Source organism: Apiospora kogelbergensis, assembly GCF_038363985.1.
Source record: "Apiospora kogelbergensis strain CBS 113332 chromosome Unknown utg000016l_segment0_segment0, whole genome shotgun sequence".
In the NCBI taxonomy this organism is placed as follows: domain Eukaryota; kingdom Fungi; phylum Ascomycota; class Sordariomycetes; order Amphisphaeriales; family Apiosporaceae; genus Apiospora; species Apiospora kogelbergensis.
The window spans coordinates 218425-354159 of NW_027117433.1; the positions used below are offsets into that span (position 1 = coordinate 218425).

The 135735-nt window shown below is 46.7% G+C and overlaps 48 protein-coding genes across 48 annotated transcripts; 23 read left to right on the plus strand and 25 right to left on the minus strand.

Annotated features, from left to right (window-relative positions):
- Positions 1–244: 244 nt before the first annotated feature.
- Positions 245–1788, plus strand: PG998_014910 (benzoate 4-monooxygenase cytochrome P450; the record flags this gene model as incomplete). The annotated part of the gene is made up of 2 exons (XM_066881726.1): positions 245–778; positions 835–1788. 2 exons carry the CDS (start codon positions 245–247, stop codon positions 1786–1788), a joined length of 1488 nt encoding a protein of 495 aa, XP_066723271.1.
- A 1324-nt stretch (positions 1789–3112) lies between these two features.
- Positions 3113–4777, minus strand: PG998_014911 (uncharacterized protein; the record flags this gene model as incomplete). The annotated part of the gene is made up of 1 exon (XM_066881727.1): positions 3113–4777. One exon carries the CDS (start codon positions 4775–4777, stop codon positions 3113–3115), a length of 1665 nt encoding a protein of 554 aa, XP_066723272.1.
- Positions 4778–6610: 1833 nt separating this feature from the next.
- Positions 6611–7006, plus strand: PG998_014912 (uncharacterized protein; the record flags this gene model as incomplete). Its single annotated transcript, XM_066881728.1, has 1 exon — positions 6611–7006. The coding sequence occupies one exon, from the start codon at positions 6611–6613 to the stop codon at positions 7004–7006; it is 396 nt and encodes a 131-aa protein (XP_066723273.1).
- Positions 7007–9886: 2880 nt separating this feature from the next.
- Positions 9887–11665, minus strand: PG998_014913 (tripeptidyl-peptidase sed3; the record flags this gene model as incomplete). Its single annotated transcript, XM_066881729.1, has 1 exon — positions 9887–11665. The coding sequence occupies one exon, from the start codon at positions 11663–11665 to the stop codon at positions 9887–9889; it is 1779 nt and encodes a 592-aa protein (XP_066723274.1).
- Positions 11666–12391: 726 nt separating this feature from the next.
- Positions 12392–13582, plus strand: PG998_014914 (uncharacterized protein; the record flags this gene model as incomplete). Its single annotated transcript, XM_066881730.1, has 1 exon — positions 12392–13582. The coding sequence occupies one exon, from the start codon at positions 12392–12394 to the stop codon at positions 13580–13582; it is 1191 nt and encodes a 396-aa protein (XP_066723275.1).
- Positions 13583–15082: 1500 nt separating this feature from the next.
- Positions 15083–17844, plus strand: PG998_014915 (Fungal cellulose binding domain-containing protein; the record flags this gene model as incomplete). Its single annotated transcript, XM_066881731.1, has 5 exons — positions 15083–15131; positions 15195–15358; positions 15411–17360; positions 17421–17463; positions 17528–17844. The coding sequence occupies 5 exons, from the start codon at positions 15083–15085 to the stop codon at positions 17842–17844; spliced, it is 2523 nt and encodes an 840-aa protein (XP_066723276.1).
- Positions 17845–19113: 1269 nt separating this feature from the next.
- On the minus strand, positions 19114–20626 carry PG998_014916 (aldose 1-epimerase; the record flags this gene model as incomplete). Its single annotated transcript, XM_066881732.1, has 6 exons — positions 19114–19201; positions 19293–19713; positions 19783–19875; positions 19963–20289; positions 20349–20448; positions 20507–20626. 6 exons carry the CDS (start codon positions 20624–20626, stop codon positions 19114–19116), a joined length of 1149 nt encoding a protein of 382 aa, XP_066723277.1.
- Positions 20627–23061: 2435 nt separating this feature from the next.
- Positions 23062–23612, minus strand: PG998_014917 (uncharacterized protein; the record flags this gene model as incomplete). The annotated part of the gene is made up of 2 exons (XM_066881733.1): positions 23062–23078; positions 23162–23612. 2 exons carry the CDS (start codon positions 23610–23612, stop codon positions 23062–23064), a joined length of 468 nt encoding a protein of 155 aa, XP_066723278.1.
- A 1066-nt stretch (positions 23613–24678) lies between these two features.
- On the plus strand, positions 24679–25020 carry PG998_014918 (uncharacterized protein; the record flags this gene model as incomplete). The annotated part of the gene is made up of 1 exon (XM_066881734.1): positions 24679–25020. The coding sequence occupies one exon, from the start codon at positions 24679–24681 to the stop codon at positions 25018–25020; it is 342 nt and encodes a 113-aa protein (XP_066723279.1).
- A 252-nt stretch (positions 25021–25272) lies between these two features.
- Positions 25273–26082, minus strand: PG998_014919 (Ubiquitin carboxyl-terminal hydrolase; the record flags this gene model as incomplete). The annotated part of the gene is made up of 2 exons (XM_066881735.1): positions 25273–25652; positions 25731–26082. 2 exons carry the CDS (start codon positions 26080–26082, stop codon positions 25273–25275), a joined length of 732 nt encoding a protein of 243 aa, XP_066723280.1.
- Positions 26083–26483: 401 nt separating this feature from the next.
- Positions 26484–27271, minus strand: PG998_014920 (uncharacterized protein; the record flags this gene model as incomplete). Its single annotated transcript, XM_066881736.1, has 2 exons — positions 26484–27014; positions 27071–27271. The coding sequence occupies 2 exons, from the start codon at positions 27269–27271 to the stop codon at positions 26484–26486; spliced, it is 732 nt and encodes a 243-aa protein (XP_066723281.1).
- A 1815-nt stretch (positions 27272–29086) lies between these two features.
- PG998_014921 (uncharacterized protein) lies at positions 29087–29956 on the plus strand (the record flags this gene model as incomplete). The annotated part of the gene is made up of 1 exon (XM_066881737.1): positions 29087–29956. The coding sequence occupies one exon, from the start codon at positions 29087–29089 to the stop codon at positions 29954–29956; it is 870 nt and encodes a 289-aa protein (XP_066723282.1).
- Positions 29957–30382: 426 nt separating this feature from the next.
- PG998_014922 (uncharacterized protein) lies at positions 30383–32295 on the minus strand (the record flags this gene model as incomplete). Its single annotated transcript, XM_066881738.1, has 4 exons — positions 30383–30533; positions 31040–31257; positions 31329–32165; positions 32230–32295. The coding sequence occupies 4 exons, from the start codon at positions 32293–32295 to the stop codon at positions 30383–30385; spliced, it is 1272 nt and encodes a 423-aa protein (XP_066723283.1).
- A 1082-nt stretch (positions 32296–33377) lies between these two features.
- PG998_014923 (protein RTM1) lies at positions 33378–33812 on the plus strand (the record flags this gene model as incomplete). The annotated part of the gene is made up of 1 exon (XM_066881739.1): positions 33378–33812. One exon carries the CDS (start codon positions 33378–33380, stop codon positions 33810–33812), a length of 435 nt encoding a protein of 144 aa, XP_066723284.1.
- An 843-nt stretch (positions 33813–34655) lies between these two features.
- On the plus strand, positions 34656–35885 carry PG998_014924 (uncharacterized protein; the record flags this gene model as incomplete). Its single annotated transcript, XM_066881740.1, has 1 exon — positions 34656–35885. One exon carries the CDS (start codon positions 34656–34658, stop codon positions 35883–35885), a length of 1230 nt encoding a protein of 409 aa, XP_066723285.1.
- Positions 35886–37106: 1221 nt separating this feature from the next.
- PG998_014925 (nonribosomal peptide synthase GliP-like protein) lies at positions 37107–41949 on the minus strand (the record flags this gene model as incomplete). The annotated part of the gene is given in 6 exon segments (XM_066881741.1): positions 37107–37490; positions 37502–38098; positions 38146–38622; positions 38664–39249; positions 39318–39391; positions 39448–41949. The coding sequence occupies 6 exon segments, from the start codon at positions 41947–41949 to the stop codon at positions 37107–37109; spliced, it is 4620 nt and encodes a 1539-aa protein (XP_066723286.1).
- A 425-nt stretch (positions 41950–42374) lies between these two features.
- On the plus strand, positions 42375–43264 carry PG998_014926 (uncharacterized protein; the record flags this gene model as incomplete). The annotated part of the gene is made up of 2 exons (XM_066881742.1): positions 42375–42842; positions 42932–43264. The coding sequence occupies 2 exons, from the start codon at positions 42375–42377 to the stop codon at positions 43262–43264; spliced, it is 801 nt and encodes a 266-aa protein (XP_066723287.1).
- Positions 43265–43612: 348 nt separating this feature from the next.
- On the minus strand, positions 43613–46622 carry PG998_014927 (uncharacterized protein; the record flags this gene model as incomplete). Its single annotated transcript, XM_066881743.1, has 7 exons — positions 43613–43775; positions 43844–43986; positions 44065–44565; positions 44595–45627; positions 45699–46156; positions 46237–46320; positions 46596–46622. The coding sequence occupies 7 exons, from the start codon at positions 46620–46622 to the stop codon at positions 43613–43615; spliced, it is 2409 nt and encodes an 802-aa protein (XP_066723288.1).
- Positions 46623–46837: 215 nt separating this feature from the next.
- On the plus strand, positions 46838–48308 carry PG998_014928 (uncharacterized protein; the record flags this gene model as incomplete). The annotated part of the gene is made up of 4 exons (XM_066881744.1): positions 46838–47011; positions 47107–47311; positions 47368–47780; positions 47841–48308. 4 exons carry the CDS (start codon positions 46838–46840, stop codon positions 48306–48308), a joined length of 1260 nt encoding a protein of 419 aa, XP_066723289.1.
- A 1104-nt stretch (positions 48309–49412) lies between these two features.
- PG998_014929 (major facilitator superfamily domain-containing protein) lies at positions 49413–50115 on the minus strand (the record flags this gene model as incomplete). Its single annotated transcript, XM_066881745.1, has 2 exons — positions 49413–49600; positions 49704–50115. 2 exons carry the CDS (start codon positions 50113–50115, stop codon positions 49413–49415), a joined length of 600 nt encoding a protein of 199 aa, XP_066723290.1.
- A 413-nt stretch (positions 50116–50528) lies between these two features.
- Positions 50529–51569, plus strand: PG998_014930 (S-adenosyl-L-methionine-dependent methyltransferase; the record flags this gene model as incomplete). Its single annotated transcript, XM_066881746.1, is given in 5 exon segments — positions 50529–50879; positions 50899–50957; positions 51014–51100; positions 51168–51409; positions 51472–51569. Coding segments are annotated over 5 exon segments (837 nt in total), but the record flags the coding sequence as incomplete, so codon positions are not given.
- A 681-nt stretch (positions 51570–52250) lies between these two features.
- On the plus strand, positions 52251–53280 carry PG998_014931 (uncharacterized protein; the record flags this gene model as incomplete). Its single annotated transcript, XM_066881747.1, has 3 exons — positions 52251–52416; positions 52487–52793; positions 52851–53280. Coding segments are annotated over 3 exons (903 nt in total), but the record flags the coding sequence as incomplete, so codon positions are not given.
- A 478-nt stretch (positions 53281–53758) lies between these two features.
- PG998_014932 (cytochrome P450 monooxygenase) lies at positions 53759–55426 on the minus strand (the record flags this gene model as incomplete). Its single annotated transcript, XM_066881748.1, has 3 exons — positions 53759–54968; positions 55051–55238; positions 55313–55426. Coding segments are annotated over 3 exons (1512 nt in total), but the record flags the coding sequence as incomplete, so codon positions are not given.
- Positions 55427–55818: 392 nt separating this feature from the next.
- Positions 55819–56846, minus strand: PG998_014933 (uncharacterized protein; the record flags this gene model as incomplete). The annotated part of the gene is made up of 2 exons (XM_066881749.1): positions 55819–56371; positions 56440–56846. 2 exons carry the CDS (start codon positions 56844–56846, stop codon positions 55819–55821), a joined length of 960 nt encoding a protein of 319 aa, XP_066723294.1.
- A 582-nt stretch (positions 56847–57428) lies between these two features.
- Positions 57429–58835, plus strand: PG998_014934 (uncharacterized protein; the record flags this gene model as incomplete). The annotated part of the gene is made up of 2 exons (XM_066881750.1): positions 57429–58356; positions 58438–58835. The coding sequence occupies 2 exons, from the start codon at positions 57429–57431 to the stop codon at positions 58833–58835; spliced, it is 1326 nt and encodes a 441-aa protein (XP_066723295.1).
- Positions 58836–59164: 329 nt separating this feature from the next.
- Positions 59165–60731, minus strand: PG998_014935 (cytochrome P450 oxidoreductase GliF; the record flags this gene model as incomplete). The annotated part of the gene is made up of 4 exons (XM_066881751.1): positions 59165–59583; positions 59634–60418; positions 60478–60587; positions 60642–60731. 4 exons carry the CDS (start codon positions 60729–60731, stop codon positions 59165–59167), a joined length of 1404 nt encoding a protein of 467 aa, XP_066723296.1.
- Positions 60732–61448: 717 nt separating this feature from the next.
- PG998_014936 (uncharacterized protein) lies at positions 61449–62001 on the minus strand (the record flags this gene model as incomplete). Its single annotated transcript, XM_066881752.1, has 2 exons — positions 61449–61688; positions 61744–62001. 2 exons carry the CDS (start codon positions 61999–62001, stop codon positions 61449–61451), a joined length of 498 nt encoding a protein of 165 aa, XP_066723297.1.
- Positions 62002–62167: 166 nt separating this feature from the next.
- On the minus strand, positions 62168–63590 carry PG998_014937 (uncharacterized protein; the record flags this gene model as incomplete). Its single annotated transcript, XM_066881753.1, has 3 exons — positions 62168–63065; positions 63136–63295; positions 63365–63590. The coding sequence occupies 3 exons, from the start codon at positions 63588–63590 to the stop codon at positions 62168–62170; spliced, it is 1284 nt and encodes a 427-aa protein (XP_066723298.1).
- A 417-nt stretch (positions 63591–64007) lies between these two features.
- PG998_014938 (major facilitator superfamily protein) lies at positions 64008–65741 on the minus strand (the record flags this gene model as incomplete). Its single annotated transcript, XM_066881754.1, has 1 exon — positions 64008–65741. The coding sequence occupies one exon, from the start codon at positions 65739–65741 to the stop codon at positions 64008–64010; it is 1734 nt and encodes a 577-aa protein (XP_066723299.1).
- An 870-nt stretch (positions 65742–66611) lies between these two features.
- Positions 66612–67515, plus strand: PG998_014939 (thioredoxin reductase; the record flags this gene model as incomplete). Its single annotated transcript, XM_066881755.1, has 2 exons — positions 66612–67012; positions 67071–67515. The coding sequence occupies 2 exons, from the start codon at positions 66612–66614 to the stop codon at positions 67513–67515; spliced, it is 846 nt and encodes a 281-aa protein (XP_066723300.1).
- Positions 67516–68052: 537 nt separating this feature from the next.
- Positions 68053–69544, minus strand: PG998_014940 (toxin biosynthesis protein; the record flags this gene model as incomplete). Its single annotated transcript, XM_066881756.1, has 3 exons — positions 68053–68568; positions 68682–68768; positions 68843–69544. The coding sequence occupies 3 exons, from the start codon at positions 69542–69544 to the stop codon at positions 68053–68055; spliced, it is 1305 nt and encodes a 434-aa protein (XP_066723301.1).
- A 417-nt stretch (positions 69545–69961) lies between these two features.
- On the plus strand, positions 69962–71181 carry PG998_014941 (uncharacterized protein; the record flags this gene model as incomplete). The annotated part of the gene is made up of 4 exons (XM_066881757.1): positions 69962–70084; positions 70147–70302; positions 70368–70466; positions 70561–71181. The coding sequence occupies 4 exons, from the start codon at positions 69962–69964 to the stop codon at positions 71179–71181; spliced, it is 999 nt and encodes a 332-aa protein (XP_066723302.1).
- Positions 71182–72237: 1056 nt separating this feature from the next.
- Positions 72238–73475, plus strand: PG998_014942 (uncharacterized protein; the record flags this gene model as incomplete). The annotated part of the gene is made up of 3 exons (XM_066881758.1): positions 72238–72303; positions 72358–72451; positions 72505–73475. 3 exons carry the CDS (start codon positions 72238–72240, stop codon positions 73473–73475), a joined length of 1131 nt encoding a protein of 376 aa, XP_066723303.1.
- Positions 73476–74353: 878 nt separating this feature from the next.
- PG998_014943 (uncharacterized protein) lies at positions 74354–75899 on the plus strand (the record flags this gene model as incomplete). The annotated part of the gene is made up of 3 exons (XM_066881759.1): positions 74354–74669; positions 74732–75231; positions 75282–75899. 3 exons carry the CDS (start codon positions 74354–74356, stop codon positions 75897–75899), a joined length of 1434 nt encoding a protein of 477 aa, XP_066723304.1.
- An 82-nt stretch (positions 75900–75981) lies between these two features.
- Positions 75982–76737, plus strand: PG998_014944 (uncharacterized protein; the record flags this gene model as incomplete). Its single annotated transcript, XM_066881760.1, has 1 exon — positions 75982–76737. The coding sequence occupies one exon, from the start codon at positions 75982–75984 to the stop codon at positions 76735–76737; it is 756 nt and encodes a 251-aa protein (XP_066723305.1).
- A 789-nt stretch (positions 76738–77526) lies between these two features.
- On the plus strand, positions 77527–79542 carry PG998_014945 (cytochrome P450; the record flags this gene model as incomplete). The annotated part of the gene is made up of 7 exons (XM_066881761.1): positions 77527–77715; positions 77782–77913; positions 77975–78062; positions 78128–78196; positions 78259–78867; positions 78961–79174; positions 79239–79542. The coding sequence occupies 7 exons, from the start codon at positions 77527–77529 to the stop codon at positions 79540–79542; spliced, it is 1605 nt and encodes a 534-aa protein (XP_066723306.1).
- Positions 79543–79628: 86 nt separating this feature from the next.
- Positions 79629–80611, minus strand: PG998_014946 (uncharacterized protein; the record flags this gene model as incomplete). The annotated part of the gene is made up of 3 exons (XM_066881762.1): positions 79629–79650; positions 79835–80304; positions 80396–80611. 3 exons carry the CDS (start codon positions 80609–80611, stop codon positions 79629–79631), a joined length of 708 nt encoding a protein of 235 aa, XP_066723307.1.
- A 6335-nt stretch (positions 80612–86946) lies between these two features.
- On the plus strand, positions 86947–87420 carry PG998_014947 (uncharacterized protein; the record flags this gene model as incomplete). Its single annotated transcript, XM_066881763.1, has 1 exon — positions 86947–87420. The coding sequence occupies one exon, from the start codon at positions 86947–86949 to the stop codon at positions 87418–87420; it is 474 nt and encodes a 157-aa protein (XP_066723308.1).
- A 1181-nt stretch (positions 87421–88601) lies between these two features.
- PG998_014948 (uncharacterized protein) lies at positions 88602–90795 on the minus strand (the record flags this gene model as incomplete). The annotated part of the gene is made up of 5 exons (XM_066881764.1): positions 88602–88643; positions 88705–89501; positions 89567–90161; positions 90243–90562; positions 90618–90795. 5 exons carry the CDS (start codon positions 90793–90795, stop codon positions 88602–88604), a joined length of 1932 nt encoding a protein of 643 aa, XP_066723309.1.
- A 1114-nt stretch (positions 90796–91909) lies between these two features.
- PG998_014949 (uncharacterized protein) lies at positions 91910–95675 on the minus strand (the record flags this gene model as incomplete). The annotated part of the gene is made up of 7 exons (XM_066881765.1): positions 91910–92987; positions 93224–93317; positions 93377–94015; positions 94086–94711; positions 94765–95373; positions 95417–95516; positions 95576–95675. 7 exons carry the CDS (start codon positions 95673–95675, stop codon positions 91910–91912), a joined length of 3246 nt encoding a protein of 1081 aa, XP_066723310.1.
- Positions 95676–98646: 2971 nt separating this feature from the next.
- On the minus strand, positions 98647–100896 carry PG998_014950 (uncharacterized protein; the record flags this gene model as incomplete). Its single annotated transcript, XM_066881766.1, has 1 exon — positions 98647–100896. The coding sequence occupies one exon, from the start codon at positions 100894–100896 to the stop codon at positions 98647–98649; it is 2250 nt and encodes a 749-aa protein (XP_066723311.1).
- Positions 100897–102417: 1521 nt separating this feature from the next.
- On the minus strand, positions 102418–103901 carry PG998_014951 (beta-1-3-mannanase; the record flags this gene model as incomplete). Its single annotated transcript, XM_066881767.1, has 3 exons — positions 102418–102972; positions 103280–103442; positions 103513–103901. The coding sequence occupies 3 exons, from the start codon at positions 103899–103901 to the stop codon at positions 102418–102420; spliced, it is 1107 nt and encodes a 368-aa protein (XP_066723312.1).
- A 544-nt stretch (positions 103902–104445) lies between these two features.
- On the minus strand, positions 104446–105075 carry PG998_014952 (uncharacterized protein; the record flags this gene model as incomplete). The annotated part of the gene is made up of 2 exons (XM_066881768.1): positions 104446–104663; positions 104742–105075. 2 exons carry the CDS (start codon positions 105073–105075, stop codon positions 104446–104448), a joined length of 552 nt encoding a protein of 183 aa, XP_066723313.1.
- A 1914-nt stretch (positions 105076–106989) lies between these two features.
- On the plus strand, positions 106990–107784 carry PG998_014953 (uncharacterized protein; the record flags this gene model as incomplete). The annotated part of the gene is made up of 3 exons (XM_066881769.1): positions 106990–107257; positions 107315–107670; positions 107737–107784. 3 exons carry the CDS (start codon positions 106990–106992, stop codon positions 107782–107784), a joined length of 672 nt encoding a protein of 223 aa, XP_066723314.1.
- Positions 107785–109783: 1999 nt separating this feature from the next.
- PG998_014954 (uncharacterized protein) lies at positions 109784–110457 on the plus strand (the record flags this gene model as incomplete). Its single annotated transcript, XM_066881770.1, has 3 exons — positions 109784–109848; positions 109904–110043; positions 110105–110457. 3 exons carry the CDS (start codon positions 109784–109786, stop codon positions 110455–110457), a joined length of 558 nt encoding a protein of 185 aa, XP_066723315.1.
- Positions 110458–110637: 180 nt separating this feature from the next.
- Positions 110638–110934, minus strand: PG998_014955 (uncharacterized protein; the record flags this gene model as incomplete). The annotated part of the gene is made up of 2 exons (XM_066881771.1): positions 110638–110824; positions 110885–110934. 2 exons carry the CDS (start codon positions 110932–110934, stop codon positions 110638–110640), a joined length of 237 nt encoding a protein of 78 aa, XP_066723316.1.
- Positions 110935–112123: 1189 nt separating this feature from the next.
- Positions 112124–117032, plus strand: PG998_014956 (uncharacterized protein; the record flags this gene model as incomplete). The annotated part of the gene is made up of 7 exons (XM_066881772.1): positions 112124–112296; positions 112356–112576; positions 112632–113419; positions 113554–115440; positions 115601–115926; positions 116553–116898; positions 116955–117032. The coding sequence occupies 7 exons, from the start codon at positions 112124–112126 to the stop codon at positions 117030–117032; spliced, it is 3819 nt and encodes a 1272-aa protein (XP_066723317.1).
- A 174-nt stretch (positions 117033–117206) lies between these two features.
- PG998_014957 (uncharacterized protein) lies at positions 117207–120487 on the minus strand (the record flags this gene model as incomplete). Its single annotated transcript, XM_066881773.1, has 6 exons — positions 117207–117948; positions 118021–118645; positions 118704–119178; positions 119506–119704; positions 119957–120330; positions 120377–120487. The coding sequence occupies 6 exons, from the start codon at positions 120485–120487 to the stop codon at positions 117207–117209; spliced, it is 2526 nt and encodes an 841-aa protein (XP_066723318.1).
- Positions 120488–135735: the final 15248 nt, after the last annotated feature.

Consider the following 135735-nt stretch of genomic DNA (forward strand, 5'->3'; position numbering starts at 1 on the left):
ATCTGGAAAACACGCCCAACAAAAGCAAACCCGAATTCACTCCATCGCTATGATTCATGCAAATACGGAGGGCGCGAGCCTCAAAGATGGGGTTGCATTGATTGCTCTCCTTAGCATTCTCAAGGTTCGCCTCACAAATCCCTATATATGAAGATAAGCTGATGTAGAAAAGATCCTCACGAATGTCATCTATAATTTGTTCTTCCATCCTCTCGCTCATGTTCCTGGTCCTCTCCTTGCGCGTATGAGCGGCATCCCGTCGTGGTACTATGCCTCCCGTGGCAATCGGCATATCTGGCTTTGGCAACAGTTCCAGATGTACGGGAGCAAGATCCGCGTAGCACCGAATACTGTTTTGTTTTGTGACCCACAGGCGCATGCCGATATCTACAGCTACAAGTCCAACGTCCAGCGCAGCAAGTTCTACACTGCCTTTCAACGGGATGATCGCGACAAAACTACCCTAAACACGGTAGATATCGCAGAACACGCATTCAAGCGGAAGTTGATCAACCTCGCCTTCACGGAGAAATCGGTGCGCGCTGCAGCGGACTTCGTCATCCAACATACTGATCGCTGGAATCAACTATTGGTTGACGGTAAGGACGAGTCAAAATGGTCTGATTCTATTGATATTTCTGAAAAGATCGATGCCTTGGTCTTTGATATTATGGGGGATTTGTGTTTTGGGGCATCGTTCGACATAAAAGAACCCGGAGAGAATCCATGGAAAAACGTGCCCCATAACATTGTCGACTATATGAAGCTCTACTACTCTGCAAGTCTCCCATCAATAGGCGTGGATTCAATGATTACCACTAACATCAGCTCTAGATCTGCCGCTCGCCTTTTTTGGACTTGCTGGTATGGCTCAAGCCTCGTGGCGTGAACCGTATTTTCGCCCTCTTGACCCCTCCACCTGTTCAGCGGTATTACCAGTTTGTCTACGACAGCGTTAGCAAGCGCATTGCCTTGCAAAAGGCACAGGCCACCAAGCCGGATGCGGAGCGGCGCAAGGACTTCTTCTACTTCTTATGCGAAGCGCGAAATCCAGATACTGGATTGCCGGCCTATGACGATATCGATCTGCGAGCGGAGGCAAATCTTTTGATTATCGCAGGATCTGATACAACGGCCATCTCTCTGTCGGGCATCTTCTTTTATCTGACAGGAGATCAACATCGATATCAGAAGCTGGTCCGAGAGTTACGAACGACGTTCAAGTCGGTAGACGACATAGTCTATGGGCCGACGCTGAACAACTGCATCTCCCTGAAAGCTTGCATCGACGAGAGTATGCGCCTGACGCCGACGGGCCCGAGCGAACTGTCGCGCGAGGTGCTCCCTGGCGGTATCAAGATCCTAGGACAGTACTATCCCCAGGGCACGATTGTTGGCACCTCGGCCTGGGCCGACTCTCGCAATCAGGAAGTTTACGGCGACCCGGAGATCTTTCGACCAGAACGTTGGATTGTTGGCGACGAGCAGGGATATCCCAACACCAAGGAGGACGTGGCCCGGCTACGACGGAACTTCTTCCCTTTCGCGTCGGGCCCTGGCAACTGCGTTGGACAGAATGTGGCCATGTCGGAGATCATGCTCGTGGTGGCGCGCACCCTCCATCGACTCGATGTAAGGAGGACCCCAGGTTCAACGATGGGGGCCGGAGCACCTGAGCTGGGGTGGGGTTCAAGGGATAGAAAGCAACTTCAGTTGGCCGATGCATACATCGCCCTGCGTCGCGGGCCAGAGGTGCAATTTCGCAGAGCGGCTGTGCATGATTCCTGATAATTCTGCCATATCTGGAGTGGGAGGTCCATACTCTTGAACATGGAACATCTAAGTTATCCCGACCGATCATTCCCATTTCGCCGTGACTTACACGCAGTCGAAAGCTCCGCGGCGCAACCTTTCGCAAAGGGAGCCACATAGCTCAGCACCCAGTAGGTAGGTGGCAGGTACAGAACTGTGTTGCATTATTGCTCTTGCAGATAGCCAATGAACGATCGTGTGTAGGTGCTTTCCAAGCCACCAGGGATTCCATATCGAGTTTATCCATGCGCTAAGTGCTGCAGCCCAACCACCTTTATACATCGCTTTCCACATTAATATGCTTGATGATGGGAGTTTTCCAGAATCACTACTCGACGCCGCTCGTATGCTGCTGACGTGGCAGTAGGCCCGAACCAAGTGAAGCCGTGAAATCAGACATAAGACCAGAGCGAGTTGGGGTAAAGAAGACGAGCAAACAATGGCATGACCATTGGTATGCATAAGCACCACCAAGTCGATGCAAGACTGCAGCTTGCTGTCGTACCATGCAACATACGACTCGTGCATGCATTATGCGTATCTAGATCCAACAGTAGTATGGAACCGAGCCAGTAAGCGACTGCTGCACTAACACAAATCTTATGCATGCCCAGCAACGACGTACTGTTGGTGGAGGGGCGCAATGCTGACTGCATTATGGAGCGAGCGAATCGCATAGCGGTAAATGACGTCACGCTGGTGGAAAGGAGTTGGCTATGCAACATGGTAGATATCGGACTCTTCTCTAGCTGTTTAACTTCACGCTTACTCGGTGACCAAATACCAGGCAAGGACTAGTGATTCCCAATTTTGATCGTTCGCAGATGCATGTCGCTTGCGGTGTAACATAGACGGCTGTTTTCGCTACAAGGGACGCTCCAATCTGTGCCATAGCACTCTTGATGGACCGTCGACCAATACCAAACAATGAGAATGGGGCCAGGGACTTCCCGGGTTCAAAAAGTTCAGATGGGTTCGCCGTCGTGATTTACATCCAGCAACACACTACTTCTCGTAATACACAACGAACAAGACAACCTCCGAGGACGCGGGATTGATTGTATACCAAGCCTGAAGGTCTCCTTCTGGTTGACAGGGGAGTAAAAGAGAATCGAATTGTCTCACATACCTTCAGCCGTGTATATTGGAAAGCTGACTTCAGTTCATTGGATACTGATGAGAAGGGAAGAAAGTACTAAAAGGGATAATAACATAATATAGCAGGCTAGCCGTTTTCTTGGATTTACCCCTGTGACCACTGTGAGAGAAGCTTTCCCTGCTACACGCGAAATTCCTCGACTTAATCGCTGCAAAATAAGGGCAGGTTACCAATGGTTACTTCGACCATCTCCTTTGGCCGGCATATGCAGGCTGGGGAAGCGTATATCAACCGACCAATGACCTTGCGATCTTTGACTATGATACCTGCGCCGTCGACTCGTGTCCAGATGTACCTCAAGCCTGGTATACGATAAGCGACAGCTCCGAGCATCTCAGTCGGTCGCTTGAACATGGCCACTCGGTACGTGAATGTCTTCAGACACACTGGGCACGCAGCCGCGATAAAACCTTCGTATCCACTGAAATGCATCGTACCGCCATGTCTTACCGAGAAGTCCAAGGCAGTGAAACCCATTGGCGCGGCACTTAGTAGTCCCAAGGCCTTAACTAGGCGATTAGTGTCCGGTATCGTGTCGTTCCAAGAGTCACGCCACTTGTGCAATGAGCCCTTCCAGTGGGATCCGGGCATGTTATAGCGAGCCTGAAGTTCCTCTTCAATAATTTCACGTCGGTCCGGGGTTGATAGGGCTGCTTCGACTTCTCCGTCGGACAGGTTGTAGAATCTCGCCCCTATGGCTCGCACGAACTCATCGACGTCCGGGCCCGAATGATGGAGGACCCAGTCTGTGTAGCACTCAAATATGGGGAAGGGCGGCAACTCCCACTCATGTGTCCTCGTGTGGGCGAAGTCGATTGTCCCTATCTTCTCCAAGTTTAATATAGAGACTCCAGGATTGAAAACAGAGTCTTTATGAAAGGTTGGACAGGAGCCATCAGCATCCACGCCAAGACCGAAGGAGTAGACATCGAAATATCCAAAGTCGGACTGCTGTTGTCGGCGATCGTATCCGGATATCCTAGGGGTCACCAACAATGGGCTATAATCACCCTCTTTCAGACACCCATCGGCGATCTGCACTAACGCCTTCTCAGGATCCCCGTCGAGCTTCTCCAGTCCGCTGGCCTTGATTATACCTCGAAGGGCATGGAGAAAGTCGTCGCTCGACCGACAGCCCCGCGACCTCAGTGTGGCGAGAGCTGCACCAAAATTCACCAGCACACGTTCCCTGATCTTATCGAGTGTCCCTATCTGCCAGGGGACGATTTTCTGTCCCATGCCCGCTCCCTGCTCGACCTGCCACGTATTGCCGCCTTGTCGCTGGACTTCTTCGTCCCAGACAGAAAGTAGTTTAGGCAAGAATACGTGATGATCGCCTTCGGTGGCGATTTGGTATCCTTTCAGCATGACCTTCAAGTCCGCACTTCTCACGTACTCCATTGTCGTCCAAACTCGTCTAAAGTACTTAGCGTTGCAAATCGCTATGCAACTATCGATGCGATGCTGCCCAGGTTCACCAGAGTGCAATTTGGCGACGTCTTCCTTGCTCACATCCAAAAGGAGGACCAAGGTGAAGGATGAGGATCGATAGAAATCAGGGATGGCAATAAGGATCTTGCGTTTGAGTTCTGTGTGCCACTGCGGAACACTGAGATAGTCATACCATATCTCTGCGCCCCCGTGTCCGCTGTCTTCAAGGCCTTTGAAGATGCTGTGGGCTGATTCGAAAATGCGTTCGACAATGCCATCCCTCGGTGTTCTGCTACTCTGAACATCCCCAATCTCCGCGTCCCAGACATGGGATATGGTTACGTACTGGACATTTTTGGCCTTGAGGCACTTCATGTGCCTGTCAAACGCCAGTATGTTGCCACTGGGGAAATAGAAAACCCGTGAGGGCTCGCCTGCGTCATGAATCAAGCCTTGTACCTGGACACGGATTGTTCGGACCAGTGCTTCGTCCCTTATCGTCTGCGAGCATATGCAGCACACATGAGCCCTATTATCAGACTCATGCCAAATGTGATTCAGGCTTGAAAGAGGGGAGGAGCTAGCCTGGTCCAGGTCTTGTTGCGTCAAATCGATGAGAATCCGGTGAAAGAACGGAGCTTGATCCATTAGGAGAGAAATATATAATTTCCTTGCCCTGAAGTCGAGGTGTATTGAGTTGAATTTGTAGAGACGCGCAAGGAGTTGAAATTAAGATGGTTTTCAACATGAGGAGATACCATAGCAGTGTTGGGATCATACCTTCATTGAACCGAAGAGCAAAGAAAGAGATACGATAGCAGGTAATATGTAACTAAGGCTTGTCTAGTCAGCAGTCAATCGTGCCGGAGCCGCCGAAAACATCTACTGTGGTATGGTAACACAGTTGTCTCAGCCAAGACGCAGCGTTGTCCATCACCTCTAAATCAATGACCACTTACATATCGTGGCGTGCCGTCCCGCCCCACCCCACTCGCCTTGACCAAGACATGAATATATAGGAAATAAAAAGAGAGAGAGCCTATTTAATAACACATAGCTAAGGCTCTACCGAGCTGTGTTAATACAGACCAATTCTTACAGGACGCAAGATTAACTAACGCTTGACACCTGCTGACAATTTATCAGATCCTCTATGGGTGTAGATGGAGGAAGGATGCTCGACTTTATCATGGGGAATAAGGCTGTGAGATACTCTAGTCAATGTTAATCTGAGAACACACTGAAACGTAGTGACCATTCATTTTGCGAGGCTTGCAGTGCTGGACAACGTCTCACCGACTAAACTGCATGTGGCGTAATTCTAGCCTACAAAGTTAGCGTACCTCTGATATAGCCATAGCCAAGAGAGCATATGCACATAGCCTAATGAGGAATCATGTGATGACGTAGTGATTTGCCAGTATTCCCCTCCTGAGCAAGCCCCTTATGAGCATCGGCAGAGTGCACCATCTACACGATTGGTCGTAAGTTACCTAGTACGGGAAGCCCAGCCAATTAAGGTGCCATTGGGTTAGAAAAAAGAAATTTGAGACTAAGGTAACTACGTGAAGAAAAGCAACGATATCTGGGCCGTTGCATTAGCTATCGCGCGCTCCGAGGCGGTCCATGAGCATAGCGTGGTGGTTAGATGTCACACAGCCCCTCAAAAGTGAGAAGACTGGCACCAGCTATATCGTTGAGTCAGACTCAACGTGTACGCGTCTGCTAGAGAATGATAGAAGACAACTTAAATCTAGGAGAATCTATTAGATAAGTGTCTGGATAGGATGTTTTCAAGGGCCATGTCCAGACAGACGAGGCTGATTAAAATAAGACGAATAACGTCGCTGCTATCTAAGCTCTATGTGGGAATTGCTGAAACGTCTGCCGCCAACATCACCTAACGAGCATCCACGGCCCATATCGCCTTGCGGGTTTAAAGAAGGGGCAACACGTGCTCTATCATTCCGCCACAGGTGGCGTCGGCCTCGCGTGCGTCCGGTTATGCCGCTACAGGCAATGCGAGGTACGCAGCCAATTCTATTCGTGACCCTAAGGTGTCCATTTGGCCAAGCTAATATACACCATTAGATATTCGCAACGGTCGGTAGCGATGCCAAGCGAAACTTCCTCCTGGAAGAATTCAGAATACCACTAGATCATATATTCTCCTCGCGATCCGCGTCATTTGCCTCTGGAATCCGCTCCATGACGTCGAACTATGGAGTCGATGTGGTCATGAACTCTCTCCCGGGCGATCTTCTCGAGGAGTGTTGGCGGCTTCTGTCACCTGGAGAGACATTTATCGAGATCGGAAAGAAGGATATCATCGGTCGCGCGCGGCGACTAGTTGAGACCGTGGCGGCCTACTTTATGAAGCTCCTGTCGTTGAGTGAGCAGATGGATCCCGCTCGGCCGCTATCAGTCTATGGAATGGATTCCCTGAGTGCATTGGAATCCCGCAACCGAGTTCACGTTGGGAGTAGAGCTGACAACACTCGAGGTGGTCAAGTCCGCGAGTCAATGGACTTTGTGCGATTCAATTACCTCACGAATGTGGCCTTGAAGCATACGAATGAGTGGTTGATGAGAGCATTAAGCTAGACCACCTAATACAGAGCTACCCCCTTCGTAAACCACCCTCTTTTAGGACGAATAGCAACAACAACGCCTTCCTAGAGGTATAAGTAAGGAGTTACCCATCTCTTCGATTTCGACGTAGATTAGATCAATCTCTTCCTCTTTTCCACCACTTTCAGTTAGTATAAAGCACGTCAACGAGCAACGCATTAAAGCTACGATTCAAACAATCCTTACTAGAAAGTTACTACGGCAAGCGTCCAAAGACTACCACATCGATCGCACCACCCTCTCGCACCGCTTTAAAGGGCGACTTAGCTTAAAAGAAGTTTACAAAGGTCGGTAATTATTAACCCCCCTTGAGGAATATATTTTAGAGCGTTAAACCCTTATATAATATATACTCGGTTACGCTCCTTCCTATTATATATTTAAGATATTTATTTAATATATCCTTTAAACTAACGGCATTACCGTCGATCTAAGGAGGAGTTAAATTAGACGCTTTTTAAAGCGTCACCCCTCCCTTAAAACGATTAAGGTTTAATTTATAAATTTCTATCGGTTTAACGGGACATCGGACAAAGCTATACGAAACTTTTTTATTCGCTTTAATTTCCTTTATATAAATACAATCCCTCTTTACCACCTCTATAATATTAATAAAATCGGATCGTTAATAGAGATAAGGGAAAGTAACCTTATTATTAAGCTTACTAATATCTATTATATAATATACCATAACTCGGCTAATAAAAGCTAGATTACTATTATAAAGTATATTTCTACTAATAGTTATATCCTACCCCTATTAATTATCTTTAAAGGGGTATCGATCTAATAATAATAATTCCTAAATAACGACGACGATCTAGATTTCTACCTTAAGGATTAGCTATTCACAACCTCTCCTAAAGGTTAAATTAATAAAGAGATTAAGCTACTTTAGCTATAAAAACTCTTTATCCTTTATACCCAGCTAGCTAACCCCGATTAATAAAAGTTATTAATCCTAAATAAATATAATAGCTATACTACTACCGAATTTATAATAACCTACTTAAAAGCGAAAATATTCTTAATATACCTTCCTACTTATACCTCCTATATCCTCTAGCTTCTAAATATTAGTCCCTTCAATACCTTAAAGAGGAAGTTTAAAATAGAGCTTACTGTAACGAACGGCTATCGGGTGTCCAAAGAAACCTAGTAGGCGTACTGGGGTTTATGTTGGCTTAGACGAGAGAGTACTTGAACGTGCAGAAGACTCCGTCTTCTGATACAATGGGCAATATCCCTTAACTGATCGTAGAACTTTGACTGAGGGTGCAATAGGTCGTTAAGGCAATGTGCCTCACCAATGGGTAAGATTGATGCTTAGATTGATCACTGAAGTAGAGAGTGTCTATATGAAATACATAGGAAACGTTCGTGGTTATATATCCAATCTCTCCTTCACTGATTCTCCTTGGATCACGCTGTCGGTTGGTGATCCTGTCCGCTGGCTCACTTGGATCACCGTGATCCCGTCGCTCCAGACTCGCTGGGAGCGTCGTGATCCGGTCGCTCCTCATCACGTGACTTGGGTGCACTGTCCATTGCGTGCTAGCCTTCCGGTGCTGTCTCCGTTCGTACTACCCCCTGGGTACTGTCTAGCCGTGCCGTCGCTTCGGGCATTGGTCGTCGTGCTGGTGGTTGTTTCGGGACGATGGCTTCTCGGCGGGTCTTGTCATTGTAAGCGCTGTCCCGTGGGGTACGTACCCGGGTTATCGTAGTTCCGTGCCGGATGACGGGTACTGGCCGCAGGGTTGGGTCGGGTCGTAACACTTACGCTCCGTTACCTAACGGTATATAACCTAAACGCCAATAAACCTAACTTCCTTTAATCTTAAGACAAGTCTCGTAACATTACCTTTACCCCGAAGTTAATCGCGGCTAAGTAGCGTAAGACCGGCCTATACCCCCGGGACATCTCGAAGCCATATAATAATCGGCTTCGAAAAGGGGACCGGCAGATTGTAATAGACTAAACTGCGACAGCTTTACAACAGCTCGATAAAACCAACGCGGTAAAATTAATACCGGGGTTTATAGAGACGCTAAAGAGCAATCGCCAGCTCCGAGATCTAAATACTAAGTTAGCCGGGGAGGACCCTATATATACTAACGTAATATATAAAATCTTATTTAATAAGGTCGCTAAGACCCTTAATAGTTTAAACGCTAAAGTTAACTTACTAAAAGTAGAAAAAGTTAATTTAAAAACTAATCTAAAGAGATCGAAGGTTAAAAAGAGGAAAAGAATAATCCTAGACCCTAATAAAAGATTTATTAACCTACGCGCTATCAAGCGAACAAAGGCAGAGTTAGATAGCTTAAAGGAGGAATTTACAATTAATATATTAAAAGAGAACGAGGAAGAGGAGTAAGAGATTAAATTTAACGCTAAATCTAAAGTATATAATATAATCGAAATAATTTAAGCAATTTTTTAATTAAAATAGTATTTTATTATTAATTAATTAAATAAAATCTCCTCTTTTACGATATTATTATTAAAGCGATTTAAGCTAGCTTGTGAAGGGGGTAGCTCTGTATTAGGTGGTCTAGCTTAGTTCTAAAAAGTTGAATAGAGGTGCCATATTAATTATTAATTGAGACCTAAATGTATCATGGATTACATACACATCTAGAATGATCAAGTTAATATTTGAAGAGTCCATGCCATCCAGATAATACAAGAATAAGTGATTGCTAGTCCACTTCACGTATAGTCATGTGCCTCAGGTTTGCATTCAGAAAGTTTATTCCTATCATTAGCTACACCATCGAATAAATGGCGGCATATCAATCATTACTCTTTCTATTTCATCATTACATCTTTATCTCTTTCCAATGCACACCCTATGTCAAGAGCTTCCTCAGCTTGGCAAAGTCCGGCTCGCCCCAGCCCGAAGCCGCATCCCAGCCCGGGGCAGCCTGGAAGGCGGACTGCTGGTGCTCGGCGTTGGCGCAGCCGTTGATGACGCCGTCAGTGACGTCGGTGAAGGTGGCGGCCACGTCGCTGCGGTAGAGGATGGGGTTGAGGAAGCCGAGGACGGGCATGCCCTTCTTGAGGCGGAGGTCGTTGAGCAGGGCGACCATGGCGGCGACGACGGGCGTCGACGCCGACGTGCCCTTGGTCGGCGTTGGTGAGCCGCCGTTGATGACGAGGAAGTCGGTCCCCCGCAGCGACAGGTCCGGGTACGCGCGCCCGGTCTTGTTCCACGCGAACCACGCGTCCTCGGCCACGCCGACGGCCGTGTTGTTGGCCAGGTAGCCGGCGACGGCCGCCTCCTGCCACGCCGGCCGCGGCCAGTAGTTGGAGAAGCCCGCGGAGCTGAAGCCGGCGGCGCCGCCCCAGCCCGCCGTCGCGCCCACCGTCGTCACCCACGGGCACGAGGCCGGGAACGTGGGGACGAAGCGCGGCTCGCCGTCGGGGCCCTTGCAGCTGCTGAAGCGCGTGCCCTGGGCGCCGGCGTCGCCGCTGGCCACGAGCACCGAGACGCCGCGCAGCGCGAGGTACGAGAAGCGGTCGCAGACCTGGTTGGCGTAGCTCTGCGGCACCGCCTGCTCGTCGTCCGTGTACGAGATGGACACGACCTGCGGCACCTCGTCCTGCGCCAGGAGGTGGTCCAGGAACTCGAGGTACGGCTCCTGCCCGTTCTCCTCGATCGGGACGGGCACGTTGCCCGGCTGGTCTTGGGCGGGCGGGCGGCCGCCGACCAGGGTGTAGGTGACGTTCAAGGGGCCGGTGAAAGCGGTGGTGAACTCCATGTCCAGCTGGGCCTCCAGCTGGGGCTTGGTCTGGTCGTTCTTGCCCCCGTTGATCTCAATGATTTCGTACGGGGCCTGCTTGGCGGCATTGCTCAGTCCGTACTTGGAAATGAACTCCTTCCAGTCCTCGTTGTTGGCGTACTGCTCGATGAAGCCGGCCACGGCGAGCTTGCTGGCAGAGGCAGTCTCGGGGATGTAGTCGATGTTGTACTTGGTGGTGAGGTTGATGGGGCAGACGTACTTGCTGCAGTCGAAGGGGCCAGTGGGGAAATGCTGGCGGCGGTCCAGCGTGGACTCGGCGGGACGCGAATGAGAGGCATCGAAGAAGTGGACGGTAGGGTAGACAAAGTCGATGTCGTCCTGCAGGCTGCTAGGGATGGAGTACGCCTCGGTGCGTGCAACAGGCTTATCATTGCCGTCGCTGGTGTAGTAGGAGAACTTGGCGGCGAACAGCGACTCGGCCTCATCGGCTGGCAGCTTGATTTCGAAGCCACGCGCGCTGTCGCGCACGATGGGGATGTTCTGCTGGTTGATCCAGCGCTCGACCTTGTCCCACGACGCCTGACGGGCGGAGGTGGAGGTGGACTCGGCTAGGAGCGTGTTCAGCTCCTCGGCGCCGAGGTACTTTCCGTACAGAGCAGACTTGGGGTCGCTGCGAGCCAGGATGTGGTTCTCGTCGACCTTGCGGTGCTCCTTGACGGCGATGCGCAGCGTCAGGGTGTCATCGTGGGTGGCAGGGCGGACCAAGTGCCACGAGTCTGGGACCGTCGCAGCTCTCTCGTGCTCGACAAGGCCATTGGCAGGTTGAGGCAAACCGGTAACAAGACCGGTTGCGAGGAAAAGCGAAACGAATGTGGGAGCCAACATGTTGCGGAAACTGTTGGAGCTGGACGCAGAGTGGTGGTCTGGATGGGGAGCCAAAGTCAAGCCAAAGCCACCGCATACCTTGGCGCACTTATGTATAAAGAAGCGAGCAGCGGCCGACTCCTGATAGTTGGTGCCATCATGGATCGATCTTGTTCACCGATGATGGCGGACTCCACGGCGGAAGCTCGTATTAGCACTGCCTCCCAGTTGTGCAATGCATTAGGTTCTATGGCATAGCTCGGTACTGACCCATCGATCGTCTCATTTCCGGCCCCGGCTTTTCTGTCAATGCAGGGGAACAGCGTCGGCATTGCCCTAGCTTGCTCTAGCTTGATGGCTCTAGCGGCTTCGATTGGTGGATTTCGCTTCTAAAAAGAGGTGAGACAAGCTTCACCCCTGTCGGTCGGCATCGCGGCATTTAGCTAATAGGGCCAGCTAGGGCCAGCAGCCTTGCCAGACTCAACCGAAAAAGAAGGAAAAAAAGTTCGTGATGGGATCGGGGGTCCACTAACACGAGCTTCACCCCTAGCGCATAGCACCATCGGGAGATCCTTGAAGATCTAGCTCCTGAAAGCCAGGAAGATAGGACGAACTATATAGCATCAGGGCGAACTCGCCTTTTGGTCCAAGTCTGAGAAGAACCACCCTCACCATCACCAACTTCCATCACTCTCGTTTTTGCTCCCGCAACCATAATACAATAATAAACACACACATTCGTTCACCATGGTTGCCATCGCTCCCGCCGCCAGCACGCTGGCTATGCCGGTCTTCTACCAGCCCATGGTTGACCAGCAAGTCATTGCCAACATCTCCTGGGGAACTCCCGCCCAGGGCGCCATCCCCACCGTCGTCGACACTGGCAGCTACGGATTCTGGGTGAGCGGCCCCAACGCGACCGTCAACTCAGGCTCGCCGTACCTGGGAGTCATGGGCCCTTGCAACGAGACTGTCAAGCCGGCCTTTCAATGGCCCGAGTCCACCAGCCACACCGGCCCCTACACCGAGGGCCGGGCCACGTTCGCCTACGGCGGCGGCGGCAAGATCATCAACTGCCCCAGTGCCGTCAACGACACGATGAACTTCGATGGTGGCTACCCCTCCATCGACAACATCCAGGTCGCCGTCTGCGACTTCACCCATATCAAGGACCGGGCCACGACGTGCAGCGGCGCCCACTACGACAAGAGCATCATGGGCCTGGCCCCGATCCCCGCCCTCACCGGCGGCGGCGGCGTGCCCCCTGAGATCCACCCCGAGCTGCTGAGGCAGGGCCGCGTCGGCAGCGACGTCTTCTCCATGTGGTTCGACGCGCCGCCGGCCGACATCAACGAGCCGCAGATGGGCACGCTGCTCTTCGGCGCCGTGCCGTCGGACAAGTACACGGGCGAGCTGGTGACGGTGCACAACGCCGGCGTCGACCGCGAGGAGAAGGGCTACTACTACGTGGCGCTGCCCGAGGTGCGCGCCGGCGGCAAGGCCATCCCCTCGGGCCTCTCCGGCACGCAGCCCGAGTGCCTCGTCGACTCGGGCACGTGGGGCCTGACGCTGCCGACGGACCCGGACGCCTTCTTCGCGGCGACCGGGCTCGAGGCGGACTCGCCCTTCATTGCGCCGCGCTACCCGAAGGCGTGCGCCGACATCCCCCTCGACGACGGCCTCGAGCTCGTCTTCACCGGCAAGGACGGCAAGAAGGCGTCGGTCAAGATCCCCTACCGCAGCATGGCCGAGGGTGCGGGCCAGAAGCCCGACACCTGCCGTCTCAACGTCCAGCTGGGCGACCCCGGCTGCACCTTCGGCGGTACCTTCTACGCCTCGGCCTTCATCGCCCACAGCGATGAGGCCGCAACTCTGCAGATTGCGCAGGGCGCCGTCGCGGGCTCCGCCAAGAGCGCGCCTTCGAAGCTGAGACTTTAAGTTTCTACCATGATCGATAGTAGAGGACACGAAGAGAACGAGTAGATATGATACCAAATTCCATTTTCAATGCAACAGCTTTAGCACTAGCCTTTCGACTTACTTCCATGTGCCTTTTCGATGTTTCTGTTCGTAAATGTTCATGCACCTTCATCAAATGCGACCTCACCATGCTGTCATTGCAAGTGGTGCAGGATGTCCTCGAAGTGTTTTGGGGGCGTTGGTTGTAACGTAACGTGTGTGGGAATAAGCAACTTGCTATCTGTCCACCATTGTTTTAGCGGTCAATGCCCCAATAGCCACGTGCCTATGGCAGTTGTGGAACCACGTTCGTCTTTGCAAGTAAACCACGATTTTGGAAGCTTATAGGAAGAAAAGCGTCATGTACAGGAGGCTAGGATTGCACTCAGATGTAAACCCATCATCTGCATGGCTGTATCTGGGAAGCAATCCGAAGATGTAGGATGGGAGGGTGTGATGGTGGTTATAGCTCGGGCATTTCAGTGCGGCCAAGCAGGACGTTCAGCGGGGGTTGCACTGGATTGGTGCTAGGCTTCTAGGCTAGATAGAGGGTTCTTTAGTGGGACAGCCTTGGAACTGCGCTGGGCACTCAGCACTGTCGCTTTTTCCAATTTCCCCCAACTCTGTGCAATCTCGCCAATTTCGGGCCGCTATTGCGGGGTCTCGATTGGGTGCCTCCGCGCTCAAATCGGAAGGTCGACAAGTCGATAAGATGGGGAGGCTGCTTTGCTTAGCTGCACATACTGCATCGGGAACCATCTCCTCGACTCCCGTGGTTGTGTCCCCCTCGTATCCATGTCCGTGCCATTCTGGGCTGACGGACGCGGATTTATTATGTATCTGGCTTCTGGCTTCTTGGCGCCAACCACAACCAGAATCGTGATGCTCGCTCAGCTCAGCAACGCGCTGGTGCGCCTCCGTCCTGCCCCGCCATCATGTCTCGGTCGTCTACCCCCATCAGAGCCTCGTTTGTGGGTGTTGACTCGAAGACAAGGAGGGTTGCAGTCCGGCCGCTTGGTATCAGCGTGGTGTTTGCATGTTTGCATAGAGCTTATAAAATGTCTGCCTGACTAATCCCTTGCACACGACCGCTTGGCAACCATGCAAACCCCCGACCAGCTAGGACTAGAACCCGGCTCAGGCTTTCCGCAATATCAAATCCGCTCCACGCCATTGCCCAATGCTATTCGGATGCTTCCGGATCGACTGGGGTTCAACGCCTAGAGAGAATTCCCTCCTATCACAACACCTCCAAATGGCTTCTCGGCCTTCCACCCTGGGAACCCGCGCTTCCGCCTTGTCCACGACTGTGTGGATCCCAGAGCCTGGGTCTTCGAGCCTACGGTTCCGTTGACTCGGATTATATATCCTGGCCTTATCCCACGCATCAATGCCGGCCTGACGCTCTCGAGTCACTAGGTCTTCTCAAGCTTCCTTGCCCGAATCCCGGACTGTCACGTCAATACCAAGTCAGTCAACATGGGCAACTTCGTTCGCCTGCTGTCCCTGCTTGCCGCAGTGGGCTCAAGTAAGTCCATCGCATTCTAGGCTACCATTGTCTCATTGCCGACCATACACTAACAGTCCATAGATGTGCGTCAAGCATGGGCCCAGAGTGGAGTGCCTACTCACTACACCGACGCCGACACTGGCATCGTCTTCGATACCTGGCCCGTCTCAAGTAGTATGACATTCGGTGTGGCACTGCCATCCGATGCCCTGACTGTCAATGCCAATGAATTTATTGGTATCTTCGTAAGTAGCCCCAGGCTGTGATTGAACACACTCGGTTTGCTAATGGACCCAGAAATGCTCTTCGACGAGCGCCACCGCGAAGGGCTGGTGCGGTGTCTCTATGGGCGGACCCATGACCAACAGCCTCCTGTTGATGGCCTGGCCCTACGAGAAGGAGGTCTACACAAGCTTCCTGTGGGCGACGGGCTACGATCAGCCGGTACAATACACAGGCGACGCCAAGCTGACCCAGATCTCCTCCACCACGGGCTCCGATGGCTTCTCCGTCATCTTCCGGTGCCAAAACTGCCTCAAGTGGAACCAAGGAGGCAGCACGGGATCCGCGTCGACGAGCACCGGCGCTCTGGTTCTTGGCTGGGCTGCGGCCCTCAGCGACCCGACCAATGCCGAGTGCCCCGCCAAGGTCGTCATGAAACAGCACGAGGCCCAGGGCATCTTCGGCGCCCAGCTCGACAGCAGCGCCGCCAACGCCGACTACACCAAGTGGGCCGCCCTTGCCACCAAGACCGTCACCGGATGCGGAAGCAGTGGCCCGACCCCAACTACGACCTCGAGTGCTCCTCCAACCACCACCACCGCGCCTCCTACTGGTGTTCCCGTTCCCTCCGGCACCACCTATGATTACGTCATCGTCGGTGCCGGTGCCGGTGGTATTCCCCTGGCCGACAAGCTCAGCGAGTCCGGCAAGAGCGTCCTTCTGATTGAAAAGGGTCCTCCCTCGTCCGGCCGATGGGGCGGCAAGAACAAGCCCGCGTGGCTCGACGGCACCAACCTGACGCGCTACGACGTTCCCGGTCTGTGCAACGAGATCTGGGTCGACTCCGCCGGCATCGCCTGCACCGACACGGACCAGATGGCGGGCTGCGTGCTCGGCGGCGGCACCGCCATCAACGCCGGCCTGTGGTGGAAGCCGTACACGGCCGACTGGGACTACAACTTCCCGACCGGCTGGAAGGCCTCGGACATGGCCGGCGCCACGAGCCGCGTCTTCTCCCGCATCCCCGGCACCGACCACCCCTCGCAGGACGGCAAGATCTACCTGACCCAGGGCTACGACACCCTCGCCACCGGCCTGCGCAAGGGCGGCTGGAAGGAGGTCACGGCCAACTCCGCCAACAACGAGAAGAACCGCACCTTTGCCCACACGGCCTACATGTACAGCCACGGAGAGCGCGGGGGTCCCATGGCGACCTACTTGGACTCTGCCAGCAAGCGGAGCAACTTCAAGCTGTGGATGCAGACCTCGGTCAAGCGCGTCGTGCGACAGGGTGGTCACGCCACCGGCATTGAGGTGGAACCTTACCTGACGGGCGGCTACCAGGGCGTCGTCAACCTGACGCCCGTCACGGGCCGCGTCATCCTGTCCGCGGGCACCTTCGGCTCGGCCAAGCTGCTGATGCGCAGCGGCATCGGGCCCCAGGACCAGCTGGAGGTGGTCAAGGCGTCGGCGACGGACGGCGCGACCATGATCAAGAGCGACGACTGGATCAACCTGCCGGTCGGCTACAACCTGGAGGACCACACCAACACGGACCTGGTGATCCAGCACCCCAACGTCGTCTTCTACGACTTCTACGAGGCCTTCAACACGCCCAACACGACGGACAAGGACAAGTACCTCGGCCAGCGCGCGGGCATCCTGGCGCAGGCGGCGCCCAACATCGGGCCCATGATGTGGGACGAGGTCAAGGGCGCCGACGGCGTCGTGCGCCAGATGCAATGGACGTCGCGCGTCGAGGGCAGCGCCGGCGTCGAGAACGGCTACGCCATGACGCTGAGCCAGTACCTCGGCCGCGGCGCCACGTCGCGCGGGCGCATGACCATCACCCCCACCCTCAACACCGTCGTCTCCACCGTGCCCTACCTGCGCGACCCCGAGGATGTCAACGCCGTCATCCAGGGCATCAAGAACGTCCAGGCCGCCATCAACGCCCAGAACATCCCCGGCCTCACGTGGGCTGTTCCCTCTGCCAACCTGACGGTCGAGGACTTTGTGAAGAACGTAAGTAACTCACCGTTACGCTTTGCTCTCTGGAAAACGCGTTTCTAACATCAACCACAGATGGTCGTTGCCACCTCCAACCGCCGCGCCAACCACTGGATCGGTAAGTCCAAGTCTTCCAAGACCTCAATTCTCAATCCGCCCAGCACTAACGCAACCCCCAACAGGCACCAGCAAGATGGGCACCGACGACGGCCGCAAGAGCGGCGGCAGCGCCGTGGTGGACGTCAACACCAAGGTCTACGGCACCGACAACCTGTTCGTCGTGGACGCGGGCATCTTCCCCGGCATGGTGACGACGAACCCGTCGTCGTACATCGTCATCGCGGCCGAGAAGGCGGCCGAGCGCATCCTGGCCCTGCCCGCCGTCACGGCCAACGCCCGCTACGGCCAGTGCGGCGGCCGCGACTGGACGGGCAGCTACGCCTGCGCCCAGGGGTCGACTTGCCAGGTGCAGAATCCTTACTACTCACAATGCTTGTGAGCGAGGGGTTTGAATAGGTTACTACTATGCGTCCGTTGGAGATTAGTTAGCCGCACATTCTCAGTACATATTTGATCTATCTGTTACAAATTGGAAACTACAAGTTCACGAAATGCTTCTGGACATGATGATCCACTGGCATAGTCTTCTAACATTTTATAAAGTTTAGCCCCTGAAATATACGAGCTACCCCTATCCTCGACTTGACTAGGGGTAGCTCGTATATTTCAGGGGCTATGGGCAGACATCCGTACACAGCAGCGCATTCTAGTGGGTCTAGTTACGGTCTCTCCACGCCCCAAATTGAATGGAATACGCACGCTGACAGTCACGCGTGCTGGTGCAGCGGCCAAGGCTCCCTCTCTCAGCTCAAACGAAAACAGCGGGGAACTGATCAGTCTCTAGCAGCTAAAATTGCAGTGTACATGCAGATGTGCATACATAAGACTTTTGGACACCAACTGTACTTGCTCACCCAGCACTTACCACATTGGGACATGGCACCCCAGTTGTACGAGTAACCAGGTTTAGAATCCCACACAAAATGCGCACACGGTTGACGGTTGAAGCGAATTCTCCGTGCACCACGTTTCTTGAATCCGTAGTGGCTAGCGAATGTCACGCTAAACCGGACGTAGTAAGATTTCACTAAACTTTATTCTAATAATAATAATACTATTATAATTAATTTTAAACTTATAGTTTTAAAATTTAAAAAAATAAGGAAATATAGAGTATTTAATTCTAATAAAGCCGGTATAAATCGATTTATTATCCTATTCGAAATAATAGTTTAGTGTTAATGTTGGCTTAGGGAGTCTAGCTGAGGCTGTCCAGTGAGAACGACCGGTTTAGCGTGACATTCGCTTGGTAGTGGTACTAGTTCTGGCATGGGGCGGCTCATGCAAGCCACACACAATTTTGTGGTCCCCCGGAACGCGGGCAGTCGGGTCGAAGACCCCTTATTTCCATGCACGATGGTTGGTCAGCGTTTGGTCAGTATGCATACATGCAATGCATGTGTGTATAAGCAAATTGAGCACGTTTGTCATTTTCCAAGTCTACCTTGCACCGCCATGGTCAGCAAACGAACCACCACAATGGGACATAGGTTACATCCAGACTGTTGATCGCAGCCGTGTGTGGATGGGTGTTCAATTGTGCCATTATTTGCTGCCATTGTAAGAGTCACTCTCGCCACGCATGTAGACTTTCTCGCCATTGGTCCCAACTTTCTTTGCCATCAACTGCCAACTCAGCCCGCGTCATCTAGAGCTGGCTGAATGTCCAAGAGCTCTCCCAGCTGTATTTGTCACCAGGCTTGCTAATTTGATGGTCCAGACGATCCCACTCAGGGCTGTACGAGTAGACGAGGTTAGTTAGATGAAGCATTATTGTGGATTGAACGATGCCACGCTTTAGGCATGTAGCAGCAAAGTATCACTTACTGGTTGATGCCATCCACGTAGTCCTGCGCCTCGATAGCAACGCAAGAAGAGCGCGTCACGTTGCGGCGGTCCGCGAGCCCCTGGTCGGCCTTGAGCGGGGCGGTGCCGTCGAACCAGTTGCACGAGTAGAGCACGACGCCCGGCTGGTCGGTGCGCAGCTCGGCCTTGATGCCGGAGAAGGCGCTGGCCAGCTCGACGACGACGGCGTCCGGCGACGGCTTGCCCTCGATCGTGAAGTACCCGTTGTAGCCCTCGCACGCCCCGTCCGCCCCGCAGTTGCCCGCAAACCCTGGCTGCTCCCGCGCGTGGCCCAGCGCCAGGCCCGCCTTGCTCGCGAAGTCGTTGATGCTGCCCGGCGCGGCCTTCAGGATCTTGCCCGTGGGCAGGGCGCCTTGGTCGGCTTCGAGGTAGTTGGCTGAGTCTGTGGATTGCATATGTGAGCCACGAGATTCTTTTGGTGACGGTTGGGGGTTCGGTCAGGATATCTTACATGGCATGTGCAGAGTATGCTCCCAGATCTTATCGGTGCTGGGGTTCTTAAACGCATCGAGGTTGAAGTAGGTGTGATGTGTCAACATGAGCGCTGTGGAAAATGTTAGTCGACATCGTTATCCTTGGCCATCATTCTTCCCATTGTCTGCTCGGCCTTCCTACCACGGAGAAAACGTACGTGTAGCTTGGTCCAGGGACTTGGCGTCCATCTTGATATTGAGCACGCCATCCTTGACGGTGTACTTGACGCTGGCCTCGACGTCGCCCAGCATGTTCAGCGACGAGTTGGACTTGTCGTGGATGGAGAAGGTGACGGAGTCGGGCTGGGCGCTCGACACGGTCCAGCTGCGGTAGGACCAGTTGTTGGTGCCGCTGTGCAGCGTGTTGTTGCCGTCGTTCTTCTCCGTGTTGTACGTCTTGCCTTCGAGCTCGTAGTGGCCGTTGCCGATGCGGTTCACGTAGCGGCCGGGGATCGAGTTGTACACGGGGTGGCCGGGGTCCTTGGCTGATTGACAACCAATGTCAGCATAATGTCTGCTTGGGAGGCTTGGGTGTAGGACTTACGGTAGAAGTCAATGTCATCGTAGCCAAGAACCACGTCGACATCTTTGCCGTTCTTGTCCTTGACGTAGAGGTTGGTCAAGGTAGCGCCGTAGGGAATGAACTAAAGGAGATCCTGTTAGTGGACCGACTGCGCCCCAGCGATAACATCAGGAACTTGCCTGGGCCTTGATTCCTTTCGACTCGATGGTGAACTTGCCATCCTTGCCGGGCTTGGGAGGGCCATGAGGGTGAGCAACGCTGGCAGTAGCCATGAGGGCGACGATCAAGGAGTGTCGCATGTCTGTTTCTTCTAATCAGTTTCCCCGGGCTAGGCAAAGAAGCTACACTTGAATGAGCGAGAGACTCAAGGTCAGACCGACACTTATGATGGAGTGATTCGGCGAGCGAGTGAGCGGGAAGAGCGAGACGAGGCAAAGGATGACGACTCGGAGTCCTAGGTCTCAAGCGCGCGGGAGTCGGGGGTTTCTTATAAGAACGAACTACCGTGGCGCTTCCGTGCTCGCCTGCGTCCCGATTGAATAGCCGGCAGCAGGCTCACATGCGATCGATCCGTGGTAATCAAATGCCAATAACGAGCCTTCCCGGAAGAAGTCCAGCCGTCTGCAGTTGGTAGGGAGATGGCGACAAAAGCAACCCATCCTCAGCCGTTACTGGTAACATCAGCCTGTTTCCCGCATATGCAGCATGCTTACTCCAAAAGCCAGTATCCTCTTACCTCCTCCTCTCCTCTCCACCCGTCTCCGGGACCTTTCCACACGCAAACATCGTTCTACCCCGAAAGGCCAAGCAGCCAAGCGCTCCTCCAGACCGGGGTGACCAAGTCGTTACCCCGCAGACGCAGGTACCTTGCCATGTCCCATAAAACGAAGTAATATTACCACCAACCAAACCCGTTGTCGGCTCTTTTGGTTCATTTTGCCAAGGTATGCACGGCCGCCCCCCCATTGGGAGCGTCCGTTATGACGGTAAGATGGGAACAACGACAGTCCTCCGTTCTGCAGTTGGCACTCACAACCGTGGGACGGGCGGAGTTGACCACGTTGTTAATGCATCACCTTTGCTTGGTGTTGTCAAACATCTGCGAAGGCGACGGCGGTTTATAGAAAGGCAAGCAGATCCGTTGTGTCTCCTTGTGGAGATGCAGGATGGAGTTTCTGTTCCCTTCCACGTTAGCAACTGCCCACTGCGCTCGATCGGGTTGGCAAACGTCGGCCCGAGTTCCGCACTGCCTCCCCCCAGAGTTTGCTTAACACCATGCATATCTAAAATCATGGACGGCATCTCCTCTGGGAGACGGCTAAATCGAGCAAGCTTTCTTCGCCGCCACGTTGCCAAGGCAGTTGGCTCTTCTTTCCGGGGCCGATACAACTCAAATGAGAAAGCGCCGATCTGGGACCGAAAATACCAAAGACAGAATCTCATTATCTAATGGCATAGCAGTGAACTGATTCTACAAATAGTGGTTCCTCTTGTGTACTGCGCTCGGGTTGCCCTCAAAGACGGGTTCGAGTAACCCGTTTACTTGCTTTACCACCCAGGCATCGATACTTCGCTCCCTGGTTGTTATTTGTGAAAACCTTAAGTATCTAGGCATCTTCGAGCAACTTTATCAACAATCGCAGCCAAGAGACATGATTCGAGACATGAAGCCCAATGTTGACACAAGCTAAAGGACATGGGTGATTTCTGTATACCCAGATGGCAATGAAACTACCGCTTGGTGATAGTACCTATCAGAGTCATAATCTAAGATATAGGCTTGATCTTGCCGTCGCCACCCTGGCCTTCGAACGTGGTACTGCCGAAGATGTACATGGCTGGATCTCACCGTTCGGTCCCATGACGTAGACGAGGGCAGCTCTGATGATGGTGATGATGTCCTCATCCCGAAAATAAATAGCCTAGTTGATAACCAAGTCTTCGATCGTCGTCATAGGCACGGCACAGTTTCCCTGCATAATAAAGCTGTTCGAGAGCCCGCTCGCAGGTTGTCCGGTCTCAGGGTGCCACACGTATGTAAGTCTGTACACCTCCTTGCCTTGTGTGATCTTAAACTCTGGTGCTCGCTGTGTTGATAAAAGCATTGAAGAAAAGCTACATGAAAGCCACAGTGAGAGTTAATAGATAATAATAGTTTGCTACTTTAGAAAGGAGGAGAATAATACATGAAATAGCACTAGTGTGATTATTCAACGCCAAAAGAAGACGCTGGTCGGCCGGTGAATGTAAGTGCCCCTTGCATCGCATTCCTTGATTACTTAGTCGAAAGTAGTTCTTTAGTTCCATCTCGAGGCTCTCCATGGCTCCAGTCTTCCTCGACACGAGATCAATCACCGTAACAGACCCGAATCCTGGTTTCTCCGTGTACCTCCGTCAAAAGCTTGTCTTTGTGTGTCTCCCCCGAACACGAGCTTTACCACCAGTTCCTTCCGTCTCCATACCGTCGGGAGCAGCTTTGAGACTGGCTTACTCGGGAGGTAGTACCGGTAGAAGAAAACACATTACAACACGGACGAAAAAGAAAAAACTAAAGAAAACCCGATCGTGGATGAAGTTCCTGACTGCCAACGTGGCCGTAATCGTCGCCATAATCGGCAATGCCAGTAGTAGCATGAAATTTTCGTTCCAATAGAAACTCCACCAGTCCTCCAATGGGTCGAAGGGGCGGTAAAGGACCCGCATCACGTCCACCAATGTGAATATGATGGCGTATTCAACCGACGTAAGCTCCTGGTTTCGAGGTCTCTCTGTATGCGTGGGAATTAGCATCACTAGATCTAGACATAGAGTAGTACTTGAGAGGAGGAATATACCATGATGAGCCCCGTTGGCCTCAGCATCCATAAGCGAGACGCGCGCCTGATTTACCGCGTCGGGGTTCATTTCCAGCCCTCTCCAACGTGACAGCAATCTCTGTAATAGACGCCAGTCCCGAATGATGAGAATGGCTCCACACCTGATCATCGTGGGGGCTGCAAAGGGAAACAGCAGTAGCGTCGACTTGTCCCGCCGGTTGAGACTTCCCCAGCCGTCCATGGTACTGTAGATGCGGTACGCTTTACGTACCGAGTTCACCAAGCAGTACTCCAAGACGTGATCAACAATCAATCTTGTGCCCTCTTGAGGGTTCTCTAGATGGGTGAAATCAGCATTGTCAGAGCACGACACCGCTCGGTGCTTGGGTGGCGGCATACCACGTGGACCTTCGGTGGTCTCTTTCTCCTTGATAAAGGCAGCCGATCGCTGTTCCGAATCGGGATTCATTGTTTAGTGGCTGAGTTTTGATCGAGCGGAGAAATTAATGATAACAGGAGGGCTGAAGAACGTGGGCACATTAAACAGAATAAACGATCCAGGAAGTTAAGATCAGAGCATCGGTGGGGGGGCGGTCACAAACTGAAACCTGGACAATTATCAGCCCACAAGATGGCGGTGGCTTTTCAGAACCAACAGCAGTGAGAGTCAGCCTTGGCATAGGATTACCCAGAGGGCGGCGTGGCCCATTGGGCGAGGTGTGGAGGTCCTTAATCTAGGCTCCGGCGAGATGAGGATCTGGTTCCTCCGGTGGATTCCCCGGTCGCCGGTACCCGTCTTGGCCGTGCAAATAGGAGCCTCGGGGGAAGAAAGATGAGAAAATTCATGTCATGCATGCTGAAAATGTTTAAAGTGAGGTCAAGTGTATTTCTATATTTAGTTGTTTAGGAGCGAGCGGCGAGCCTGTCAAACCAACATGCCTGGCTGAACAGACTACGCACACATCATCGGACATACGTCGGGGAGGTTTCGCGTGATCCACAACAATGATAAAAGCATTGTCTTATAAGTGACTGTTGGACTGGTTATATTAGCTACCACTGCCGCCCATTATGCAAGGCAGCTGTATTTTCCATGATAAGCAGTGACCTTTCTGTATCGTGTATGATTACCCCTTTCGGGTTGATTCTTATTCACCTTGTACTCGTGATACTCTCCAATCTCTTCTAGGAGGCTACTTCCTGGCTCTGCATCATTATGCTTTCGATCATATTTCTTTCTGGTCTGTTAGTTTCAGTCGCTGGCAGGCCCGGAGCAGAACCTCGCGAGTCTTCGCCGCCGGAGGGCACAACACCTCTTGACGCCACTTCCACCGCCCAGCGAACCAAGGTACCCGCCGGCGAGCAAGGCTGGGACTGGCCAAAGTGTGTAAATATGGCCCCCGGGCTGGTGCACATTATACATTGAGACGGGCGACCAGAGCCAGTATTCGAACCACCGCCGTGTAACACTGTTTGACAGCGTGTGCAACCAGCTGCAAGTACTCGAGACCGATCCACTTAATGAAAAAACTATCATGAAGGGAAAGAACGACCCCGAGAAGTTTGTCGAGATCACGATGGAGAAGAGCTTCCGACCCAAGGGCTGGATAATGTACGATGCCACCAACACCCAACTGGGGGAGGACACGGGGATGGAGTGCAATAAGGCCCAGGCCTCCGACGGCGTCGAATGCCGCAAGGCCTTCGAATGCTCATCAAAGAACAAGCCCAAGGGCCGCCGAGCCTGGAAATCGAAGTCCCCATACCTGGAGGACCCCATATACAGGTACAAGAAGCAAAACGTCGGCATGAAGGGTTGGGGATATACAAACCCTGAACCTCCAGCCCCACCAGAGACGCCTATTGTTAGCGGATAGAAGGACCTTGATCACTTGAAATGCCGTGTGGAGGTCTCAATGAATGTGGCATCTTGCGGAATTGTCACAAATAACTGCAGTCGCACTACTAAAACTAGTGGCTGCGAGATATCGACTTCATGAATGTTGGCTGTGTTAGCTCATAAGTCAAGCAACCGCATTATAGCCAATAATATAAACTTCTGTCATTCCCGCCCCATGTGTCGATCAAGGAAAGTATATGATGTGTGATTGCTCTTCACACACATGTGCTTAAGTTAAATTACCAGGACTTGGAGCCAAGGCCAGCAGACTGTATTGTCCGCTGTCACCATGCTGGTGGATGAAGTCTGTAACAGCCTTGGTTCCTTGCTCTGCGAGGAGGTCGTTGTCAGACATCGGACCAACATTGATTGGTCCATTCCGATCCCCGTCCATGACGTACAGGTTGCCATTACGGTGGGACTTAACGAAGCAGACATAGTGAAAATCAACCTCGCTCTCGGGGTCTCTGGGCGCATCTGTGTCTCCAAGGATTGCTGCCGAATGGTACGTTGATTCGAGCACCGCATCATTCTCAAGGACAGACGCACGGTCCGAGACGTTCAAGTGACTACATCTCTCAAGCAAGTCGGAGAGATGGGATTTCGGCTCTATCATACTCCAGGGTACTTGTTAGTACTACATTCACGCTCTTGGGTGCTTAACGACGATTTGCTGTGGAAACGTACCCACGAAGTCTCGTGCACCTCCATTGGCAACTGCGTGGAGAATGCCGTAAAGTCCGCAGGCATTGTTGATTGTCTGTTTGAGCCACATGGCATCTTCATCCTCTCCCATTTTCGTGTGTTCGGGCGTCAGTTCATTCTCTTCGTCCAAGAGGTCTTCATACTGAGGGGGTGTAGAAAATACAATGACAAGTGCCAGGACGGGTCGAGGGATCAATGCAAGGATTTCAGGCTCGCTGAGTGACCAAACATCATAGAAGCGCAAGACGCTTGAGACACCCAGCTGATGAATCAAGTGGTTGAAAACATCGGGGTTGGACTCCAGTGGGATGAAGTGCTTGTTGTAGACCACCATGATAACAGTTGTCCAAGTATTATAGAAGGAATGGTGGAAGAGAGAATCCAGCCGCCGTCATGGGAGGAGGGTGCGGGGTACGATCACGATTGCATGAGTCACTCCAGCACAGGATTAGACCGCTGCTGTCCAGTTGACCCTCTGTTCTCATCGGCCTTATGGGCCCACCGACCGCCTGGGTCATGTCAAGGGACCGCACTAGCGAGGTCTCAAGATACCTTAATTGCAAACACAATTCCTTACTGATCAGCTGCTTGGACACTAAAGCCACTTCGGGCTAAAACAAGCTCAACTTGAGGACGATACAGGGAAAGAAAGTAACCCGAACGAAGCTCACGTTCACAAAAACTGACTCTGAGTACTAAACGTGCTGAAATAATCCTACCACCTCCAGGCCCAGATCAGCATTTCTTCAGCTCTAGGATGTAGTATTCCTCGACGACACCTTCCCCGATGGACTCTTGCCCCCTGAGGAGCTCCTTGTGTGCGAACCCAGCCTTCTTCGCGATCTGGTAGATGGCCTCGCGGTTGGCGTAGGCGCTGGTGCCGAGAAGTACCACGCCCTTATCGGTCAGGTAGTCCTTCGCCTCGCCTATAAAGCGCCGCAGTAGCTTGTACTCCGAGTCCAGCGTCTTCTCCGACTTGAGCTGGCTGGGAATGGCCGAGTCGTACTGCCACGGGTGGTTCCAGAAGATGACGTCGAACCGACCCTCCACCTTGTCGAAAATGTCGCTGAGCACGACCGTTCCCTTGAGCCCGTTGACCTCGAGGTTCTTGCGCGTCGCCTCGACCGCGTTCGGGTTGATGTCGACGCCCCACACCGTCGACCCGGACGCGGCCACGGCGACCGTGTTGAGTCCCGAGCCGACGCCCACCTCGAGGAAGCTGCCTTTGTTCACGATGGGCGGGATATTTCGTGCGTACCACCAGGTCTGGAGATCATGTTATACGGGAGAAACCGACAAGCTTTCGGGGTCGTCAGACTTACCTCTGGGAAGTATTTGGGCGAGTAGACTGTGGGGTGGATATTGATAGTGAACGGCCCGAATTGTGCGTCGTAAGGTGAGGTATGCTTGTGTGATTGGTCGACCAGCTCCGATATACGCCTCTCCCATACATCGCGGGGTGAAGCCTTTGAGCGGCCAGAGCAGAAGGTCTCAGTCTGTGTTGTTGTAACGGTAGTAGACATTTCAATGGGCGTGAAGGGTGATTTTGTTATTGAAACATATATCAAGATCAAGGGGTGCTCTAGGTGGCAGTGATGGGCAAATAATGAGAGGCTTATGCTTGATAGATTCTATAGCTCGCTTTCTGAACATGTTCGCGAGACAGACAGCCGTTTATAAAATATGAGAAAGGACTCAAGGCCAGACAACTTCATAGCACGAAATAAAACCGCTTAGCCGCTGCACCCATTTTACGGTTTTCCTCGGATCTAAACCATGTGTCTTGCCTTCCTCGATGTCACATTATTATTGTATAGTGGGCCGGCCTGTATGACGTTTCCCCGCCTTTGAAACGCATCGAGGCCCGCGCGGCTTGCATCCCCGCCGGGATCTAGGACGAGCCCCTCTCTTGGTATTGCAATGAAGATACCGCTTACGGCAAGGCTCTTGTCTCGCCAACCATTACGTGCATACGCCCCGGTCAAATCCTACCCCGGATTCCTCCCCGCGGCGGAGCAGGGTATTCGCATCCCGGGGTAGAAATAATGTCCGGGGCCGGCTTCAGCTGTAATTGCCGTAAACCTCTCGAAGCCCTCGGACCCCGTACGTTGTTACATCACGATTTCCACTGGGCGGTTTTACCGTAAATGCCTCCTGTTGCTGCGTTTTCCGCCGGAGGCGCGTATACGCATGCACAACGACGACTCCTTCACACGTTACACAATAGTCAGAACCTCTCCTCTGAGATGCACCTCCGTGTAATGAAAAGGCCCACATGCTCACAAGACCTTACCCCGACCCAACGACTCTGGATGCATCTGAGAAGAAATATTTACCGGGCTCACCCAGAGCTCTTGTACCGCCCGATCAAGGACGACGCGCTTGAAAGTATAATCTGATAGACGTAAATGGCCTGTGATCCCATTACACACGAATAGTTCAATATTGTAGTAGAATTTATACCTCCCCGCGTTGAGCGACTTATATAGGTGAGGGGCGAGTATAGAACTATGATTTAAAAAGTATAGCAAGGGATAAGGTGGGTAGGTGCTATATTAAACTTTCTCATTACGTACTCTATATTAAGCTCCGCATTACTGCTAGCGGCCCGGCCTCTACTCTCGGGGAGACGGCCACATAGGGAATAGACTCCTCTCCACCTGCCCTCACTTACAACCTCTATGTGTGGGATGTACCCGCCGTGTTCTGCCGTGGATTCTTGTCACATTGGAGTATATCAGCCACTACATCGCACGCATATAGAGAAGTTCCACATCTGCGGCCAACAATTTGGACTTGAATACCAGATGTTTGCAAATCTGAGGACTGTCAGCTGGTATCAGCATTTAGCACATACTGCTGGCTTTAGTCTCCCATGGGGAGTATCCTCGACCTTGCATCGCTGCCTACTTGGCAACCACGCGTTCTAAGAAATAGGAAGGGAGATGCGGCCGAAAGGATGAAGCAGCAAAACGTCAACACTGCCTCGGAGACCACAGCGGGATCATCCATGACGCTTTGCCAATGAGCCATCTGATAGGCAATGACTTTTTGTTACGATGGTGATCTAGTCGAGCCTTGAATGCTAGACTCGCCCTGCATTAACCGGACAGTTATTTCCATTGACAGCACAGCCACCCTGGCTCTGTTATGTCGTATTCCATGCGCCCCAAATCATCTCATTGGCTGACCAAAGCAAGGGCATCAAAGATCACGTGGGAAATGAACCAGTGTTTTCATGAACCCGAAACAACGCGGGGAGAACACAATAGCCTCAAAGTCCACGCCCCATCTTCATGCACAACCAAGCCATAGCCTATCGCCACATTCATTGCAAGATGTCATTCAAGCTCATGGCACTGCCTCCTGAGATTAGGGATCTTCTTTATCGACAGATCTTCACCAATGCGAAAGCCCAGCACGTTGTCCTTCTTCCCGGGGGCGAATATGCCCGTTATCCATGCAACCCGCTCTCGGACGACGACTTCCTCCAGTCCTCATCAGACTACTACGGGGAGAGCAAATGGGCCGACTATCTCAACAACACCCTGCGCAACAGCCCATGGCGGGACGGGCACTTAGGCTGCGATCCCGGGTCGTTTATACACTCCGGCGAAAGACTCCCCTCTCCGACCCCTCTGCTTCTCGCGTGTCGTCAGATCTATCAAGAGGCGGCAGTCCATGTCTACAAACCGCTTATCTTCTACGACATGGACGCATTTGATGCTTTCCTTAACCGTACGCAAAAGTCAATCCCTGCTGGGCTGAAGCCAGTGCAACTGACGGTGGTATCGTCTCCGTCTCGCGAATGGTTTATTCCAAGGGAGTTGTTCCTCATTGAGGCAGACGCGTTCGAGTGCCGCCTCTCAACTCTTGATCCGTCAGATCTGTCGGGTATCCGTATCAGGCTCATTGGAACGGATTGCACTGATTCGGAGGCGACGTTTCAAGCTCCAATGATTGGGAGAAGGATTTGCTCAAGGGTCGATAGGAGAGAGATGATTGTCTCTTCTATTTCAGATACCGGTTGGCTACTACAGTCATGGTTGGCTAAGCGGGGATGCCAGATTTGTGTATATCAGGACGTTACCTGGATGCATGTGCTTTATGTGCTCAGCCACGAAGGGAGGGATGATACTTTGCGCCAATTAAACTCATACGCCAGGTTGATGGAGGTTGCTGGAGATCTCCAAAGTTATCGAAACTAGTGCCGAGTGAATTGGGTACTGAATTGGGCCCTCTCAATTCTGGATCATGGTTCCTTCAAAAGGAAAGAATATCATATTGAGATTGTCCCGGAGATCAAAAGGCTTGAAATGGATATCGGATCACTTCTGGCAGAGCATGGCTGGCGGTCGAAAGTTAGCGAAATCAAGATTAGGGATATAGATGTAATCCTTCTCCAAGTCGGTACCAAGAATCGAGGAAAAGCTTGTTTGTGGGAAGAAGGGCGGAGTTTCGGAGTGTTGAGTAGGTCTCATTTTCAGTCACACAAGACTCTGGCAGTTCTACATATGCAGCCGTATCTGGCTGGGGGCTCAATTTGCTTTGCGGATGGAAAGGCAGAATTGGCGCCGCCAGAAAGGGTACGTGTTTTTACCAAAACCCCGTCATGGCGCCATCTAAGCTGTTGGTCAGCCATCCATTCCCTCACCCAACACAGGGCAGATAACGGCATCCACTACAGCAGCCATAACACCGACTAGTGATACGGCAGTGAAAGAGATGGCAACGGCCAAACTCATAGCCCGGAATATTGACATGAAGTCAGCTGGAAGCTGCTTCCTGCACGGCATCTAGATATTGGTTTCAGTGATAGTATCCTTGACGCAAGCCAATAAACACAAGCGGATGAACTGGAGATGGCCTCCGCTGCTCTAAATCTAGTGTAAGCTTGTCTTACATACTGCATGCATGGAAGCAGGTGTTAAAATAGATCATAGTTATTGATGTTAGGCTAAAAATGCGGTGAAGAGCTTACGGGAGTGATAAACTGCCGGTCCATGTGCCAGTCTCCGTGTCACACAAGGATGACATCTGCACTGTATTTTTAGCCCTTTAGGAACTGGCATTAACCGGTATATAGATAGAAAATGATATATGACGGTTGTTTCTAGCATTTTCGCATGCATTATCTCTGGAGTTAAGTTGAACAATACATCGAAGAACAGTCACAACAATATCGGATTGATTTCTATAATTACTTGTCTCATCCGCACCACTCTCACCCCGCCTCCAAATTCCGATTCCCATTCACGACCCCCTGCACCCACTCCAGCCGCGCCTCGTACCCGTCTCCCAGCGCCCCAGCTACGACGCGCAAGAACGCCGGGGCCGCGCCGTCGATCTGCCAGGTGTCGTTGGCGTGCAGCAGGACGGCGTAGTGGGCGAGGACGACCAAGGCAGGCGGCACGTGGCGCCGCACGAGCTCGAGGAACTTGGCCGGGCACAGGACGGCCCAGACACACGTCATGTCAAACCGGTGTCCCGGGACGGCTGCGTCCAGACCCTTTTGTAACAGGTCCACCGCCTCCAGGCATGCTTCCCGGGCTCCCTCGTCTTGCAGTGGTCCCCCTCGACCTCGGCCTCGGCCTCGATCCACGCCGCTAGCGGCCGCAGGTGAGTGCCCTTGCTTTGCTTCGGCGGCATGCCCGAAAGCGCGATGAGCCGCCCCAGGTCCGAGTCCTCTAGGAACTGCCAAGAGCTGGAGGCGACGGCTCGTAGGCCTTGGTGCACGGAGATGTAGTGGCAGAAGCGGTCCAGCAGAAGCAGCGTGGTGTTGTTGCCGCCGCCGCCGCCATCGTCGTCGTCGGACGTTGGCGTCTCCTGTTTGATGTTGGCCAGCGTGTCGGCGAGGAGGTGCCGGCCCAGGGTCGATGAGAAGATGACAGCGGCCGTGCAATTGTCAGGCCCGAGCTTGAGGCTCTCGCGATTGAAGAGGTTGATCGCTTGGGTCTGAAGGTGGGCGGCCTGGGTCAGGTAGAAGGCGGCGCGGGTGGGGCGGAGGTAGGCGAGGTGTCGCGACGAGATGGCGAGGATCTCATGGAGTAGCCAAGGGAAGGCGAGGGCCGTCTGCAGAGTAATTTTGGTAATGGCGCGGTCCAGATCTGGATCGCACTCGGGATTGGCGACAGAGGAAGTGTAGTGGGCCATCAGCTCCATGTGGTTGACGTTTACGACATCGCCACATGTCGCCGGGTCTTGCTCGTGATCATATCGTCGTTGGTATATCAGAGACTCCTCAATCACTGGTATAGTGGGTTGTCCAATTGGAGTCGAAGGTTGAGAAGGACGGGAAGGGGTTGCGGCAGAAACAGCTGGCGATGCCGAAGCAGTCGCCGGGGTTACCCGGACCGCGAAGTCGCAGCGACGCTCAGAAACGGTGCAGTTCGAGCATTTCGGTCGGGCCTCGTCGCACTGTGGCTGGATCAGCTCATGACGACGGCGAAAGGTGGCATTTTTGGTTTGCGAATTGTCTTACCTTGATGTGACGGCGCTTGCACTCCTGGCAACCTTGGCGCGACTTGCGGTGGCCGCGTCGCTTCATCAAGGACGGCGGCTTCGGACCTATATGAACGAAAATAATAAATACGAGATACGATATACGCGTATCGAGAGAAGTCAAGACGTTTTACGCAATTATCTAGCCCTCTCCCGAGAAACGCTAGGCGCTGCTTCGGCATGTTCCAGTCATGTCCACCGACAAGTGATGCGTGCCAAACTGATTGAGGTGGGGGATCTACCACTAGATCGATGGGGGCTTGAACGATTTTAGGGGCTCGATACGCGGATAGTGGTACCTCTAAATTGTGCTTCCCAAGCATTTCAAGTCCGTGCATTCTATACGCGTATAGATGTCGTTTCCGCGTATCCATATACGCGTATAGTAGCTGGCAAGCTGTCTTCACAATAGTACGAGAAAGGTTTTGGGAGTGAAATATGCTATATAAATATGTCCGGGAGAAGTTGAACCCATGAAGTCTCCTATTAATCATTCACATCCACGCCGTCCACCAAATCACCGCAACAATGTCAGAGCCGCCCAAAGAATTTGTCTTCTACGCCTACACACCGTCTGTGGCGGCAGCAGTCATTTTCATCATCGCGTTCGGGCTTTCGACTATTTACCACCTCTGGCAAATCATACGGAGCCGAACTTGGTACTTTATTCCATTTGTCGTCGGGTGCTTGTGTGAGTGACCCTCCCGCCAGGTCTACCCCTTTTGGCAACACTGTAGCTTGATACTGATATTCTTATGCCCTGGATATCAGTCGAGACTGTTGGCTATATTGGCCGCGCTATGTCATCAGTCGAGAGCCCTGATTACACAAAGAACCCCCTATATCATCCAGTCGGTTCTGCTGTTACTCGGCCCTACCCTCTTTGCCGCCTCTATCTACATGATCCTGGGTCGTCTCGTCCGCCTGCTGGAAGCCGACGCATACTCTGTCATCTCACCGCGATGGCTTACCAAGGTCTTTGTTCTCGGTGATGTCCTGTCTTTCTTTGCGCAGGGAGGCGGTAAGTCCTTTTCTCGTCTCAATACCTTCACAATATCAAAGAGATGCAAGTAGCTTACGCAACCCAATCCACAGGCGGCGGCATGTTGACGACGGCCAAGAGCCAGGATGACGTCAAGCGCGGCGAGAACATCATCCTGGGCGGGTTGGGCATACAAGTCCTCTTTTTTTGGGGCCTTCTGCATCGTCACGACCGTCTTCCACCTGCGCATCCGGCGGAACCCAACGGGCCGGTCGGACGGCATCAATACGCCCTGGCAGCCGCTCATTTTTGTGCTGTACGGGGCGAGCCTGCTCATCCTGGTGAGGTCCGTGTTCCGCATCGCCGAGTACGCCGACGGCTCACACGGGGCACTGCAGACGCTCGAATACTGGCTGTACATCTTCGACGCCGTGCTCATGCTAGCCGTCTCGGTCATGTTCAACTGGCTGCACCCGAGCTACGTGATATGCCGCGAGGGGAAGGGAAGCAAGGGGAGGTCGGCGATTTCCCTCGAGGACGGGGTGACTACGTACCAAGTGCGTGGAGGTGCCGGGAAATAATGTTTTCTCGTCTGTTGAGAGGAGAAAGATAGGTGTTGAATCGGAAATCCATAATAGCGGGGTTTGGGTAGTACTCTCAATCCTTTAACAGATGAGTGTCTTGTGTCAAACATTATACACACATTTGTGAGGCTGCCCGAGATGTTCATATCCTGAGGCGACCGCAATATCAACAACAAGGTATTGTTCAGGGCTGCAATCATGAATGGGACGTCACCGAGCGAAGGATTTGATAAATATTCTTCTTTTGCTTTAGGTGTGGCTCAGAGCAGTAAGCACGAATGGGGCTTTACCACATTACGGAATGGGATGATTTGCTTTTTTGCTTCAGGTGTACGCTACTTTTGGGGTGTACTTGCGAACGCGAGGACATGCAGGCTGCACCAGACAAGCCGTACGATAGGTATACTTTTCTCGTCCGCTGAGATTGAGGTCCCCCGATTGGGGGCTGGGGGAAGATCGCGGTCGCTTACACCTTGGCATTGGGGTCTTCAATGATTATGCAGGCGGTAGACTGGCTACGTCGTCTGCGTAGATCTAGATGAATGGGGCTTAGGAATATCGCTCGACGAATAAACGTCGAGGGTCAAATTAACACACCCTTTATCTGTAATACGAACTTATGAAGTAAGGCACTTCGCCATTCTGCCCCCAAAGGTGTTCAAGGTGGTGGAGAAAGTGGATATTGGCATCTCAAGATGCTCATTCATTGAATTGTTTATTTAATGTTTGCTGGTTGCACTCAAGTTAGCGGTGGTGTAACGAAATGGAAAGTCTCATTGACAACATTCCGATCCAGACACGCATTCCTATATCACCAGGTACCCGGGCTCGAAGCCAGCCATGGACCGTCAGGCGGGACTTGAAGTTGCTTCCTATCACCAGTCCGGATCTACTGGCCCCCAAGTCGTACCTCCACAGGGCGAAACTGCACCCATACCTACAGATGAGTGGCAGGCCATTCATGGCACTCACCAGAAAGAGAACGTGGCGCCAGAACAGATTAGGAGTCCTCCCAGCAAGGAGGATGTAATAGCCCGCCCGCATGGGCTGATAAGATCATGGAAATGCTGGGATTTCATCTCCGTCGCGATCTTGATCGTGTCAGTAATCGCGATCTCCATACTGGCCACCAAGTTACATCCTGTAGTACAGAACACCAGCCAAGCGGGAACACCAAAAGACGTCCCTGCCGGTGACTCGGGGCAAGTCATTCGTCGTGGAGCTCGATTAGATGTCAGCGGATACGAAACGGCGAGCTCTGGTTTGACAGCAAGACTTCTTTATGAGGGGACAGATGGAGTCCTGCGCTATATGGATCGTGGGGCAGGCGGGAACTGGTCAATGCCTACACAGATTGATCGGGTGCGACGAGAAATTGGCGCGCCAATAGCGATATCTGCTGACTTGCAATTCAATGTAAGGCACTACTCGCCTCCCTGGTCCCCTTTTACTAACTTCATTGGGGCACAGGTTTCCGGTCGAGTCTATCATCTCTACTACGCAAACAAAGATGGCAAGATCTCGGGACTTCTCTTTGACACATCGCTCATGAGTGCCGGGGACCCAGATCAATCGACGCTTAGGCTAGACGCGCAATTAGGAAACCAAAGCTCCCTAGCTGCTTACTGGCCCTATGTGCTATCCCAGGACCAGAACACCGGACAGATGGTATGGTATGGTTATCGGAACAATTATTTGAACAACAGTGTTGTGGGCTACGCCAATTTAACCTCCAACTTCACGACCACGCTCGGATCGCCCAGAACGAGCTTCGTTATCCTGCCAGTTTCTTCCTGGTGGGACATTTACGTGGGGTTGACGCTCGGCGCCGGTTTTTTCTACCGAAACCAAGAAGGCCTCTTGGCCTACCAGCTGGCCGCCACCACTTTCGTGACAGCCCCGACTCTGGTGCAATGGAATAGGACAGAGTTCCCCCGAGTCGAGCTCCCCGGAATCGACAGCTATCAGCGGCTTCGCCTTCGCCACCGAGACCGGCGACAAGGTGGAGACGCATGTCTTGTACCAAGACGCGGCAGGCGACATCCAGATGGTCTGGCAGACGCACGATAAGCCATGGCAGGGCCCTTCGACATTCGAACCCCTACGAGGCGCCGACAATGGTACTGACATCGCCTGCCTGACCCGAGGGGCGTTTTCGCGTCCGGGCTTGACCATTCCCCTATTGTAGCAGGGCCAGTGCGGCGACTATAGTGTCACAGAGTCACGTGCATCTGATGGGTACAAAGCCTCTTTTCAGCTGCTGTGCAGCCATAGCTAGAATAGCTCGAATCCATGCCTTCTTTTTTCTCTTTCATTAGAGCTCCTTATGCAGTATATTACGTATTATCTCGATTGAAGGCCGCAGCAGCTCAAGAGCTTTGCTCTTGATCTGGAGTGCCAACAGCTGCAACGATTGATGATCCTGTCTTTCGTGCAGTGTGTTTTCACTATCACCTTCGCTCACGGCGAATCTGTGCTACTTCCAAAGCCAGGGGAAGTTAAAAGAAGTCTGGTATGACGGGAGTAACTGGTTTGATTGTGGCGTTGTTGAAACAGGAGAGTCGAGGAAGACAAGACGGGGCGGCACTATATGTCCCTAGGATGTAATATGCCGCATCAGGCCACCATTTTTAGCGACACACCGAACTAGGGATTACACTGCAATTTTAGCCGTTTGAGGACAGAGACATATTAGTAGGTATTATATAAGTTATATTAATCTTTAAAATTATAAAATTTTTAAATAATAAATATAGGATTATAATAAAGCTATTTAATTTAAAGCTTAATATAATTATATATAACGTTATTTAATAAATTAGATTTATTTTATAATGAAAGGGTATAGGTAATTTAAGAAATAATTATTTTTTAAATATTATTATATAATTTAAAGGCTTTAAATAAAGCCTTTTAATTGATATCTTTTAACCTCTTATAAAGATTAATATTCTTTATTCTTTTTTATTTATTAATAATATTATTCTATTAAAAGATTACGTTAAGTAAATTAGCTTAATTAAGCTTATTTATTTTTTAAATTTAAACGATTAATATTAAAATTCTCTTTAATATTAATAAATCCCTTTAAAAAAATTACTATTAATTAAATTATTAATCTAATTTATAAATAATAAAGTAATATAATTTCTCGATTAATTAATAACGATATTTAATCGAAAGAGGAAGGATTTAATTATTAATTAACTTTTTAAAATAGTAATACAGCTTATCTTTTTTAAGCAAGATCCACAAAACCCGCAAACATATCATTCCGGGGAGCGGCCGTAATCACTCCGCTGCCCCGCTGGTTTCCCCGTATGGTGCGCTTAATGGTAGGCATGACGCATTGTCCACCAGCATGGACAATGCGGTCGTGATATGCGTCACCAGCCGGTCTACCGAGTCTCCCGAGTGCTGAGCATCGTCGTGTTCGACCCGCAGGGTGACGGTACCCTTTTCCGAGGCCGTAAACTCCGTCATGAGGGAGAATTTGGACCCTTCGGCCCACGTGTGCCGTTGCCGGACGCCGGGTAGCGCAAGCTTGACGGCGTTGTCGGGGTAGTGGAACGTCACCATGACGTCGAAAAGAGGCTGGCGGGGATACTGGGGGTGATGTCTAGGTGCTCCAGCAGCTTGTGCCATGGAACCGCATGTCCAAGTGCCGAGTCGGCGCTCCGACGGACGCCACGCAGGAACTGGCTAGCGTCGTCAACATCGTCACTCCCGGGGTAGTGCCGAACCCGAACTGGCAGTGGCTCGAGGAACAGTCCCACCGTTTCCATGTCGACATCGTTCGACCGATTCATGAACGGCGTCCCTATGATAATATCTGTCTCGTCTGTATCGGCCTGTAGGACCAACCCTACTGCGGCGACGGCTAGTTGCTGAAGGGAGACTGCTTCAAACCGGAGCATTCGAGCTGCCAACTGGTCCGGTAGTTGATAGACCTTTGACGTGCCTTGGTAGGACGTTCTCTCGGGCAGGTTGCTACTCCAGTGGATTTCCTCATGCCCTTCAAGATATGTGGACCAAAACTTTAGGTTGCACATCGGGGCATCTTCTTCCCAGATTGTGCTATCTTCGTACCGGTATTGGACAGGCGGTAGAGTGCCGCCTTCATATTCCGTCTTCACTTCTTCCAGGATCACCCTCAGGGTCGTTAGATCGGCCACGATGTGGCTCATGACAAGCGCGAGTCTATCCGATGAGATGGAGACACGGATGGGCGGTTCATTCGCGAGATCAAAGGGCTTGTTCACCTCCGTCCACACATCAATCGTCTTCACCAGTTGGGCCCGGGTGGCATCTCGTCATAGGAGCGCTTCACCATACTTTCGTCGCTGTATCGGCTCCGAAGAATGGGATAGCGCGCCATGACGGTATTCCAAGACTTGCTGAACGCTCTGGGATTGATGGAGCCCGGCTCAAAGTCCGCCACGAAGCTGACATTGAAGGCGCTGGCGTTGTTGTGGCTCAGGCGATACTTGGCCCACCACTCCTGTTCAATGGGAGAAACCCTCTCTCGGCCTAGTGTAAGATTCCTCTTGTCCGCAGGCCTTGTGGCCTCCTGGAGAAATAATTCGAGTTGTGCCGACAATTCGCCAAGCGACTGGCTCTCAATCACCACCTTCAACGGTATCTTGACATGGAGAGTCGACGACAGCCTTGCGAGTAGAGCCATCTGGAGTACCGAGTTTCCACCCAGCTGAAGGAAGTTCGACTTGGACCCGATACGATCCTTCTTCTTCAGCTTGAGCAGTTCACGCCATATGGAGGCGATCTTGGCCTCCAGCGTGGTGCGAATCTCCCCTTGTCAGAAGAATTGCGGATAAAGTCATCCGAGACCATTTCCTTGTAATCATGCTTTCCGGCCCTGGTCGCGGGGAATTTGTCCACCAGCACGATATGTCGCGGTTGCGCGTACGCCGGCAGAACCTTGGCAATGGTGGCAGTGACCTTGCCGACCTCCACGGTGCTTGGCTGGATCACAGCGACAAGGAAGTCTGATGCCGACGCAATGGCCACTGCTCGCAGTTCGGGAAGCGCCTGCGCGATCCGGATTTCCAAGTCGTTCAAGTCAAGACGGAAACCACGCAGCTTCACTTGACGATCGTTCCGTCCTAAGCACATAATCTCCCCATTTGGGAGCCAGTAGGCTCTGTCACCGGTCTTGTACGCATTGTCGTTGAGTCCTAGACAGCGGTGGTCTGGCAAGAAGCGCTCGTTGGTCAGGGCGGGCATTCCCAAGTAGCCTCGTGATACTTGGACACCGGCTAACAGCATCTCACCGATCACGCCGGGAGGGACAAGCCGGTCTTTGGAATCCACGATGTAGACCCTAGTCGTAGGGTTTGGACGGCCGATATTTACAACTTCACCCGGCAGAAGTCTCTTGATGGTGGCGCCGCAAGTACCTTCTGTGGGCCCATACCTAGGCGTTTTCAATTTGTTGAGCTGACAGTAACTTGTTTAAGTGGAAATTGGATCATCGTTACTCACATATTGTATAATTGCTTCACAGCTCCCCAGCGATCGCAAACACTCTGTTTCACCGGTTCTCCTACTAGATACACCTACGGCGATGGTCAGTATGGGGCGACGGCAAGGAGGTACTCATAGGTTGACTGACATATTTCAAACTTGGGTAGTCGTCAGGGTCCAGAGCATCGGCAACAGAGGGCGTCAATATGGCCGAGTCTGCCCGCTCCAACGCTTGGAAGACGACGTTCCCTTCGGCAGGGAGAATTAGGGCTGCTCCATGGCAGAGTGCCGAGAAGATCTCGTGTATAGAGCCATCGAACGCTGGCGACATGACCTGGGAGACCTTTGTGCCCGGTTGGGCAAAAAGCCTAACTTCCAGATCCCGTTGAAATGCCACCAGCCCCTCGTGTAAGCATACCACGCCCTTTGGCGTCCCGGTAGATCCTGAAGTAAAACAGACGTATGCCGGTATCGAGGGCAGGGCCCTGCTCCGTCGTGGATAGCGGTGGGTACCGTCGTTGCAACGTTTCGCGTCGTCCACTAGCGATTCCACGGACAGTGTAACCTGGCAGCTCGAGGGTATACGAGTGGGCGAATCATCTTCGGTGCGGTCGAACAGGAATACCTTGGCTCCCGCCTTGTCGAAGATGACGTCTCGAAGGTGGGAAGGCAGTTCGGAGTCGATGGCGCAATACGTCGCGCCCGCCTTGAGAATACCGAAGATTGACACTATCCATGCGATACTACGGTCCGCATCAACACAGATGACGTCTTCTGGCTTCACATGCCTCGCTAACTCGGAGGCTACAATGTTGGCCCGTTGGTCGAGTTCGTCGTACGTCAAGGATATGTCGCCCCTCTCTACCACCAGGGCGTGAGGTTGCTTGCCAACGATATTTTCGAATAACGTAACCAGATCATCCGATATGGCCGAGGGTTGCGTAAGCTGCGAAAAGCAGTTCCCATGCCGTCTGACGAATTCGTGGTCTTCCGGCCTCATCATCCTCGACTGCACCACGTCCAGGGTGGTGTCGAGGCGGAGAAAGGACTTCACGGCGTCGCCATAGAGCCTCGCCACCAGATCAATGTGCCCGGGCTGGAAATCTTTAAAATTGTAATGCAGCGAGACCTCTTGGGCATCTACCAGGACGCTCAAGGGAATGTCATTCGCTTGCTTGAAGGACGGCCGCTCAGTCGGGTGCACGGACCCTGGCACTTCGTCGGCGAGGTAAAGGTCAAACTGCATGTTCATGGCCGTCTGGAAATTGCGTACAAATCCGTTATCTGTAGTGGTCCATTGGTACTCGGACAGCTCCGAGATCTCCTCAAACACATGAGATGCAAGTTGCTTGAGAGTCATGTCCGGGCGTGTGGAGATGGCCAAGGGGAGAGTGTTGACGAATGGCCCTATGGCTTCATCCATACCTGGAAAAGGTAGATTGCGGCCCGAAAGTGCTATACCGAAGATGACATTGTCGTTGCTAGCCAAGAACATCATGACCAAGGCCCATGCTGCATAGTGCATGGTTGCCAGAGTAACGTTGCATTGCTTCGCGATGCAGTCGAGCGTGAGGTAGTCTACCTCGAGCTGGAAAGCGCGCTCCCCGAACCGGTTTCCCTCTTGAGGCTCGATTGGTGATGGTAGCGGGAGTGCAGTCGCGGCCTGAGAGTGAAGGGCTCTCTTCTGATCCCAAAACGTGTCGCCTTCCTGTCTTCTCTCCTCTCTCAGCTCCTGGAGGCGACTTAGAATCCCGGCAGCCGAAGGACCAGGCGTTACGCGCTGGCCCGCCGTGATTCTCCGCAACTTTGTGATTAGCAACTGGGCTGAATATCCGTCAATCAGTGCGTGGTGGATGGTCCACATCACCACGCTCTTGACAGGTCTGCCCCGCAATGCCAATGTCACCACCTCCCACGAGGAGCTCAGCTCCGTCGAGTTCAGTGGCTCGTGGACCCTTTGGCGAAACTCCCTGCTGTCCTCAGTGCGTACTTCGGTCCAGTTGAATTCGGCGTCTTCCTGAGGTGAGAGCCCCAAAAGGTGATGTGTTCGCAGTATAGGCTCTTGATGGAATAGGACCTGCCAGGCCGCCCTCACTGCCGAAATATCCTTTGGTTCGTAGGTCTCAAAGTGCCGAATGATATTTGTGCCCGGGTTTCGTATGTTCCCGTGTATGAGTGACATTTGAAGCTCGCTAGCCGGGAAGGAGGACGGCCCGGACTGGGCAGGTGTAATACTGGGAGATGTGTTCGGGCTGGAATATACGCCGACACTACTCCGCGGTGATGATAACTTCTCACTGGGAGGTTGATAAAGGTCGATGCGAAAGTCTATGCCTGCAGCTTCACTTCGATCGAGCCATGCCCAGGTATCCTGACGAGGATAGTCAATGCTCGGAAGCAAAGTCTCCTGCGAGATGGCAGCCCGACAATTTGAGTGGGAGGCCGAACCGATCAATTCCGACAAGGACTTGCTCCGAAGGATGCTGTTGACCTGGAGTTCCACGCCATCCTTCCTGCACTGACTGGCTAGTTTCACAGCGGATAGAGAGTTACCTCCGAGGGCAGGAAAGCTAGCTTCATAGTCAAGGTCCCACGGCGAGAGTCTCAACACGGAGCAAAGCTCACGATTGATCGTATCTTGTATGTCCATATTGATTTATAATCAACACAATAATGTGTAGCTGTAAATGCAAACGATGTCACCCCACATGCCTTGGGTATGGCGTGATAATATGCTTCTCTGCGATTAGAGTGTGTCTGGCTTGAGCAACCCCGCAGCCATACGATCAACATTATACGGTCTACGTTGGGGATTATGCGAATCCGAAGCCGTGCGGGATCTCGGCGACCGGTATCTTACTGATTGGTCGGTTGGACTAGCTCGGGGTGCCAAGTCTATTCCGGTCCTCGGCCACCGAAACGAACACAGCGAAACGGTCACCGCGTAAAGTTTAATGTGCTTCCAATGAATCTTGTGAGGTTACTACTGACCATTTTAGTACTACGAATAATGGATAACACCCAGAATAACGTAGTTAGACACTGTCACTTACCACTGATCTTTCCCTCGCCACCATGGTGGTAATTCGTACATTACCTCCACCTCAGGGGAACATATGGTATCTCGCCTATGGCTCCAACCTGTCCTCTTCGAAATTCATCAAGGACCGAGGCATCCACCCACTCGATGTGGTGGTTGTGAGTGTCCCAGGGTTCACGCTTGCGTTGGAGAGCATGGGCTTTCCCTACCGAGAGCCATCCTTTGCGACCATTAGGGCCAGGGATCTGCAAGCCACCCCCAAAGAGAGAGAACTACTGGGAACAGCCTATCTAGTAACTCCGTACCAGTACAAAAAGATCATCTCATCCGAGGGTGGCGGAATTGCCTACCGGGAAGATTCCATGCACACGGTACCTGTGCAGAAGCTTCCAGATCCAGACCAGAAAGAATTGTCCGATATATCCAATGATAAAATACTCGTCCGGACTCTGGTCACTGTCGTGCAGAGATGTCCACCTCCCAGGCCAAGCCAGAGATATTTGGTGCGTACTTATGCACTAATTATCACATGATTATGTTACGCCGTCCGCGTCGGATTTCAAAGGCATACTAAGTCGGAACCTCACTCTAGACTCTAATCATCGATGGCGCGGCGGAAGCAGATTATCCACATGAATATCAAGAATATTTGCAGGGCCTCCCGTTCTACAAACCCGCGAAGCAGCTATATCGTCGGATTGGTGCAGCCTTGTTTCTCAGCATCTGGGTGCCGATCATGAACTTGATGGAGATGATTACCAATTTCGCAATATCGGGTAGTGGCGATGCGTCCGGAAATGCACCTCCAGTGGTGATATTTCTGGTGCGAACTGCGCTTTCTGTCATGTGGCTGCATCATGATTATGTCCACGCTCCTCTGTGGGGACGGGGAGATGGCCTCGAAGAGTCGGGTAGTTATCTATAACCATTAGCTCCGGCGAGGGTGCATGTACAGTTAAATTGCTGTTAATGCCATCTCATTACATTGCACCGAGGATTTGAAGTTCGTGAAAATGGCGTAGCCGAATAAAAACAGTCGCGTTTAATTCATGCAAATTTCACCCAGAATCGTCTATGGGGCGCCAGCGTGAGAAAAGGTCATCTCTTATCAAAAGCCAAGCCTTATTACATGATACCTCCTGTGGCCAGTAACTCGGCAAACGCGATGTGCTAGTTGACACGAAACTATATAGCACTGAGAGGCATATGACCTCAACCTCGGGGCCTACTCTCCCAAAGAAAAAAAATCACTTGGCAGCAAGTCCAAAACCCTTCAAGTATTGATCTCCTCCTCGTCGGCCTGGATTTGCTTGTTCCACATTTCCAAATACTTCCCCTTTTGGGCAATCAACTGGGCATGTGTCCCCTTTTCGACAACTCTTCCTTCATGGAGGACAACAATCTGGTCTGACTTGATGATGGTGGAGAGACGGTGCCTAACAGACGTTGTTAATATTTCAATAGACGAAGAAATCATCTCAGAGAGATAGGCAAGGGCGCTTACGCAATTGTTATCGTGGTTCTTCCCTTAGAAACTAATTCAAGAGCTTCTTGGATCTGCCTCTCCGTCTGGGAATCCAAGGACGCTGTAGCCTCGTCAAGCAATAATATCTGGGGTGACCGTAGAAACGTTCTGGCGATAGAAACCTAATGGATCGGAAAACAGTTGTTAGCAGCTACAAACGCTTCAAGCCAGGCTGGTCGGATACGAGATGATGTTATTACCCTTTGTTTCTCGCCCCCGGACAGCTTCAGACCCCGTTCTCCCACCGAAGTTTCATAGCCCTCTGGGAAGGATAGGATCTTGTCGTGAATATTGGCGGCTCGGCATGCGGCATAGACTTCCTCCTCCGTAGCATCGGGCTTCGCATACATGATGTTGTACATCAATGTGTCATTGAAAAGCACGGTATCTTGGGGCACGATGCCGAAATGTCTTCGAAGATCTTCCACGGTGATGTCCCGGCTATCGACCGCGTCTATTTTGATAGACCCCTTGTCTACGTCGTAGAACCTGAAGAGAAGCTTGAGGATAGTTGACTTTCCGCTGCCGCTTTCGCCGACGATGGCCGTCGCAGTGCCAGGCGCAACCTCGAAACTCACACCGCGGAGGGCCGGCTTACGGGCATCGTATGCGAAATCGATATCTTGAAAGTTGATATGACCATAACATCGAACAAGCGGTTTTGCCCCTGGCTTGTCCACGATGGTTGGCTGTTCGTCGAACTGTGGAATTAAAGTGGGCGTGTTAGTACAGTGAGCGGCTCAGAGCACGCTTCGAAAGGGAGGAGAGGAGAACTTGCCAAATCAAGCATGCGTTCCGCATCCACCAGGTTATTCTGGACTTGTGTGTAAAAGCTTCCAAAGAAGCTCAATGGCGCCTGCAATTGAGCTAGATAAGTGAGAAGTGTCACAAATCTGGCTACCTTTTGCCGATTTTGCGAGATCTGGAAAGCGTCCAGATAACACAGAATCAAGATGCCGATGGTGAACACGATATTCTGAACCGCGTTTAGCAAGTTCAAAGAGAAGAACACCTTGTATTCGGCGCCCTGGAAGAAACCCATGAGTTTGCGGAATCGTGTCATCTCCGCCCCAATAGCTCCATTATGATGAACCGTCTCGTACGAGATCAAGGCATCGGTTCTAATAGAGTCAGCACAATTCCTCGGAGAGAGAACAATCCAGCTGCACGGGGATTGGGGACAACTAACTTCGCTGCTTCCATGGCCCCTCTCTCTGTTTGTCATTTCTCTCCGAGCCCGCCCTCGGTATTTGGCCATATAAATTGTCACATACAAGTACGTCCATGTAACGCAGATGACAACGAGAGCGTGGAAGAAATCGAACTCGACCATGAAATAGACGGCGGAGATCCAAAGATCGACCACCATGGGAAAGAGCTGGAAAGCAAAGCCGTCAAGGAAGGTATTCAGTGCGCTGCCCTTGCTGAGCGCGCTCGTCACCTCGCCAAGACGCTTCTTGAGGTGGAAGTCAAGCGAGAGCATGAGAACATGCTCAAAGGATGCCGCCGTCAACTGCCGGTAGGTCAACTGGCTGATAGGGATCCACAGCAGGGCGCGAATGGAGCCAATGACGCCTTGTTGGCCCTGAAGACCCCTGAGGAGGACATAGAGTAGGAGCGGGAGGTGTGGTATCTCGCCCGGCCCCATCTCGGACACGACAATGCCCAGCTGGTGCGGTACGAGGATGTTCACGATGCGTTGTAGAATTAAAAGCCCAAAGCAAAACATGGCTCGAAACTGCAGGGAGCGTGAATTCGATGGCCTTTGAACATTAGTCGCCAGTGGGACAAACAGCGAGCGTAGCTTTGGACAATAGACGGAAGTTCAACTAACCAAAGGAACGGAAATAGCTTGCTGAAGCCGGAGACATAATCTGTCCATTCGGTATGCTGCGCATCGTATGACTGCGAAATGGCCGCTCCATTGACAAGATTATCCTTGGCCGTGCCATATGCCGAAGGCGTACTATTGCTACCGCTTGGGATGAGCCTCTCAGTCTCACCGGACCCATCAGGTGACCCTAATCGCAGAACACGTGGAGCCCAGAATACCGCGAGCATGGTTGCGAGCACCACCGTGCGGCCAACGGAGAGGCATAGCTGCGCAGCCTCAAACCCTGTGCTTCCACTTGGGATGCTGGAAATGGCCCGTACTTGCAGCGTGGCAAGAGAAATTTCAAATGCAAACGACACTAGCCATGCGTTGGCATTCCAAACGGCTGGGGAATACGGCCCATCAGCATCCGGAAGTAGGCCAGCAGTGTGGAAGGCGCAGGCGCCGAGGATGGAGGACTGCAATGAGTGGTTCATATAATCAGTTACGGTAGACAGTAAAGCCTCTCGAAAGGCGTATTCCCAGCGTTGTCACTTACAAGATATTGTGTGGATGACCACCAGGTGGCTGGTAGCTCTAGCCCCTTGGCGACGATCCAGCACAGGATGGCGGCGGTAGCGGCCTGTATGAGAATTAGGCATGCTCAGCGTTCCGGAACGTATACAACTTACAAGCGACAGACAGAGAAATGCATGGAGGAGGAGCGCGACGTGTCTGTGTGCATAAGTTTGCGGTTTGATGTGTGCTTTACGATCTCTTCTCCAAGTCGAGATCAAACGAGTTGTCATGTAGACAATACACAAGATGATGGGGTACGCGTCCAACCATCTACCGAGGGGGTCTGTAATTGCCATCTCGTCACGAATCATTTGGTTACCACTAGAGACTGGAAGATACAGAACCACCGTACTCAAAAGTCGCCATGTTTGGCTCGGCTTTCCTAATACGTGAGAAGTTGACTCATCGGCTCGGAATAGCCCGCCCTAGTCCCGGCGGCCGGGCACCGGTCGGTGCCCCCATGGGTCAACAACTAGGGTTGCATAAAGATCACGTAGAAATTTCCGGCTCTCGGTCGAAATTTTAACAAATACAAGGCTTAGAAGGGTTTGAAAAGGAACAACCCACTATCAGTGATCACGATGGCCACCGCAATGGGGCTGTCGGTTCGCGGCGCAGCAAACGTAGACGCCATCCTCCCAAGAATTAGCGCCGCGGTAGAGGAGAGAGCAAAGAAAGAGAACACAAATATCGATCTCGGCACTTCTGAGAACTGGCTCATCCGAGACGAGTTGATCGCATTAAGCAAAGATGCTGTGCGCGACGGGCTCATATCCAAGGCAAGAGAAGCCCTTTCCCGTTTCTGCAATTGCAGATTAATGCCACAGCCACTTACACAGCGCAAATGTAGCATTTGTCATATCCCGATGGATTCGGAGGTGATTCATCCCTCATGGAAGCACTGGCCGGTTTCTTCAACAGATACTTCAAGCCTATACTTCCTGTTGCCCCAACCCACCTTGCGACTGCACCCGGGGCAGCAGCCTCACTCGATGCATTGCTCTACAATATCTGCGAGCCAATGGACGGAGTACTGGTCCCAGGACCTTTTTGGAGTGAGTCGGATGCAGTACTAGCAAATCACGTAGCACTAAATTTTCCATGTGCGCAGATGGGTTTGACTGGTTGTTCAGCGTTCGATCAGGAGTCCAACCAGTCACCGTAAATGTCGACAACATAGAAGAAACGTTCACAGCCAGCCTCATTCCGAAGCTTGAAGCCGCCTACAAACACTCAGAGAACCCGATAAAGGCCTTGGTCTTAACTAACCCACACAATCCTTTTGGGCAATGCTATCCCAGAAGCGTGATCGAGGAGTGTATCAAATTCTGCTACAAGCAAAAGATTCATTTCGTGTCGGATGAAGTTTATGCAGTGTCTGAACTTGATAACCCGAGTTCCACAAGCCCTGTGCCCTTCATCTCTGCTCTAGCAATCGACGTTGCAAGTATTGGGTGTGATCCCTCCAGGGTGCACGTAATTTGGAGCATCAGCAAGGACTTTGGCTCAAGCGGATTTCGCATGGTACGATAAAAACGTGGAAACATATCAATATATTGACGGTCTACTGACGAGCATTTCTAGGGATGCTGCGTAACACAGCACAATAGGGCCATGCAAGTAGGGGCCGCGTTGGCTGCGAACACACAAGTGTCTTCCCTCACGGCGATCTTCACTACTGCCCTCCTCAACTCTTCAAAGTTGCCCTCTTTACTCAAGACCAATGCATCGAGACTCGCGGATGCTTACAATACGGTGAAGTCAGTGTTTGACCGTCTTGGCTTGCGCTACATTCCAGTCAGTCACGGTCCCTTCATCTTCGTCAGAATCGCCCCGAACGCTACATCCTGGGAAGAAGAGTCGCTGGCAATCTCGTGCTGCAAGGAGATGGGTGTGGTGCTAAGTCCCGGCAAAGCGTATCACATTGTGGACAAAGAGAAGGGTTGGACAAGACTCACGTTTGCCATCAAGAATGACCAACTAGAAGAGGCTTTGCGGAGACTAGAAGCTGGGCTGGCTTTGTTTCACAAGAGACTTGTTTTGAAAAATTAAGCCGTTTATTACGTGGCACGAATATTTTGCAGAGGAAGTAGGAAGTTCCAGCTCAATTTAGCTATTTCACATTATATTCATTCCCAGTCTAACAGATCCTCCAATGCCCCCTAAGAAGGTTTGTCACGATAAAAAAGATTGCAAGTGAAGCTGCTCTTTCCCACTTTAGGCACGCAAGGACGAGAAGGGCAACATATGTCTATTACCATTTCTCAGATTGTGAAAGAGGGAATTTGTGTCATAAGTAAAACTTTTCTTCAAGTCCAGATTAAACTACATGTCGCTGAATTTAGACACTTTGCTAAAGAAGCTTCCAAGTAAAGCCAATATCGCGATGCCTAATGAACAAGACGCGGCTACAAATACCATTTCTTCTCCCCACCAACTCTGAACAGACCCGAGGGCAACTGGGGATAGCAGGCCTCCCATGCTTTCCATCAAAGACAGACTCGCCACCGCTGCTGTCCGGTCCTTTGCAAGAGATATTCCCAAACTCTTGATAAAGCTTGGTGCAGCTAAGCCCAGTGCGATTACTACAACGCAAGGAAATATCTGCCATCCCTGCACGGTCAACATGAGACAGGGAACAGCGATGAGCTGGATGACCATGCATGCCAGAGCCCAATATAGATCATGCGCACAAGTCTTGCGGGCATCTTCGCTACCGAATATGCTGGCATCGTGTGTAGGGCTTTGGGTTGACGGGGCCTTTTTCTGGTGCCATGCTCGAATTTTGGGTACGGCATGGGACACGATCGCTAGATACAGCGCAGAAACAGCGGCGGCAACTGAGATGACGTATCCGTTTTTCTCTTCCGGTGAAGTTAAACTTCACCGATGTGTAGACCATGATTGCGGGGAAAATGTAGGCTTGGGCGGTGTTGCATAGAAGCAGAGCTAGGCCTGGGAGAATTATAGATCGCTCGGAATGCATGTTCAGCAGTGGCTGGAAAATGAAGTATGTATAACGAGCAGCCATCGATCTCTCGCCTGATGGTGGGTCACTGCGGTCTTCTCGAGACGGGTGATGCTCCGGGGTCGCTGCCACCACGGGTACGAACAAGCCAAGATAGAGTAGAGATGCTGCGAATATTGCAAGCGCCATCATGAAGCTAAAAAGAAGTTGGGTAGAAGACCGGCAATAGTTGAACTGAGGGACATGCCCAGCATATAGAGACCTAACGAGGTCCCCATGAGGCGGGAGATTCTTCTGCGGTCTGAAACCGACACATAGATGGCTCCGAGGTTGAAATGAAGAAGATTATCTGTGGCAAATCCCTCGAATATTCGGCCTACAAATGCCAGCAAAATGCTTCTGTGGGTGACTGATTGGATGTTAGCGAGGCATGAACCAGGAGATCGCCTGCAAGAGGATGATTGAATAAATCCGCTCACCTGCCACTGCCAAAACGCCGATACTCGAAGCCCGGGAGATGAGCCATATTGAAAGTCCCAGCTTGGGATTAAACCGGATGGTGTGTTGGAGAGGACCCAAAATTACCACACCACAGACGTTGGCGATGGCTGTGGAAATCGCCAGTGCTCCAGCAAAAGCTCCCTTTTCCTCTTTGGAGCAATGTGCTGGATCAACGCACATGATGACACCATAGGCATAAACCGTCGTTGCTGATGTAGCAGCCATTCCGACTGCCGCCGAGAGGGCGAGAAAAAGCACACGATGGACATATTCTTTCGGGACAACCCACAGTATCGGCTGCGTTATCGTCCGCACGGGGAGGAGTGGTGTTTGTTCAGCCGCTATTTGGTCATCTGCCGCGGCGGTTCCGCTCACTTGTGATGTAGGCATTTCTGATCCGCGACTATCTTCGCAAATCAAAGAATTCCTAAAATGTGAATTTTACGTAGACTTGGATGTCTCGCTGATGGAACTATGTCTCGTTCTCAAATTAGGGACGAGGCAGGGTCTCTAAGCAGAGCCCGGCTGCCGCCCGGCATATGAGTAACGTACGCACAATTAGTAAATGACCGGGCACCGAAAGTCGGTCTTGTAAAAATAAAAAAACCCATACGATGGCGTTCCCTATATAGGCACGGGCAGAGTGCGTAGCTAATGGTCCTCCCCAGACGCCATTCACTGCTACCACCTAGTACAGTACATTCACCTTTGCCCTTTACCAAAGACACTGTTATATAGTTCGCTGCCATGGCTATTGTTGAAAGCACTATGTCCTTCCTTCAGCCATGGGATGAGAAAAAGGCAATCCATACGTCCGAGGTGCTGCTGCCGAAGGCTTTGAAACACTCAATTACTCGAACCAAGAGTACGATGTGAAGATCACGGACGCTCGCCCGAACAAGGGTGAATACACCATCGACACGCACGGGTTCGCTTACCATGATGACCCATACATCGACGAAGCCACCTTGGAGGTATTGAGGGCCAACGACAAAGCCGAAGTCTCTGACAAATACTACCCCATGGTGGAGCGTTTGGTCAAAGAGAAAACAGGAGCCACAAAAGTCGTTGTCTTCGACCACACCTTGCGCCGGCGACAGCCCGCACTGGCGAAGACGGACAATCCCAACGGCAAAGAGCAGCCCGCAAGCCTGGTAAGTGACGAGACGAAAGCTCCGCTATAGCTATCTTGATCTAACTGGAAACGACGGTGTACAGGTGCATTGCGACCAGTGAGTGGTCAACTTCCCGAACCCATGACTTAAATCAGAAGTACTTAAAATGCCAGATCGGCGGTGGGTGCCATCCGACGCGTCCACCGACACCTGGGGCAGGAAGCAGAGCGACTGTTGCAGGGGCGCGCCCAGATCATCAAGTAAGTTGACCGGTCTCTAGGTAAGACGGGGGGTCCCAAGCATTCCCACTGACGAGTTTGTTACCAGTGTGTGGAGGCCTCTGCGAGGCCCAGTGGAAGAGTGGCCGCTGGCCACCATGGACGGCCGCAGCCTGCATAACGACAACGTGCACCCTACCAACATCTTCAAGCACCAGTACGATCTCCAAGGCCAGACAGTCAGTATCTCGCACTCGCCTGAGCAACGCTGGCACTACCTGAAGCACCAGAACACCAACGAGGTCACGTTCATCAAAATATGGGATAGCAAGGAGGATGTTGAAGCAAAACGTCTGTATACCCCGGAGGCCGAGGGGACTCACTAGATTTGTTGCTGATCATCATATATATAGTCTGCGCTCATTGCGCATTCCCCGATCCGGACAGCCCGAAAAACGCCGCTTTGAGGGAAAGTATGGAAGTGCGATGCATCGTTTTCTACGAGGTGTGATTGGACGTTTTCATGGCGAGTGACACTTGCGCCAATGGTTGGTGTTTGTGAGCAGGGATTCAAGAACCAATGTGGGCAGCACCTGAGACTGATTGGATTTTGTTCTTTCCACTGTAGCCAATAAAGACATGTTCAGTTACTTTCCGTTATTTTCCTCACCACTTCACTGCGTATGAGATTTGGGCCACGTTTCATTTCTTTTTCCCCCAGCTAGTTACCTGCTAAAAGCCCGGTCTCCGGAAGCTTGCCTTTTCAGTCAATTGTCCCATTACCTGTACAGTATGTGGATTGGACAATGTTGATGGGGGAGGGGGAAGCCACTGGAAATGTCTGTAGAGGCCCCCAAAGGAAGGTTTTGAAGGGCCCTGAAGCTCGGACCAGAAGGGCCTCAAGGCCCTTAGAATTAGGGGTCCCAAACTAGTGACAGCCATAATGTCAATAAGCCGGAAACCCGTATCTACCTAACTAATTTTTTGAGACACGTACTTGCTGAACTGAGAACAGCAATCGGCGTCCGCTGACGGTCCGCTCGGTCCCCGTCTCGGTTCCCGTCTCGGTTCCCGTAGGAAGACCCGACCAATTTGATTCGCCGAATATTTGGACTTGGTTGACTTTCCCTTGTTCATGGTCGGTTGAAGGTTCCATGGGGTGCAAGCCCTTCTCTAATTATTCACCATAGTCTGGCACTTCCTGTACACATGCGTCGCTGGTTCCAGACACGAAATAGCTGCTGATCTGGATATCCCGATAATGTTGAGCAGTGCAGAGAAGGACGCCAAAAAGAATGGAGAAGTTGTTATGGGGGATATGGAATACGATGGGAGAGTTATTCTCTACATCATCAAAGGTGCGGGCGCAATCGCCTCTTATTAACCCTTGCGCACTCCAAAGCTAAAATAATTTCTGGTTGTTTCAAGCCGACGAGACGTCTTACATCAACTACATCAAGCCTCTGATACTGGCAGAGGAGTTGCAGTGCCCCCATGTGCTGTCATGCATCGACACAAGAGACGAATGGTTCTATGCTATCCACCCCGAACGGATGGTGCCATCACTGAAAGATGAAGACCCCGAGACCGGTGAGGAGGTCATCGTCTTTGAGGGTACGGCTTGCCTGCAGTATCTAGCCGCTCGATTTGATACCGATGGCATCTGGAGTGGTAGGACGGCTTTCGAAAAGGGGAACATCCTCGCTTGGACCGCCTACCAAACCGCGGGGCTGGGGTGAGTATCCTGAACCATGGGTCGCATGGTCCTGCCCATCCGCTCGCCATCTGCTAGACCTCGAACGTTGACCGATTACTTCCTGTTCCCAGGGCGACGGCCAAGTACTGGCTCTATTTTCTACGCGGCTATCCCACGAGGAAGGAATCGGTCCAGCTCCCGAGGACCATCGAGAAGTGAGACATACCATGATGCATACAATACTGAGCTAACCGTGTCGTTCGGTAGACTGCATGCGAATGTGCTGAAACAGTGGGATATCATGGAGAAACGCCTCGGGAAACCTGATCAGCTTTACGTCGCTCTCAAGGATCGACCTACAATCGCGGATCTCTCTTACTTCCCATTTGCCATGCCTTGGATGTTTGGTTTCTTGGGTGTTGACATCAAGGACTGGCCTCATATACAGGCGTGGAGTAAGCGTATGTTGGAGCGACCTGCTGTCAGGAAGGTCATGCAAGAGGCTCCGAAGTATGGGCATGTGTAAGCTCCTTATCATAATTGAAGTTCCATCACAAGGCTGCTTCTGCACTACTTTTGCAGCACTCTTGACGATGGACCAGCGAATACTATGCAGTGCAATTTTGAAGTAATTTCTTTTCTGTCAATGTTCATCTCTTGAGTGCAACGTGTCTTATCGTTACGGAGGGTTAGATTGGGAAAGTGTTGGATCATTGTTCGGCATTAGAGCTTAACGTGGAAGGAATAGAACCTTCATAATTGTGTCGGAGGAAGATGGTAAGCAAGTGGCAGCATAGAATACGTTATTTCATGGATCTCATGATGCCTAATAGAAACTCAGCACAGGAACCAGTGAAGCAGTTTCGTGAGTAAATATAAGATTTTAAATCTCCCCAGATCCCATTTATGCTCCAGTCAGTAGCGCACATGGTGCAAATGGATTGATCGTGTTATGAACCCATATTCCACTCCTTCCATACAGTCCTTCCGGACTTAGAGGTTGTCTACTTCCGAATACATTTAATCTGCATCTTGGGGTGATTAATCCATGTCTCTGGGTTCCTTCCCCACTCACTCGTCTTCTCAAGAAGGCTCAGTCTGTAGTGCTCGACGATGTGGACAATCAGTTGCCGGGTGATGATATCAGCAACGTACTTGCCCATGCACTGCCTTGGGCCAAAGCCAAACCGCCAGAAGTGGTATCTCATCTCCAAAGCTCCCTTCTCCAAAAACCGCTCGGGGCGATACGCCGCGGAGTCGGGCCCCCAAAACTCATGGCGGACATTGAGGCCATAGGAGTCGACGATGAAATCCACCCCGGCAGGTATCATGTAACCGTCGACGACACGCGGCGTCGGGGCAGACTGTGGAACCGAGAAGGCCGCAAGGGGCCGGAGACGGGATGACTCGGATACACAGGCAGCCAGGAGCGTCGAGTTGCTCAGGATGTATTGATGTCGGGATTTATCGCCCGCCAAGTGCGTCGCCAACTCTTCGACGAGCAGTTTTTGGTACTGCGGATATGCTGCTAAGAACACCAGGTTCCAGGAGATGGCCCCGATTGTGACGTCTAGGTTGGCGTAAAGCGATTCGTCCAATGTTTGTAACATCTGGTCCATAGTGATGCTCCCCGTAAGCACTCGATCGTAGAGGTGCACGATGGGCGGCGCCTCAGGCTTGGACTCTTTCCTGATGGAGTACAATCCATCATTGAAAGATCGCCATCGACTTTGAAATTCAGAGAGGAGCTGGGTGGCCTGGGTCGGGAGGTATCGCGAGAAGGAGAACCGGGAGACTCCGCCCGCGATGACCTTCCTGAACAGCGCTTCTCGCAGAGGAGCAAGTTCTCGGAGGTCCTGGGTCATCTCGGGACTGAGCTCGCCATATATTATCTCGCCAACGACCCAGAATGGGAGTAGCTTCAGATCATCTGCTGGGTCCAGGAGCCCCCGATCAAGCGCTCCATGAAGATGGAGATCTTCCATATACCTGACGACATGCTTCTCTATCATATCCACATAGTTGGAGGCATTTCTTCGTAGAAACGGTGGCTCAATGGCAGCTCGCACCGCCTTCCACTCTTGCCCACTGATCAGACCAACGCATTTCCCCAGCACCTGGCTCATGAGATAGCCCGAGTTATTGTCGATTGCCTTGAAGTGTTTGTCAGAATCCTTGAAGATTGTTTGGAGATGTTCAGGCCGTGTGATGACTCTGTAGCAATGTTAGCCCCAGTGTGCATCAATCATGTTGTCATTCCCTGGTGTGAAAGGGAGATGAACCGAGGAGCACTGACATCTCGCCCCGCATACCGGACCAGATCCGATAAACTGAGCCGTATTTGGTTTCCCACCGTTCGCTGTTCTCCAGCCCTTTCAGAAACTTCCCAACGTCCCCCTGCCCATTGGGGAACCTGTATGGGCAAGTTGGAATGCTTCTATCAAGATCTGTATGGCGTATGGGGTATCTCCAGATGAGGTATTCCTGGGTGGCGTATTACTTAGAAACTATTTCTAGGAGCAGCTTAGGTATGTCGAGGATGATCAGTGGTGTCTTACATTGATTACAGCCGAGAGCAAATCATTCAAACGGCTACGGACTCGTGGACTGCTTAAGGATAGTGCAAGCACACTCAAGGGCAATAGTACCCATATTGTGCCTGTGTACGAAGGGCTGAGGGAGAAAAATGTTTTAAACATTGTGATTAAGAGAGCTAGGAGTCACTGTGACTGATGGCAATGTAATTAGTCTCCTTGTTTAGAAGATGAAAAGGATGTTAACTCTGTGGTATATCAGTGTAAAGGGTTGTAGAGAGAATAAGACTTAGGTTCGACGGTACGGCAGCCGATTAACCGGACGCCGGCTGTCATTGCGCCAAACAGCACGAACATGGATTATTCTGAGGTCAGACTCCAGCCGATACAACCGACATGGAAAGGCAAGTTATTGCATCCTTGAGAATCTTGTAGAGGCAGTATGATCAAGTCTAGAAAGTCGAGTCCAGCATCGTAGAAAATTGTATTGATATTCATCTGTAGCGAAAGGAGTAGAAGGTACATGAATCTCAAGGCTCGATTTCCATCTGAAGCTGTGCAGCTAGCCCAGCACACGCAAATGACCCCATACTCAGGGCGTGGACGAACACCTTCTGCGGCGAAGCGCAATCACCAATGGCAAACACCCCCTTCTCACTGGTCTCATGGAATGGGACTGTGACCTTGATGATTTCGTGCCCGAAAGCAAAAACTTCGAGGCCGAGCTGCTGTGCAAAGTTCCCGTTGACTCGCATTTTGGGCTTGTGGACAAGAAAGCCCTCGGTGAAAGCCGTCCCGTCTTCCAGCTGGACTGTCACTGCCGACTCATTAGGCTCCTTCATCAGGCGACTAATCTTCCTGTCCTCCAGAATAATCCCATCACCATGAGACTCCACGATATCTTTCAGTTGAGAAAACAAGTCCTCATTACCATCCGTATATATGCGTACTTGATTTGAGAGCTGCTTGGCCTGTCTCGAAAGACGGGAGCACGCCATCTTCGTGGCGCAATCTCCGATCCCAAGAACCCCTACCGTGCTCTGGTTTCGTTCTTCGAACCCTTGACTAGTTAGGCAGTGAAAACTATAAACATGGTTAGCCCCAAAGTGGCATGAAATTTCGATATAGTAAGCGTCAGGTTTCGCACTCACATTCCAGTGACCCAGCATTCCTTATAGCCGTCGACTTCGGGTAATATATCAGATACTCCGGTCGCCAAGACAAGCTTCCGACCAGTCCACGTCCGTCCTTCAGTATCTGCGACTTGAAAGCGCGAGGCAAAACCGCCTAGTCGAGACGCCTTGGTGACGGTGGCAGAAACTATGGTTGTCGTGCTGTATCTTGCCAACAAATCTTTCTGCATCTGGACACGAACCGACGATGGATTCTGATGATCCCACCCAGCGGCTCCGTGTAGGTATGGCAGCGCCGCGTTTCGATATTTCCCCGAGTCAAAGACCACGACCGTGTGCAGCGACCTGGCCAGATTCACAGCGGCAGAGAGACCAGCTGGACCGCCCCCGACGATGAGAACGTCATAGATTATGTCGCCCGTCATGGTATTTCGCTATATTATCTCACAGGTTCACTATCAAAGCCCGAAGGTGTACGTTAGATGATATTTCGATCAAATACTCCTCATCCGGTAACAGCTTCGTGTGCTGGCTTCGGAATTGATCAAACTCGGCCTCCGTAGGTGGACTCCGTCGGTCGGTGGCCACCGTTCCCGCACCTGTACTTATGTACCTTTCGCCTACCCAAGGTCAGGTGACATATTTGATGCCCTCAAACACAACTGGAGGCTTCTATTGCTCTCTCCCGTAGGAAATTCATCCAAGCTACAGAATATTCACTAAATGCCTCCTGGAACCATGACGATCTTACAGTTATGGGAGACGTTACTGGGTCGCGTTGGGCTACTCCGCGGCGCCTTTATTACTTTCTTTGGGGTTTTTATTGGGGCATACTGGCTTCGGAGCCTCATTTTCGGACTGATCTGCAAGGCATTCCAGCCATTGCCGGACCTGCCTTCCATGCCGAAGCCAGTGGGCCATGACTATAGGGAAACAATGCGACAGGGAATGAAAAAGGTGGCTGGTACCATCATAGCCACACCACGCGGACATTGCTAACTTTTGCCATGCAGTACCGCGGCCAGGCTTGGCTCATGCCCTTTCAGGAGCCAACCGTGATCCTTCCGCCCGACTCCCTCGAGTCGCAAGTGAGGAAGATCCCAGAGCCCGACCTCACCCTCAACGGCAACATGTATCGGCGTTTCTTTGGCCTCTACACGCAGATAGGTACCGACGATGACGAACTCATCGCGGCGCTGCGGAAAGATCTTACGCACAACGTGCCCAGCCTGTCCCACCTCATGGCCGAGGAGATCGCGTACGGATACGACAGCGTCGTCGGGTCCCTCCCGGAGTGGAAGCCGTGCCCGACCTACCAAACCATGCTCCAGATCGTGGCGCTCACCAGCGGCCGCGTTTTCGTCGGTCTACCGCTCAGTCGCGACCCGGCGTGGGTCCACGCGTCCATCGAGCACACGACTAGCAGCGTACACCTGTCCGACAAGCTCCGTGGCTACCCGCCGTGGCTGCGGGGATGGGTTGCCCCCTTCCTCAAGGAGCGGAGGCAAGTCCAGTCCGTACAGGACACGTTCGGGCGGCTGCTGGAGCCTGTTATCGCCGCAGCCCGGCTTGGCGCCACGGAAGGGTCCGCGCGCAATGGGGGAGCCAAGTCTGAGAACGGCCAGGAGCTTGGCCGCATGGCGCGCTGGCTTCTGGTGCAGTATGCGAGAAATTCAGCCGCGGCAGGCACGGGCCGAGTTGTGAGAGACCACTTGACGCTGTCTTTTGCCGCGGTCCACGTTGCCAGCATGGTGCTGACTCACGTCTTGCATGATCTCGCCGCGAGGCCGCAGTACCTGGATATTTTGCGGAAAGAGTTGGAAACAGAGCTCCAAGCCTGCCGTGGAAATGTTCTAGACAACAGGGCCCTGGGCAATCTTGTCATAATGGACAGTTTCATCAAAGAGTCACTTCGGATGAACCCTCCTGGAGTCAGTAAGTTGTTTCTGAGCAAATCATCCCTCTCGGCTGGAAAAGGAGCTTTATGAGAAGCTAATTACGAGAATCGCTGTCTAGTCTCATGGTTCAGGTTGACAACTGTACCTATCCATTTATCCAATGGCCAGGTGATTCCCGCGAACACCATGGTGGCTTACTGCAATCCGCGGTTCGACCCGGAGGTTGACAAGACCTTGGACGATCCAGAGGTTTTCGACGGCTTGAGATTTGCGCGGAGCGGGTCGAAACTGGAGGCTCTCAGCATTGACTCGCTGGCTTTTGGTTATGGAATCCACGCTTGTCCCGGTCGGTCATTTGCCGTCGCGGAACTTAAACTTATCGTGGCGCATTTGATTCAGAACTACGACATACGCTTAGAGGCGGGGAAGACAAGACCGAAGAATATCCCGCGTGATTTCCAGCTGATTCCAAACCCCGAAGGTATGGTACTACTTCGATCCAAGGTCAAGCAATGAAATCCTGTAAAGTAGTGTTTATACATAGCCGTTAGACAGCCAACATATCAATACATATCGTTGCTTACCCAAATTTGTCACGATGTACGCTAAGTTGAAAATATTTATATATATACTAAGATTATAGAATTCGATATCTTTTAAATACTAAAAGAGCAGTTTAAGATGGCGGAAGAGACAGACTGGCATTCGATATAAGCCTAACTAACCATGACAACTGACAAATCCCACACAGCTGCTTGCACACTCCTATCTGCTATGCTTTAACAATACCATTTGTATAACAAGTAGCCACGGCGTTAATTTCAATACAGCCACCCTCATTTAGCCTACTTCCTTGCCTTGAACATGATCTGCGCTTCCATGTCGGGCAACACAACTGTCCCGGTGTAGACGTTGGCGGGGCGCTTTGTCCCGGGCTTCAACTTGATATCGTAGTTTTGAATGAGGTAGGAAAGCATGATCTTGATCTCGGTGCTGGCGAAGAACCTGCCGGGACACGCGTTGATCCCGTGGCCGAAATTGATGTGCTCGGTGCTGGTCGAGATCAACTGGTACTTTGTCTCGTTCCCCGATATCTCTCGGAGACGGGAGAATCGGAAACCGTCAAATTCGTGGGGGTTCGGATAAGTCACCGGGTTGAAGTTGACGGCATGATTAGGTCCGGACACTGTCTCGCCATAGGGGATGGTGTGCCCGGTGGACAGCTTGAGGCCTTTGGGGTCCATCACCACTCGCATCATGGTTGCTGTAGTCTGTTAGTAATCATCACGAAAAGGACTGGAATATAACACATACTGAGGCCAAGTGGGTTCATCCTCTGGGATTCCTTGATGAAGCTGTCCATCTTCTTCAATTTGAGTAAACTGGTTTTCTGGGTCAAATTCGGATCGGCGGAAAGAACTTGTGTCAGCTCCTCTCTTAATGGATCCATATAGTCGGGCTTAGAAGCAAGATCAAACAGAGCCTGGGAAAAGGTGGCAGTCACAGTGTATAGCGATGAGAAAGTCGCCATCAATTCATCACGAGCCACGGACTCTGCTGTGGCAACGCCCTTGTATCTTGCCGTGAGCCAGGAGAAGAGCTCACCCCCGGCAGGCTTTCCAGGGGCTTCTTTGCCCCCATTTTCCAAAGCCCGGAAATGCTCCTGGATCATGGGCTTGATCATGCGAATGACGTCACTGCGGTTGGCCTTGAGCGACTGCACCTCAGTCAAGAACGGCGCAATCAAGGGTCGCAGGCTCTTCGGCCATGCCCGAATGGCTCCGGCCGCCTTGGCCACGTCGGTCATGTAGCTGGTGGTCGCCTTTATCCAAGGCTCTTCGCGGGAAAGCGGGAGGCCAACCCACGTCCTCTCGATCAGCAGCGCCGATATACCTAACATGGTAGGGAACAGTGTGACCGGAGTCCAGTCATGACATATGGGCATCTTCTTGCTGAATGCATCTGGAACTTCAGCCTGCGCAGCTTCCATGACCTTATGGACATTTCGTTGAAGGTCAATGGTCAGGGCAGAGTGAAGTTCTGGTGCGTGTGTGCCCATTGATGTCCAACGCCCTAGAAAGTGCCGGTAGTGATGTTCCCTGGCCCAGGCCATCAGCTCAGCGACAGCAATCCGAATTTCCCGCGGGACTCGACTTACTTGCTTGAAAGGATTTCGGTGGGGAGAAGCCGAAGTTCTTCAATGAGCGTTGGGGGCAATATGACGACGCGCCCAAGCGGTGATGGCAGGAGATATGGAGAGTTTGGGTACTGTATTCATTCATTAGCTTGGTCTCCGTTGATAGACTGCAAACCATCACCAACCTTCTTTGCACCTTCCATCATAGCGTCTCGGAAATCTGGTGCCTTCGGGTCCCCAACCCAGGGAGATCTAGCTTTGGCGGCCCTTTCCATTGCTTCCATACCCAGTAGAGAGCTACTACTGGCAAGTGCGCAACGGCGAACCAGAAGAGGGTGCTAGGAGAGAAAGATATCTCCGTCGATTTCAATAAAGATTTCAAGGCCATGATTCTTGCGTGCAATGGAACGTACGTCAGTTACTGAAAGATGCTGCTTTAGTACTCAAATGACTCAAAATTGGTGCCGATGGCAAGGTTAGAGGGAACATATAAATTGGTACCCAGTGTGCGAGAGGAATACAGTATTGAATGTCTGCCATTAGTGGAGAATAGACACTAGCACCTATCACGTGTTTTCTTTTCTTTCTTTTTTGTTCCTTTTCCTCCGGTATCCGAATGGACTCCCTAGTGGCCGGAGAGCCGTAGCGCCGGTTCAAACGATGGAATCTGATAGACCCAACGCATTCTACTGCATATTGCAAACTGGATACGGTTATAAAGAAGTATTTGGAGATGTGGAAATACGGACAATGATAGGTCGTATTGAAGTGAGGAGCCTAATGGAATGATCCTACAGGCATGATTGGTGGGAGAATGAATTATTAGCATTGAAACCACAAGATTCCTCTATCCATGATCAAAGAGTTTCTTTTCTTGTTTCCACACAAACTTAGTTCCTAAATTTGAATGAACATGGACCATCACCGAATATTGACTTTCTACGTAGAATGCCTCGTCTCCTGCCTCCCGTCTCCCGTCTCTCCCTACCAGCCTAAGGCTTCTTGGACTTCAGGTCTCGGAACGACTGAATGTTTGACAAAACGTTACGTCGCGCAACTCCAGACAGGTGATTGAACTGTTTGACCGCAGCCTCGCTGCCGGGTGCCACCCCCTCAGGATAAGCCACTTCAAAGCATTGGGTCATGTAAACCTGACCATCGGAACCGTGAATATCGGCTTCATTTGACACCATCAACGTAGCTTTCCCCGTAGTGGCAGCCACAAATTCGACCTGAGATTGGTTAGTATCCAGGAAATTTGTGATAGCTGGCCGGGGGCAGATTCACCTTGAACTCCGGCACAATGGTGATGTCTTGTTCCAACCTCCCGCCCGGAGCGCCATGGGACCCGCCAGGGACAAAGTGGAGGATTCTCTTCAAGGCCAAACCCGTATCTTCCAGAATCTCCGTCTCTGCTATGTAGTCAACGAATTCTTCCGGGCGGCGAACGGAGTCGAGGATGCCGCTCCAGACGTCTTCGGCCGAAAGGTAGGGTTCTTGGCCTGGCTTATTGACCGGGCTGGTAAAGGCTACGTTGACCGCCATGCTTGAACTTGAAAGAGAAATGATGAGGTTATAGATTCAGTGTTTAATTGTGCAATGCCAGATCAGTGAGTCCTCCCCAAATCCCACCGTACATTGAACCTATATATAGTTTCCACGTGAGCGTTACGCAATCTCCTAGTCCGGATGGCCGGTGGTTTCTTCCGAGCTATTCAAACATGTCTTTTACATCATCCTCCAGCGGCTTCTCATCACTTAGGTGATGTGCCACATTTTCCACCTCTTCTAGGACTCGAAGTATGTTTCCGCCGACGACCCCTTCCATGTCCTTTCGACTCACCCCTCGCTTGAGCAGCTCCGTGATGAGTTGAGGGTACTTGCTCACATCCTCCAGACCACGAGGTCCCGCCGCCATACCATCGAAGTCGCTCCCGATTCCCACATGCCGGTAGCCGATCAGGGCACCGACGTACTGGATGTGATCAGCCACGTCGGCCAGCGCGGCGTTCTGGGGATCGCCGCAGCGCACGTGCGAGGGGTAGAAGCTGATCATGACGACGCCGCCATTGGCTGCGAGGCGCTGGAGCACATCGTCGGGCACGTTGCGGACGTGGGCGCAGACGCCGAAGGCGCCCGAGTGCGAGAATACGACGGGGGCCCGCGACACCCGCAGGGCGTGCCGCTGCGCATCGAAACTGGAGTGCGACAGGTCCACGAGCATACCGAGGCGGTTCATCTCGGCCACGATGCGCACCCCGGCCACCGAGAGCCCGCCATGCGCCGGCCGGCCGTCCTCGGCCTCCGAGCTGTCCGCAAAGGCGTTGTGGCAGGTGTGCGTCAACGAGGCATAGCGTACGCCCAGGGAATAGTACGTGCGCAAAACGCTCGCGCTGTTGCCGATCTGGTGCAGCCCCTCGACGCCCAGGAAGCCAGAGATCTGGGGCTTGCGGGAGCCAAAGTCGCTCCAGAGCTCACTGGCTGTCGACACCGCCTTCATGTTGGCGGGGTACTCATTGGTCAGTCGACTGACAAGATCAATCTGCTGCAGCGTATCATGGATGGTCTCGTGGTAAGTACTGTCGTTGAAGTCGTTTTGCTTTTTGGGGCTAAAATTCCGTCAATCGGTCGCTCGACAGCACCTCAGTGTGTGGGTTCAGGTGTCTGGATCGGAAATACCATTCGGTGTAGACACTCCAGAATTGGCCTCTCAGTTGGCCCTGCTTAAGCCGCGGGAAGTCTACCTGGCCGTACAGCTGGCCGTTTCCAGTGAAGTTTTCGGCATATATGTGATTGTGATAGAATGCCCTAATCCAGATTCCAAAGTCGTTGTGGCCATCTAACCTTGTTATTTGGTGATCCCATGTATCTGCGCGCCCGGGGCGTGCAATTGATATGTCTCACTCACCGATCAAAGGGGCGCCACTCAAGACCGCTTGCACGCCATCCTCGATTGACTGGGTCTGGGGCAGGGCATCAACATGCACACCACAAGTATTTTTTTGCAGGAGAAAGGCCAGACAAAGTAGTGTAATAAGTGCAAATGAAGTAGCGATACGCGCCAAAAGACTATATCGTCGGCGCGTGTCTCCATTGAGAACTGCAGCAGCAGAGGTGTGTTTGGCTCCAGTCATCATGGTCATTAATGTCAGAAGGGACTTGATTGCTCATTCAAAGGCGTTGATACTATTGAGCTTGTGGCGAACTTGAGACAGTAATGTTCTTGTAATACCCGTTACCAGCCATTCATTTTTATGCAATCCGGTGACCGACATGGCGGCCCCCGATGGACCTAGATATTTGGAATTGTACACAGGAGCAAAACAATTGAATATGGCACGATGTTTTCGAGTCGGTCGGTATTATTAAAATATTATTTCCATAGAGCGATAAAACCATAGACTATCGTACATCGTGAAGAGGAAAAAAAGTAGCAACATACATGAGCCGAAATTGGAGAACAGTAATCAATGGCCATGTGGAAAAAAAAATTTGAAAAAAAACCCTTGTAGTAAACCCCTTTCTTACCAGAAGTGCTCGTACCGATTTTTTTAGTGCGACGTCTCAGATACACCGACCTTGGCCTCGTGGTCCTCAGTCTTCTTATTGCCATCGTCCTGGAGACCGAACTCTGTGTCTAGAGTAGTGCGCAATTCGATCTGCTTTTCGCCAAAGCATAGGATGAACCCCAGCAGTGCAAACGACAGGGCCACATACCAGGATATCTTGAATGCGTCGGTGAAAAGGCCTACAAGTTGTCTCCTAGTACCTTCGCTCAATGTCATTAAGGCATCGCGGCTAGTGAACCCCAGCGCACCACCCTGCCTTAAAACACTCTGTACTCGGGGGTCGTTGGTGATGGCCGAAGCGTGATTGCCGACTTGACCATTGATGATAATGCCCGGGATCGTGATACCCCAGACGAAGGCAAAGCTGCGAAGGAAAGCATAAGTCGCCGTGGCACTAGCATTGTACGAGTCGGGTAGTGAGGCTTGGAGCGCCGTCAACGGCGTATTCATGGTGGTGCCGAGGCCGCCGGAGGCGACAATCTGCAGCAGTACCCATTCGGCCGTGGATGTGTTTTTGTCCATCCGAGAGAAGAGACCGAACGAGAGCGATATCAGCGCGAAACTGAAAATGTGCACAGGCAGGTACCGCCCTGTGTTGGAGACAATAATTCCCGCGATGATAGTAAAGGGGATGAGGGAGCAATTCAGGGGCAACAACTGCACGCCCGAACGAATAGGCGAGGACAGCTGGATGGCCTGGAAGTAGATTGGCAGGTAATAAGAAGCCCACTGTAGCAGCATGGCCGTCAAGAAGGTCAGCGCGTACGCAATGGCCGATGTACGGTTCCCGAATAGTTCCAGGGGGATCGTCGGTTCTTTGCAGAGGCTCGTGCTTTCGTAGAAGATGAAGGCGCCAATGCCGACGACGCCTAGGACAAGTGGCAAAATGACCCTCCACGAACGCCAGGGGAAAATCTGGCCACCCATAACCAGACCCAACAAGAGAGAGACCACAGAAGCGATGAAAATGGTGTTTCCCAAGTAGTCGATACGGCCCAGCGCATGCAACCAGGTGGGCGAGCGCTTGTATTCGGTACGGAGGAATATGGCGATTGTGATGAAAACAAGACCGCCAATGGGGATATTGATGTAAAAGACCCATCGCCACGAGATTGTCTGCACAATCGCGCCGCCAATAAGGGGTCCCAAAGCGGCCGAGACACCACTGCTGGCCATGACGATGCCGATGTATTTAGCGCGTTCTCGCAGCGGCACCAGGTCGCAAACAATCAGGTCGAGGAGCATCATAATGCCCCCAGATCCCATGCCTTGAACGCAACGGCCGGCGATGAGCATGCCGACACCAGTCGCGCCGCCCGAGAGGCCGCTGCCGAGTAGGAAGAGGGCCACGGCGGCGAGGGTGATATAGCGTCGTCCGAAGATGTTGGACAGCTGGCCAAAGAAGGGCTGGACAGCCGTGGACGTGATGACATACGTGTTGGCGATCCAAACGTACTGGTCACCGCCCCCAATGGAATCGGTGATGGTCGGCAGGGCGGTCGTAATAACGGTTACATCTAGCGCCGCTAGGAAGGATGCCAGACAGAGGGAAACAAACACCATCCAGAAGCCGAATCCATGATGCGGCGCACCGCTGTCGGTGGGCTTTGCCTCTGCAGACACCTCCTTTTCATTGTGTGGCAGGTCATTGCTAGGCTCAGAACGAGGTTCGGGGTCAGACCATGGACCCTGCGAGGAATGTCTGCTTTTCGTCATGGTGCGCGGTCTCGTCTTTTTTGTCTTTCTCTTTCAGTTGCAGTTACTGTGGTTGGATTTCCCTCAACGGAAGTTATCACAGGACCTTCCGCAGGAAACCTTTTGACAAACTGCAAGCCTTCACTGGAAGTCGCTCCTCGGAGACTTAAACATCTCGGAGACTTGAGCCAACCTCGAGTCAAATTAAACCAATGATCGGCAGCATTGATATTTGACGCTGTATTTGTAAGCGGATAAAGATCTGCAGGCATTCGAACAAAATCTGAGACACGCCCGAAGACAGCAATGCTGCGTCAAGACACCCACCTCGGCCTGGCATCATGTACCCGCCATGTACTCGCATTTTCTGTGCCGTCATGGGAAGGTCAATTAGTACGAAAATGGCGCCAGGTGCATGTATTGCGCGACTTCCATACGCTGAGATTGGGCAAGGAAGGAATGACTGACTGCTAGTGACGAAACCGGCATCCGGACGAGGTTCACTTGCCAAGGGGGTCATATTTGCTTTCCATCTTGTGGGTGTGGAAAAAAGTCTCCGAGCCAATGGAATGTAGCCGAGTAGTTTCCGAGCCGGTCTATGCAGGACCAACTCGGGATATTGACCAGACACCACACTGCAATATTTGCATATCTCTTTAGACGGGCACCCCGGATGGTGGCCGTAATCAGTATCAACGCATGATTGTCGAGAGAAAGATGATAAATGAATGAGTATTTCTCAGACTCGTAGCTCGTAGTTCTCTTATTAGATCTTCATTCAATGCCTGCTAAGTAAGCCCAATTAAAGTTTCTTGTAGCATCTTCCTCATCCCGTAAACATTTTACACACTTGGAGAAAAAGCAGCGTTCATGGTCGGCTTCTTCAGTAAAATGACGTTGTCAACGATATACGATGTCCTGATCGTCGGCGCCGGGCCGGCAGGGCTTAGCTCCGCGCTCACCCTGTCGCGGGCTCTGCAGACAGCTGTGGTGTTTGACTCGGGCGTGTATCGCAACCAACGGGCAACGCACATGCACACCTTGCCCACGTGGGATCACCAGAGCCCGGCCGAATTCCGCAAGTCTGCCCGCGCCGAGCTCCTGGACCGATACAATACCGTCACCTTTCATGATTCAGCTTTGACGCAGATCAAGAAGAATGCCAATGGCAACTTCGAAGCCACCAGCGCCGACGGTCAAACCTGGCTTGGTCGGGTCGTTGTCTTGGCAACTGGCGTTCAGGACGTGCTGCCCGACATCGAAGGCTATGATGAATGCTGGGCCCGCGGCATGTGAGTAGACACCTCATAGATAAAAACAACATCGCCCCTCTAATAACAACCTTTGCAGATTCCACTGCCTTTTCTGCCATGGCTATGAGGAACAGGGAGTAGACACGGCGGGCGTTCTCGCCATTGGTGACCTGGCCAATGTGCCCCCGGCTCTTCATCTCGCTCGTGGCGCAAAGCAGCTCGCGGGCAAGGTTACCCTTTACACCGACGGGTCTGAAGCGCTGGCGATGGAGCTTGTCAAGGGACTTCGGCCCGAGGAGCAGGGACTGATTGTCACGGACACGCGCCCCATCACGCGGCTCGCCAAGGAGCCTACCGGCGCCGCCGTCACTGTGTCCTTCAGCGAGGGGCCGGATGCGTCCGAGGGGTTCTTGGTCCACCGCCCCAAGACATTGCTGAACGGCCCATTCGCACAGCAGCTAGGCCTCCAGCTCACCCCACAGGGGGACATCCTCACTACACCCCCTTCCAAGAGACTAGTGCCCCAGGAGTGTTCGCTGTAGGAGATTGCTCCGTTCCAGCCAAAATGGTGGCGAATGCGATCGCTACTGGGTCGTTTGCAGGTGCAGGTGCGGCAGCCAAATTGCAGGCCGGCTGGGGTCGGGGATCGTCGTGAGGAACCTTTATGTCACCGAAATACACCGAGGCCGAAGCCAGCAAATATAGCCGATGTTACACAAGTATCTAAATCATGACGATCCAGTGTTTATGGCGCTGATCTCTGTGTACCGAGTAAAACCAGACTAGCAGTATTACATGCATATTATGCCATAATGCACAGAATCGCGCAATCTGAAATCGTTCTCCCTGCAAATCAGATAGGGTTGGGGCATCCCCACGACTTTTTCATAGCCCTGACCTTAGATATTTCACATAGCCTAGAAGTTTACGTCCATCACACACACTATCTCAGATTCATGCTATTGCTCCTGGTTTCACATGCATCCCTCTGGTTTTGTAAGAAGGTCTTACGCACATTGCCCCGTTATAACAAAACGTCGTGTCATCAACCCTTGTATGGATACCCTCAATGGGTTACCTTAGGCAACAACATGCCCACAGCCTCTGACAAAATTCCCCGGTTGCGCGGGCCCTTCTATCTGCACCTGAACTACAACGAGACCATGGCCAAAGACATTCTCTCTGCCAGCGGCCGAAAAACAGAGAACGGCAGCGGTGAGTCTTGCCCTAATCGCAACTTGAGCATGACTCCCCCCAGCATGTGGAAGCGAATACCAGAATGAGCAGATTACCCACATGTATCCGAACCATGGATGCCAGGAACTACCAAAGTGTTCTCCTGTTATACGTTTATATGCCCACTGTACAAAGTCTTCCACGCTGATTGCAAACGCCTGATACAGAAAGAAAAATATAAACCCAACCGACCTTTCCGCCAAGCTGATATTCACAGGAGATGGTAATATCATCATGGATCCGGCATGCATCACTGAAGATATGGTGAAAGCAATCCAGAGATGCGTATATGAGTATAACGTGGATCCTTTCGTGAGCCCCAGTCGGCGTGCTGCAGCTGTTGAAAAGCTCGTGAGGCTCTGACACCATTGTTAGAGACCAAAGCCTGAGAGATCACCAAAGCCATGGGAAAGAAAACGAGGGGATCGAGACAGTCAAGGACCAAGAGGGTGAACTGGACAGGGGAACCTACGTTTCTAATTATATGGTGCCAAAAGCGGTTCCAGAATTTCCGTACCGTGGTGGCCTCGGAAAGATGGCCAAACAACGGCGGCCAGTCCTGGATACCACATTCGTCAGCAAAACAGGAAGACAGCTACTTGGCCAGACCACTCGTTCTTGATCGAAACTCACCTGCGGCTTGCTCCATCCCATGAGTACCCACGGGATGGAGCATAGGACGTATTGTATGTTGATGAAGAAATACGGCCCAGCTCCAAAAACAAACGCCCTCAGCAGAGACTCGAGGGCTTCATGGCCTCTCACGGATAAATGCTTCGTGTTCGTGTAGACCTGGCTCGTCTCAGGGTCGATGAAGAAACAAGTCCGCCCCAACTGCGAAACGAGATCGGCCATTAGAACCATCCAGGCGAGATCGACCAGCTGCAACAATACGAATCTCGCCGTGCCTTCTCGTTCACCTTTGCCAACTCTCCGGGGAGGATAGGGAACTTCGTAGTTCCAGCGTATGCCGCGGGTGTTGAAGAGAGTAACAAAGGCCCAGATGAACTTCCGCCAGGAGAAGGCGGGGAATGACAGCGCCTCGCGTGGCGGGCGGTCTATGCGCCAAAGGTCGCCTTCGGGCCCCTCGGCGGACGCAAAGACAAAATTGGCGAGGCACAGCATGTAGTGTGGCCAAGCCAACGAAAAGAGGTTCGCCAGACCAAGATTCTGAGTGAATTGATTGACATGACAGCTAATCGCCAGTCCTATGATGGCGGCAATGGCAAATTTCCTCCGCTGGGGAAACCGTGGGCCTGCAAGGGTCGTGATCGGGACCACGAGCAACAAGAGGTGGGGGAGTATGCTCCCTTCTGACTCTCGTAGAGGGATCATCCTACGGCAGTAAGTGACTTCACTTTTACTAGAAAGAAGTTATTGGAAGCTCTGGAAGTTGACACACCGCGCACTACAGTGTCCCAAGACAAGTGTTGGATGTCGAGATGGCATCTGACTCAAAGATAGAGGGTACTGTCAAAGCCTATTACGGAACAAAAAGGGATGGTTTAAACCTATGGATGCCATGTTCCACCTACGAAGAGACCGACAGGATGCCGACGGAATCTCGGAGGCCGGGGCGTGGGCTGACCTCAGGCCACCGGCTTCCGCCAAAGTTCATGAAATGCCATCGTGTGGTGTCTTTTCAAAGCACATATGAGGCTCCATTGACTGTCAGCAAACACTCTTCATCCTCAAGGGAGCCGTTCCATTGACACGAGCATTCACACGAGCCCGAACATCGGACATTGCAATATGGAGTCATCAATCGTCTTTGGCGCGTTCCAGTTCGATAGGAAAGGTCAGACCAATCAGAGGCAGCTCTTAGAAGTTTGCGAGAAGAATGGAATCCGAGAGGTCGACAGTGGAGTCATTTACGTAAGTGCTGCGTTGTTTGTCAGTCCGCCGTGCATTAGCTGAAATCCTAACTTCACGTACAGGAGGGCTGCGAAGAGCTCCTATCTTCTCTGGATGCCCCTGGCCGCTTCGTCGTGCATGGCAAAGCGTCACCAGGTCGCAACTCGAAGCCTGAAGTCCTAGAAAGCGCCTTTCGTTCCATGGAGGACTTGGGCTTCCCACAGGACGGATCGACCAAGGTGCGTAATGGTATTCTCTGCCGACGTAATCGTCCGAAATCGGCGGCTGACGCGGACGATCCCAGTTCGACATTTACTATCTCCACGCCCCTAATCCAAGTGTACCAATGGAGGATAGCTACGAAGCAATCCAGGAATTGTACCAATCAGGGTGCTTCAAGAGGGTGGGTTCAGCCTGTCACGGGAACGCCATCCCGTGTCGTCCCGTGTTGGCCCGTCCCGGGTGGCATGCATATGGCTGACGCCACGCTATTGTAGTTCGGCCTGTCTAATTTTGTCGCTGACGATGTACAACGTTTCCATGATTATGGAAAGTCCAAGGGCTACGTCCTGCCAACCGTCTATCAGGGGTTCTACAATGCGGTTTGCCGCCGCGGAGAGGCAGAATTGCTTCCCACCTTGCGAAGGTTAGGAATGACCTTCTACTGCTACTCCCCGCTAGGCGCCACCTACTTCATGGTCAGGCCGGATGCAATCAAGGACGGGAAAGGCCGCTTCGACAATGCCGATGTGGACGGTCTGGTCTATCAGACCTTGTTCAATCAGCCAGGTTACCTAGCCGCACTGGACTCTTGGCATCATCTTGCAAAGCAATGCCAGCTCCAAGAGCTTGAATTAGCCTGGCGATGGATCAATTTCCACTCGTCGCTCCGCTTCCAAGATGGCGACAAGATCATCACCAGCGCTGAGAACGCCGAGCAGCTGCAGCAGCTCTTCACCTGGAGGGCAAAAGGGCCTCTGGAATCTTGGGTAGTAGATGGAATCAATGAAATTTGGGAGTCTTGCCGGGGTGAAGCGCCTCTAGACTGCGTCAACGGCTGGTTTGAAGCGGTCGCGCTCGGCCGCGTCGTGCCGCCCAGCCACATGCAGTACAAGTAGACTAGCTAGACACCTGCCTAGTTTGTGTCACGGGGACAGTAGCTTATATCTATCACTACATAGACGAAATATACGGACATCAACAGACGCTTTTCCGCTGCATGAGGATTCGGGGGTTATCACAGTGCAGCAGTCGTATCAGAGCTGCATAAGTAACCTACCCCTGATGCTCAGGGCGTGTTTACTTTCTGCGGTTTGCTGCAGCCTAGGGTTAAATTGACGCCTCTTCAGCCCGCCTCTTTTGACCACGCTGATCAGACGGGGTTTCGCCTGATTCATGTGTTGTAACGTTACCGCCACCTCGGCCTCTTCCGTGCTGTTGTCGAAAAAGAGACGATGTTTGTCGAAAGGCCTCAAGGGCCGAGCGCGAGCAATCCCATACTTACGAGATTTGATCCACGCCGAAGACGTTGGAGACAAAAACGGAATAAGGACCGAGCGCAAGTAATGCAACACCTATATAAATCACACTCGATTAGCTCGATAACCGTATAAGCCCTCCCCCAGCGGTGCTACTGTCTTCAACCGAATACGTACGACCTGATTGGCCGGTAGACGTGACGACGTGAAGCCGAAGAAGCCAGAAACCAGCTGCAGATAAGCTAAGCGCCGGAAATAAACACACTGCTGAAACATTTGGCTAACGGGGGTGTCATGTACTGAGGTGGTTCAGATCTGCTAGCTTACGGTAAGCCGTCTGAAAGGTAATACGTCCTTAGGAGGACCTTCCCTGTTTCCGGAGAATTCTTGCAATCGACCGGCCGTATTGTGAATCTTTAAGTCTCCGAAGGGCCCATATGGCCATTTCCCTATCAAACTCAACCTGGTTGCCATCGCGCCTCAACACGTCTGCTTCACAGAGCGGGGTACATGGTGGCTTCCTTGAAGCCTGCATCATGTGTTGTGCACACCACCTCATGACTATTGTGAATAGCGCATCGCAGCAGTCGGTCTCCTTTTAGCTTTCGCTTTTATAACCAAACACCGAAATCTCGCACCCAATGCTATCTTCTTCCAGCCTGTTCCTCTTCCTTTAACATCATATCAGCATATACAATGCCCCACGAATCACCAAGACCCGTCAAGCTTCGGTCAGCGTGTAACAGTTGCCACGCTGCAAAGGTGTGTATCTACATGACTCCATTCGGATCGCGGACCATGCTAATAAGTCCACAGACAAAGTGCAGTGGTCAGAAAACCGGCTGTAGTCGGTGTAGCGACCTGGATTTGCCCTGCAAGTACGAGGTATCCATGGTAGGCAAGGTTGCCGGTATACGCAGCAGAAGGCGGCACAGTATACAGCACGGTAGCACTTCATCCCAGTGCTCGACCTCCACAACAGTTGTTGCGTCGCAGGCGTCGGCGACGACGCCTGTAACGCAACCAAACCCCCTTGTGGTTCAGAGATGTCACTATGGGGGGAAAGCCTCGAGTTCGGAGACGAAAACGATTTCCCTATGCAGGAGGACAGCTCGACTTTCTTTAATCTCCCCGACATGGACTTGGATATGCCTTTGAATATGGCGGGTACGTCCCTCACGGCTGTGGTGGAGGGTGACGTAGATCTAAGCCAGTGGACGTTTCCCAATGCAAAGCAGCTGCCGGAAGAACCTAACCACGATGTACCGGCTTCATCAGTGATTGCCAACAGCATAAGAGCGACGGCGCGGAAACCGGGAGAGTGCGGAGTGCCCTCCAAGATAGATGATGGCGCGCATCATCCGATAGGCAATGTGGCGGCGTTCTTTGAGATCATTAATTCGCTAGTGGGCATCACTAGTACGAAAAGGTCGCACACCCTCGACAGTATTCTAAGCACTTGCAAAAGCCACACCCGGCGGCTGTTAGGCATCGTGGAAGAAGACGATTTTGAGCATTGTACGAGTAGTCGTACTCTGGTAGCAGTGGCGCTCAACCTTGTGATATGCGTGTTCGAAAAGTCACTCTACGTCGAGGAGACTCCTTCAGGCACGGATACGACTCGTCCCTGTGAGACTTTTCGGTTCCGCTACTCCATGCCGCGGGTCAGCTTCGGGTCTCTCCAGTACGACAACGGCGAGCAACTGGCCTTCTGCGTCCAGCTCATGCGCCAGGAGCTCTTGCGGACGCTGTCCCTACTTTCCCAGTTGCGACAGAAGCGCAGCAAGGAGAAATCGCCCGCCTCTATCAGTGCAGCCAACGTACAAGAAATATGGTGTCGGGAGTTCAGGGACCGGCTGCAAAGACTGCTTGATTTGTTAAACCAGGGTAGTCAAGGCGTCGATGTCAACGTCAACATCGAACAAGGGAGCTGAGTCTCTTAGGATGTGTAAACACAGCAAACTACATATACCCATAGAGATAGGTCATCACGTTGATAATTTCTCGTGGCTTCACTTATCACGGAAGATGCGGTGAACTCCAGAGTTATTCTCGAGTACGACAAACCCCGCACCTTTCCACTTGTTTATTTGCTGCCACGGGTTGTCACCTTATTTCGAGTTGTTGCCCTGTGAAATCAATCGTTCCCACGCCAAAAAGCGCAGTACTACCTCTTACACTGATGTATCCCATGCTTGGTTGATAATCATCACACAAACCCCAGAGAGAATGCCAGGTTATCAGATTGTTTGGTAACACCACTATGTGAGCCGTGTGCTGCCAACACCCCGACTCCGATGAGGTGTGCTGGTTATATTATTGGATAAATGAAAAGAGAAGGAAAGAAATCATAAGTACTCTTTGTGCCGTGCTGCCAATCAAAAGGTTGTCTGCGACCCGTTTGAGCTGAAGACAAGAAGTTGAGAAATGCGGAAGAGCGCGGTGCCTCTGACCCTGGTATGACGGTCGTAAGCAAAAAACAGAGCTTGGCAAATCTGCAGGTATCAGAGGGCAGACTCTCACAATGTCGAAGCTGGCCCCCAAAAAGGGTATTGGGTAACGGTCACCGGTCATGGTGCCCGCGGAGAAAGCAGAGCCCGAACCCGATTAGGAAGATGCTGGCGAGGCTTCTTTTTCATTCAATGCCTGGTCGAGAAGTTCGGAGGGCTCTTCGGAGTCCGTGCTATACTCATACGATACCACTCCCACCGTCAAATAACAGAGCTCGGTTGTCTGATTGGCATTGTCTTTGGAGTATGATGTATCACTCTTCTCCCGGTATCTTCCAATCTTTGACTCATTTGGTGATGAAATGGCTGCTATAGGCTTGGCAAAGGACGGGGCGCGTCGCCTGGGAGACCATCCCACCTTCAACGGCGAAGCTAGTACCAAGATCGATGCCATTGACACCCTAAGTGTTGTTCTTGAGAACCTCACGTCATCAGTCACCTCTACCCTCTCTTACTTAGAGGGGCCGCTTGCTCAGGCTCTAAGAGCAAGACTCCACGACCAAGATGGCCTACCTGACGAACGTCTGTCTCAGTTGGCTGCGAATGCAGTCAATATTTTGCACACTGTGCAGCGGCTGTTAGAGCCACGGAGCGCGATCCTAGCGGACCATTTCCTAGGTATGCCTCACCTCTCCTCTCACAACCGGCCTTGAAGTGGTAGCTGACTATTTGCAAACTAGGCTATGTCAATTCCAAGTGTCTCAATGCGGCTGTGGAAAGAAACATACCGGACGTCCTCGCTGGCGGGCCGATGACATTGGAGCGGCTCAGCGAGGCCAGTGGTGCGCGGCCTGACCGCCTCGAACAGGTGCTCAGAGTCCTCTACAACAACGGCATATTTGATTTTGACCAGACAACTGGGATGTACAGCAATAACGATACTTCGACTCTGCTCCGGTCCGACCATTGGACCCAGTGGCGCAACTGGGTGGAGCTGTATGGCAACCAGATGTACGACATGGCCCGGGGCATTCCGGAGTCGACGCGGAAACACATGACAAGGTCGCCGGCGCAGATCAACTTCGAGACCGACGCCAATATGTTTGCGTACTTCCAGGAACAGGGGTGGGTGGGACTCCTGCACCGCACTCTGGGTGGCGGCGCCGAGGCTATGGCGCCTGGAATTCTCCAGGATTACCCGTGGCACGAGCTCGACGACGACGCGAGTTTGTTGATTGATGTCGGAGGAGGCGGAGGGGGCTCATTGCCACCCTCCTGCGCCGATACAAGAAGCTGCGCGGCGGGGTTTACGACCTGCCCCATGTCGTCGAACAGGCCAAGGCAGCTTTTCATGTGCCAGGCGCCAAGTATGCAGACGTGGGAGACAGAATAGCTCCAGAAAGCCTCATCGGTGGTGACTTCTTCGACAGTGTCCCACCGTCGGAGACTTATGTCATGAAATGGTGCCTGCACGATTGGAAAGACCCCGAGGCCGTGAAGATTCTTTCCAACATTCGGCGAGCCATTGTCACAGGCCCGAAGAGTCGACTGATCGTCATGGAAACCATTCTCTCGGACGGGCAGGCGCAAAGGCTCTCCCGGTACGGCGATATCCACATGATGATGACTGCCAACGGCCAGGAAAGAACCGAGGCCCATTGGCGCGACCTGGTCCAACAGGCGGGCTGGGAGGTGCGCAAGATCTACAGCTTGCGCAATGCATGGGTCAAGGCCATCGAGCTCTTGCCCTCGACAGAAGTGGATGCCGGTAACAGAGAAGTTCGACACTTGTGCTCCCAGCACGACTGGATCAAAGCGAGCATGGGCAGCCTACTGCACTGTCCCGTTAATCAGGTGAAGGAGTCCATGCGGATTCTTGATTCTGGAACTGCAGACGGCATGTTTTAACCCCCTCTCCTTCCCCTATTTGTTCCTCAGTGACATGTGGCACAGTTGCTGACATCGCCGAATGTGATTAGGGCACTGGTTGATGGATCTTGCCTCGGTACTACCCAAGAGCACCCAGTTTGTTGGAACCGACATCACGAGCTACTATTTCCCGCCATCACCACCGCCAAACATCCATTTCGTCAAGCAATCAGTCACGGAGGAGTGGCCTTCTGACTGGCACGCATCGTTCGACGTGGTCCACCAGAAACTCGTGTTATCGGCTTGTGAACCCATCTCGGCCCAGAAGGTGGTCGATTCGCTCTTTTCGCTGACCAAGCCGGGCGGCTGGATCCAGCTCCTGGAGTGTGACCACTCGGGGGGGTTCAGCCCCGAGCAGGCGTCGCGCTACCCTGCCACAGTCCGGTTCGGGGAACTGGTGATGCGCTGCCGCGCGGCGACGGGGAAGTCGGGCCAATACGGCCTCTCTCTGCGGAGCTGGCTGCGTGAGGCAGGGGCCCGGGACGTGGTCGAGACGCTCCTGAATTGCCCCGTCGGTGCCCTGGCGCCGACAAAGGAAATGAAGCAGAGTACGACAGAGAACCTGCTGTCTGTGGTACGAGGTCTCAAGGCCGCTAGAGGAGGTATGACCGTCCCCCGCCGCACTCGCGTTTTGTCCCCCACTGACAGGCCTCTAGATATTCCCGGACTGGATCTTGACGCGAACTACTTTGACCAGCTGCATGACAATTTGCAGCACGAGCTTTACACCATTGGTAGTTTCCAGAGATTTCATTTGGTTTATGGGCGACGGTCGTTGAACGCTGGAGCAGCTTTGTCCAACGGCAATGGCATCTAAATTGTATTTAAGGCCACATAGTGTTTTTACTTGAGTTATTCATAGTCTTCCTAAATCCATTCCATCTACGAAATTATGATGCTCGAATTTTTGATATTGGTAGCTTTCAATGGCAAATTGATACTAAAGTCACGCACCGAGCGGGAATGAAACCGCAGAACTGGACAATATACTCTAAACTGATTTCATGCCTGTACCCCTATAACACCTCTTCTCCATATATCCACAAAGTCTTGCACCACGGAGAGTAGAGACTCTGGTATTTTCTACGTAGCCATCACTATGGGAAACAATCACGACGTGAGGCAAATATGACTCGCATTTATCTCACAGGTATATCTTTTATAGCTGCCACTGCCTCATTGATCTCCCCACGCAACATTCAATGGGGACTTGTAATTATACCATAGGCATCTCAAGAGATTGGGTGTAGCTAGAGTTGTCACAAGCACTATAAGCTAAATAAAATCCAAAATATCTGTTGACGGTGAGTCAAGTACGCCAAATTGGCGCGGGCGTATGTGTATTTCTCATTAGTGACTCTCATGTTGCTCCTCGGAAGCCTCCTCATTGGTCGGAGTCCTCCAAAACCGGCGTCCGGGGCGTATTGGCTCGGTTGCCGAACAGAGGCAGGCGTATCCACTACAAAAATGACAGGAAATAAGAAGATAGCTCAAGGATAAGATTACAGGTTCGCATATCAGCGTAGGTCTAGGAATCAGTACAACATCTATAATAACGAGCACGAAGGCAAGACACCTTCACAGTAGCAAATAACATCCGATAGTAATGCCTTCCCACGCCCCTGTTACGCAGGCCTTCTTCGGCCTGGCCGTGGCTCTACTGGTGAGTAGGGCAGTCCTACGCTTGTTTAGTCGGTATAAGCGAGTCGGCAAGTCTCGCCTGAGAACCTTCTTCACCCGCGAAACGCCCTCGCGCTGGGCCATGGATCACTATTCTCAGGAGGGTTACACCAAGGTTAGCTGCCCATTCGTGCTAAGAGTGCTACGGCTATCGGAAGCCATGAGCTGACAGGAACTCCAGTACCACTCTAAAGGCCAACCCTTCCTCGCCAAGGTGTTTGGTGAAGACTATTGGGTCCTCCCGCCCAAGTATCTCGCCGACATCAAATCTGCGGCGCCCAAAAGTTTAAGCTTCTTCCAGGCTTTGAGCGACGTGAGTCCCGTCATAACCCCGACCATAGGAAAACTGCTTCTTACCTCTCCCCACGTTGCAGTCCTTTAATATGCAAGCATCTGTGGGAAACCTTTACAGTAGCAACGTCGAGATCAAAGTTGTCACCCAATATCTTAACAAGAGGTTTCGTGAGCTACCCCTACGTCCCTCTGACGGCTTCGCGAGAGCTGGATTTACTGACCGAGAAATATAGCCAAGATTGTCCCCCTGCTGGCTGATGAAGCCGACTTCGCCGTGGAGAAGGAGATGGGGAACATCACCGGTTTGCAGCCCCCGCCCAGTCACCGCATGTTGCAACACGGATGCTGATAAATAGGCTATTAGAATGGAGAAGTTACAACGCCGCCGAGCTTTGCGCGCGACTGATACACCGCACCACGTCCCGGGTGCTCGTTGGGCCGCAGCTGTGCCGCGACGAGGAGTACCTGGACGTCACGGCCCGGTTCGCGCGGACGGTGCTGGTGCACGGCACGCTGTGGAACTTCGTGGCGCTGGGCCCCCTGCGGCGGCTGTTCGCGTGGCTGACCATCGGCGGGCACCGGCGGAACCTGGACCACGCGACGAGCATGCTCCTCCCCGTCATCCAGAACCGCCTCATCGACCGCGACAACGGCGTCGACGTCTCGGCCGAGAACGAGGACATGCTGCAGTGGATCATCGACACGCCCGGCTCCATCCCCGGCGACGAGACGCCCCGACGGCAGGCCCACCACCTGCTCCAGCAGACCTTCGCAGCCAGCAGCGCCACCGGCGTCCTGGTCACGCACGCCCTCTACCAGCTGCTCATGCTTCCCAGCTACGTGGAGCCGCTCAGGGAAGAGATTGAGCGGGTTCTGCTGGAACAGAGAGGCTGGACCGACAACGCGCTAAACAATATGCCCTTGCTGGATAGTTTCTTCCGAGAGACCATGCGCATGTATCCGGCTGGTTCGCGTGAGTGCCTTTCTCTCTCGCGCCCCTTTTGCTCCTCGTGATGTTAAACCGACCCTGGCTAATCTTCTTGTCCGCCCCGAGCGGGGGCCATAGTTACCGTTGCCCGTACCGTCATGGATGATTCCTTTACCTTTCACGACGGGTTCAAGCTACAAAGAGGCCAGAAGATGATTTTCCCATCGCTGGCCATACACTTGGACCCCAATAACTACAAAGACCCGCGGAATTTCGATGGCTTTCGCTTCGCCAAACTCGAAGGCCAGCAGAAGGCGGCCAGCGCTTCTACCGTCGATACGACGTTCCTTCAGTAAGCGTCCATCCCTCTTTATGAGACAGGTGACGGTCATTGTATCTAACTACGCGCTCTGAAGATTCGGGTACGGGCCGCACGCCTGCCCTGGTCGATTTTATGCCGTCAAGAAGGCCAAGCTTGTCCTCAGTCGCCTCTTGCAGCACTACGAGTTCCAATGGGATGGGAAAATATCTTCGCGCCCAGCCGGCATGGCTTTTGAAGCCCAGATGGTTCCCAATCGTGAAGCAAAGGTCTTGTTCCGAAGCAGGGGACCTCACAAGAATAGTGACAAGTTGGCAGCAGATACCAAAAATGATATAGCCAATCAGGCCAATGAGGAGTTGTTGGTATCGAGCTACAGTCGAACTCTGGAAGCCCCATAGTCATACCGGAGAAGGGCCATCCAGAAAATGTGTAGGTAGTCTTACTAGCCTTAGGTCAAGATCGTATGCGAGTTTGGATGCTAGCGTTACTGTGGTCGCATGGTGCGGCTAGCAGAGCATTAGTTAGGCAAAAGATAAAATATGTAATTTTTCTGTTGCCTTGATGACATAGATTATAAAATTATCCATCACTGTTCGGCCTTGGGAACAACACAGACCCAGCCAATCATTGACACACTGGACGTGGCCCTCTCCTCTTCGCTCAATTGCTTCAAAATCTCTCCCCCTCCACCTGACCTTGTCGTCTTCTGACCACCCAATGCAGTGCTTATCCATCCAATGGGGCGTGCTCAGGTGCTCGACGATCTCCTCGACACTCTCCGCCTGCCACTTGACCGCCTCGGTCCGTATGTGCTCTTCCTGGTTGACGTCAAAACCACCCGAGCGCAGCACGCGTGCTAGTTTCTCGCTCGTTGTCCACTCGGGCGGTATAGGCAGCACATTCTGACGGCCAGGTCCGTGGATGGCGTCGACGACCTTCTGTATTAGATAATGAACGCCGGCGCGCTTCCAGGTTGTGACGACGAGGTGACCGCCCGGCTTCAAGACTCGATACATCTCCGTGGCGCAATAATCCGGATCCGGAACCATGAAAAGGCCGAGATTCATGATTATGGCGTCAAACGTCTGGTCGGCAAAGCAGGCCAAGTCACCGGCATCATGGACAAAGGCATCTGCCGTGGCCCACCCAAGCGTCTCTTTCTGGTCAACGTAGGAGGTGACCATGTCAGTTGAGATGTCGATGCCGACAACGCGGGGCGGGGGGGCTCAGCGGTAGGCCAGGGACAAGGACCTCTTGAGAGGACGGAGACAGCAACAGCTTTGTGACAATGCCCGGGCCGCAAGCCGAGTCCAGGATGTGTGTTTTCGCGTCATAGCGGCCGAGAGGCAGACGGACGAGACCGTGGGCAGCTAGGGCTGACGCAGTCCGGCCAGCATGCTTCAGGTACTCTGCGGCCTGTAAAGGGCATGTAATTTGGCCGACACCTGAAGCCGACCGTTGGGCCATATTGGCAAGTGCGCGGTATGCGAGTGATACTATTGGGGGTTTGGTAGCATCCAACGGCAAGTTTGTGAGCCAATGTTGCGTAAGTATATGTGACTTTTATGCCTGGGTGTGGTGTTGAATGGTGTTGAGTGGTATTGCCATGTGAGTTAGAGAGGATTCCGGAGAAGGAAACGACAAATGTATTTATTCCTTATGGCTCGGGGGCCTGGGGGCCTGGGGGGCCTGATTGTCTCACAGGCTGGCAGATGACTGGCGAATGACTGAAAACCGTTTAAGGTTGACGTGGTAAGATCAGACCCCCCTCGCTAACTCCCCCTTAGTGACATTAGTAAAGTCTATTTTCCTACCTAAATCGCTTAAGTCCGATTTATAATATAAAATTAAATATAATAGTTAAAAATATTATTTCGTTTTAATAAAATTGATTATAAAATAATAAGAATTCCTATATAAAGGTATAAAATTATTTAAATTTATTAATAAATTTATAAGCTCTTAATACTTTTATACTTATTTTATATATAAACTTCTTTTTTAAATAACTTTTTATCCTTTTATAAAATTTATATATAAATTTATTATTATATAATATAAAATAAATATAATTAATTTATATTTACCCCTTTATATTAAATAGTTTATTTAAAGAGTTATAAAGTTCTAAAAATTCCTTTAATAAATATTTTTTAAGGAACTTTATTTTAAAAATAAATATACCTTTAATTCCTTTAAGAATTTTATTTATTCTTTAAAAACCTAATATTCTTTATTCTTTTTATAATTATTTTTTAATTAATATTTAAAGAGTTATAATACCCCCTTTTTAGGTATAAAAGGTTATAAAGAATTAAAAGCTTATAAATCTTTAAATAAATTTAATTATTTTTATACCTTTATATAGGAATTTTATTTATTTTATAATCGATTTTATTTAAAACAAATAGTATTTTCAGTTATTTTATTCAATTTTATATTATAAATTACTTTTTAAAATATTTAAGTAAGATTATATTAAAAATAGCCTATTAGCAATGGGGGGGAGTTAGTGAGGGGGGTGTAATCTTAATTAATAATATAAGTAATTAATAATGTAGTTAATAGTGTAGTTAATAATATAATTAAGAATATAATCTATAATTTAATTAACTATATTCCTATAATTCTTAAAACCTAAGTTTATTTATTTAATTTAATAATAGTCTTAATAATTAAAAGTAGTTTATATATATATCCTTTATTATTTAAATTTAATTTAATTTATTTATTATTTATTACTTAATAAAATTAAATTTTAATATTATATTATAAATATTAATATAATAATAATATTTAATTAAAAAAACCCGAAATTTTAAATATAAAAATAAAAATTCATTTTTTATTTATTAAAATATATTAACTTAAATTATAATATTATTAAGTAATACTTTATTAATAAAGTTATTTATTATTAAAAGTAAATTAAAGTAATTAAATGATTTAATAAAACTTAATTAATTATATAGCGTAATTATAATTAAATATAAAATTTAAAAGTATTTTTAATAAGGCTATTATAGTAATATATTTTATTATTAAATTAAATTTACTATTTAAATTAATTATTAAAATAAAATATAAAAAGAGTTTATAATTATATATTTAAATTTTCTTTTATTAAATCTTTTTATTAAAAGAATTATATTCTCGTTATTATTATAACCTAGGGGAAAATAATATATCACTAGCTATAAAATTATTAAAAAAATATCGAAAATAAAAGATTGTTATAATTCTAATTATTATATAGAAGTTAGTAAACTTAAGTATTAAAAGAATATAAATATTAGATATAATAAAAGAAGGGGGTTAAGGGGATAGCTAGTATTAACTATAGGAAAACGTAGCTATATTATATAAAGCTAGGCTTTTAGTTTAATTATAATTAAAGCTTATAATAATAATATTAAATACTATAATTAACTACTTATCTATTATAACGACGTAATTAAAGGGTATAAAAAAGATAATTATTTATATTATATTAATAATAACGTAGTTTATTACTAAGCGGAATGTATTACCGAGTAGAATACTTTTTTTACCGACCTTCTTTATTAAATTTCGATATATTTTATTTCTATAATTATAATATCTAATCCTTTATTAGAAAGTAAGCTCGAATTAATAGTTTAAATAATATAAAATCCCTTAAAGCTTATTAATTTATAAGCTATTATAAAAGTGTATAACGTCCTATTATCTATTCTATATTACCGACTTTATAGCCGAACTTTATAACGCGATATTTAACCGAATAATCGGAAATTAATAATAATTAAAGAGGAGGTATTATTTAAATATATACTCGATTTAAATACCTAAGGAATACCTTTTAAAATCGCTAATATAGAAGATATAACTAATTTTCTTATAAAAGTATATAATAATAAGCGCGTTAGGAGGTATTAAGTTAAGTATTTTATTAATTATAATTTAAATTTAAAGATTAAAATAAATCGGAAATACAATTATTAAAAGGTTCTTTATAAAGATCCGAAAGTTATTTCTAATTAATTTATACTAGTTATAAATATAAAGGTTAAATATAGTATTATAGATAAAGATATATAGAATTTCGATAAAACTAGCTTTATAATAGGTATTATTAATTTAATATTTATTATAATATATATTAATTAATTTAAAAAGGCGAAGATAATTTAATTTAATAATCGAGAATAGTCGATAGCGATAGAATATATTAATTTATAAGGCTAGTATATTCTATTATTTTTAATCGTTTAAAGCTAATATTACTTTATAAATTAATTACGTAAAACCGATTTATCGAGTGATTAAATAATTAAATTAATTTCTAATAGCTGGACCGATAATAAGATAGGCTTAGATTAGATTAAGTACTTCAATAAATATATTAAAGCGTAAATAAAAAGTTATTATCGCTTTTTAATTCTAAATAGTTATAAGAGTTATATTTTAATTAAATTTAAAATATATTATAAAAATAACGGTATTATTATATTTAATATACCTCCTTATTTATTTTACCTATTTTAGTTATTAAATATTATACTTTATTCGCCGTTAAAGTATATATATTTAAAGGAAATTAAGTTATTTATAAAAGCTTTAATAAATTATATTATAAAGTTCGAATTCTTTATTACCTTTAAAGCTATATATTTTATTATTTTTATAAAAAATAATATTAGATTTAGATTTAATATATTTAATTTAATATTTTATAATCTAGATGAGGTAATTAATAAGCTAGATATATATTTTTAAATATTTATATTTAACCCGTCCTATCCGGGGACGGCTAGTAATTATAACCTTTAAACGCTATCTAACCCTTAATAAATAATAAGGTATTCTACTTTTATTAAAAGTAGGATCTTAAATTATTAAAGAAGCTCTTTAATATTAATTTTAGATATTATAGATTAGATAGTGAAGGGTATAAACCGAATAGTTTATAAAATAACTATTATATATAAATAGGTCTATACCCTTTAAAATATTAATTTAATTTTTTTAAAGCGTTAGAGGGTTAAAAAAGTATAAATTTAATTTAAAGGAGCCTTTATTATTAAGGAATTTTAATATTTATAGAATAAAAAGGTAAAAGGGAAGTATCTAGCACTTAATAAAGGTAAAAATAGGGGTTCGTCGAAGCGGTACGTAATAGGTAGTAAGCGTTATAATATATACGGCGAGATAGGTTATAATATACGAATATATAAAAAGGATATAGAATCGAGTAGCGAACCGGATAGCAAGTAATTTTAATTAATTTAAAGCGTTATAATTAAATTAATTTATATAAAAGTATCGAGAAATAGAAAAAGTATTCTATTTAATAGTATGTTCCGCTCGGTAGTAAACTATATTATATTATATAATATATATTAATAATTAATTATTAATAATTAATAATATAAATTAAAATCTAATACTTAATAGTAATAAGTATAAGCTAGACCACTTAATATAGAGCTACCCTTATTATAAACTATTATTTTATACTTAAATCGTCGATTTCCTACCTTTTATAATAAATTGAATAAAATATATTTAAATTTTATTTAAATTAATTAAAATTAAAGTTCAAAAAAGAAATATTACTTATCTTTATAATTAAATTAAATAAATTACCTTCCCCTTTTAATAATAGCTTAAAGTTAATTTAAAAACTTTATATATAAAATAGGTATAAAATTAAAATTTAGAATAACTTTATAATATTTAAAATAAATTATCTTTTAAAATTTTATTAACTTTATATATTAAATATTAAGAGAGTTATTAAAGAAGAATAAAAGTTTATTAACTTTTTAAAGTAAATTTAAACTTTTTTTTAATAATAAATTTAATAATAAAGAATTTTAAAAGAAAATAAAAGATCTTAATAAATATATTAATCTTTTACATAATTTATAAAGATTTAATTTATATATTTAAAGATTAAAAAGTTATTTAACCTTTAATTTTAGATTTTTCTTTTTAAAATTATATTTAAAATTAAATATTTAATAATAAAGGAAGTAAAAATAAAATTAATAAAAATATTTATATAAAAATTAATATTAAAAGTATTCTATATTTAAAAAAGCTTATTTACGTTTAATTTATTTAAATTTTAAACCCCTAATTTTAAGAAAGTGGTTTATAAAGGGGGTGGTTCTGTATTATATAGTCTAGCTTAAGTATAAAACGGTAGTTTATAGTGGGGTGGCTCTGTATTAGGTAGTCTAGCTTATAGGAACAGTTGCTGCCTCTTAAGGAAAGATGTGCGTAGGCATTAGCTATTAGAGGCCCTGTAAAAAATTAAAAACTTGCCATCCTCTAACCATTAGTCAGCCTTGAGCGCCTTTTCAATTTTGCAAAAATGCGCATTCAGTCAGATATTAAATGTATTAGTCTATCCACATCCCCGAGCAGCTAAAGGCGCAATACAGGAGGCTGCGCGGCAGTGAGGCAGATTTTCAATAGCCAGTACTAGGAACTATTCGCCCCTAAAGAGCTAAGAATGCAGTGAAACTTCTCGCAGCTCGAACGGCAGTGCCCCCCCTGAACAGCGACTGAAAAGCGGAGACTGATCAGTCACAAGAAGCTATAATTGCAGTGAAGAAGGCACACCAACCCCTACATTGAGGGTGGTGTGGGGTCAGTGTTGGTTTATCAGGTGCGTGTGTAAAGCAATAAGGCACCATAAGGGCGGAAAATGTACGGAGTAGTGTAGTTTTGTTAATGTGCATTGACTCCCGACTCCCATCCTGCTGGCGGCAACATGCAGATTGGGCCTCGAACCTTTGGAGCGCGCTCCAGACCTCGCCACGGAATTGGCCGGGCTCTGGCGCTTTGAGAGTCCTACGACGGTTTCCGTAACATTTGGAGCGCCTGCACACGAACCTGGAGTGTTGGCGCTCTCTCGCGACGAAACGTTGACTAACTAATGTCCAAACGACGATGTATTTGCAGCACTGAAGAAATTTAACCAGATTCAACATGGTGATACCCAAGATTATGTTATGCAACAAATGTGAGGACATACGCTTCCAAAAGACAGCCCAAAGCTCACATGGACATTCCTTCTACTACATCATTCATTGGTCGCGAACGTCTTTTCTTAAGTCCATTGAAGAGCAGTGCAACTTTTGTATCTTGGTCCGAGCTCAAGTGGGGGACACAGAAGTCGACAGCGATTTACTTGACGAACTCGGAGCTTATGTCGTACTCAAGCTGAGAGCCATCCAGCATGACGATGATGACCCGGATTCCGACCTACAATGGGGCTGCACCATCATTAGTACCCTTGGAAACGCAGTTTTGGATGAGATAGACGTACTTCCCGGTATAATCTTCGCAAATATTGTCATGGATTTCAACACTCACTAACCCCAATGTCCATTTCGGACTCTTACCAGCAAGCTCTCGATGATTATACTATAGAAGTTGGTCTTGCCCTCGTGAACTCCTAGCTTGTAGGACGACGTTACTCACCTACTACGCAGTTTAAGAAATTTCGTCTAAACAGAACTAGCGAGCACGTATGTTCGCCATTGAACATCAAATTAATCAACTTGTGGAAACATGAGTGCATCAGCTATCATAACCATTGCAGATTAGGAAGTCCTGGCACTGGAAACACCAACTTGCCTTGTCGCTTGATCAATGTCGAGAATCCCCAAAACCCCTTTCTTGTCAAAACAAATTCGGGGATGCAGGCTATCTACATTGCCCTAAGCTACTGCTGGGGCCATCGTCCACAGACCATGACTTTGAAGGACACTATATTACGTCACTCAAACCGTCTACCAGTAGAAGTCATGTCCAAGACTTGCAGAGACGCCATCCTGGCCACGTACCTACTCGGGTACAAGTACCTCTGGATTGATGCACTATGTATCATCCAGAACGATGCCAACGACAGGGATTCGGAGATAGCCAGGATGGGCGACATATACCGATATGCCGTGCTAACAATCTGCGCAGAAGGGTCCCCGAACGCTCACACCGGTCTCTTCCCCGACGTGCCGACCGACCCACGTGAGGTATATCCATGCCAGATGACCATGTCGGTCGAAACCGCAGACATGTCAATCACGCGCCAACTCACAATCGCAGGCTCACGCAACGGAGAAGACTTCCTACATAAGCGCGGATGGACTCTACAAGAAGAAGTCCTCACCTCGCGCGCCCTGGTGATCGGCCAAGGGGTCACGTCTTGGCGATGTGCTTCGGCGACGGCTCGCGACACGGATCCAGTGCTGAAACCCCTTCCACTCGACCCCTATTCATAAGATGACGATGGAGACTCCGTGGGGTCGCCAAGATCTCGTGGACACACATTGGATGTCGCGCGCATGCGGAAATGGCTCTATGAATTTTCAGGAACTCGGCAGTTGGTGGGAAGCCAGGGAGTCGACGCAGGACACCCCGCCTTCGCCGCTTGGTACGCCCTCATTGAGGGCTATAGCGATCGAGAGCTTACAAAGGTCTCGGATACGCTTCTTGGAGTGCTGGGTATCGCGACGGTCATGAAAGACTCCCTCAACACGCATTATGCCCAAGGTTTATGGGTTGCGGACCTACCACGAGGGTTGATGTGGTATGTAGCAGCCAACGACGACCGCCAGGTTCTTCTCGATTCTGCGATGGGAGAGGACAGGGACGCCAGGCTTTGCGCGTCAGCTATCCCATCGTGGTCTTGGGCTGCCGTGGGCAAAGTACGGGTCCGATTCTGCGAACTGCGCTGGGTCGGGGAGCGGAATACCAAGATTTTGGCAGATGTCATGGTGAGCCCGATTAGCAAAGAGGATATAATACTATTGGCCAAGGGCCAAATGGTCAAGGTGGATCTGGTTCTAAGTCGGGAATTTACCAAATGGAGAACGGACAGGATATATGGAAGTCGAGCTGTGCGTGGGCATGAGTCTGCGTTCGCGAGTGTGGCCACCGGGGGTGTCCATCCGAGATTCCCGGCGCTGCTTTTTCACCCAAAGAGTGAAGAAACGCTTGTCGGGGAAGCAGCACTGGATCATGAGTTTGAGAACCCACCACAGGACATGACAAGGCATTTTGCAGGGAAAACAGAAGTTTGCTGCCTTATCTTGCAACACTGGGAGGATGGTGATGAAGGGGATAGAGAACGCTGGGCTTGTCTCATTCTTGCAGCCGTCGATGGAGACGCCCTGGCTTACCGACGTCTCGGTGTCGGGTTTCTCAACTCAAGGAGCGTTTTGGGACGGGAAATGGGCAATGACACAGTCAGCTGTGAAAGTATTACGATTCTTTAGTTAGACCGGAGTATCATTTTGAGGAGTTGAAATCACGTTAGCTATTTTGAGAACATATCAGGACGCTGGCATCCGGCGTCCTAGTTGAGATCAACCTGAAGTTCTGGCAAATAGTGCTGGTAGAGTGAACGCGTCCCGCAAACTGTCAGCGGAAAATCGAATATTGCGCTTCTTTCCGCCCCCTGCTACTCTGCGTTCTCCCACTCTTGGATAATGATATCCGCAGCCTGGATTTCTGTTAGCGTGGCTCGATTCCCGATAACCAGAGGGATGGAATGAACTGCATACCTTCTCTCCAATCGCGTACGCCAACGAGCTCGTATGAGACGAAGGCAACAACGGCGCCACACTCATATCCACGACCCGGAGCCCGTCCGCCCCGTGCACCTTCAAGTCCTTCCCGACCACGCCGCCCATCTCGCGCGGCAGCATGGCCGCCGTGCAGCACGGATGATGCAGCGACAGCTGCACCGAACGCCGCGCGTAGTCCGCGAGCTGCTCCGTCGAAGTGACGTTGACGCCAGGGGCAACCTCAGTGGCGCCATGCGCCCGCATGGTCGGCGAGTCAACGACTTGGCGCAGGTATCGGAGGTGGGCCACGTAGACGGCGATATCCAGCGGGTTGCTGCCACTGCGGTAGTCCAACACCGGCTGCTCGAGCGGGTGCGTCGCGTTCAGCCGGACGCTGCCGCGCGAGAAGGGGTGCAAGTTGACCGTCGACAGCGACGTGCCGCCGCCGAAGGGGACTTCGAGGCTCGGCGCGGACGCGTGCGAGAGGAACTTGAGGAGGAGGGCGAGCTGGTGCTCGTAGCCTGCGATCATGGCTGGTGAAGTGCTGATGTCAGGGGGAAGGTACAGCGCTGCATTGTCCGACGGGGGGTTCACAATCTGTTGCTTAATAGCGTTGATAATGGTCTCGAAGTCAGCTGTCATGTTAGCTAGGGGTATGTAGATGGCGTTGTTCCTCATAGCCAGTGTGTATGCGCCCCTTGCCGGTGTTTCGTCAAACCCAGCTGTGGCGTCGGCAATAAATGCAGGATCATACATGTCTGCTGGTAAAGGGGAAAGATCCAGAGGTTTCGTGTCTACACGGCGTTAGCGTATGTCAATATTCTTAAAATGACGTAGTCATGGTAGTGAATATACTCACAATTCCATTCTACTATCGACGATGAGTGATCCTGTAGGTTTGCACCTACGCCCGGAAGGTCTACCACCGAAGATATACCAACCTTTTGAAGTATCTCAGCGGGACCTAACCCACTGCGATGTAATATTGTTGGTGTGTGCAGTGCCCCGGCCGATATGATGACTTCCAATTTCGCCGTCACGTTGAACAGCTGGCCGTCCGACAGTGATCTCACTTCCACAAGGGGCGGGCGCCCGTCCTGGGCTTTTCCATCCGGGTACAGGACCCTCAAAGCCTGATGCTGCACTAGCAGGTCATAGTTGTCCCTGGTAGTGTTAACAGCCGCATAGTGACCGAGCCCCGAGTGGGATCGTCGGCTTGTTGTCGGATGCTGGGAGGTGGGTATCCAGCAGATGCCCGCTTTGTCGCCACCGGCACATTCCTCTAGACTGGGAATATCCATTTCCTTCAATGCATCGTGGACAATCAGGCGATCAGCCCACTGGAACGGTGGGAAGCTAGAGTGTATGGGCGTGGTGCCCCCGTAAACACTATCGTCCCAGGTGTAACCAAACTCTTTGACGCTGGTCTCGGGAGGCTGAGTGAAAGTCACGCTCTGAAACAATTTCGTCATCAGCAATCTTGGGTAGGTAGCCCGGTATCCTCGATAGTGGGGGTTTCAACAACGACACCGTACCTTCTTGAAGTGTGGGAAAATTCCCTCCCAATTCCACCTGTGTTCGCTCTGATCGAACCCTTCGATACCTGTCGCTGTATCCCACACATCAAAGTCGTGGCGTGAACCTCGGTCAAAGAACTGCCCGTTGACGCAACTGCTGCCCCCGACGACCTTCCCGACGACCACCATGGCTGTCTTGTTGGTTACATCAGGACTCGGCAACGAATTGAACGTCCAACGGCTGGCACCTGGGAACCCCGGCGCATGCTCGACTTGTGGCGGGTCGAAATAGCCTCGCCCATATTCGATTTCGCCGTACTCGACGACCAGTACAGTTTCTGTGATGGTCTGGTCAGTCTGGCAAGCAAGCGGGAGCCGAAGGCTTCTGCTTACTGCGGGGAAACGCCTCGCTAAGACGGTCTGCAACTGTGAGTCCGGCTGTTCCGCCGCCAAGGACAACAAAATCGTACTGGTCGCGCAGCTGCGTTACTTGCCGCTTGGTGACGACATCTCGTGCCCCTTGGGCGAGGGTCTGCAGAGCGCTTAGCAGCAAGATGCTGCGGAGAGACATTATCATCATTGAGGAGTCCTTTTTAGGCAAGCAAAGTCTCTATCTAGTCTTCCAAAGGTCTGTCAAGGCGTCGATATTATATAGTTTGCCAACTTTCTATAGTACAACCAGCGATATTTTCGTGCCATGGATTACGTGCATGCGCCAAGCAGTGATGAGGCCAATCCCGCGACTTGATGGAGGTCATGTGATATCTTGGCATCTGCGAAGCAATTACCCATACGAAAGGTGCATGTCGGGTTAGGTCTAGGTGCAATGCGCCGCGGTGTGAAGAAATTCGCGATGAGCATGTATCGGTCAAATGCAACACCCGGCCTGGTATTGTGGCGGTAGCAGGGACTATTTAGGTGCATCGCGACTCTGGGTAATGTATAGAATATGGTGGGTTGCACGATGAAGGAAATGGGTGTTCTTTCTCAATGCAAAAGGCGAATCCCTGACGGAGGGGGCAGTGCTGGTGCATCAGACCATGCAACCGTGCAGCGAGGCAACCGCCCCCTAGCAGCTAAAATTGCAGTGGAGAGTGTATCACTGCACCCCTTGCGGCTCTGTGCTGGAGAGAGAGAGAGGGGGGAAGGGGGGGGTGGTTCCTAATTCGGCAATGTGGCATCTAATAATGTCGTATCAAATAAGGTTGAACGGCGATCTTGAGCCGGTTACTAATTATGAGTGAGCATCGCCAGGAGCGGTATATTCCCGCCCCTGTTCTTCGAAAGGTGGCATTGGTGAATTGAGGCTTTTGATAGACCTACTTGGGTTTTATCTATCTATCATGATTGCTCAATTCTAAACACAAGGTCATGTCGGTCACGGCGGCGCGCGCGGTGGTGCTAGTGGTGTTCGTGGGATTGGGTGCCTAGGTACCTTCGTCTACTGCTAGCTCGGCATGAGAAATAGATAAACTAGTTTATAACAAAACTCATCAGTAGCAAAGCCCCATTCCAGGCAGTAGTGTCAACCAGATTATAGTCTCCGCATCACACAATAAAATAGACTAGGGATGGCACTTAAAAAGACTCTGGGAACTCCTGTGGTGCGCTATATATAGCTAATAATCGAACTCTCGATAATTCCTTTTAGAAATATCACCCCGTTATAGCATGCCCATGTTCGGTCATTCAGTTTTCCTAACCCTCTTACTTATCGTGGAGAAAGATGAATGCAGGCCTCGCTTAAGCCCAGCATAGGACTTGGTCTGAGATGCGTTCGGCGGAGGCATCCCGTCGCCCACGGAGATTGGAGAATCCACACTAATGGTTGATTGCGGCGTGCTCGCCGAGTCCCCCGAGGATTGAGCACTTGGTGACGTCGAAACAGGAATAGTTGACGACTGGGACCCCGCTGTTTCGCTCGATCTGCTATCGGCATCCACTGAAGATGCATCACCTCGCACCGGGTCCCCTTCGTCTTGGTAGAACCAAGCAATGCTACGGCTCTGTCCAAATATGACGGCACCCCCATCGCGAAGGTCGACTGGGGTTCTCTGTTTCAGCTTCGTCGTGAAGTTAACGGGCAGCAACGCTTGAACAGGCTCTTGATGATGTCCCCTGCCGTTGCTTGCGGTACATGAACAACGTCTGAACCCGCTAGGCTTCACTGGCCACAATATGCCGTCGCAGATCTTAATGGGGTTGACACCGACATTGCCATCGTATCGCTCAACGATGTTCTTCAAGTCAGACACGCCAGCCGCGAGGTAGTAAGAGCCACATGGAAGTGTCTTCCACAGAGGGCACGAATTGTCAACCGATGTCTTTGGTCGAATGAGCTCCCCAAATCCCCTTCCAAAGATTGTGATGGCGCGAATGGATCGAGTGAAGTCAACCCAGCCTTTTCCGAAGAGGCTTAGTGTTGCGACACGCGGGAAGAACGGATCGCCATCAGAGACAATATCATTGAAGTCCCAACCCTCAAGGTAGCGTCGTGGCCGAGGGTCGATTTTCAATCCGCTTCGGCTTTCGGCCTCGGCCTGGTAGTCTATAAGGACCTCAAGGGTGTTGTATATGTGTTCGACTTCGTCTTGGAGACAGTAGTACTTCTCTGACGAGCCTCTGCCGGTCACTCCACTTGCCTGATGAGACGTCGTTTCCTCCGTCCTGTCCAAGTAGAGTCGGATCGTACGATTCTCCTTTTTCGTGAGAATTCTCAGCGCCCTTTGACTGTCTGTAGCGGTTGCATCCTCCTCCAGGTCACTGGGTTGCATTAGAAACTCCGATTGAAAGATGGTCCGGCTATGGGCGTTTGTCGCTTGGAGAAGGTGGAGCAAAGCGGTCGCTCCATTCACTAGCCAACCCCTTTTTTCCATATCGTCCCAAAAGACGACAAATTTCGATCATATCCATTGGAGTTTTTGAAATATCCATGTCGGGTGATGGTGCAGGGCTTTTCTCGCCTTCCGATTACAAAGCCTGCCATTCCTGTGACGAACTGGCCTCCGGACACCTCAATCTTCTCCAACGCGCAACCGGCTCTCGGCTTTGGCAGTTGGGATCGACGTACTCCATAATCCGCCTTCGAAGTACCTATCGTAGACTTAGTTGCTGTAGCATTATTTGAATTGGATTGGCGTGAATAAACTCACCAGCGGTCATGATCGCCTGCTCACACCAACCTAGGATATGACGAGCTCGGTTCAATTTAGATTTCGAAACCCATGGTGTCTCGACGTTGCTATCCATGTAGGAAATGCGTTGCTCTGGATGTTTGCTTGATATCATGTGCCAGTACACGATACTGGTATCGTTAGAGGTTTCCGTTGGTACTAACATGACGGAGAATCCTTTCAGAAAGGGTTTCGAGTGGTACGTATTTATGTATTGGGTCCGCGTCAGTGCGGCCATGAGCGGCAGAGGCACTTCCAAGCCCGTACCCAAGATGGGCCGTTCAGGGATGGGGAAGCCTTTCGCAACCACCGGCTTGTACCACAAGCTGTGCCAACACTGTCCGTTGATAGCTTGAGGTGGAGTGACGTGTATCATGACGGGAAATGAAATCTCGCACACCTGACCGGATCGGTTGTTGTGGGATGGTAGCGCACAATAGATCGTGGGGGTGCATTCGGCTATTTGATAACAGTCATCAGGAGAGGGACGCATAGCTGCCCCCAACCACGAAAGCTGCTCGCCAATCTCTGCAACAAAGTCAGCAAGTCCTGAAACCCTGACTTCCAGAAGCTCGTCACTAAATCTGGCCTCAAGCGTCATCGGGCTAGGCTCGATTACTTGAGTTTTTGGTCAGTCTTGATTAATCGTACACTGTCCAAACTTTTGAATACCGAAGGGTGAACTTACGTTCCAACCGAGTAGCATATTCGGGATTCTTTAGTAACTGTTGGATAAGCTGCAATGTTCGTGGGCCAGTTATTGGCCATGTTTGTGACATGTAATCGAGGCAAGTGGCTGTTTGTGCATCAATACAGGATCCCGTGAGTGTGATAACGCCTATGATGGCCTCGTAGTCTGGGATATCGTACTCCTGCTCCTGTAAAAATCGCATCATATTCCAATGAACGATGTACTGAACAGTCGCTCTGTGGGATTCGGCGTATCTGCTGATGCGGCTGTCGGAAGGTGTCCATTTCAGAACCTTTTCACTGATCGCTTCCATCACGTCTGGGTTTGCTCTTGACAGCAAGGCCTCTCGGCTGAGATGGGCCAAAAGCCATTTGTACATGGGATCTTTGCAGACAATATTGACATAGCGGTCAATCCCAGGAATTTCAAAGTCAGAATCGTACTCCTCGCTTGATTCGTCGATTTCATCAATGTTGTCGATAGGAAGAGCGTCATATTGATCATCGTCCTTGCAAAGCAACCATCTGTTCAAGATTTCTGATCCGGAGTCGTCTGAATCTATCCCCACGTGTGACTCGTTGTAGTCATGATTATTGTGTTCGTTGAAAGTTTCTGCAATGGATCTTTGAATGCATGTGAGCTGAGTGGTTGGGAGATGCGGCAGTTATGTCCTTACCTGCGGAATTTGTGAATAAAAACCATGACATCTCGGTGTGTCTGTGAAGATGCACCATATCCCAGTCCAAGCGCGAAGGTACTCAAGACTCCAGGAAGGGCATCGACGAGCTTTTGTATGGTTATTCCATCCCGTTGGGTGGTTAGAAGCTGTTTTGACAAGTCATCAACAAGGATATTTATGTGATTTGCCAAACGCGGGTCGGTTATGGATATGGCGACTGTGTATATTGTGTTGCAGTCCTCCACAAGTGCGCTTGCCGGGCTGTTACTTTCCTTTTCTGGACATCCCGGGTCGTGTTGCATATTGTAGGACTTCAAACATGCACTGAAATGCTTTTCGTTCTTCAGGTCAGACTTCGCTGTCCCATATCCGGAGTCTGATGGTTGAGGCGCCTTCGGGAAAGTGACTCCAATATTTGAACCTCTAGTGTGATTGTATTGCGCAGAACGGTAGTCCTCACCGTCTCTAGACGACCACATGTCGCTCAATCTCGTTCTATTGCTTGGAATGTAGTTGTCGACGTCTGGTCTGCTAGGAGATCCCCGAGTGTCAGGGGGCAATTGACTTTGGATCAAGTCCCATACTGATCTTTTGCCCTCTGAGGGGCTGTTGTGGTGTCTGGCAGTGTTTTCGGGGATGATACTCGTACTGTTCGCACTCGAATCGCACTGCTCGGATGAGACCCCGTGTGTTTCCTTCGTTGCCGCTTTCTGGTCTTCGTCCAGCCTCGTTCCTGGGTCCATGTGCCCCTGAAATATGTCAATTGCGTGTGAAAGCTGCTGCAACGCCGGGTCCCCTGTTTTCCTACTTCCGTCCTGGGTTTGGCTAAGGAGAGTTCGAACCTTGGATTCCCGAAGAGCTTCATCGGGTCTCGTGTCTGGCCCCGATATTGGCAAACCTAGGGACATTTTCTCTAAAATCATGTGAACCACCTCAGTTGAAATAAAGAAGCCAGGTCCGTAAGAAGGTTCGGGTATTGCATTCCTATTTGATTCGGGCCATAACAGCAGATAGATTGTCTTCCAGGTGTCGTGATCGTCCCAGGTACGCATTCTCCCTAGGTCCGCTTTCTCGTATCGAATTTCCTGTTCTGCTGTCATCAACTCGGGCGAACAAGTGTTCAGCTCTAGTTTTACTGGAATCATAGGTTTTTTACCTTTGCAATCTTTCAGATGCTTTCGTTTTGCTTCAATAAGATCATTGTTTCCAACGTTGAAACGATGGGATAAGCACTGTGTACATCCATATTTCCGTGAATGGACTCTCTTAATATAATCTCTAAACGATCAATATGTTAGATTCCATGATTTTATATGATAGAGATTATTGTAGATACTTACAGTAAGAATTCAATTTCCTTAAACCCTGTGTCGGTGCAAGAATTCTTGACATGGGCGTACTGTTCAGGATCGTGCTTCATAAAGGGGCATGATAATGAATTATCGACGTTTTTCGGAGATTGTTCAATGATGGTTTGGTCCAAGGTCTTGGAAAGCAGCATTTCATTCTGGTTGTTTGCCATCCTCAACGTGTCTTTGTTGACTTGGAACGTCAGAACGATGGGGCGACAGATAAGCAGAGAAGAGGTTGATGTTGAGGATTGAACCGAGTTAGAGGGCAGTATTATACCCAGACAGCATCTAGGACTGCTGCCCAACCACCCTGGCCACACACGCACGTCATGTCTGATGGAGTTGGAGATGCATCAAGCCAAGCGGGGTTACGAGCAGGGGTTACGGAGTGAAGCTGGCAGGAGTACCAGCGTAGTATCGGATGTGGTGCGCGACCTACGTCGAGTCTGGCTTGTTGCCTCTTATTTCAATGGGCTGCCTGGTCGGCTGGTTGTAATACCGCAGCAACGCGCATAGTGTTGCGGCCTGACTGCATACCTATTATCATTACCGAAACCAACCAGCATGAATATTTGGGCATGAGTTCTTGGCGCAGCCATTTTATGATATACTATACTGCACTGCATTTTTAGTTTGAAAAGACAAGATTTAATTAGGGTGGGTAGGTTTTGCTCCCCTCCCCCTTTTCATGCCTGGAGGTACCATACATGTAGTTTGCCCTTCGGCTAAAGCGCTGGAAAGGGGCCCCGAAAGCTTTGTATATGTGATTTTTAGTCTGCACCATGTCTAGGCTTAGTGCTTATCGCCATAAGTGGTTGCCCTTCACAACACCCTAATCTAGTCTTAGGCATTGATTTGATCTAGGTCCAGGATGAGCTTTTTTTTACCAGAAGCACCGAGGGCGACTTGGTACACCTGAGTAAGATTGGAGTCGTCGATCAAATCAGTGAGGTAAGTTTTATTCATTAGTGGTTATGCAAAAGACCAAATACAATGCCCATTTCAATGTATATCCGTAAGCAGTGCTGAAATCTCCCGGCGCCATGTGTATCAACTCATATAATAGCCTGTGAGAGCAAATTCATTTCCTTGTGTCGCTGATTGGGTCTGCCGGTAGCTCCGCATAATGCTCATCTCAAGATGTCTCCGCTCACGAACCCGATCGATCGAAGTTGGTGCCGCCGTCGGGGAGGCTGATGCTTCGACCCGCGGCAACTCCGCCATGGAATGACCATGCTGTGGACTCTGCTCTGCTGTTTCATCGTCGCGCCGTAGTCTTCGCCGCCGCTGCAAAAAGAGAAAGACCACGGCGGATAGGATTGCTGTAAACCCCAGGCTGCAACCGACTCCGATCCCCACTGCTGCTCCTGTACTTAAACCTGACGAAGGAACCACTATTAGCGGAGCAGTATAACACGCTGGTGTTTGTTTGGAAGCCTTCTCCGTATAAGAATCTAGCAACATACTAGTCACAAAGCTATTCACTCACAGTTTGGATCGATCCTAATACAACCTGTACACTGTATGCATTGATGGCACCACCGGAACTGGACGAGTCTATTATAGATGTTGTACTGGCCGTCTCAGCGGTCACTGCAGTGAGTGTCCAACTTCCGTTGGGCATAGCGGATTCGCATCCTTAGGTTTGCTGGAAGTCTAAGGAATGGAAATTAAATCACGTAAAAATACGTTAGCTTCACAATAGCTTAGCTAAATAAAATTTTAGGAGTTTGTAGTTAAGATTTAGAGATTTTTGCGTAGGAAAGTATATAATATAAGTCTGCGTCGACGTGTGAAGAGAAGTAATCTGTTGACACGCTGAAGTGTAGCCCATTGGACACCCTAAAGCTTGATCAAAATAGTAGCTCCACGAGAGAACTTGTGTTTTCGGCAGAAATCGTGAAAAGGATATTGGCGGGCCTTGGAGTAGAATGCCTGGGAGTACCACGTACAGACGAGACATCACTGTACTACACTCCGAACTCAAGGCGAAGGGCGTTGGCAGGAGACCAATGAGCTCCATGTTAGCTGAGTGAATGGGGCGTAGATCATTGATATAAAGCCAAGAGGGCAAACAAAAGAAGCCAAGAGAGATGATGGGCAAATTTCTAAATACAGATTGCTGTGTGGATCTTCTATGCAACACAGTCATGTTGCGTGCTAGGTATAAGATTACCTGAGACCTGACTCGAACTGGTGAAGATGGCTGGTGAGTTATCCTGGTTCCCGTCGTACTGTATCTAGATTGTCTCGCCCTTTCCTAATCAAGTTGAAAGCATTGGGGCATAATTATCAGCCACTATCCGTACATCGCACGCCTATAGTGGAGTTCACTTTTGCGTGCGACAGGGGCTCTAACCCACCCTTCCGTAAAATTGCAGTAAAGGTATCCACCTTTGCCCTGTATGTTGATAATCCAACAGTATTGGCCTCGTGCGGGCTATAAGTACCTATGAACGGCGAAATCCTACTGGGAGATTTGTACATCATAATATCGTATTGAAATTAAGTCAACCCTCCCCGCTGACTACTTCACAAGAAACCTCAACTTATCAGCATCATTCCCAAGTCTAGCTTCCATTTCATCCGCCTTTGAGTTCATGTCCTTAACCGACTCTGCCTTGAAGGGCCACTGTCTCGTAATTTCTATCTGTTGTATCTTCACCGCAACGCCCTTCCCTTTACCGTCGGAATCTTTCGTTTCAGCACCTGCGTTCTCGGTGTTGGTTGATACCGTAGAGGATTCCGCCGCCGTTTTGTCGTAGCCGACTTCATGGAACAGCAGCGCCAGACTGCTCGACTTCCAGACCCTGGCCCCCTTGTCCATGCTACGCCGGATAGCGGCGCCTAGGAGCGCCAAGGTCGCGACTAGCACCAGCAGCGGTAGCGTCATGAAAGCCCATTGCACCTTGATGTACGTCTCCTGCCGCCACGCCTTGCCGTTGTTCCAATCTGTCTTGTTTTCTTCTACTTCGTCTCCTATGCCGTCGTAGTTGATCCGGATGCCACTGCGCACGTACTCCGACAGCCCACGTGCCGCGCGGGCGAATGAAGCGCCGGGCGAGTCCACCGTGGCCGTCGCCGCGGCAGATGCAGCAGCCACGAAATCGGCGTCGAAGATGGCGTTCGTGATGCCGTACATGCCGCTTTCCGACTCGGGGAAGGCGTCGCCGAAGCCGCCGTTGCCTTCCAACGACGTGGCGCGGTAGATGCGGGTCAGTAGGCCCGTCAGGTCCCCGCTGTGGTTGATGACAAAGGTGCCGTTCCCCGGGAATGCCTCGCTGTGCGCGTCGTTATCAACCACCAACATGTCGTTGGGGTCGAACCGGTTGGGCAAGTTGTAATGCCCAAGGCCTCCGTCGTCACTGAACAGGGCACGCAGCGGGACCGAAGAGGTCGGAATGCCGTTGTTAGCGAGCGTTCCGTTCACCACCGTCGCGTTGCGCCAGACATGGCCGCAGGGGCGTAGCCCGCAAGCTATGATCCGGGGCGCCAGCAGGTCCGGCGTTACCTTTGGCAATGGGTTTGTGCGCGAGTCGAAGAAGGTCGAGTAGGTTAGGACCGTCGTGAACCAGTAGTTGATGTCGGGCGAGATGTCGGGCGAGATCATTTTGCCCAGTTGGTTCTTGGCGGAATAGTTGTCGTAACCCTCCTGGGGCAGGAGCTTGATCTTGGTCCATTGGCTGGCATACTCAGCTTGACGTCCGTTCTTGTCCATGGGAAAAGAAAGCGTCTGTATGTAGGTGGGTATGGTAATGTTTCCATCGACAGTATAGTTGCAGTTGGTAGTCTCAAACGTCCATGGGTCCGATGAAGGCGACGGCATCAGCGGACCGAGAGATGTGGAGCATTGGACGGCAGCCCTGGCGGTTAGGTCCTGGCAGCTGCTACAAACGCCAAGCGTGGTGATGGTTGGCCAACTACACGACGATTCGGTGCAGGTGTAGTTAGTGATCTGCGGGTTACGGTATACCCCGCCTAGGATCGCCCCCTGTACCAAGGTCATGTCCATGTCCACCAGGTGCTGTGACAACTTGAAGATTGCCTTTCCATCCCTGGACTGGATAGTTCGGGTGGGGAAGGACATGACTTGCTGCACAAAGGGATCAAACGCGAGAGTGACGACGGTGATTAAGGCTCCCATAATTGCGAGCAAGTTGAAGTGTTTACCCTTCATCTTGGACTTGAGGAGGTTGAGGGACCCCCAGGGACCTCGCCCTGCTTCGAGTATATCATCGGCGATGCTCATCTGTGTGTACTTCTGCTCAAACTGGATCCACATCGACTGCGAGATGGCTCCTGTGAGGGCGGTCATGATGGCAGACTTGCAAAGGGTGATGAAGATAGAGATGAGCGAGTTGGGCTGGATGGGTAATGGCCAGTCGTCAAGCGACTTGCCATCCTCGACGGCCAAGATGATGATGACGGCTGTCATAGAAGCAAAGCTCATGGACATGGTAGCCAGCTCCCACAGCCACCAGTAGTCTTTGAGGACATGCCAAAGGTGACAGCTTGACTTGTATAGACCGCTAGGGTGAAGGGAGGGATCCAGCTCAGAGCTAATCTGCTCCCATAGTCCCAGCCCCGACGCGATACTGGTGGTTGATTTCTTTTCAAGGTCACCATCGCCCTTAGGCTCGCGCTCGGGTTCGACTTCGACGCCAGATCTATCTTCATCCCCAATAGGGACTGTACCGCTTGACTCCGAGCTCACTGGCGTGATCTCAGGCTGTACTGGAGACGCTTGATGTTCGTTCGGAGGGATAGTCGCTGTCATCTTCGTGGTTCGATTGTGTGAGAGCTTGGAAGGTAATGGGTACTGCTCTTTGAGTTGAAAGACTTGTGTATAATTGATCGATTCTTCTGGGCTAGCCTTGTAGAAACCTTGACTAAACACGTTGCTTTACTCTGTTAGAACCAATGTACTTAGGATGATGAACGATCCGTTTCTGGGCTCAACTTCCACTCGTGGACAGGATGGGGGCGCCATATATGCTCGTTTCCAAAAATCACATTAAGACCGAGAAGGGTGACAACTACTTAGATACATAGAATCCATATGCCAGTCGTTATTGCCAACACTTGAGACCGCGATCTAATTTGGATGTACTAAGTGTCGCTGTTCCCATCGCTGTCTTGGCATAAGAGAACGGCCGAGTCGGTTCGTAAGCATGGGGCATGTCAATATCCAATTGGCCATAGTACGACAACAAATGATGCTACATGACATTGCCTTATAATGGCTTTGATTCTAGATTTTGAAAAAAAAACCAATCACTGTGGGTTCATATAGAAATGGGTTGTATCCTGGCACCCTCTTTCTTCAAATGCATCCATTGCTCTGACTCCGCGTACTCTTTCTACATGCCTGCGGTTTGGGATCTGCATGCGTGCAAATATTAACCTCCCCTAATGTTTGCTGTACCATTGGGGGTTGCATGCCCAGAGAAACTGTCGCGGCAGGCACCCGCAGAACCCCCTCTCCATTCGCCTGCTCCTAAAAGTTGCGAGGATAACCACTCAACGAAACATAGGCGTCGCCCAGGGGATCAGCAACGTGTCAAGTATTGGTGGGTCAAACATATATTGTCATGATTGCTTCATCCGAAAATGTTCCAAAAGTTCTCGGCTGACTTTATTGATGCTGTGACTCGCAATCCAGCGGCCCCATCGCAGACAACCGATTTGGTGGGAGGAGTTGCCTCTGCCACCCACGACATGAAAAGCGAAGGCAGAAGAAACTGTCCAGCATCGCCACTGTCGGTGGGTTTACCCATCTGGCTTGCCTTGGTGTCCTTAATTGCGCCTCTGGTGATTCAGCATTGATAGGCAGACGTTCTCAAGACACTGGAACGTGACTTGGATTGTCATATGGATGAAGAAAGGGGGTCGCCCCCTCAAGAACTATTGTTACTAAGATGGAATTTACTATGATAATAGAGGTATTCTTGATTGAATGATCTATGATAATTCTCTTGATTTAGGTGTGAAATGACTGGTATGTATATGTTGTGTGACAAAGAGTGCACCTCCTTAGCTCACGATGGGCAAATGATAGTATTGCGGAATGATCCGCGGTGAGGCCGCTACGCCGACATGACTTGTCGCATTCACAATAGCAGCGGAACGCAAATAGAGAATTGGGACGAGCAGACAGAGAATAACGAAGTGTTGCTGTAGAAGGAGAAATGAACAAAAAGAGTAGCACTGATCGTGCACACATAGGCAAAAGCTGGCTTGGCACGCTTGTGCTAAGCGGCAGTGCATGGCCCTGCCACATTCTGTAACATGATTCTGTCTATGCAGGAATAATGGACCTCCAATCCTGTAAAGCTTTGCTCTTTCTTGCTTGATGCATGGGTCCTGACAAGTCCACGCCGGAGCTGTAGACGATGCCGAAATGGTCACCACTATCCCCCTTCGCGGAGTACGGACACTGGGCGACACTGGGTAGGAGGAACTGCCAGTACATGGTTGGCAAGCCGACCGAGTTGAAGTTCGCGGCTTCAGTGGGAAAGGTCGCGGCCTGGTCGTAGTTGGCGGCGCTGATGCCCCATTCCTCGACGAATATGCGCTTGCCGCGGGCCTGGTCCTTCCAGCTCGTCGCGCTGTCGCTCCACTTGCCCGGCACCGAGGCGTACCGGTGGATGGCGACGGTGTCGAGCGCCTTGCATTCCATCGCCCGCGCCATGAAGGTGCAGCCGTGGCTGTAGTCGCCGCCGAGGCCGCCCGTGGCCACCACCATGGGGCTGTTGGCGCCGAGCTCGTTGCGCAGCTTGGTTGCGCGGCCGCAGGCCCAGTCGTGGGCGTCGTTATTGGTGCATGCCGACGTGTTGGCTGTGAAGGGCTCGTTCTTGTGGGTAGGAAGAGTCGCGTAAGTAAAACAGAGAAGAAAATACGCCGATTGTGCGTCTGGGGAGATGAGAGAGGGGGTGCGGGGATATAAAAATGGGGAGGGGAGATGAGGGAGAGGCGAAGAGGGATAGGCGAAGGGAGAGGGGCAAAAAGCGAGAAGAGAAGAGCGACAGGAGAAGAACGAGGGGAGGGGAAAAGGGGGAGACGAGAGATGAGAGACGAGAGAAGGGGAGGCGACAGCGGAGAGAAGAGGGGAGGAGAGAGGAAACGATAAAGTGGTGTTATGGGTAAGTAATGTGACTCACCTGCAGGTCAAATCCCATGATGGCCTCACTCCATGCTTTCCATACCTTGCCTGAGGTGGCACCCTTGTAATTCAGAATATACGAGAGGCGAGCGTCGTAGGCGTCAAAGGCTGCCTTCTCCTGGTAAAAGCCTGCCGACCCCCACTTGTCGAAATAGACATCTCTGCACATAATTAGGTCAGCAGTCATGTGCGTAGGCCTCCAGCGATGGTCGGCAGGCAATTTAAACGTACGATCGATAATCTCCCAAGAGTGAATTGGCATCGTGCGGGGAGATAAGCGCCTTGATGCCCTTGGCGCTGAGCTTCACTATGACCTTGTCCAATGCGTCCAGGGCGGCACGGTTGTAGACACCCAGCTTGTCTTCTAGGTTAGGAACCGACATGGCGATCCGGCTCCCCTTCTGGCAGTCGCCGGCCGTGTGTTTATTGACCCAGACCCGGACCACTTTGGCCCCATCCTTTGCCATGGCGTCAATGTAGGCATTCTGGTCTGAGTCGGAAAGGCCCTGGAGATAATACAGATTCGCCCCCATCCATGAATTGCCCGTGTCGGCGCATGTAGCGAGCGATACCACAGCGGCAAACGTGAAAACGCTGAGCCAGAATGGAAGGTGGACCATTTTGTCGTAGTAGATCGTTACTGAAACGTGGGGGCGGGGCCTTGTGGTCTTGGACCGCCTGAGGGTATAATAAAAGGGGCTTGAAGTATAGCCGGAGGGTAGGATGGGTTTGCTTCACTGGTTTCCATGGACGAATTGTGGCCGTGAGACCCATTTTATACCCGACTATGGAGCCGAAAGTGGCCTCATGCTGACACAATTCCTACAGGGGCGGGCGCCACAACATCATGACCTCGGATTGGGAGGTTCAGCCCAGAGAGGGGTGGGTGTTGTGCTTGACCAATCAACAAATCTGGTACCCTAGAATGCCTTGCTTACTTATGCATTGTGTAATATTACTCTAGTCAGCCGCAACATAACCCTTTATCAGGATAGGTGAAATGCGAAAGTGCAAAAGCGAAGAACATTTTAGTAATTGCACATTCTATAACTAGACCATCGCGGCGGGCACTTTGTATTCCATCATGTACCCTAGACTGATACACATGACGAATTGCCCCATCCCCAAAGATGTCCTGCCCTACCTCCTTGTCCACCGCAAGCCTTATAAGACTCCTACCATTCCGAGGCTGAGCAAGACGGCTGCCAAAGTTCGGTCGTACGATTTGGACTTGGCAACAGCCGATTTCGTTTCGGAAGGCGATGCGGGCAATGTGGGGCGGGTTGGGGCAACGCCGGCAGACGCAGTCGGGGATGCACTCGGGCTTTCTGGAGTCGCATTCGCGGCTGTTGTTACTGACGCGGACCCGGTGTTGGTCAAGGCTATTGGGAAACCGTCAGAATTAGGCCCTAGGGGGGCGGAATATTGTGAGGGATGGACTCCAATGAGACTTGACTGACCTGCCGTACCATTGGCCGCAGACCCCATCGCGCAATAGCTGGCGAAGAGGTCTTGAGCTTGCGAAACGGCGGTAGCTGTTTCGGGCAAGCACAGCTTGGAAACGTCCTTGCCGATGAGGGAGGCGAACCTCATCGAGCTGGCACTACAGAAGCAGCTATACGACGTCGTTTTCTTGTGGTCGCCACAACCCGAGCTCATGTATTTCACGATGATTTTGATTGGCTGTTCGGCGCAGGGCGGGAGAGATTTGTAGCCAGGCAGGTCGTCGATGAAGAATCTCTGGGCCAGGATCGCCGGCACTAGCCAGCCAAATAGTAAGTTAGGTAAATACATGATCGCGGGAGTAGATAGCGGCTGGGTAATACAGAGAAAGACGAGTTGGAATAAGCAAGTCGGGTGCAAAGTGGTGATCTAGGTGGGAATTATAAGTATGGCATTTTTCCTTTCGACCACAGCCTGGTCACAGCCTGACTTGATCTTACCTTCTATCCTCAATATGGGTGGTCATATCGAACAAGTTATTGGTCGCTGTCCGACTCACTTTCATATCCAATCTCCCGTGATGCGGGGGTTGTGTTGAATCACCTTTCGACTACAGCCTGATCTACTCTTACCCAATCTTGGGGTTTCGACCGGTGAACAGGTAGATGGTCCCAGATTTCGGCCTAATCTCCTTCATGCAAGTACACCCGACCGGCATTATGCGCCCATTTCGGGTAGCCGACTCAATAATTATCCATGTTAGGAACTTGCTTTTTGTTCTTTCTTTTTCGGCTCGATGTCGGGCTGCTACCCCAACGTCTCTTCAATACCGAGATTTCTCCTTTACCTACACATCCCCGTCTTGTAAACCTCTGCGTTTCATTTGTTGGCAGAGCCCCAAAGGTCTCCTGTGGAACTATATTAATATCCTTTTTAGTATCGTATCATGCTGCGAGAGATGCCCATCACGATTATCGTCGGTGTAGTACTGGGCACCATGGCTAATATTGAAGACGCGACAAAAAGTATGTAACGATAAAGGGCAGCACGTAGGGGACGAAAATTATATCTACAAATAGAAAGGCATGGATAATGAATAAGGACGCGCACGCAAGGAAAAACGAGGGGTTAGGAGAGTTACCTCCGTGTCAAGCTCTCAGTTATGCCATAAACAGCAGCTCGTATGGTTCAAGTGGCACAGCATAGATGAATTGGAGGCTCATGATGTGCTGAAACCTCGGTCAAAGATCAGCTGATTGTTCTCCTATCTCGTGCTTTGCTACCAAGGTGATTGGCGAGGTGATTTCTGCACTTCTGATCACTGCCTGCCTAGGCCACAGCTGCGTGCCCAGATGCTTGCATTGACGGACCACTGGATGCATGTTATGGAAAAGTGTTCCTCCTTCATGCCTTCTCCAGATGCAACAACTAGAATGATAACAAGATGAAGATAATGGAGGATCCGACTTCGTATCGATATACTTTAAGCTATGTTTCTACATTTCAAAACTTACAGTTGGTGTCTACCGAGCGCTTCTGTAGCACGCAACTACCGCCCAGGGCGTCACCACTCGGCCTCTCTTCCATCGTCATGGTTCTCCCTACCCCGAAAGAATGTTTCGAAAATGTGAAAGGCCATTTCGATACCTTTATACAGACTTGTCGCAAGTCTTATAAATCCTTTTCGGCCTATGCCTTCAAAGAAACGCACCATCAACTTAAACAAGGTTTAGCCATCTTTGCGCTATTGCTTTCATGTTGTCTCATTATATTCCTCTGGTCTGATAAGCCAAGTTTCTCAGACGCTCAATTCGGAATTCCTTATGCCAGCATAGTGTTGATGATCATCCCCAGCCTCGTCTCGCTGATTGCATGGTACTACGGTGGACTAAGTAGCATTCCAAAGATTCCCCGTGTTAAATTTAATCGATTAACCACCGCGAGACGCCGCAGCAGCGCACATGAGTTGAGCAGTACGAGCCCCAGCACCACGACTTCTCACGTTCAGACGGCAAACCGGCAGCCCACAAAATGGACGGCAAATCGGCGAAACACAACATTGACGGCGGCAATCACTGCCATCGCGTCGCCAATAATTTGGCTGAAAGTGTGGAGGCCAGACCTGCAGACCATTGAAATGGTTGTGGAAAAGGATAATGTAGTAAGTGGCGCCCTGAACGCTTTCATCACCACCTACATAAGCCTCAACGGCTCACACATAGAATCCGACACCAGTCGTCGGCATTCTATCCTTCCATCGCCGTGATGCAGAATGTGGACTGGAGCTCTCAGGCAAACCTCACCCTGAAGAGCAAGCCGAAGTGTTTCGTCGGCTGGTTGAGGGACAATCTGCCATCCTGCGACCGGGTCGATGTGCCGGGTGACTGGTGCAATTGCTCATCCCTGTGGGACGACACAATCTACGACTTCCATTGGCAAAACACGACGTATGCCACTTTGCGATGGAACGCAGACGAGCACATGGTGAATTCGCGCCCGACCACGCCCATCTTGGCCCAGGCATTCTTCAACTGTAAGTAGACGCAACTCGGATCTCACTTCAGCGGCAAAGCTAACCGGAACCATCCAGTCGACAGTGGAAAGTCCTATAATGACTCGTTCGCCCACCACTCCCCAAGCCTGTGGCTCGCGGTATGGGATAGGGATTTATCTCTACAAGAGAGCCTGGAATACGGCTACACCCAGCTTCAGCTCATCGACGCTGCCGCCACATCATCAATCAACCTCAACTTGAATCGAAAGGAGCTGCCCGACAAGAAACCGGCCTACGACCACCAAACATTCACAGTCACAACAGTGCGGCAGACGGACCTAACGTGTGATCCGAGCAACGAAAACTACGGTCCCTGCCACATCACATTGTTGATTCAATACCCAAGCTTCAATCGAGACACCATGACCCTTAAGCCTCGAATGGATAGAACCGTATGTCCACATCTACAGCATACTTTGCTCAGTAGAGCTGACCGCGTGCTAATACTTGTCCATCAGGATGTTGCTGAAGCTATAGGGGCGTGGCTGTCCTTTTCCAGATACTGAGTTGGCTCTTGTCACTCGCAGCATTCAAAGAGTGAGAAGTGCCAGGTTTCCAAATCACAACTATTAGCTACAATCCTAATTTATAATATACTCCAATGTTTCTGAGTCCTCTCATATGTCGAGGTCTCTGTAATGATTGCAAGCCTTTTGCTAGCCTGCAACTGTGGGACTTTTACTGGGGTTGAGTTGGGGGGATTTACATGAGGCCAACGACGCCATCTACCCCTGCTTCTGACTGCCAATCGGGTTCTTGCCTCACCCCTACCGGTCAAATTCCAAGGAGTGCACCCGTCTAGCCGTCCAATGCTATTCTTACCCCGCCAACAACAGTAGCCGGCGATTGCCTAGCTTCCCTAACATCAAGACAGCAGGACTCAAAGCAGTCAGTAATAATTCCCCTCAGACTTATTTGTCCCCACCCATACGGTTCCGAAAGGGCTTCCACCGTTTCCTTATCTCTGAGCTCGAGCATTATTACATAGACTACAACCAGCAGAAGGCATCAATCAAGGAGCTGCACATCAAGGGTCAGGACGTTGGCTGTAAGTAACTCAATGAAGCTGGCGAATCCACGAGAGCGAGACTGACTATCCCAGCCACGTATTACATCCTACGCGATGAAGAAGTGCATCGGATCGAAAAGCTCTGCACGGATATTCTCGCTCGGGAGCAAGAAATAACCAGCAAATTCCATATTGAAGAAGGCCCTGCCGCCATCGCTGCCGACAACTTCTACCACTTGGAATAGGTCTTACTCGCCGAAAGGTACCGGGACCTGCTTGGTGACCTCAAGTATCTGCGTTGCTTCAATAGAGTCAACAGAAGTGTCGCGCTTCGGCTGTTTGGCAAGTTGGATCGAATCGATACGCAGAATAAGGGGAGGAATGATGCTCAGCAGGCCGCGTGGTTCGACAGCTATGGCGGCTTGGATGAAAAGGCTATTGTGGCATCACACCGGATTGGGAAGCTCCTCGGCCAACTAGATGCAGCTTTAATGAACCACACTCCGGACCCGCTTGCAGTCCCCCCTGAAAGAGACGCCCTGACAGTTTGGTTCAGCCTCGGATCGATTGCCCAGCATTGGCTGTCTGCATCAGATGGTTCTCCAGGGTGATGCAGCTAGACCCATCCAGTTGACTGATCCAAATGCCGCATATGACTTCGAGCTTGTGCAGCCAGGTCAATTGCTCAAGTATCTCGTATTGAACAGACGGGACGCCGCGGCTATCGAGATTCTGGAGCAGTCACCGGAATATGTGCAAAGCTTGGGTCACTATTGCTTCCTTTTCTGCATGCAAGTCGCAAATGCTTTCAGGTCAAGCAGTGACGGCTTAGCACCCCGTGAGAGTCGCAGGTAGGACGAGGGACTTCTACCCATCTTTCAGCGCATACTACAGCGCTGCCCAAGCACGACTCTTCTGTTACCCAGGGGCGATGGATTCAATTAGGCCTGCTGAGCTTTGCCGTGAAACATAATCTACACCATTACTGCGAAGCCATTCTCCCCCGGAGGTCGTGCAATCCGTCCAGATTGGGTTGAACAGTTGATGAGGGTACCGCAACGCATTGAGTCGTGGACCCCTCTCCACACGATGATTTGCCAATCTCAAGCTATGCTTTCTCACGATATCGAATGTTTGAGAGTAACAGAAAACTACAAGATGGGAACAGATGTTAAAGGCGTTTTAGATGGGCTCCTTAAAGTCGCAGTAAAAGTACACAATGGCGACGCGATTGGATGTCTCATCAATGCCGGCGCTGGAATTCCCTTCGAGTTGGCGGACCCATCTCGTCAGGAGAATGCGCTGCACATCGCTGCCTTACAAGGTCGCGTCGATCTGGTAAACGCCATGTATAGCCCCTTTCTGTTATAGATCGCACGAGGGATAGAAGGTGGGTAGAGGAGCCATGTACACCTCTTCTACAAGGGAATTCCCCTCGCGTCCTGCCGCCCCCATCCCGCACAGATCCCATCACCGCTCTCACCAACACCCGCGCCATGGACGAGTTCCTCCAGTCCCTCGAGGGCGCGCACCCGAAAGCGTGCGCCGACGAGGCCGAGTGGTTCCAGGCCATCGACGCCCTATTCGCGGCCCCTTGACGTCGTCTGGGACCACAGGTGGACCGCACCCCTGACGCACTCGGCCGTCCGCGCCCTCATTGACACCGGCCTCTTCGCCGCGTGGGAGAAGGCCGGCGGCGGCATCAAGTCGTCGGCCGAGCTGGCAGAGCTCACGGGAACGGATACGGTTCTCATCAGTTCGTGTTTGCCCCTCCATTCTTCCTTGGCTCGGAAACTATCTCTCCCTCTTTGTTCGAGAGCCACCCCTGCCTCACTTCTTCACACCCCAGCCCCTGCGCGGTGCCCGCGCCTACTACTTGCATAGCGTCCCGTACGACTGGCACGACGACGGCGCCGTCCGCATCCTGGCCCACCTCGCCGGCGCCCTGGAGCCGGGCTACTCGCGCGTGCTCATCCACGAGAGCGTCGTAAACGCCTTGCGGTCCCAGTCCCGCGTCACCACGGCCGACCTGGCCATGATGGCCATCCTGCCTACTAAGGAGCGCACCGAGGAGGAGTTTGAGAAGATTATTCCCAACAGAAGGATACGCGGTACAAAGGTCAACAGATCAGATTTCAAAATGAAATTAATTTCATGCTTCATAGTCTAGAGAGGCTAAGTATTGGACCAACAATTTGCTCTGGATGACCAGACCCTAGATATTCCGATGCATCCAAGGTTCTCAACCCCTGAGTCTAGTCAAGACTAACAATTTACTAAACAGCACCACGTCAGATGACACGAGCTGGTTCAGCGAAAAGGAAACAACTGACCAACAGCAGAAGCATCTTCAGTTCTTCGACCCTGAAGCTTGCTCCCAAGCATTGTTAAAGTTGTTGATAGCCTTCCCGGCTCTGTTCTTGTAATACTCCTGCGTGTCAGAGGCAGACTCTTCGCCGCGCGACATGATGCGTTCGAAGACGTTGCCGTTCTGGTCGGCGTACTTCTTGGTGGCTTTCTTCTTGGACTTCTCGAACCTGTTAACCTCGGATGAGCGCCGATATATGAGCGGGGAGCCGACGTGCACAGTCTCTCACCTCATGGCCTCGTCCTTCTTCTTCGACTCGGAGTTGCAGGGGGCTGTCATGTTGCTGTGGTGTATTCTGGATGGGTTGAGGGAGGAGGATCTGTTTGAGAGGCCTGAAATCCGCGCTCTGAGGATTGTGATGGAATGATTTCTTCAAGTTGAGCCTCTCTGAATTTGAGATGGCACACATCGGCCTGGAAGTACGCCATTTTAATAATAATTCAATTCCAGGTTTTGACCATCTCTATCGCAGGTTTTGACAATCTGTATCGCAGGTTTTCTCCCTGAGTATACCAAAGTCTGGAGTTGTCACCAAAACCTGAAGCTGTCACCGAATGGCGAATAGGGGCTGATCAGGTTGTGGGTTCCACGTGGTGCATAACCTTGCACAAAGGCAGTTTCTGGGTTCCAGTTTATGAAACCCTTCATAACTGTCCAAAACCTGTCCAGGTTCTGAACTGTGAGAATGACGTCCTGTCGGTCTCTTTCTGAGCTCGGGACCGACACAGTGCGAGCCCGATCTTGCCGGGCAATCGAGTGGGTGTGCAGAAGAGGCGGTTAATTGGTTGGTATTTACATGCACGGGCAGCCCTGGAAGCATCTTTTCCAATGCCTGACCCTATGGCCTTTGTACCAGGTTCAGGCCGACGTGTGGAAAGGTACATGGGGCGATGTGCTTCTGCTGTCAGCCCCGGCCTGTGGCAGCCAGGCTACGCACGCGGTTTGCTTCACCGAATCAACAAAAATGGCTGCCTAATGTGAAATCTGCCTATGCATGCTGCTGTCTGGCCTGGGTTCCGGAGACTGGCTGCTTAATGCCAAGGTCTTGTTCCCAACGGTGCCAATACCTGATGCCAAGATCAGGCACCGACATACCTTAATGCCAAAATCTGCCTCTCATGCCGGCAGATGGTCAGACCGAAGTAACTGGCTACAAATTCCCGAGGTCCCCAGCCCTGGTAGTTTTGCTATTGTCTACACCTACTCAAGTACCTTTCAGTCAAGTATTTACTTTGTACTTGACCCAATCCCAAACGGATGTTCTCCACGCACAAGGCACATGCGCCACAACAGAGGGTGAATGATAGTAAGAGCCTTGCGTGTAACGGAATTTACATGCCGCCTTTCAAATCTGACCGATTTCCCTGTAGTCCCCTTCTGCCTATTCTCTACATACCATCTGCGCACATCCAGTCGGTGTTTCTCATCAATTTCTCAGGATCACAGGGGAACCTCGCTTTCTGGCGCCATGATGGCAACCAAAACGAACAGAGTCCCCAAAGAGGAGTGGGACAAGCACAAATCCACCATCCTGGATCTCTACTGCAAGCGGGGTCTGCCTTTAACGCAAGGAAGTAATGCCCAGAATGAGCATGAAAGTGTTGGTTGGATCATGAAACATCAGCACGGCTTTGTGGCAAGGTATGAAAGTATCACTTCTATCTGGATCGTGGAAGTGTCCATTATTGACATTCATTTAGCAAATCCCAGTACGAAGCTCAACTTAAACGTTGGGGTGCCACTAAGAACCTTAAACAAAGCGAATGGGTGTCACTTCTATCAGACTACGACCGACTTGAGCACCAGGGCAAGGAGGTACGGATCGTCATCTTTGGGCAGGTTCAGACCAAAGAAAAGATCACCAAAGCCCATCGTCGATACATGAAGCGTGCTTCAAGGGCAACAAGTACGGCTTCCCTCTGTATGTTGATAGCTGAGTACGTCTGTGGTCAGGTACAACCGCTAACCTAATAAAGCCCAGGCTGCTGCGTCAAACAGCCATTCGTTTGTCGAGGTCAAGGAAGACGGCCAATGGAGGCGATATCATACGGACAACACCCCCGAGAGAACTGGTGCCTTGGCTTCGGGTTCCCACGCCCCTCCGCACGATGACGATGGCCGTGATGAGGCAACACCAAGTCTAGGCATCGGTTTATTATCTCCTCAGTACCAGTTGACGCCCTTCCTGGAACCTAACATGTCTGGCCAAGCAATGGATATGGAAGTAACACCAAGGAATAATGACTTATGGCATATCAATCCCAACAGTCCATCAAGGCTAGGACACAACATCAACAACTTTGTCATCAACCCCGTACCTGAATCTGACTGGCTAAGTTTCGCTCAAGAATTGTCGCAATTTGGTTTCAACCTTGTAAATCGATCCACAAGCCCGCAAATTGCTCACGCTGGTAGGCAGGACGGCGACGTTTCACCTTCAGCCTCCACACACTACATCCATGCTGACAATCACGACATGGCGAACACATCATCTTCGTCGAATCTCGATGCGTCGACGGACTCTCGAGCGACTTTCGCTTTGGCTCTGCAAGGCAAATCCAATACTTCGGGTCTTCATAACTCCGCAAGCGCTTTCGAGATTCGAGCCTTAGCAGACCGTTTCACGTCTTTGCTCTCTGACACCTCATTGTTCTGGAACACTCGTCACTCGACTGTTCTTGTCCAGCCAGGCTCTATGACTGATCCTGCCCTCTTCAACAGTCTTCTCTACTCCATCATCAATGGCTTCGCTGGCATGGAGGGAGTACCCCAGCATCTATTCTAGGGGTATTAAGGAAGAACGGAGATTTCTTCTCTCACTTATCGCACCTTATACGCTCTGGGCCGGACTCTGTGTCTAAACCAATCGTCGACAACCTCTTGCCGGTTGCCATCAAGGCTAGAGACGCCGATGCTGTCGAGTTGTTGTTACAAGCTATTCGAAACCACCCAGGTATCTCAATCGACTTGAATAAATCGTTCTTTCGTGTCGTTGGCAAAGTTTACACTCCCATCGAGCTTGCCGTTGAAAGTGGAAGCCCAGAAGTGGTTCGGCTGATGCTGGAAGCTGGTGCAGATCCGAACAGGAGAACAAACCAGAGAACAAGCTATGGAAGAAATAGCATCAGCAAAGTGCTGTCTCTGCCAATTTCTGACGAGTATTCCAAGAAAGGATACCCCAGTCTGGACGTAGTCCGAGCGCTCCTTGATCACGGCGCGGAAATTGACTTAGAATCAATGGGGCGAGCGGTTGACTATGCTGGAAACAATACTGCGGTTCTTGAGGAGTTGGTCCAGCGCCTACCCGCCAACCAGCACGGGACTTGTTTCTCATGGCCAAAAAATAGGAATGGTAATTCTTATGGCACCTTCAAGATGCGACTTCCAGATTCTAGCCATCGAGCACTAGTTGAGGACATGGTTGCGTTCCTCGCCAACACAGCTGCAACATCGCTTGTGACCGACTTGATTGGGAAGTGTATATCTACCAACTGCGAGAAATGCATTTTCGACAAACCGAAACTCGTCACGAGCATGCTATTACAGGCGGCCAGACGAGGCAACGTCGAATTGGTTACATTTTTGGCCCAGTACTCGACATCACTGCACGAAGCTCTGGTAGGGGCGGTGAGGAGCGGCAATTCCCAGTTGATCGACTTTCTGATCGAAAAGGGGGCTCGTGCAGACGGCCCCGCAGTCTATTTTACCATCCATTGCGGTAATTCTACTATGTCGTCGCCAAGTACAGCGCTGGCGGAAGCGATTCGGCGAGAAGACGAGCAACTGGTGCATACCTTGGCAGATTACGGAGCATGGCGACGCCTCGACGACGAAGAACATACGGAAGCCGCCATCATCGCTGCGGCCGAGGTTGGGAGCGTTCGATATCTTGAGGCAGTACTGCGTCGCAATACTGATGCCAAAAACATCTCCCTCGTGCCTTTGGACATGGCTATTATGAGAGGAAACACTGAATGTGCTTTAGTATTCCTCAGGGCTAGCGCACAGTCCACCCGCTATTCCATCAGCAGTAACTATGCCGAATCTTTATCTCTTGCCCTGGAAAAGCGTAACAAGGACGTTGCACTCGCTCTTCTTGATTGTGGTGCGTATGGTTCCCTTTCAAATCATTCCCTCAATCGCACCCAATCCCCGATGGAAATAGCTGGCCAATGGGGTGATTCGGAAATCATTGACGCCATCGCTTCTATGGGTGCAAACTTGAACATTGGTCACCAAACAACTGCTCTGGCAGCCGCTGTTGCATCCAGAAATCGGCCCTTGGTGGACCGCCTCCTGGATCTTGGAGCCGATCCGGGAGCAGAGGCCCGGTATGGGGGCTCTCCACTCGGCGAAGCTGTCAAAAACAAAGACTATCCGATGATTGACCACCTCTTGTCAAAGGGTGCGACGCCAGCCGACACTTCGGCTTTTCGAGCAGCCATGGAAAACGACCAGACCGCCTTGACGAAGCTCTCTTTGGCAGTGAAGCAGAGATATCCCTCAGGAATCAAAGAATTTGGCCAGGGATTGATGACCAGCGCCATTCTATCAAATGATGTGGCACGTGTCAGGCTTTGGCTTGAGTTGAAGATCGATCCAGCCATCATGGTGAAAAGAAACCAGATTCCAAACCCACTTCGGAGTGAAGAGTACGATCTGGATCGAGTAAGCCTCTTGGGCCTTGCCATCAAGCTTGCCAAAGATGATGACAGACAGGTGATTGACCTCTTGTTGAAATCCGGCGCGCCAGTCAATGCTATGGCTGCCGTGCACGTGAAACATGTGAATATAGTAGCCATTGCAGTCTGTAATACACCCCTGCTTCTTGCAATCGCGACACGAAATAGGAAAATGGTCAACCTGCTACTCGAGAACGGTGCCGACATTAACCGCCCGGCGCGTTTGGGTGTTTTTTTCACGCCGCTACAAAAAGGCCTGCAAGATAGGCAGTTACGAACTTGTCGAGTTTCTACTTCAAAGGGGAGCGGAGATCAATAGTCCCGCAGCAAGAAAATACGGCGGAACAGCCTTGCAAATGGCCGCTCGGAGCGGCAGCTTAAAGATTGTGGAGTTACTGATCTTGAATAAAGCCAACCCACACGCCCCTGGAAGCGAATTTGGATACGGGGGTACCGCGTTCGAATTTGCTGCCGAGTGCGGCCGCTACCACATCTTACTCCTGCTGTGGAGAGAGGCACCCCCTCAAGGCTTTACGTCGGCGATTCTTCATTCGGCACGAGACCGCGCGGAAAGAAATGGACACAGAGGGTGTGTTGACTTTATTACAAACATCATACACGATGCTTCGTTTGGACTATACCTTCATTGAACCGAAGAGCAAAGAGAAGAAATGCTTCGTTTGGGCAGTTAGTTTCAGAAGGGGTGTGGCCTCATCACTGCCGGCGCTGCCTCACAAGGCCGCGTCCACTATGCCAACCTTTGCTCGCTAGAACTAGAGGACGACAGGGAGTGGCGGACTTCGCAAAAGCCTCGCAGAGGCTCGCAGAGGTCTGACTGCCCTGGGTATCGCGTGTGTATGGTGTAGCAGGGTCAGTGTGGCTGCGTGCATACAGCTAGGGTATAAAAGGTCACATCAGCTGCTAGACAGCCTTCAGTCATATTTTCATCCAATACACACTCTTTTGATCCTTTCACTTCACTTCTAGTAAGCCCTGGTGGACGTATCTAACGTACCGGGTGTTTTCAATGGCCACGAAGATGTGGTGAAAGCCTTCTCATTTCTGGAGCAGACATCCCATAAACTAATGTCTTTAGCTAGACCGCAAAGGAACACGCTAAGTACAGACGCCACCATAATGTTGCCGAACTGCTCGGAGGCTGGGATCACACCCTCATTCAGGGAGGTCGGGATTCGTAGTCTCAACCCCTGATAGAGGCGCCTACAACCTCGACGGCTGCTGGATCTACCTCAACCACAGCCTGATCCACCGTGATCGATCGGTGCATCGCGACTCTTTCGACTCTTTCGAGCCAGAGAGGTGGCTCACACCATCCAGTGCTGATGCTCCTCCTGCCAGTTCTTGGCGACCCTTCGAGCGAGGGCCGAGGAACTGCATTGGCCAGGAGCTGGCTAACATAGAGATCCGTTTCATCGTTGCCTTGTTGGCTAAGCGTTATGAGTTCACCAAGGTCGGCGCTGGAGAACTTTTCACTAATCAGGATGGTCGACCAACGCTTGATAAGAAAGGTCAATTCCATGCCAAGTCGGAGCTACACAATGTGAGTGATTATAGCATTGACCTAAGATCATGATACCGTCGCTAATATACCCATAGACCATTAAGATTACCCGCAAGCCAGTAGATGGAATGATGATAAAGGTGAAGTTAGCATCAACCTTGTCGGATAAGTAACGTATTGTCCAATGGTACAGGGCTCATCCCGTCGTCGCCTGATTCAGCAAGCTATAAATTAGATCTGGTTATGTAAAAATATTAGTTGTGAATCACCTAAGAATTGACGCAGTACTACATAGTTCGATATGGGAAAGATCTATTGTAATTCAAAGTTTACATAGGAGAGATTGGTTACTTGATATCAGCCCAAGACGCCTCAACCCCTAAATGAAATTCCCTCAATGCTGCTACCCCAACTCGCTCGTACGATCCATTGCCTGACCCGTCCGTGGGATACACAACGAGCACATAATACTTGGCGTTATCCTCATACGTTCCAGGTCTGTCTCGTCCAACCACCATACAGTACAGCCTTTCGGGGTCGTAGTCGTTCTCCATGTCGAACGTGATGTGAATTTGGTCTCCTGCCAGTGTTAGCAGCTTTCTCAGCAAACCGCGCAAAACCACCGCTTCGTCTGTCCTCAACCTGGCGTAGGGGTCATCGCCACTGACTCCTCTCCTCTTTCCCAACTGCTTGAGTGGGTTCTCAAACCCATCGCCAAGGTGCCAGTCAACCTTTTCGAACTCAAGCAGTAGGTACTTGATGGGACCAAGCTTGGAGATCCAAGACCAGCTTGGTACATAGTGGTTCGACGGCCACGATATTCGAGTCATGGACTCCGAAGACGCCCGCCGCCATAGGAGTCCACGCGCAAAATACACTGCAAATAGGCCGTAGGCAGCTTGGGTACGGAATGCATTGGCAAGACGCTCTTGGAGTCCCAATATTGCGATGGCGCGGTCGGTGGGCATCGTGATGTTGAGGCCCGAGTACCGCTCGTACAAATCCTGCACGAGCAGTTGCCTGCCATCACGGTAATACTCCATCCCAAATTTTGGGAAATTCGCGTCGCCAATGAAGCGTGCTTTGATACTACATGCTCAGGTCTGGTCAGCAGGTTCCCTTTTCAAGCTCATGCACGAGTGGAATGAAAGGTCAGCTTACTTCTGGAGCTTGGTCAAGGTTTCGCAGTACACTGTCGTGCCGCACTCCCAATACACCTGTGTAGAGGCGAAGAAGATTGAGCGACGCGAAAGCGCCCTTTCCTGAAGGACCCATCCACGGAGACTTAAGGGTGCCTGCTCGACATCCCTGTGGAAGTCATCGATCGCCGTACATACGTAAAGCGTACCTTGGTCGGGGGTCTGCAGCTGTATGCATCTTCGGTGTGGCCGGTCTCCAAGAAATCCCTGGATCGATGACCGGGAAGCGCTGGCGCCAATAGTACAATAGGCGTTACTGAATACTCGCTCCATCCTGGCACACTCCAGATACCAGTCTGATTCCTCGTCTTGTATGATGCAGATAGAGTCAATCCACAGATATTGGACCCCAAGTCCTCGCGTAACTGCTACGGCATCTCTGAAGTTTCGAGGAAGTTCTTCGAGGCTGATATGCTGCTTGAGGGCCCCAATGTTGGCTTTAGTTGTGCAGAACATCTCAGTCTCCTTGAGCTTACCCCAGCAATGACTGAGAGCAACGTATCGACAGGGGAGATAGCCATTGACTCTGTAATGTGCAACGCGTTGACATCCAAGAGGCGCGTGGGCATAATGGAAGACGTATCCGTCTGACGACGACAGGCGGCGTGCGTTGAATCACGCACTTGTAGCCATTGCTTCATCAACTCATAGTGCTGGGCGCTACCTGCACGCAAGAGTTGCGGCAGACCCAGTTGGGCTCCTTGTCGGCAAGCCAGGCCTGGTTGTGAGAAAGGTCAGTGATAAGGAGTCGATGAGTCTTTGTAGATGCCTCACCTGGTTCCGAATATAACGATAATAGATTAGGGCCTCCTTTTATGCCGATGTTGCCATCGCTCTGACGCAAGGCAACCCACCTGGGTAATCTCAATCCAGTTTGACGCACAGCATGCAGCAGAAGACTGCACAGTTCGCAAAAGTCAGATCTTTCCTGGATTACATAGAGGTCACAGGCTTGTTCAAACAATCTTGTTGTCGTGATGGCGCGACAGCTCGAACATAATGAGAGGGCTCCCTCGGGCTTTGCCGGTTTCAGTCGATCCCAGCCAACCTTGTTCAAGAACTGCAAAGCAAATGTGTTGTCTGAGGTGGATGTCCACAAGTCGTCTAGGGATTTCGATTGCTAGGCAGTATCAATTGACTCTGTTATCAAGCACGCCCAGTGAGCTACTTACGAGCTATCGTGTGTCAACGTCTTTCTTGGAAGTCGGTAGGTAGGGGAGGGGAGGGGGGGGAGGGGGGACTTACCAACTAGAATGATTGTTAATCACAACACCAGTAACTAACGTTACATAAAACGACCACGCTTGCTACTCACGTCCTGGGAAAATCAGCTGCTTGTCATTTCTGGATGTTCAAAAGTCAAATCTGAGAATTTACTGACATACTGTTGATCCAGCAGTTAGTCATATGTTAAATATTCTGTGCAGAAGGTCATTTCAGGGCTTACTTCGCTGTTTTCAGCTGCCATCGACGTATCTGACCCAGAATCAAATTGAATCTTTGGCACTATCAGGGACATTGGGGAATCCTCGGGAGGCTCAGACTTGCGTTTGGCGATCCGCGGTTGATTGTGGACTTCGTCTCGTTGACCCGCAACTGCTAGGTTGCCATCCCTTGTATAAACCGCAACTGGAAGTCGATCCATTCTGGATGTATCATTGTCAGGGTATTTCAGCTTCATCGGCACTGGATATGACAATGGTTTGCCATAGCATCTGGCTCGGATCTCGTCAAGTCTTTGGCTGAGAGCCTTTGACCCTGTCCGACGAGATTTCAGGACAAGTAAGCAGTCGCGAACTAGAAGCAAGATATCTTGGTGGGCGCTGTTTGTCTGAAGCTGCGGAAAAACGCTTTCCATGTAGGCCTTGACGTAAGGATGAGCGGAATACTCCGGTTACCTCGATGTCGTGTTCGTTTGGGCCCAGAAAAAGTCGGTGTGAGTCTTGAACGTCCTCAATGCGTCATACCCCGATGTACTCCAGACCAGGTATTCCAACAATATGCATCCGATTGACCAGATATCGTATGCGCGACCTCGTGATTGCATGGTCTCCCTGTGTGTACCCATCTCTGGGGGCTTGTATCGAGATGTCCCAGTACCGACCCCAGATGGCTTTCTCATGTTTGTATGAGCCTCTTCGTGGAACGCAGCAAGCCCTAGATCAGCTATCTGAAGAATTGCCTGAGACTTTCCGCGATTGAACAGCAATATGTTCTCAGGCTTCAGATCGCCGTGAAAGAACGCGGGCAGCTTTGCGACGGTTCGGCTTTGCTATCATCGGTGGGTTGATCATTGTGGGACCCATGTTTGTTCTGACATGGGGTGACGTTTCTTCTAAGAAGCTGGCGGTAGTATCTGTTTCAATACTTATCTTCGCTGTGGGCGTGGCAATGTTCTCTACAACTGAGCCGGCAAATCTATTAGCCATCACTGCGGCATACGCGGCCGTACTGATGGCTCTTGTAGCGACCGGCGATGATCAAAAGTTCAGATAGGTGCTGGGAGTATATGATGACGAAAGACGTTATTGGCTTGTATTTACACAAATTGGAAGTCTTGAATATAAATAAATGTATACAGTGTATAACAACCTAATGCCTTCCGATAGCTTAGACTGTTATTTCTTAATAGACATTGAAGAAAACTTTGAGATAAGAGAGTCAAATGTGCATCCCCAAGAGAATGAAGCATTTAAGTTACTCTGTGGCTTTTCCTCCACTAAGATATTGTTAGCTAGTAAAATCTCCTGCTGCCCCCAAGAGTACGACACATGGGGAGAATCTTCCTCCATCAAGACTTTATTAGCTAGTAGAATCTCCTGCAGTCGCTCCATACTTGATGTTCTCATATCAAATTGTGCTGGAGTGTGGTCGTCCTGGACAGAGCGTTGGGTGAGAATGGGTAAAAATGAGTGCGACTGGGGTTCAAAGCCGATTGGCCCCTGCTGACCTGATCCTGCGTCCTGACGTATATTATGTAAATGTTGATTCGGATCGCGAACATGAATCGTTCTTTCCCGTACAGTGATTGAAGTACAACGGTCAAGTCCCCTGGACTGATGAACTTGGGACTCTCGGTAAAGACATCGAAGTTGAAGACCGGGTCGTGTCTAACGAATCTCAAGCTGCTCTGTGGCATGATTCTTAAAATAGTATGTTGAACAGTCGCGACAAGCGAGAAATGCTACAGAGCTTCCAGGGTATGAAATCGACAGAAGATGTGAACAAACGTGCGGGGTCGCGAGGAGAAAAGGCTTTTCAATGCATGGGAAAATGCGAGTCCTATCCTGACCGTATGTTGGTGGAGGCGCAGCTTGCATTCCAGCACACATTCCTTTATCCTGTGATAAACTGACCACCCTCTCGAAGCCAAACACTAACAGGAAACAAGACCCGGGCGCTAAGGCTATGACATCGATCATCCCTGTACTTTGCCAAGAGTACGATCTGCCTTATCAATCAATATGACCTTCCCCTCTGAAGGCAAATTACGGGGGTCATATTGCATAAGCATGCAGTCGGTGATGGATATGACTGCCTACCAGTAAATAATTGGACATTGATACCGAACGGCAGTTTCAATACTTCATAAAGTTATACATGGTACCACCTCGAGCTACCCGCCATTCGGTTGGTAGCCCGAAGTATTCCAGTACCTGAAGTCGATATTCGACCGGTGTAGATTCTATACTAAAGCTACTCTAGAAAATATTAATTCATTACCAGCCGGTTAAGAGGTAACGGGGAATATTTATATTAAGAAATAAGTTATAAGATTTTAAATATAATTTTATTTAAGCTATTTATTAATAATAATATTATATTATATTAAATTAAGTATTATAGTATTTTATTTAAATATTATTACTAGTTATAATGGTACCTACTAGGGGTGCTAGCTAGCACAGGACCCACCCTTCCTAAATCGGAAGGTGGTGTAGTACGGCAGTACTAGTAGGACCTTACTTACTAGGGTCCCTACTCCTACTGCCTACTAGAGAGACTCTTCCTTCTCTATCTTAATACTACTATATTAATATATACCTATTTAAATATATTATAATTAATAATATCTCTTTAAACCGGAAACGGTTTTTAAACTTATTTTTTTCCGATTTAATAACTTTATTAAATAATTAACTTTCTTTATATATATAATATAAAGTTAAACAATTAAAAAGTTAATTTATATAATTATCCCTACCGATTAATCTCGGATTTCCGTATATAATATAGATTTAAATATTAATTTGCTAGAATTAATAATTAACGAAACTATATATATATAATACTTAACTTCCTCTTAATTTAAGATAAATTTTAATTTATTCTTTTAAATTATTTATATAAAGTAGTTTAGAATTAATTAAGTCCTTTTAATTATTAAAGTACCTTATATAAATAATTATAAAAGCGTATTATGCTTTAATAAGTATAAATCTCCCTTATAAATATAATTTAATAAGCCTTTAAAATTAAAAAATTATTTATTTATATTAACTTAAACTTAATTTATTTACGTAATTTTTAAATACTACAGTTTCTTTCTACTTATATAATTATATAAATTAATAGATTTACCCTTTCTTCTTCCTTTCGCGCTATATCTATAGTATTTTTATTAATTACCTCTTTTTAACTTTAATTTTAATTAAAAGATATTAAATATTATATTTTCTATAAATTAGCGCTTAATTTAAAGCGATAATTAAAAGCGACGTATTATTAATACAGCTAGAATGAAAAAACTACTTAATAAGTAATTTCAACCTATTTTTATATTCTAATTTATTAGCGATATATAATTACTTAATACCTTAATTAACGTACGATATATCTCTACTTATAACTAAGATATTATCATTAATAAATTAATAATCGAAATAATTGTATACCTTAATTAATAGAGTTATTAAAACGATTTATAACGCTATATTAATAAATCTAATGAGTTATAAATAAATATAAATTACATTAACCCCCTTAATAAATTCCTACTTAAATAACGAATTATTATAAATTATAACCTTTTAAACTAGTTAAAGTTAGATAAGAGAAGAAAGTTTAATAACCCTCCCGATCTACTATTATATAAGTTAAAGATCCTCCTACCCTTTATATAATAAGATATAAAATAAAGTAAAATAATAATAAGAAAGAATACTTTTAATTTTATAATAGAAATATAATAAAAGTAAGTAATAATTTAACGATAATAATAGATATATAGTTTTAGATTAAAGATTAATATAATATATTTAGAAAATTAAGTAATAATACTTAACGTTAGGGAGCTATATTTTAATAGCTAGTAAATATAATAAATAAATTAAATAGAAAGTTTAACTTTTAAACGTCCTTTAAAGCTTCTTATTATATTTAATAAAGCGATATAAGTTATATAACTAGAGTAATATAATGAACGGCTATTAGGTATCTAAAGGAAACTTAGTAAATATATTAGGGTTTATATTAGCTAGATAAGAGAGTACTTAAATATATAAAAGATTCTATCTTTTAATATAATAAGTAATATCCTTTAACTTAATTATAGAATTTAATTAAAGGTATAATAAGTTATTAAAGTAATATATCTTATTAATAAGTTAAAATTAATATTTAGATTAATTATTAAAATAAAGAGTATCTATATAAAATATATAGGAAATATTTATAGTTATATATCTAATCCCTCTTTTATTAATTAAAGGGGATTTTATAGCTTTTATAAGATTTTATTAAGTTAGATCTTTAAATTTTATTAAGATCTTAAGAACCGTTATATAATCCTTTTTTAAAGTTTAATTAATATTTATATATTATCCCATACTTATTATCCTAGCCGTATTATCCTAATTATATTACCCCTTTAATACTATCCCTTTTTTATCTAGTTTAATATTAACTATTATCGTAATATTAATTCCGGTATCTTATTTAAAAGTATATCGGTTATTATAAATAAAGTTATAAATATAAGTATTAATTAATAAAGTAGGTATTTTTTTAAATTATTATAATTTTATATTAAGAATAGGTACTAATTATTTAGTTAAGTTAAGTTATAATACTATCCCTCCCTTCTTTATTACTTTATTTTTAAAATAATTAATCGTTATAAATATTTAATCCCGTTATTATAAAGGTATTTTATAAATTTCCTCCTTTTTATTTTTATTATAATATATATTTATTATATCGGGTTATATTAAAAAGTATTATATATTAAAAAAATTAAAAATTAAAAAGTTCTAAATTTATAACTTTTTTATTTAAATTATTTTTAAAAGTTTTATTAAAATATTTAATAATTATTTTTATTATATTTATTATAATTATTTATATAAAATTTCTTTTAAAGATTTTTTATATTATAAGAAGTATATTATAAATTATTAATTAAATTATAATATAGGGTTTTTAATTAAAATCTTATTAAAAGCAGTATTTTAATATTTTAAATTAGAAGTAGAGATTAAAGAGGTAAAAGAGTATCGTTATAAATTAGATATAAAAGAAGATATAATTTAAAAAAATAATATAAACTATTTAACGCGGGATCTTTATTATTAAAGAGTTAGAGTACGTAAAGTATAAAAAGGTAGAAAAGGAAGTTTATTATAAAGTAGTAATTAAACCGGTCTTTATAATAATCTTTTTGCTACCTTTAAGCTTTATTTTAAATTAAGGTAAAATATATCCAGATATTTTATTAAAGCTGTTATTATTAATTAAATTTAACTTTATTTTATTTTAAATTTTTAAAATTCTTTAGTAATATCTTTTAAATATTTTTTAAGTTTTTAAATATTATTTTTTAATAAGTAATCTTTTTATTAAATAAAGTATTAATTCCTTTACCCTTTTTTTCGTTTTTTAAGACTTTATTTAACTTTATATTCGTATTAATTTATTTTAACCTCTAATTATATATCGATTTTTATATTTTTAAAAGTTAATTTAAATAATAAAATATAAAATATAAGGTATATCTATATTATTTTAAATAATAATAATTAATAATTAATTTCTAAAATAACTTTTATAATTTTAAATAGTCCGATCTTTTTAAAATTTAATTTATTATTTAATTATTTAATTTTAATATTTTATTAAAAAAAGTAAATTTTTTCTCCTTCTTTAAAAATTAATTCTTTTAACTTTAATTAATTAATATATTTCTTTATTTTTTTTTAAAAGAAAATAAAGTTTTATTATAATATAGTTTAAAGTTTTTTTAATTTTTTAATTTAAATAATTATAACCGGTACTAACTCTCCTTTTAAAAGTATTCGGATAATTTTAAAGTTATATTTATAATTTATTTAAAATAATAATATATATATAACTTTATTATTTATATTATTATAAATAAATTATATTATAAATAATAATAATACTTAATTATTTTATTTATAATTAATATAATATTATAAATATTATTCTAAAATTTAATTTATTCGCTCGATTTATTTATTTATTTAAAGGTAATAAGCTATTAATAATTTATATTTAATACCGAGTTATATTATAAATAATTTTTAGAATTTAATAATAAATAACTTATTTTAATTTAAAATAATCGTTTTTAATAATTTATATTAATTAATAATAATATAAAGGAACGTATAAATTAAATTATTAATATCGCTTAATTTTATATATAAAAGGAAATAAATATATTTTATAAATTTATTAATAATTATTAAGATATTATTATATTTAATTTTAATTAATAATTCTTTTAATAATAATAACTTAATTATAAAGTTAAATATAATAATTTTCTATACCCTATTTAATGATAAAATTAATTATAATTCTTTATAAAGTTTATATTTTATAGATTTAATTTTATTATATAAGTTATAATTATTAATTATTTTAATTATAATTAATTTTAAATTCTTATAATTAAATTATTTAATAATTTATTTTTAAATCTTAAATACTCCTTAATATTTATATATAAAGTATTTATAAAGCTTTTTAATAAATTCCCCTTAGTATTATTTAAAGATATAAATCTTATTATAATAATATATAATTCTATTCTTAATATTAAGTCCATTTCTTATTTAATCGGTAAAGTTAAAAGCTTTTTAAAATATATTTCTTAAATTTAATAATTTATTTATTATAATATTAAATTTAATTAATAATATTTAAATATTAAAATAATATTAAGTTATTATCTTAATCCTATATAAAGATAATATATATTTTAAATAATATTTCCTTTTAATAATTTAATCGTTAATTAAAAGTATTAACCTTTTTATTATTATTATTTTTATAATAAATAATAATAAAGTTAAATTTTAATAAAAATTTAAATTATTATATTTATTATTTATTTAATTCTTTAATAATAATAAACATAATTAAGTTTTTATAATTAATATAGACCTTTATTAATTTTATAATTCTATTAAAATAATATTTCTATTCTTTAAAAGTTTTAATAATAATTATTAACTCTTTATTATATATTTAATAATTAAACTCTAATTTATTTAATTTCTTTAAAAAGAATATAATAAAGTATAATTTCCTATTATTATTTTATTAATTTAATTAACCTCTAATTATATAATCTAATACATTAATTTTAACTTTAAAGGATTTTACAAGATTTATTATATAGAATATTAATTTATTAACGATCTATTCTTTTATAATTTAAAAAATTTTTATTTCTTTATCGATTTATTAAAATAATTTATCTTTTTTTATTAAATTTATTAAAGGTATCGTTAATTTATTAAATTTAAAGATAAATATTTAATAATAATTAATTAATTTTAAAAAGGATTTAATTTTAATAATATTTATAAATATAAATTATTCTTTAATTATTACGATTTTTAAAAGTTTTATTTAAATTTTATTAAAGGATATAACGTATCTTATAAATATAATTATTATTTTATAGAATTCGTTTTTCTTTAAATTAATTAATAAATTTATATTTTATAATTTTTAAAATATTAATTTTATATATTTTTAATATTATTCCTTATTCTTGGAATAAATTAAAATATCGTTAAAATAAATTATAATAAATTTATTAAAGATATTCTTATAAAATATAATTAATTATTATTTAAAAATTAATTAAGTTGTTTATTAAATTAAATAATATTATTTAATACTTAAAATAATTATATTTAATTTAGAATATAATTTTTTATTTTTCCCTTTCCTTTATATAAATTAAATTATATATATTAAATAAGTTAAATATTATAAAGATTTTAATATATAATAGTTTATTTTATAAATCGTTAATTAAAAGTAAAAAATACCGGTTTTTAATAATAATTTTATTAAATTTATAATAATCGATATATATATATTATTTAAATTTCCTATCTTTACTTTTCTTTAATATAAAGAGGATAGGGAAACTTATTAATAATATTAAGGGTTATATAACTCCTTTTTTAAAGTTCTTTATAATATATTCCTTTAAAATTATTTTATACTTTTAATTAAATTTATATATAAGTATAAATAAAGGTTCCTTCCTATCTTTAAAGAGTATTTTATAATCTTATTATATATAAAGTAATAAATTTATTTTTAATTTCTTATTAAAAAAACTTTTAAATTATTAATACTTTTCTAATATAATCGTTTTAATATTTAACTTTAATTCTTTAATAATAATATATATTTTAAATACTTTAAATTTATTAAAGAATTATTTTTTAAATTATTACCTTTTAATTAAACTTCTTTTTTAATATATTTTATTAAAATTAATCTATTCTTTAATTAACTCTAGAATTATTTATTTATAATTAAAATATTTTTAAAATTATATTATATTTTATAATATTTATAATATTATATATAATTTATTTATAATATCCTTTAATATTAATTAAAAAGTTTATAACTTCCTTTTAAATTTCTCTATTTTTATATATTATAAGTCCTCTATTAATAGTCCTAAGTTAATATAAGGCGTCCTTTTTTTATTAATTTAATTATAAATTATTAATAATTCGTAATAAAATATAATTTCTTTATACTCCGTTATTAAATAACATTTTAATAATAACTCCCTTAATATCTATTAATAATATAATATATTTATAAATATTTTATTTATTTATTATAATATATAAGGACTTATCCTATCCCGTTAGTTATTATCCTATTATAATTAGTAGAAATTATTTCTTAACCATTATTATAATTATTATTATTCTTTTACTAATCTCTAGTAATATTAGATTTATATATATAATATAGCTTAGCTTATAAATAAGTAGTAATATAAATTCTAGTTTAATAATTAATACTAGTCCTTATTCTTAAGATTTAAGTTTATAAATAAATTTTAACTTATTTCTCCTCTAATATAAAAAGGTAACTTCTCTATCGTTATTAATTCAATTTTCTATATAATAATTAGTTATAATAATTTATTTATTAATAATAAGGAAATTATAATTCTAAAGATCTTTTATTTTATTAAATTATTAATTATATATTTTATAAATATTAAAAAGTATAATAATTATCCTCAGGGTATATTATAATTTATAAAGGTTATTAATTTATAACTTTTTTTAAAGTTTTAAACTTTTTTTATATATAAATAAAGTATCGGTCCTCTTTATAAAAAGTTTAATTTTAACTTTATAAATAATATTATTATAATTATTAAGGATCTTTTTATATTAATAAATATATATATTATTTATCGGGTATAATTATTTTAATTTTCTTAATTAAATAATTTAAATATAATTATAAAATTAATTTTTTATTAATTTTTTATAAGAATTAATCATTCTTAAGTTTCTTTATAAAGTATTTTATATATATATTATAAATATATAAAATTTATAAAAGGATAAAATAAGCTTTATTAATAAAAGTTATTTAGCAGTTATTATTTATTATATAATTACCTTTAATTCTTTATTTAAATTTATATATAATAAAGGTTTATTATAACTTTTTAAAATTAAAGGATAGGGTATTAAGAATAATAAATTATTTATTCTTTTTTAAATCTCGGGGTTTTACGATTTCTTTAATAAAGTTATTTATAAATATATTAATAAATTATTTATAATTTATAAGTTTTTTTATTTCGGATTCTTTATTAATTAAATTATAATTTATAAATTTAATAATAAATTCCTATTAAGTTATAACGAGTTCTTATATTATTTTATTTTTATTTTTTAAAGGTTTAAAAAATTATCCGGTTCTTTTTTATTTATTAAATAGGTATTATAACCGTTATTATAATAAGTTATTTAAAATAAATTATTATATAATACATTAAATATATAATTAATACTTTTTTTATTAATAATTATTAAAGCTAATTCTTTATTAATAACGTTAATATATCGTTCTTTAAAGATTTATTAGAATACTTTCTTTAAATTATAATAATCGTGGGTAAAGTATTTATCTTTTTTATAATTATAATAAATAACTTTCTTTTAATTATCTTTATTATCCCGTTAAATAGTATTAAAATTTATAAATTTATTATAAGATTTATAAAATATCTTTTTTTATATCCTTTAAATAAGTTATTTATAATTAATTTAAGGTTTATTATTTATTTATAAGGTACAGTTACTTTATTTTTTAAGTTATCGTTTATATAAATAGTTATTAATTTTAATTACCTTTTCTATATATTTATTAAAATCGTTAAAATAGTCTTCCCGGTTAACTTTATTTTTTATATCTTTTTATAATCTTATATAAAAGAATATTATTAAAGTATTATCGTTATTCTATTCTATTTAAAAGGATATTTATTTAAATTTAATTATATATATAGAGGTTAACCCTTTTTATTTAAGTTTTATAAATTATTATTTAATAATTTAAGCTTTATTAGGGTTTTTAAATATAGTTTTTAATTTATTTTTAAAATTAATATAATAACAAAAAATAATATATATATAATTTTCTTATTTATTTTTAAAGGGGTTATCGAGGAAGTTTTATATAATAAGTTTAAACTATATAAAGGTATTTCCTTTAAAATAATTAATAATATATAAAATCTTATTTAATTTAAATTTAAATTTTTCGGTATAATATTATAAATATACCTTTATCTAGGTTAAGAATTTATAAACGGTTTCCTCCTTTTTATTATAAATTTAAAGAAGTATTAATTTATATTTAAAGTATCGGATATTATAAAAGGATATAATTATAATTTAATTTATAAATTATTTATTATTAGTAGCGAGCTCGTTAATCTATTTTTAAAGTTATTAGATTATAGCGAGGATATCGGGTCCTTTTATAGGGTTATTTAGGGTATTTTATTAAGGGGCTCCGCCGTTAATTAAGATCTAGGATATTATAATACTTTTATAAAATATTATTTAAAGGTTTAAATAATAATTTATAAGAATAAAAGTAATTAAAATATAATAAATAGTTATCGGGTATTTAAAGAAACTTAATAAGTATACTAGGGTTTATATTAATTAAATAAGATAATATTTAAATATATAGAAAATTCCATTTTTTAATATAATAAATAATATCCTTTAATTTAATTATAAAACTTAATTAAGAATATAATAAGTTATTAAAGTAATATATTTTATTAATAAATTAAAATTAATATTTAAATTAATTATTAAAGTAAAGAATATCTATATAAAATATATAAAAAACGTTTATAATTATATATCTAATCTCTCCTTTATTAATTAGAGGAGATCTTATAATTTTTATAAAATTTTATTAAATTAAATTTTTAAATCTTATTAAAATCCTAAGAATTATTATATAATCCTTTTTTAAAGTTTAATTAATACTTATATACTATCCTGTATTTATTATTCTAATCGCGTTACTTTAGTTATACTATCCCTTTAATATTATCTCTTTCTTATCTAGTTTAATATTAATTATTATTATAATATTAATTCTAATATTTTATTTAAAGGTATATCGGTTATTATAAATAAAGCTATAAGTATAAGTATTAATTAATAAGGTAAGTATCTTTCTAGGTTATTATAGTTCTATACCGGAGTAAGTACTAGCTATTTAATCGGGTTAGGTTATAATAAATAATTCTATATATAAAGCTAAATATTATTAAATATATTTAAACTTTATAAAGTATAACTTAAAGTATTATTCCTAAACCTATTCTAAAAAGAATTAAATATCCTCCTATTATTTATCCTACTCCTTAAAAAATATATATTTCGCCTTTAATTAATATAAATAGAAAGGAGATTAAATATTATTAATTATAATACTATAAATAAGCTATTATATCTAAACTACCCTATTATCCTAAATAATAATAATATTAATATATAATTACTCTTTTATAACCTCCCTTTATATTATTAATAATTCTTTAATAATCTATATTTATATAAATTATTTATCCTTAATAATTACTATATATTTAATAATTAACTTTTATATAATTATATATTTCTTAATTTATAACTCTATACCTATATATTCTTTAATAATTTATTATTAATAACCCTTTTTATTTTCCTTAACTCCCTTTAAAATAACTAAATACTTTATATTTTAATAAATTTTAAATTAAAATATTAATTCTTAAAGTTTATAATAGTAAAACTCTTAAACTTTATTATAAAGATAATAAAATCTTTAACCCGGATTATTTTAACTTAAAGGATTAAAAAATAATTTAAAATAATAAAACTATTATCTTTATAAATACTTTATTATTTAATTCTTATATTTATAATTTTATTAAAAGTAATAAAATAAATAATATAATTATATAAATTATATCTTTCTTTTAAATACTTTTAAAAAATAAAGCTTTAATTTAATAAAATAACGAAGTCTCTAAAGTTAATTAAATTTATTTTAAGAAATAAAGTCTATATTATATTATAGAAATACTTATAACCTATTTTTAACCCGATAATATTATTATAATTTAAAAATTTATAAAGATATTTCTTTATTTTAAAGATTTAATTAATAATATAAATACTTTTAAATAATATTTTAATACTATAATTAAATTATTAAAAATTATAAAGTCTATAACTTTTAATAATAATAATATTATTAATATTTTAAAATAAATATATAATTAAATAAATAAAAAGATTTAATAATTTTTATCTCCCTTTAAAAATAAAGATAATATCGTATTATATATAATTAAAGTTAATAAAATATAAAGTATCCTCTATTCTTATACCTTTAAAATAATTAAATTAAAAAATAAATAAAAGTTTAAATAAAATTATTTTAAATTTAATTATAAATTTATTTCTAGAATTAATTATAAAATATATAAACGTAAAATAAAGAATAAATATATTAATAAAAAAAAGTTTAAATTTTAAAAGCTTTATAATAAATTAACCGGTAAGTTATATAATAAAAGAGATAAAAAAGATTTAATTAAATCTAAATTAAATAATAAAAAAGAATAAAAAAAAGATTTTAAAAATTATAAAAAGGATTTAAAAAATTTTAAAAAAAAATATTAATTTTATTTATAATATAGAATTAATTAATTCTTTTTAACTCTAATAATTCTAACGCTTTAAATAATTCTAATTCTTTTATAACTTTTTCTTATTATTTTAATTTTATTTATAATTAAAGTATTATTTATATTAAATATTATAAAGATAATTTCTATAATTTTAAATAATATTATCTTTATTAAAAAAAATATAATAATATAAAGAAAAAAAAAATCTTTCTTTTATTCCTTTAAAAAAATATATATATAATTATTATATTTATATATTTAATTTTTATAATTTTATATTTAAATATATTTATTTATATATTAAAATATATAACTTTATTTAATTTCTATTTAATTATAAATATAATCCCGTTTATAAAAAGGATATAATATATTTAATTAATATTAAATAATATTATATTTAAAACGCTATTTTTATAAAAAATTATCTCGATATTAGAAATAATAACATTCTTAAATATATTTATTTAAAGATAAATACTTATATTTCTATAATTAACCCTTATCTTACTTCTATTTACTTTAATATAAAAGTTAACCCGAATTTTATTAAAAAATAATTCTTTAAAAATTTAAAATATATAATTAAAAAGTATAAAATTAAAATCTAGATTATTAATAAAAAGAAAACTTTATTAATTAAATAAATAACTTTCTTTATATATATTAAAAATTATAACGTTAAAAATAAATTTATATTTTAAAAGATTATTAAATCTAGATAAATAATCGATAATTTTAAATTTAATATATTATTAAGTAATATAATACTATAATTTTTTAAAATTAATATTAATTTTTCTAATAACCTTATAACTTTCCTAACTTATAAATTTATAATAATCTTTAAAACTATTATATAAAGATATCTTTATATTTATAAAATTAAAATTAAAAAAAAATAATTCTTCTTTTAAATAAATTTATTTATATAATAATAAAATATAAAATTCTTTTTTAAAAAGTAAGATTTTTATTTTTTTTAAATAATTAAAATATAATTAATATAATTATTAATATTAAATTTATTAAAATAATTTTAATAAAAAATTAGATAAATAAGTTATTAATAATTAATAAATATATTAAAGTTAATTAAATTTATAAAAATTAGAATATTAATTATATTAAAAATATTTAAAAGAAAGGCTTTAAACTATTTATAATAATTATTATAATTATTAATTTTAAAGATAGCCTTTTTAAAGTAGAAATAATACTTATTATATATATAGATATATTAATCGTTATAATATTAATTATTAATTATAGAATAAATATTAATATAGTTTATTATTAAATTAATTATATTACTTTATTAATTATTCTTTCTACTTCTTAATACTTTTATATAAATTAATTTAATTATAATACTTTAAATTAATTAAAACTATTTATTATCCGATTTATTATTTAATTCTATATCTTTTTTATAAATTTATATATTATAACTAGTCTTATTATAAGTACTATAATACTTACCGCCCGTTACGCGCTACTTTAACGAACCTCTATTTTTATTTTTATCGGGCGTTAGATACTTCCCTTTTACTTTCTCGTTCTATAGATATTAAGATTCTTTAATAATAAAAGCTCCTTTAAATTAAACTCGCTTTTTTAACCCTCTAGCAATTTAAAAAGATTAAATTAATATTTTAAAGGGTATAGACTTATTTATATATAATAATTATTTTATAAACTATTTAGTTTATATCCTTTATTATCTAATTTATAATATTTAAAATTAGCGTTAAAGAGTTTCTTTAATAATTAGAGATTTTACTTTTAATAAAAGTAGAGTATTTTATTATTTATTAGGGGTTAGACGGTATTTAAGGATTATAGTTATTAACTATCCTTAAATATAATAAACTAAGTATAAATATTTAAAAATATATATTTAGTTTATTAATTACTTTATTTAGATTATAAAGTATTAAATTAAATACGTTAAATTTAGATTTAATATTATTTTCCGTAAAAATAGTAAAATATATAACTTTAAAGGTAATAAAGAACTTAAGTTTTATAATATAATTTATTAAAGCCTTTATAAATAACTTAATTTCTTTCGAATATATATACTTTAATAATAAATAAAGTACGATATTTAATAATTAGAGTAGGTAAGATAAATAAAGAAGTATATTAAGTATAATAATACTGTTATCTTTATAATATATTTTAAATTCGGTTAAAATATAGCTCTTATAACTATTTAAAATTAAAAGGTAATAGTAACCTTTTATTTATACTTTAATATATTTATTAAAGTATTTAATTTAATTTAAGCCCGTCTCATTATTAATCTAGCTATTAGAAGTCGGTTTAATTATTTAATCGTTTAATAAGTCGGTTTTATATAATTAATTCGCGAAATAATATTAACTTTAAATAATTAAAAATAGTAGAATATATTAGCTTTATAAATTAATATATTTTATTATTATTAATTATTCTCGATTATTAAGTTAAATTATTTTTATTTTTCTAGACTAATTAGTATATATTATAATAAGTATTAAACTAATAACGCCTATTATAAAGCCGGTTTTATTAAAATTCTATATATTATCCTTTAGGATACTATATTTAACCTTTATATTTATAACTAGTTTAAATTAATTAGAAATAACTTTTAAATCCTTATAAAGAGCCTTTTAATAATTATATTTCTAATTTATTTTAATTTTTAAATCTAAATTATAATTAATAAAGTATTTAATTTAATACTTATTAATATATTTATTATTATATATTTTTATAAAAAATTTAATTATATCTTTTATATTAATAATTTTAAGAAATATTCCTCGGGTATTTAAATTAATTATATACTTATATAATACCTCCTCTTTAATTAATATTAATTTCTATTATAAATATTAAATTTCGCGTTATAGAGTTCGGCTATAGAGTTAATCGTTAATTATAAATTATAAGATATTAAAAGCTTTTATAATAACCCTTTAATTAATAGGTTTTATAAGATTTTATATTATTTAAATTATTAATTCTAACCTTTATTCTAATAAAGAATTTAATATTATAATTATAGAAATAAAATATATTAAAGTTTAATAAAGAAGGTCGGTTAAATTAGTAACCGGCGAAGTAATATAACTAACTTAATAATAAACTATATTATACCTATTT